Genomic DNA, 129,829 nt, shown 5'->3' on the forward strand with positions numbered 1-129,829 from the left:
CAGGCAAAAGGGACCCAGAAGAAGGTAGGAGCCAGAAGGTAGAGAGGGTTGTGGGGGAAAGGCAGGTGTAGCCTGGGGGGAGCAACAAAGCAGGGGCCTCCTTTAGCTAGGTTGTGCTGCCCAGGAACCCAGAATCAGTGGGCCCCGTACCCTGCTTTAGCCCCTATGCCAGGGTGTGGGGTGGAAGAGCAGGGACTCTTGAGTTAGTTATCATTTGCCCTCTGGGTGTTCTCCGGAGTGTTTCCCAACCTCTCTGAGCCTCTCCTACTCTCCTCAGCTCCAAGAATACCTACCTTGCAAGACTGAAAAGATGAAATGAGATAAACTATGTCAAATGTCTGTCCTAGTGCCTGGCTTACAATAGGCCCAACACATAGCAGTTCCCCCACCGATCCCCCAAACACACCAAGACAGTTTCAAAAATCACTGCCTCTCAGGTGCCTGGGTGGCTCAGATCATGATCCTGGAGTCCCAGGATCGAATCCCGCATCGCATCGGGCTCCCTGCTCAGCGGGGAGTCTGCTTCACCCTCTGACCGTCTCCCCTCTCACGCTCTTTCTCACTCTCTCTCTCTAAAATAAATAAAATCTTAAAAAAAAAAATCACTGCCTCTCCTGCCAACCCCACCCGCGTCAAGGCAGGGGTTAATTAGAAGTTTAGTAATTACCCCAGCTGCCTGGAAATTGGAAGGGAAAGAGACAAGACGCAGAGGGGCAGGAACAGAGAGACGAGATGGATAAGGGAGAGGGAACTGATAGAAGCCCAGGCCTGGAATAGAAGGAAAGAGACCAGGGCGACCCTGAACCACCAGGTGGGGATGGCGAAGGTACTGCAGGCAAGTGGAGTGAGTCCCTTAACGAGAGGCTAGAATCTAGATGGTAGATTTCCAAACCCCAGTTCTGCCGTGAGCTCGGCCTCGGAAGTCTCCTCCCCTCCTACCACCTCAGTCTCCCCATCTGTAAAATGAGGGACTTGGCTTACTCTCTAAGGTCCCTGCTCCGCGTGTGAGAGCATGAGAGTCCCAGAGGCCCCAGGCAGCAGGGGAGGGGAGGCGGCTGCCCCCACACCTACCCCCTCTCTAGGGCCCAGCAGTCACTCTTGCTCGCCTCCTCTCTCCCTCGGTAAATGGATCTGCTACACAGCACACAACTGTCCATTGTGTCCTAATGAGGGACGAGCAGGGAAAACCAATCACTTATGATGCAAATGAGCGGCGGCTGCAGCCTCCGGGCTCTCCCTGAGGGCCTCTCTTCTGCCCGGACCCCGGCGCTGCCCCTGTTGGGCCTTTCTCCCTAGCCCTCAGTTCCCATCTGGTCCTGGAAAACGGGGGTGATGGGCAGACCGGCCTTCCCATGGTCGCTCACTGCCACTCCCTGCAAAAAGCCTCAGCCCTTACGGCGGCCCCCGGCTTCTCTCCCCACCCCAAAGGGCAACCAGGGCAGCTCAGTTTTCGTTTTTAACTGGGGTGAAATGCATATAGCATACAATTAACCATTTCGAGGTGTACAATTCCATGGCATTGAGCGCAGTCACCAAGTTGCGCCGCCGCCGCCTCTCTGGGCTCGGGTGTTGTACCCCTCTGCCCCTCTCTGCACCCCTGGCCTCCAGTGGCACGGAGAAGCCGCTGAGGCCTCCGCAGAGTCCAGGAGTAATGGAGGCTAGTGTTGGGCTAAAGGCTGAGCAAAGCCCAGAGCCGGCCTGGGATTGAAAGGGTTGACAAGCCCTGTGCTTTAGGATGGAACCAGAGAAGAAGACAGGAGAGATCATCACTGCTTCCCCCCAGCACTGCCCTGGGACCCTACCTTTAGGAAATGGCCTCTTGAATTAAAAAAAAAAAAAGTTCCTTTTCTTCTTAATTTCTCTGGCATTTGGTTAGAAACCAGAGGAGGCTCTGGCACAAATCTTCGTTCCCATGACTTTCAGAGCCCCTGTGGGCTTGGGGATGATCCCACCAGCAGGCTTCTTACTTTGGCAGCTGCAGAGGGCCCTGAGACAGTCCCCAGGAGCCCTCAGACCCCAGGAGAGGCCTCCTCTCCACAGGTCCCAGGGACAGGCTTCACCAAGGAAAGATTTGACACCTTTGCGGCCCAGTTTATCCCACAGACATACAGCTTAACAGCTGGGAAGACTCCCATAAGTTGCAGTTTGAGTTCCGCTTGCTAATATACACTACCATTTGTTTTTATGTCGTTTTCAGGAGAAGACAGCAAACACCTGCTTACCTGTGTGTCTGTGTTACCTTCAGATTCACCCTCCCCCCTTCCCTAATCTAGGACATGTGGTCATGTTTTAAAACAAAACAAGATTTTTCTGGAATTAACCAGTGTCAACTGCAGCATTGCAGAGAAACTTCACAGGGCCACAAACTTTCTTTTCTCTGGCCCCTGTCCCCAGTCAACCGGGGTCCACGTTCCCCCTCTCCCAAACAAACACATCCCAGACAACATCATGAGGGTATTTTCATCTGTGTTCTAATGAATAGGGGGTCCCAGGCTAGTTAGTTCCGGCTCTGCCACCAATTCACTGGGTGACTTTTGACAAGGACCTCAGTTTTATCACCTATAAAGTGGGGATAACAATTTTTACCCTGGCCATCTCTCAGGGAACAAGTGAGGAGGGAGAAATAATAGTTGTGCCGGTGCTTTGAACTTGCAAAGAGATTATCATGAACATCATAATTATCTCTCCAGTGATGGCGGCAGCCGTTTATCGGTCTTGAGTATCCAGCCTGAAGGGGGCCTTGCTGGAAGACACAGGGATAGGGGAAATGGATGTCCTCCATCTGTGTGGGTGTTGGCTTGATTAATCACAAAGGAGTAGGCTTCATGGCAGGCAGGAGGGAATGGATGAGGAAATCTGTAGGTGTGGGCTGAGAAGAGGAAGTAATTCTTGGACACTTAGATCTCTTACGCTGTTTCTGGAGCAAATGAGGGCCCTAGAAAAGTGGGTGGGAAGGACTGAAGGGAATTGGCACTCCCAGGGGCAGAATGTGGCTGGTTTTCCAGGGACTAGTGTTCGTGGGGGGGGTGGGGGGGCGGGCGGTTGGATAAGCCCTTCACTCAATGCGTCCATTCATTCATCCTTGAACTCATCCATTCAGCAAATCCTCACTGGGTACCCAACAAAGTATCTGTCAGGTACTGAGGCTGGGTTCCAAACAAAGATAAAATGATACTAATCCTGCCCCTAAGGACGTTCTGGTCAAATGGAGAAAAGAGAGTATACACACAAATGACTTATGGATGGAAGAAAGTGTCATTAAATAAAGCAAACTTCTGGGGTGTTCTGTCGGGGGGGGGGAGAGAGTCTGGCCCGGAAGATGGGTGGAGGTTCTCTGCAGGAGGCGTCGTGAGAAGGGCCCGTGGGGATGGCAAAGCAGGATGCGCTCAAGACAAGCTACAGTGTGAGCAAAACCTGCGGGTCCCCATGTTTGGCGGCCAGGGTGCCTGAGAGGGCGCAGCAGGTGAGGCACTGGAGAGGCAGGGTTTCAGCCTGGGATGGCCAGTTGGGGAAGACGGGGGGTGGGGGGGGTGTCAGAGAAATGTATCTGCAGAAGACTTTCCCAACTCCTGGATCAGGTGCTCCTTCCCCCAGTTCCTCCAGCTGCAGGGGTTCTCACTTGGGCCTTCGGGAATCTCCTGGCTTCCTTTTCACCAGCCAAATCCTACCCAAGCTCCAAGGGTCAGCTTGAGATGCTTCACCCGGAGGTGCCGCCCCACAGCCCCCAGAGGGCTTCTGGACCAGAAGGCACAACTTTGTAAGGGTTTCCCGTGGCTTTCTTGCCTCCCGCATTGAATAGTAAGCAATCCGAAGGCCAGAAATGGATCTTCTCTCCCTCCCTTTCACAACCGCGGCGCATACAGCGGTTACCAGGGAACTGGGCATGTAGTCTCCCGTCAATCACTAATCTGATTGTTACTCACCGCCTCCTAGGATTGCTTCCCAGCACAGTTTAGCCCCGCACAAATCTTTCCCCGAACAAGGCTTTGCCACCTCCTTTTGTTGCGTGACCTCGGGCAAGTTGCTTGACCTCTCAAAGTGTCCTGTTCCTCATTTGTAGGTTGGGAATAGTGCATGGCAGTAGGAATGTGGCAAATGATAGTAATGATTACTCTTGCTGTTGCCCCTGAGAACTGGCAAGATCAGATGGTCCAGGGAACCCAGGGCTGGCCTTCCATTTTTCTTCGCTTCTAATTTAGTCATCTTCTGCTCCCATCTGCCTCCTTCTGTTTTGTCCTCCTTGGGTCTTTCCTTGTCCCCACTTATGGGTCTTGCCTGCCTTTCTCCCTCCAGGCCAGCTGTCTCTTCTCCCCTCACAGAGCCTGCTGGTGGGGGGGTGGCAGGGTGGCGGTTCTCACTGGGTGAGGGTTGTCTATTCGCCTTGCTCTCCATCAGTCAATAAAGATAAATTACAAAGTCATTTGTTTTATTTGTTCTTGTTACCTCGCGGGCTGTCTGAAATTGCCTTTCTTTAGAAAGCCCCATTTGCATATCTCTATGCTGGAGTCAAAGGCTGCAGCTGTGGTTTCACTGCAATTTAAATATTAATAAAATCTCTAGCTGTTTTTTTAAGCAGTCTGGCCCTTCTGCTCCTAGGCTGCTAATATAATTTAATCTTTGTCCTTTGCTTTGTATTTATTTAAAGGGCCATTTTAGTCAACTGAAACCAGCTGCTGCAACCTTGTAGATTAAGAACCACTAACCAGCCCACAAACCTTAGTTTTCCTTAAGCGGTCCCAGAGCCACCTCTCCAGGAGGCAAAATAGACCTCAGGTAAGTTTACACCAATCAGCAGCCCCTTACGCTAAGCCAGTGGTTCTCAAACATGAGTTTCGGCCCCACCCCCAGTTTTCCGATGCAGTATGTGGGGGGCAAGGCCCGGAATCTGCTTAGTTAAGTTCCTAGTGGTGGTGGTATTCGCCCCTTCAGTCCTCATCAGGGGATCGTGGTTTGAGAATCCCTGCACCAACCTACTTGTGAAACTACCTTATCATTCTGGGTCCCTGAAACTAGGTCTCCAAAGCTCGTCTGTGCCAGTCCCCATAAGGTGGGGGGAGACTCTCTAGTTCTCCATTGCTCCAGACCCTTCCACCATCGCTTCGATTCTCCTGATCATTCGGCCTCATTTCAGGACCCCCCGCCAACCCGGCCACCCCCGCGCCACATGTCCCCAAGCCCGGCTCTCTACAGGAGCTGGCTGTCTCCAGTTCTCCATTTCTATTTGCCCAGATTCATTTCTTTAATTTTCTCCTTGTTATGGGCAGATTTACAGGCTGTTTGAGCATCACTGAAGTACGGTAAAGGGGCCTCCGGCTCAGCCAGTCTACAGCCTTTGATAAGCAAGCTCCCGGGGTCCCTGGCTAGCAAGCCCTATTCTCTTGGGTTTCTGTGGGCAGATCTGCTGGTCCCCTTCACGCTGCCCTTCTCCTGGTGCTGCCTGCCTCTGGGGCCCTCTTATCTGCTCCTCGCAGCCTTCACAGGATACATTCGGGGCAGCTTGGCTTCTTCCGCTCCAACCACCCCAACACTGATTCCTTTCTTTTTCTTCTGCATGTTTCTGAGCCCATACTTTGTTGATGATTCTGGTTGCGTTTTTTTAGGAGGGAGATAATCTACAGAGCTCTTCTCTAGGCCCCCCTCCCTGCACCTGCATGATAATCCCTCTTCTTCCCCTGCCTTTCCAGCTCCTTTGCAGAAGTTCATTTGCGAGATAAGGACACACAGGAACTGGTTCCCCAAATGCGGCGTGCCCAGAGGGCTAGACTGTGGGGTGGAAAAGTGGGAGGATGTCTTAAAGCCGGAGGTCAAAGGAGCAAGTAGATTTACTTCATCATCAGATAAGCCTCTAAAACCCAGCCAAGCATCATGAGGCCAGGGACAGAAGCTGACTTCCGGGAAGGGTTATGCAGAGCTCGAAAAATAGGGTGGATATTTGTTGGGAGACCTCGAGAGATAATTACAGGAAACTTTTTTATGTGTCTCAGTCATCCCTGCTTTCACCCAAGATTCCTGGGGAGGCTGAGGCCTGGCTCACCCCCAGGGGCCAGCAAGCCATGACTTGTCACTGTGCCCGAAGCACTTACTTCAAGCCCACCTGCCATTACGGTTCCCACCAAGACCCATGGACTCCTTGCTGGGTAGACAGTGGCCTGGCATGAGCCCGGGAGAGATGATGCCATAGGCAAGGCTGAACTGGATTCTTTTTTCTTTTTTAAAGATTTTATTTATTTATTTGACAGCGAGAGAGACAGCGAGAGAGGGAACACAAGCAGGGGGAGTGGGAGAGGGGAGAGGCAGGCGTCCCGCTGAGCAGGGAGCCCGATGTGGGACTCGATCCCAGGACCCCAGGATCATGACCTGAGCTGAAGGCAGACGCTTAACGACTGAGCCACCCAGGCACCCCAGGATTTTTTTTTTTTTTTAAAGAGTTTACTTTCAAGTAATCTCCATACCAAGCCTGGCGCTCATTGAACTCACAACCTGGAGATCACATGCTCTACTGACTGAGCCCGCCAGGCGCCCCGGACTTTAAGGCTTTGATCACTGAAAGATAAGCAACCATAATCGGGAGGCTGGATGGAGGTGGAAACCGGCAGCTGTGAGCCAATCCTGTCAGTTTCTGCTGAGGGCAAAGGAGGGCTGCTTTCCTTGGGGAGACCTGCTGCTGGAAGGCAAGAAAATTCTACCGCCTCCCACTGTGACCCACAAAAGAGTCTAGAGTTCTAGTTGCCCTCACAACCCACTCCTCTCCCCAAGTTCCCTTGAGGCTTGAGCCAGTGCCTCTGACCCGGGTCCGTGACGGATGTGGGTGGGAAGCTCCATGATGGGGCAGAAAGGGCATGGGTTTAGATTTCCAGGTTGTCATTTACTAGCTGTGCAAACTCTGAGCAAAATCTCTTTCCCATTCTCCTTTATTCAAATGAGGTGCCGAATACCCACTGCCTAGGGCTGTGATGATGACCCCAGGACAAACGTGATGCCAGTTCCTTCCGTTTTCTCCACTCTTCCCTCACCCACCCACCCTCCTTACAAACGTGGCAGCGCTGAATAGTGTGGGCATTTACTTCTTTTTGCCTCTAAGAGGACTCTAATCTCTGAACATGTGAAGACCAAAAAATGATGATACAGATTCTTATCTGTGGATGAAGTATGTTAAATAGGAGTGGTTGTCAGAAATCTCAAGATACCCTCCCCAGATTCTGTCCCCTGGTTATTCAATCAAACACTAATCTAGGTCCTGCGGCGAAGGGGCTCTGCAGCTGTAGTTCAGGTTATGGACGTTAAGACAGGGAGATCACCCTGGATTACCTGGTGGGCACAGTCTAATCATCCGAGCCCTTAAAAACAGAAATTTCTCTGGCAGGAGCTAGATCCGGCAGTCAGAGAGATGAGGAAGGGGAAGTCAGAGAGACTCCAAACATGAGAAAAGCTTTGACCAGGGTTGCTTGCTGGCTTTGAAGATGCAGCTAGGGGTTCATGAGCCTAGGAATGTGGGAGAGGCTGAGGGTGACCTCTGGCCAACAGCCAGTAAGGAAACGGGGACTCTCAGTCCCACAACTGTGAGGAACAATCTGGCCAACAACTTGAAATGGCTTGGAAGTGGATTCATCCCCCGAGCCTGTGGAAAGGAACACAGCCCTGCTGCCTTGATTTTGGTCTTGTGAAACCCGAAACAAAGAAACCACCAGTTGAGCCAACTTGGCCTTCTGACCTACAGAACTGTAAGATAGTAAATGGATGTTGTTTTAAGATATTGGGTTTGTGACAATTTGCTATGGCAGCAATAGCAAATACAGTAGGTACTGAAGTCTTCTCGGTTAATGCTCGGAGTCGGTACTACTGTTACCCCCATTTTACAGATGAGGAGACTGAAGTACAGTGAAAGGGTCTGAGCAGGTCTGCAGCTGTAAGCCTCAAGAAGTCATGGCCGGTGGAAGTGTTTGCTACCAAGTTTATTGGCAGGTGAATAGCACAACATTTACAAAACATTTTGTACAATCAGGTCTGTACTGCCCTCACACACTGGGGGACTAAGGAAGACCTAGTCCTTCCAACAGCTATAAACAGTCCTGGATAATGAGTTGATGAAAAACACTTTCTCTTCCTTCGGCAAACAAAATTATTTATGAAGCTATACAGTTCAGCAAGAGGAGGCACAGAGAAAAAAATTACCTCAAGGAAAGCAACAGCTCCTTTCCTGGTGGGATCCATCATTTTACAGACAGGAAATATCCATATCAGAGATCTTATGTTTCAAGAGGAATGGGTGACATATCAGAGCTATAACAATAAACACTGTATTTATTTCTAACGGGGAATTAGAAGACTCTCTTCGGACAACAGTTCTTGAAGAGATTCTATTTCAGAGCACATCAGTGCTAAGAAATTCCTTTGAAATCCAGTGACTATAGCACAGACTTCTGGAGATCAGGGCCAGTGTGACTCCCCTCTCCTCTAACCCTCAGGGTTCATATTTATATCTATTACCTGCCTCTGAATCCCTCTGCCACCCCCCGCTCCACTCCAACATTTGAGAGCCGCCCGAGGACTATTCTGATTTTAAGTCACGTCACAGATTCCCCAAGTACTTGCCTTCCACTGAAGGGTCTGACTCTTGGCCTTTACGAACACAGGGTTTTAGAGGAGCAAACTTAGGGAGACCAACTATTCTCCAGAGGCCAGCATTCTGTGCCTCCAGCTCTAAGCCAACATCCCCAGTATGAGGACTAGGGCTAGTAAATAATGAATCAGCATCTTGCTCAACTGGTGGGGTTTAAATGGTTTTAAATTCTTTTCAGGTGAAAAATTATGACAATTTTGTGCTCATGGGAGATTTCAAAGGGTGACTTAAAGCAGAAAAATCTTTAAGGGACTCTTGCACAGCCAGAATTTCTTCTCAGGCTAATGTACATAAAATATTCAGTAACCAGGACTATGGAAGGACTGAAGAAGAGCTCCTGGGGCCTGGAAAAAGGCTGCTTCTTACGATCATTCTCGGGGTCCTGTGGAGACAGGCTCCAGACGCTGCATGCATGGCTGGCTGGAGTGAGCAGCAGCTCCGGGAATCTGTGGGATCAGGTAGGTGTCCAGCTCCTGGCACTGGTAGAGGGCTACACTGTCCAATACCCACTCTCGGGTCACCACAGGTGCCTCACACATCTGCCCAATCGCTGGGGACAGAGAACACAAGCAGAAATTAGTGTCACTTCACTTTTTCCCAGACCAGACTCCTGTCAATCTACTCCGGGAACCTGGTTGTAGGAGTTCATAGGGTCACTCGGGTGAGTGCAAAACTGCTGATCTTAAATAATGCTTCAGGACACAGGACCTCATTCAGAAGCCTGAGGAGTGACTGCTGGTGAAAGCCTACAGCCTCTGGCAACTTTACTAACAGGAACTCCAATCTGTTAAAGGAGAAGTCACCAGGGGCGCCTGGGTGGCTCAGTCGGTTGAGCGACCAACTCTTGGTTTCTGCTCAGATTGCGACTTCAGGGTCCTGGGATGGAGCCCTGCGTTGAGCTCTGTGCTCAGTGTGGAGTCCGCTGGAGATTCTCTCTCTCTCCCTCTGCCCCTCCCCTGCTCTCTCTCTCAAATAAAAATAAATAAAATCTTAAAAAAAAAAAAAGTCACCAGAGAGCACAAAACGGCACTGCAATTTAATGATTTTGCAACCTTAGGTGAGAAAGCAAAACAGTATAAGCGTGATCACATTTGTGTGAAATATATGCGTGTACATATATATGCACACATGCATGGAAGAATTTTACCATCACCATCTCTAAGTGGTGGGATTACTGGAATTATTTCATTGTGTTTGTGCTCATTTATATATTTTTTTATTTTTTATTTATTTATTTTTTAAATGTTTTGTTTTGTTTTTTAAAGATTTTTATTTATTTATTGAGAGAGAGAGAGAATGGTAGAGAGAGAGCATGAGAGGGAAGAAGGTCAGAGGGAGAAGCAGACTCCCTGATGAGCAGGGAGCCCGATGCGGGACTCGATCCCGGGACTCCAGGATCATGACCTGAGCCAAAGGCAGTTGCTTAACCAACTGAGCCACCCAGGCACCCTCATTTATATATATTTTTAAAGATTTTATTTATTTTATTTTATTTCTTTGACAGAGACACAGCGAGAGAGGGAACACAAGCAGGGGGAGAGGGAGAGGGAGAAGCAGGTTTCCCACTGAGCAGGGGGCCTGATGCGGGCGGGGCTCGATCCCAGGACCCTGGGATCACGACCTGAGCCGAAGGCAGAAACCTAATGACTGAGCCACCCATTCACCCCTATGCTCATTTATATTTTATGTGATGAACATTAATTAATATTTAACCCCCACCAATGGAAATAGCTCATGCATTACTTTTATAAATGCCAAATGAGCAAACCACTGGTTTTTTTTTTTTTAGGAAGATTGTTGCATTTTTTTTTTTTTAGATTTTATTTATTTATTTGACAGAGAGAGAGAGAGAGAGATAGTGAGAGAAGGAACACAAGCAGGGGGAGTGGGAGAGGGAGAAGCAGGCTTCCCGCCAAGCGGGGAGCCTGATGTGGGGCTCGATCCCAGGATCCTGGGATCATGACCTGAGCCGAAGGCAGACGCTTAACGACTGAGCCACCCAGGCGCCCCAGCAAACCACTGTTTTAAAAGGACATTTTAGCCATTCATTCATTCCTTCATTTATTCATTCAAATATTCACTGAGCACCTAGAAGGTCATTGAGAACTGTGTTAATCACTGGGTGATCTGTGGTGAACCAAACTCATCACACAGGACCCCATATGTCACAGGCACATGTCCATGGCCTTCTGAAGCCCCACACAGGTGCACCATCTACTCCAGTTGATTGAAACAGGACATTTAGGCCTAAAATCACCACAGTCATCTGCAGACTTCATCTGGGCCCTGCCATCCATACTTCTCTGGACAAAGGCTTACAGCAAGACTTACCATGGAAGCCACTGTCCTCTGCCCAGGCGTCCGGCTGCACAACCACCACTGGGTGAGTACCCTGCATCCCCAGGAAGGAAACAGCATGGAGGGTATCAGAGCTGGACTTTTGCAACAGTCACTTCACCATTTCTTGATGGTGTGCTGAAGCAGACTACTTAAGGTGCCACCACAGAAAGGAGGGGAAGGGCATAAGGCAAAAAGGAAGCGTTGAAGGGAGAACATTCCCTTAATAAATTAAATACTTAGAGAACTCAAGTCCTTACTGACACTCCACACATGAGAGTTTTCTGGCACTGGCACATGATCAGAGAAAGCTTGGGCTAAGAGAGGCTTCCGAGGCCCCCTGGCAGGGTACACAGGGACTGATGGGTGCCAGCCTTGCTCCGTCATAGGACAGATTTTGTGTTGTCCCCCTCTGACAGGGCATCAAACACTTACCTTGCTGAGAGTGAATAACGAAGGTTCCTTCACCACAGAAGCCCCACAGAGGTGCACCATCCACTCCAGTTGATCTAAATAGCACAGAGAGACCTAAAATCACCACAGTACTCTACACACTTAACCTGGGCCCTCTATCCCACACTCCTCTGGATGAAGGCTTACAGCAAGACTTCAAAGTGGGAGAGTCTCTATCTCTGCTCCAAAAGGACAGAGAGGCCTTGAACTAGAATCTATACCAGGTATGGATTCTAAGTTTGCCACCGATATGCTACCTACCCTGGTTATTGGTCCCCAGAAGGCCCCTTGGTAGATAAGGTTTGACAGTCTCTCAAATAAAACACTTTGGAAGAAAAGAATCTAAGATCCAATTTCCCTAATTTGCTAAATTGCTGGCTAAGATACTGTGAAAAAATACCTGTTTGCTTTCCCTCCCTCCCTGCCTAATTCTGTGTTGGTAATTGATAATCACGGCCACTGAGGGCACCATACTTGGTGGTAATTACTGTAAATGTCAAGAGACAGGAAGATAATTCATTCAGTCAAAAAAAAAAAAAAATACACATCATCCTGAACGGAGACTCAGTACATCAGTGGGGAAGGGCTCCGTGCTCAGCTGGAATTGACACACTCAGGGGAACAGAAATCAAAAGGGACTGTAGAGATGTTCCACCTGCACCTGGAAAATCAGCAGAATGGACCAAGGAATGGCTTCTGGGCCTCTTTGGGTGCTCTTTTTTCATCAGTCCGTTTCTGGGGATTGTGGAGGTGGCTCCTGTTTGTCTTAAAGAACTGAGATCAACTGACTCATCTCCAAAACGATACCTGTTAGGGACCTCGTTTTCATTACACCAAAGAACAAAAACACTGAGAAATCCCCAAGTGGCACTTGGAAATTTCATAAAAATCCAATCAATAACCAATAGAGAAGACAGAAGTAAAATTACTTTGCTGGGCTCTCTTGCTACCACTCATCTGTCCCTGACCAGATGCCAAGGCCATCTTTTGAGGAGTAAGAGAACCTGATCCCTGGGGAGGAAGTGGGCACAGAAGCAAAGGTAGGTGGACTTTGTTTCGAAAAGAACCAAATCTATACACATGCCAGGGCCTCAGTGCCACACAACTCCAGAGTTGAGCCACATAGCACTCCTAAACATAACATCACATTCAATGTCAGAGTTAATTAGAAAATGTTCATCAAGAGTACTTCCCTGCTTGCTCTGGGCCTGTGTGGGGCCCCAGGCCTACAGGGCTTATGTAGCTGCCGTGCTTGTTTCTCATTATCAAATGAAGATGATTTAGGAAGAGCAGAATTCTTTCTTAACATTTACAAACCTGAAAGGTATCTTCTCCCCACCTTATTCTTTCCCTCCTTTCTTAAACCAAAGGCCAGTAAGGGCAGCTCTTCCCCATCTGAGCACAGAACACTGCATCCTAGAAGCTAAATCTTCACGGCCTTCTAGCTCTTGAGAAAGAGCACAGGGCTGGTTTTTTGACATAGGGTAACGTTTAGGTGCAGTTTTGTCTGACAGATCGTAGAGAAACAGAATGAGCTCTAGAGCACCTCGCCAATCTGAGGAGCCCCGTTAAGACAGTCTCTCCTATAACACTCCACCATGTAAGAGAAAGGCTGGTGCTGGACTCTGCACTTCTCCCAGTTTCTTACCTGTGGGCATGTTGGTAAAGGGCCCATAGCAACAGACTTCTAGGCCCCTGAAGATCTGGGAGAAGAGTGGGACAGAGGGATGGAGAGAAAGAAACACTAATTATAAGAGTATGCATTTTATAAAAAACAATATAAACAGACTCTCCAAAATGAAGGACTTTCTTTTTTCTTTACCACCTGATAATTTCTTTTCTTTTTTGTTATTTAATAGAGAGAGACACAGCGAGAGAGGGAACACAAGCAGGGGGAGTGGGAGAGGGAGAAGCAGGCTTCCCGCGGAGCAGGGAGCCCAATGTGGGGCTCGATCCCAGGACCCTGAGATCATGACCTGAGCTGAAGGCAGACGCTTAATGACTGAGCCACCCAGGCGCCCCTACCACCTGATAATTTCTGCTACTTCCTGGAGACAAGGAGTCCAATGTCAGAACACTGATGGATTTTAGAAGACTTCTAAAAAAAGTGAGTATGTAGTTGATCCACTCTACAGTCATTCTTTGTTATTCAGAGGCTGAGCATCTCACTTTGCCACCAATCAGGCACAGGCTCCTTCCTGGTGACTTCACTTCTTGTTGAGACAAAAAAAACCCGGGCCTTCTTTATATTTAATAAGAGGTTTGGATGGCAAGAAATTCAAGCTATAAGCTGCAGTTTGTTTATCCAGACTTGGTACGTCAATTCTAACCATCACCCTAACTGGCAGAGAGGTCTATGTTGATTTTACATGCTCCTTTTCTCCTCTTTCTTCTGGCCTCTGGACATCTGTTCCTTCCTCCACACTGCTCTAAGACTGGCCCTTGTTCCTTCAGGCAACCTAAACTGTTTTTTGTTTTTATTTTTAATCTAGAAGTTAATCTAATCTAGAAGTGAAGCCTGGTTCTGCCTCTTCTCATTGAGCTGACCTGACTGCCTGGTTTCCAGGAGACACAGATTATCCTGCACCTCCAAGGTGCCTCTTCCACTTACATACACTGCTCGCTAGCACCATCCACAAGAACTTTCTGGGGGGCCTGGCTGGCTCAGTTGTGGAGTATGCGGCTCTTGATCTCAGGGTCGTGGGTGTGAGCCCCATGTTGGGTGCAGAGATTACTTAAATAAATAAACTTTAAAAAACAAAAGAACTTTTTGTGATGATGGAAATGTTCTATATTGATGTTAATAAGGTGGCCACAAGTCACATGCAGCTACCAAGCTCTTGAAATGTGGTTACAGTGAGTGAGGAACGAAACTTCATATTTTATTTAATTTAGTTATCTAGAATTTAAACAGCCCTTGTGTGGCTCATGTTACAGGCAGATTCTTATACATACATTGGCGCAGGTTCTTAGGCAAGCACTAGGGTATCATTTTTATTTTTTTTAAAGATTTATTTATTTATTCGAGAGAGAGAGAGCACGCACACCACGAGCACCAGTGGGGAGAGGGGCAGAAGGAGAAGGAGAGAGAACCTTTCAAGCAGACTCCCTGCTGAGTGCAGAGCCCAACGTGGGGCTTGATCCCACAATCCATGAGATCACGACCTGAGCCGAAACCAAGAGTCGGACGTTTAAACGACTGTGCCACCCAGGTGCCCCACTAGAGTATCACTTAAAAGACATGCTAAAAACTCATAATGGCCTTTAGGAAATGAGCCTCCCCACTCTCATCTCAACTACAACCACAGAATAAGAAAGAGCGGCAGGCTGGGGCGCCTGGGTGGCTCAGTTGGTTAGGTGTCTGCCTCTGGCTCAGGTTGTAGTCTCGGGGTCCTGGGAGCGAGCCCCACCTCGGGCTCCCTGCTCAGCGGGGAGCTTGCTTCTCTTTCTCCTCCCCTTCTGTGCTCCCTCTTGCCATCTCTCAATCTTGCTCTCAAATAAATAAAGTCTTTAAACAAAACAAAAAACAAAAACAAGAGCAGCAGGACAAGTCTGTTTCTGTTGTGACAGCATCCATATATGCCATTCTTAATATCTGTATGAATAAACTGCATCCCAACCTGTTGACAGGATCTAGATACTCATAATGCTAAAAGCTCTCCCCAGGCGGCTTGCTGGAGCCAAATGTTGCTGTGAAAAGTACAAAAGATTAGGAATTTTTATATCCAAGCTGACACTCACTCATGAGGATGTCTAGTTATGAGATAAGAAATCTGAAGTTTCATCTCTACAAATACATTTCTTTTACATGGGAAAATACTACAGTGACATTTAGTATCTTCAGAATGTCATTACTTTGACCAGGCACTTTCCATCATTGCCATCCCAAAATTGGGAAAAATCCCCAAACACTGGAATTTCCTTTGAAGGAGGAAGAATCTGGTGCTAATTCTGCCTTGCATACAGTGGAATAAAAACAAATAGCTGGCTCACACAGAACTCCCCTGGGGTGAAGGCAGAAGCAGAAACAGGGCCAGCAGCTCTTCTCGGCATCTGGAAGTTACTTGATAGGCTCAGAGGGTGGGGTTGGGCTGACCCCAAGGGTTCAGAGTTCTCCCAAAGCAGTTTTCTCTAGAAAATCACTTCTAGTGGTTCTTGCTCAAGTTCTATAAAGGGACAGACGGTGCTCCGTATGGGACTGTTCTGAAATGCTCAGTGGTGCACATTTAAAAAAAGAAGAAACGCTGACTAGGCGCGTAAGCGCTCAGTCAGTGACCTGAGAAAGCAGCCAGTTCAGGCCTGACAGGAAGGTGTGAAATCTTGCCTGGACTTCTCCCTGAGAGGGCAACATTGCTTTGGCTCCATCATCTGCTACAGTATGACCTGGGGAAAATCACAGAGTCTTCCTGGGCCTCTAGTCCTTCATTTGTAAAGTTGTTAGAATAATCTACTTTTTTCCTCTGTGAAATCTTCTATACCTTTCCAAGAAACTATGGTATTATTATTATATTATTTTTAAAGATTTTATTTTATTTGAGAGAGAGACAGTGAGAGAGGGAACACAAGCAGGGGAGTGGGAGAGGGAGAAGCAGGCTTCCTGCTGAGCAGGGAGCCCAATATGGGGCTCGATCCCAGGACCCTGGGATCATGAGTTGAGCCGAAGTCAGACGCTCAATGACTGAGCCACCCAGGTGCCTGATGGTATTATTTTTTTTAAGATTTTTTAATTAAAGTTTTAATTTATTTGAGTAATCTCTACACCCAACATGGGGCTCTAACTCACAACCCCAAGATAAAGAGTCGCATGCTCTTCTGAGTGAGCCAACCAGATGCCCCTAGTATTGTTTTGTTAAAATTTGGGGCCATATGACCCAAGAAATTCTGATATTGTTAAGAGCTCAGATTCTGGAGCTTGACTATATGTGTTCAACTAGTCATGGGTTCCCAACTAGCTGTGTGAGCTTGGGCAATTTACTCAACCTCTCTGAGCTTTCATTTGCTCATCTATAAAATAGGTATAACTAGGGGCACCTGGGTGGCTCAGTCGGTTAAGTGTCTGACTTCAGCTCAGGTCGTGATCTCAGAATCCTGGAATCAAGCCCTATGTCGGGCTTCTTGCTCAGCAGGGAGTCTGCTTCTCCCTCTCCCTCTGCACCTACACCCTCTCATGCTCTCTCTCTCAAATAAATAAATAAAATCTTAAAACTAAATAGGTATAATTATAGTACACACCTCATAGAGCTGCTGTAAAAAAATTTTTTTTAAAGATTTTATTTATTTGTAGGGCGCCTAGGTGGCTTAGTCAGTTAAGCGTTTGCTTTCGGCTCAGGTCATGATCCCAGGGTTCTGGGATAGAGCCCCATGCCGGGCTCTCTACTCAGCAGGGAGCCTGCTTCTCCCTCTCCCTCTCCCTGCTGCTCCCCCGCTCCCCCTGCTTGTGCTCGCTCTCTCTGTCAAATAAATAGATACATACATACTCTTTAAACAATTTTTTTTATTTATTTGAGAGAGAAACAGCACGAGGGAGCAGAGAGAGGCAGAGGGAGAGGGAGAGACAGACTCCCCCCTGAGCAGGGAGCCCAACGTGGGGCTTGATTCCAGGACACTGAGATCATGACTTGAGCCAAAGTCACTTAACTGACTGAGCCACCCAGGTGCCCCAAGCTGATGTAAAATTGTTAGTTAATAGATCGCGTGTTTAGAGCAGACCCTGGCATATAGTATACATTGTAAAGATGTTTGCTGTTGATTTATCGATCACTTTCTCTTCTGTGCTTCCACAGACAGCACTGTGTACATCTCCCTTGCAGCAATGACCACACTACTTTACAGAAAGACACCACGGTGAAGTGGAGACAGCAAAGGCCTTAGATTCACATCTGTTTCAAATCCTAGCTCTGCCACCAGCTGAGATTTGAACCCCAGACTGGAGTCCAAAGTACATAGTTTCTCTACACCTCTAAGTTCCCTCCTTCATAAAACGGAGAGAATACTTATTTACCTTGTTGGGCTAGGAGAACTAAAAAATAACCTAGGGGGACCTGGGTGGTGCGGTCAGTTAAGCGCCTGACAATTGGTTTTGGCTCAGTTGTGATCTCAGGGTTGTGTGACTGAGCCCTATGTTGGGCTCCAGACTCAGAGCACAGTCTGCTTGATATTCTCCCTCCCTCTCCCTCTGCCCCTCCTGCTCATGCTCTCTCTTCTAAAATAAATAAATAAATAAATAAATAAATAAATAAATAAATCTTTTTTAAAAATTTAAAAAGGGGCGCCTGGGCGGCTCAGTCGGTTAAGTGTCTGTGTTTGGCTCAGGTCATGATCTCAGAGTCCTGGGACTGAGCCCCGAGTTGGGCTCCCTGCTTGGCGGGGAGTCTGCTTGTTCCTCTCCCTCTGCCCCTCCCTCTGCTTGTGCTTTGTCTCTCAAATAAATAAAACCTTAAAATAAACAAACAAATAAATAAGAACCTCTATGGAAGCACCCAGCTAGTGCTGTAGCAGTAAGTATGTGATGCCCCTTACAGGTGCATGAGACCATCTCCACGAAAGAGACTGGAATGCAGTAGGGTGGGTGGGGTTTTTGTCAACATGGCAGAGTGGGGCTTTACCTTTCTGTCTCGGGATTCTCTTGCTCGCTTCGGACCCTGGTGGTTTCTTCCATTCACAACATCTCCTCTGACTTCAAAATCATGCTGGAAGAAACCCAAGGCAAACCATAGGGATCAGAGAAAGAGAAGCCTCCTTCAATGGAAGTAGAGTAGATACATCCTATTAAGGAATTCAGTACTGCCGGGCAGAATTTTAACAACCCCACCCCTGCCTGAAAAAAATCATTCTTTTTGGTGGACTGAATGAAATGACCAGCATCTCAGCTGCTGAAATCAATTCACTAAAGCAAATCTTTGTGGGCAGAAATGAACAATTGGCTTTTCACCTCATCGGGCCTTAACGTATTTTAATTTTCAACATCTGCCTCTTCTCAAAACATTCACTTAGCATTGAGATTAAACTGCTAATACTGCACTGTTATAAAGGAAACTGGAGAATTCCTGATCTCTTAAATCAATTGTGTATTACCATCTAAAGAAATTAGGGCTTCTCCCAGGGCAAAAATGAACTATTGGGATTTCATCAAGATAAAAAGCTTTTGCACAGCAAAAGAAACAGTCCACAAAACCAAAAGACAACCGACAGAATGGGAGAAAATATTTGCAAATGACATCAGATAAAGGGCTAGTATCCAAAATCTCTAAAGAACTTATCAAACTCAACACCCAAAGAACAAAGAATCCAATCAAGAAATGGGCAGAAGACATGAACAGACATTTCTCCAAAGAAGACATCCAAATGGCCAACAGGCACATGAAAAAGTGCTCAACATCGCTCGGCATCAGGGAAATCCAAATCAAAATCTCAATGAGATACCACCTCACACCCGTCAGAATGGCTAAAATTAACAAGTCAGGGAACGACAGATGTTGGCGGGGATGTGGAGAAAGGGGAACCCTCCTACACTGTTGGTGGGAATGCAAGCTGGTGCAACCCCTCTGGAAAACAGTATGGAGGTTCCTCAAACAGTTGAAATTAGAGCTACCGTTCGATCCAGCAATTGCACTACTGGGTATTTACCACAAAGATACAAATGTAGGGACCCGAAGGGGTACGTGTACCCCAATGTTTATAGCAGCAATGTCCACCATAGCCAAACTGTGGAAAGAGCCAAGATGCCCATCGACAGACGAATGGATAAAGAAGATGTGGTATATATACACAATGGAATATTATGCAGCCATCAAAAGGAATGAGATCTTGCCATTTGCAACGACGTGGATGGAACTGGAGGGTGTTATGCTGAGTGAAATAAGTCAATCAGAGAAAGACATGTATCACATGACCTCACTGATATGAGGAATTCTTAATCTCAGGAAAGAAACTGAGTGTTACTGGAGTGGTTGGGGGTGGGAGGGATGGGGTGGCTGGGTGATAGACATTGGGGAGGGTATGTGCTACGGTGAGCGCTGTGAATTGTGCAAGACTGTTGAATCACAGTTCTGTACTTCTGAAACAAATAACGCAACATATTTTAAGAAAAAAGGAAAAGAAGAAGATAACAGGAGAGGAAGAAAAGGGGAGTATGTCAGAGGGGGAGACGAACCATGAGAGATGATGGACTCTGAAAAACAAACTGAGGGTTCTAGAGGGGGGGGGTAGGGGGATGGGTTAGCCTGGTGATGGGTATTGAGGAGGGCACGTTCTGCATGGAGCACTGGGTGTTATGAACAAACAATGAATCATGGAACACTGCACCAAAAACTAATGATGTAATATATGGTGATTAACATAACAATAAAAAAATTAAAAAAAAAAGAAATTAGGGCTTCTCAGATTTCCATTGAGAGATTTACAATTGAGACCAAAATGGTAAAATATACATTTAACACATTAAAGAAAGTTAGAGCTTTTTCAAAATTACTGGTTCTGACTGGTGAAGGATGAGGAAATAAAGAATAATGGGATTGCGGAGATTAGAGCTTTTGGGAGAATTTTGGGGAAGAACGCTTAGAAACAATTCTGACCAAAATGTAGGGAGGACAGCGTCATGAATGTCACCACAGGCTGTTATTAGAGGAAAGAACACTTAACATTTTGTAGCCACTTGAGTGAGAAAAGTCTAGTGCTAAAAATGTCATGTTTGAAGCTGACCCTCAAATTCCTTGTTCTGATTATACCCCCGTGCCGACTTAAGCTCTCTACCTGAAAGTCTAGTATAAATCCCCAAATTCACACATCTAAAACAGAGCTCTTGATTCTGCTCCTGCCTCCCGTTCTGCCCCATCCCAGGATGCTCCTCCTCTTCTTCCTTACCTGATTTACTATTACTAACATCCACTATCGTTCAGGCCAAAAACCTAAGCCTTACCCCTCAATGCCTCCCTTTACCCCATCCTCCAAATTTAACCCTTTAGCAGGTCCTATCTCCAAACATAACTCTAACCAATTTCTTCTTACCATCTCCATGCCACCAATTACCCTAGAAATAAGATTCAAATTCCTTACCATGACTTCCACCAAATCCTACCTGATCTAGCCCTTGTCTGTGACCTTTTCCAACCCCTGGTCCAACCTCTGCTCCCTACATGTAATTCACCAATTACTACTCTACAGCTATGCTGGCCTATTTTTCTTTAATAAACCAAACTCATTCCTACCTCAAGACATTTATGCTTGCTGTTCTTCTGCCTGTTAACATTTGTTCCCTACATTTTTCTAGACCAATTCTTGGTCTTTTAGGTCTCAGCTCAAGGTTTTCAGAAAGCCTTTCCTGGTGTCCTTAGGTAGTCAATCTCTGTCCCCAGTCAGTTGCTAGTCTGTTCTGTGTATTTCTCTTCCACAGTTAAGTATGTAATGTATTTATTTATTTTTAATTATCTGGCTACTATCATTTTTTTTTAGTTTTTTTTTTAAAGATTTTATTTATTTATTTGACAGAGAGAGAGAGAGAGAGAGAGAGACACAGCAAGAGAGGGAACACAAGCAGGGGGAGTGGGAGAGGGAGAAGCAGGCTCCTGGCTGAGCAGGGAGCCCAATGAGGGGCTCGATTCCAGGACCCTGGGATCATGACCTGAGCCGAAGGCAGACGCTTAACGACCGAGCCACCCAGGCACCCCTAAGTTTTTATTCCATAGTATTTATTGGTTTTGTTTGTTTGGTTGGTTTTTTTAAGTAGGCTCTATGCCCAGTGTGGAGCTCAACACAGGGCTCGAACTCATGACCCTGAGATCAAGACCTGAGTTGAGATCAAGACTCAGATTTTTGTTAAGATTTTATTTATTTATTTGACAGAGAGAGACACAGCAAGAGAGGGAACACAAGCAGGGGGAAGAGAAGAGGGGGAAGCAGGCTTCCCCGAGGAGCCAGGAGCCTGATGCGGGGCTCGATTCCAGGAGCCTGGGATCATGACCTGAGCCGAAGGCAGATGCTTAACGACTAAGCCACCCAGGTGCCCCAAGACTCAGATGTTTAACTAACCGAGCCACCTGGGTGCCTCTATTTATTGGTATTTTGAATGCATCTTTATTTACTATATATCTCCCCTCAGTGGAACATGGATCCCAGCGGAGCAGGGACCCATCACTCTTATTTGCAGCAGTATTCCTGCTGCCCAGGACATAGTAGGCTCCCAATCATATCAGGTCACAGAATCAAAGTTAAAACCAACAAAAACATCATTTGATTAACTATGAATATGCTGAATAGTACATAGTAGTTTAAAACTGCTTTTGCTAATTTTATTTTGCCTGATCTGTTGTCACTGGCAGCTTAGATGGCTCTGTTCTAAAATTATTCTTCCTCCTACACTGTCTTATTTACCTCACTGTTCTCAGGATCATAAAAGTAACATCTCTTTGAAGGCATCTGAGTTTTAAGCAGATATATTTGCATATTAATACGAAGGGTTTTTCTTCAAAGACAGTGGACAACCAGTTTTCTACAAAGGTCTATACATGTGAGATCAGGTGGGCCTGTTTCTTAGGCTTATGAATCTTTTCTTTCTGCTTTATAAATTCCTTTTCCTTCCTCTGAGGAGATTGTTTCTACTGAAACTTGAACTGAGAACACAGAATTTCCTGGGTTGCTCTGCAATTCTTGATGATCCACATCACCAGGGAATGTCTTTGGAAAGGACTACAAACAAGGAAGCAGACAAGTATTCAGTGCTTTTGTGACTCAATGGCACCAAGTCTTTTTGATCCGTTTGTAACATCAAGTACCTACCTCATCTAGCATCTTTCTTTCTTTAATAGACTGGGTCACCCCTAAAGAGATGACAGAAAAGACAGGTCACACGAAGGCAGAAGAATGTGCTCTTTTCATGGAGGTGGATGGTGAAGCGATTCATGCAACAGCGCAGAGGGCAGAACACTGAGTAGAGGTCCTCCCTCTATAAAGCCACAGCTCCCTAACAGATCTTCTTCTGGAGACACGGCAGTGGCTTAAATTAAACATTATAAAAGTGCCTGCTGCACATGGATTTCTGCCTGGTATTAAATAAATCCTTAGTTATATGCTAACTTTGCTAGGAGCAGATTAGGTCCTATTAGTTATAAAATGAAATCCATTTTCCCCAACATCACCAGCTTATCCGAGCAGAGATATGCATTCAAGATAAAGCTAGTTTAGTGTTACCATTAAAGACCTTTTGGTAATTCAGATTCAGCATCAGCAAAAACCTTAGGTGTTAAAAAAGTTAGGTGTTAAAATGCAATTCTGAGGTGTTAAAGGGAGGAGGGGAGATATACTGTACTTACAGAAATAGCTAACTACCCATTTTCCTCCTGCAATACCCAGAAAATATTTCAGTGTCCGTTCACACACAAATTCAGCATCTGCAGGATGAAAAACATCCAAAGGATTAGAAGGGGAAAACAAAAATCAGGAAGTTCTGCTGTAAGAAGCTAAAGTGCCCCTAGCTCCTTATGCCACTCGAGATCAATCTGGATTGATGATTCCAACAGCCCTGGTGATAGACTCAGAGGCTGGAAGCATCCCTAATTATAACCAGCAGGTGTGCATCTTTGGAAGTCTGGAAGAGGCTGATACGAGGTTAAGACCACAGGAAAGGTCTGCTCTGTCTTCTAGGTGCTCAAGATGTCTGTCACAGTGTTCAAGAAATTCCCCATGTATACTGATACATGTGGATGGGGAAGGTCTATTTCACTGGATGGCAAAATGTGAAAGGACACGAATATGTGAAATCCTGAATCTGAAATGTCCATGTAAGCGACAAAGTTTCACCCCCAGAACGTCTCCCTGGGGAGTCCTAACCCCTTAATTCCTAATTCCCCTGAGAGGGCCAGGAAAATAGACTATTTTCACAGCTTTTCTCTTTTCTATGTATTTCAGAAAGCAATTGCTGAAGAATCAGTTCTGTTTCTTCGTAGTGTTTCAAAGGCCCCCTTTGAAGAACTAAGCAAAATGAGGAAAGAACACTTAGTTTTAAACAGGAGAAATTAACTAAATCCTAAACACAGTAGGCCATCTGCCAGTGGAACAATAGCCATTTTCTCTCCCAGAATTCTTCACAAATTAAAAAATGTTTTTCCTGGGGCGCCTAGGTGGCTCAGTCGGTTAAGCGGCTGCCTTCAGCTCAGGTCATGATCCCAGGGTCCTAGGATCAAGCCCCACAACGGGTTCCTTGCTCTGCGGGAAGCCTGCTTCTCCCTCTCCCTCTGCCTGCCGCTCCCCGTGCTTGTGCTCTCTATCTCTCTCTGTGTGTCAAATAAGTAAATAATCTTTAAAAAAAAAAAAGGGTTTCCTTCTTCAATTTTTAAACTGTTGTAAAAGTTGATTAGTAATAGGCTTTAAACTCAGAATTCTATTTTGGTTCATTTTTAGTTTAAAAGTAGCAAATGTTGTATTCCCTTTGTTTAAAGACCGAACTACTTTATTATATTTTTTTAAAGATTTTATTTATTTGACAGAGAGAGACACAGTGAGAGAGGGAACACAAGCAGGGGGAGTGGGAGAGGGAGAAGCAGGCTTTCCGCGGAGCAGGGAGCCCGATGCGGGGCTCGATCCCCCGACCCTGGGATAACTGACCTGAGCCGAAGGCAGACGCTTAACGACTGAGCCACCCAGGCGCCCCAAGACCGAACTACTTTAAATTTAATTTGCATTTTAAAGTTTTTACCTTTCAGCAGCTCTGATCCAAAACTATAGCTTAAGATATATTAAATTTTAATGACATTCATCTCTAAAATAGTACTTAGTTCAAAGTACCTTGTCCTGGCACCTGATTCCTGTAAGCATTATCCTCTGACCCTGTGGTACAGCCTTTGCACCTTAGAAACCTAAGATCTTTGAGGTTCTAAGGCACTGTGTCCCTGCCATGGAGCCTGGACCCTTATGTTCAAGCGCCAACAGCTATATGACAGAAACATCCTGGAGAGGGCCACCATATTTCCAAAGTCACTTCTCTTCAGAAGGTTTCAAGACTTGAGCTACAGTCTGTATCTTCTGGGTGCTGCATGCACCACTCTGCTTTCTGGAAGGCAACAAGTGAGTCCATCTCCTCTTCCAGAAAGCAGCTCTCTGAATATTGGAAGACAGCTGGCTTGTTGCCTTCAGTCTTTCCATTCTTTCCCCTGTTCTTCAAATAATACTGCTTTTTATTCCTTTCCCCCATCCTCATCATCTACCTCTGGAGAAACACTCTAGGTGGTCAGTGACCAGCTTAAAAAGAAAGCATAGTGCTCAAAGCAGAGCACATTATCTTTCAGGCAGTCCCTCCCACAGAAGAGGCAGTGCAGGGGTCCGAATCTACACTTCACTTGCTCTGGACACGAGGCTTATGTTCATAAGGCCCAATTTCAAATGGGCTTTTTCAGCAGCGCTGAAATGTTTACTTAGGTTTAGCTAAAAGCCTCTGAAGTCTCCGTTATCACACGAGCCAAAGTGAAGATTGAAAAAGAGGAAGGTGTAGGACAAGTGAATTTTCCCCTTCTCTTTTTCCTGGTTCATACGCTAGGCTACCTCAGAGCTGAGAGTGGACTTGCTTCTTGAAAAACTGTTAAGCACACTCAATCCGGGTGTGTGAGTGGAGCTAGGACATGGAGTGGACACGGAGCGAGCATTTCCAAATGCCCGGAGTTTGAGTGCGAACTTGCTTCATTCCTCTCTTTGCCCCACGTGTTCTTCCAGGACTTGGGCTCTGCCTTATCAGAGAGCCCCTCACACAGGGTGGTTGAGGCAGGGTGGATGAGAAGTGGCTCACCATTCTGGCTCACTACTCTCCAAATCTTAACCCAAACCAAAGGGGGTCAGGACAGAGCAAAACTATTATTTTTCTTTCATAAATAACTGATTGATTGATGGAAGACTGTCATCCATGCTTTTGCTTAACAATTCTCCCATTTTTTCATGTAGTTTTATGCAGCAGATGCAACATGCTCTGTAAGGCTCTTGGTATACCTGTTTTCATGATGATATGAGTAGTCTCTTCAGAAATTTGATTAGTTAAAGTGATGTGGTGTTTTCTGGCAAACTTGTGCACAAGCATCTGAAATCAAATCAAATATTACATTATAATCAATTACCTCTAGTACACAGCTTAGACTGTTACCCTAGCTTTGACTCTCCATTTTCCTCACAAAAGGTACATCCCTTTTATTCGAACATGCCTGAAGTCCCAAAATAAATAGTAATTTAATAAAAATTATGTAGAAATCAAAGGAAAACATTCTAAAATAGTCTGTGCTCACAGACATGGAATTACAATACAGGATTCAAAATAATAATTTTTCCCTTTAATAGCAGGTATCATTTGATTCCCTAAGACAGTTGCTTTGCAGAGTGATACTCTACTACAATTTAGGTTTCTCAGCCTACACTTTATGAGTCAAGAGGTAACCAGCCTATTCAGAAAGTTATGCCACAGATATGTGGCTGAAAAACAAGGTTCAACCCTCTGATAGTTACAAAACATTCAAGTCAAGACGCTTCTAAAGGTCAGTGCAAAAGCTATCAATTCCTCTTAAGGATAAGGATTGGAGGAGACTCAGATGCTTCCCAAAAGAAAGCTCCAGCCTTCTAGCTATTATCTATCAACCAAATAAAAATCAATAAATAGTAAAAGGGATTAACCAGTTCCATAACGGACAGCTGACATAATCAGTAGCTACTGTTTGGTAAACAACTTTGCTTCCCAAAGGCCATCATGTACTAGTCATGGCCACCCATGCCAATATTTCTGTGCTACGCAATACTGCAATGGAGAGCAGGCATCTTTCTTTCAAGCTGCCTTGCTTCCTACTGCCACAGGGCACTGCAAAAGGGAGGCTAGAGAAGCTAATGACATCCTCCCCCTTTTGCCACTGCCCTCTGCCAGGTTCATTAGCAATTCTGAACTGATTAATTGCTGAAATCCCAGCCTTGAAACAGTGTTCAGTTAGGAGAGCAACTGCTGAAAAGATCATCTTAATACAGGCTTTGGAATTAATCATGTGTACTACAGTCAGCAGCTTTCATAATAAATTTACCACACTTCAGCAAGTCTGAATGGAGCTGAAAAGTTTTCTCCTTGGCTTGCCTAAAGACAACACGTACCCAAGTCACTTACAGTCTAATCTGCAGCTCCGAGCTGTCCATGGCAAGAAAAGATTAGATCATTTTAGCCTCTCTGAAAAGCTGAACTCACAAAACAAAGGAAAGGGGAATGCTAATTTTCAATGAATAAATGGGAATTCTAGATGTATAGGCAAATGATCAAGAGCAATATAAGCAGACAAAGGTATGAATTTTCAGAACAAACAGCTGATCTAGGCGCATGGTTGTAAGACGGGAATTCTAGCATTATTGATGAAAATTTATTTACTGTATCTACTAGGGCAGACACAGGTTATTCTGCTCTTTTAGTAGTGGGATACATTTGGCCCCCGAGCCACTACCTATAGAGAGGACAAGAAATGATTCTAGGAAGGATATATTAAGAAAGATATTTAAGAGGGGCGCCTGGGTGGCTCAGATGGTTGAGCATCTGCCTTCGGCTCGGGTCATGATCCCAGGGTCTTGGGATCGAGTCCTGCATCGGGCTCCCTGCTAGGCGGGGAGCCTGCTTCTCTCTCTGCCTCTGCCTCTCTCTCTCTGACTCTTATGAATAAACAAATAAAACATTAAAAAAAAAAAAAAAGAAAGATATTTAAGAATGACCGGGTCAGGGCACCTGGGTGGCTCAGTTGGTTAAGCAACTGCCTTCGGCTCAGGTCATGATCCTGGAGTCCCAGGATCGAGTCCCACATCGGGCTCCCTGCTCAGCAGGGAGTCTGCTTCTCCCTCTGACCCTCTTCCCTCTCGTGCTAGCTCTCATTCTTTTTTTTTTTTTTTAAAGATTTTATTTATTTATTTGACAGAGAGACACAGCGAGAGAGGGAACAGAAGCAGGGGGAGTGGGAGAGGGAGAAGCAGGCTTCCCGCGGAGCAGGGAGCCCGACGCGGGGCTCGATCCCAGGACCCTGGAATCATGACCTGAGCTGAAGGCAGACGCTTAACGACTGAGCCACCCAGGCGCCCAATAAATAAAATCTTTAAAAAAAAAAGAATGACCGGGTCATCTCTCAGAGTGCAATAAATGGCACCCACTATTGCAACCATCTGATAAGCTGGTGTGTTATCTTATGATTTTAAAGAAATATTCATTCAGCTACTTTATTATGAAAGGATACCAATGGTGATTAATTACCAGGGAGGTCAATTTCCTATGATGTCTGAAATCTACCCTCAGCCCAAGCAGAAACAAAATTTTTAGTAGTCTTAATATTTTAATGGATATTTTTCTCTATAATGTGAAACAATTCCTATTTCTGATACCAGGGGCCCAAGGACATGTCAAATCCTAACAGGGAAGGGGTGCTGTAGGGCAGAAATGAAAGAGCGGGGGGCGCCTGGGGGGCTCAGTCGTTAAGCATTTGCCTTTGGCTCAGGTCATGATCCCGGGGTCCTGGGATCGAGCCCGGCATCGGGCTCCCGGCTTGGCGGGAAGCCTCCTTCTCCCTCTCCCACCCCCCCCCACTTGTGTTCCCTCTCTCACTGTGTCTCTCTCTGTCAAATAAATAAATAAAATCTTAAAAAAAAAAAAAAAAAAAGAACTGAAAGAGCAGGTTAATGAATAACTGTATTACAAGCCAGGATAAAGACAAACACTGGAGAAATGCCACTATCTGTCCGTTTGCTTGGAAGTTGGATTTAGTTAATTATGCTCGTAAGTTCACTCAGATATAACCAGGGTGTTTCCTCTGGGGATTAAAACTATACTTGTTTTTTTTAGATAAAAAAAATTAAAATTAAAAAGCTCTATATTCTACCCAAAACTATAACCTTTCTGCTAATACTTAATAATTATTTTCTTAATTAAATATATACAAAATAGTCCGTGCTACAGCTTTATCTAGGTCCCAATCTTCAGAGATTAGCAATGGAAATAAGATTACATAGAATCGATCTTGGTTCCTAGATTTCTCCCTATAGTTATTCGTTGCCAGTACCTATTTCAAACTATTTGCAATATGTTAAGAAGTCTCTGTTGTTATGGAGATACATAAATACACTCACAAATTCTTTTGGTGTTAAGCCTGATGCCACCATAGATATTCTTCTGTTGACTCTTTTTATTGAAGATATAACTTCTGGCTTCACCGTGCCCACACTGTCTTCCCTCGTATTATACCCAGCAGTACTAGCAATATGGAAAGTAGCTGTACTCTTGGCTGATTCTTCAGCTTGAAAGTGGGGTAACTTCAATGCAGAGGTTGAAGTTGGCATGCTGCTAATATGAGCTGGCTCTGGGGCTCTGTCTGTAGAGGGATTGGACTCAGGGTCATCAGAGAAGAGGCTGATTCCAGACTCGAGGTAAGGGGTTCCCTCTGAAAGGCACAGGGGAAGAAGTTTAACCCACATGATGATGAATCTTGAATTACAAATAGTCTTCATGATTCTGTATTTTAAAAATAAAAAGTTTAAGTCAACTGACTAAAAAAATAGAGCAGCATTTTATTGCTAATGACAGGAATACAAGTAACTTTAAATATTCTTTTCAAATTTTTTATTACCTATATACTCTCCAAGTTTTTATCAATGACTATAAAGAACATGGTACTTTTGTAAGGAAGAACAATTTTGAAAAATTAGACAAATACTTGATTGTTCTTTATCCATTATATCATTGTCTTTCTGACTTAATAAATCATCAGATATCATTGCCAAATTAAAAATAGAAGACCATTCCTGAAACACTTCAGAAAATGTCACTCCATCAGGAAGTAAGCATAAAGAGAACATGTGAGATTCCTAAAATGACCTTAATGAACACGGCCAAATACAACATTTAGGTGCCAAAGAGCACCTTTTATGATAATGTGTTTTTGAGGACTAATTTAAAACTTTCTTTACTGATTAAAACTTTGATTTATAAGCCATAAAACACACCATTCATTTAAAGTGATTTATAAGGCATAAAATAGTCATTTATATTCATTAATTCATAAAATGAGAGCTTACTTTGGAGATTTGACTCATTTTTCAATAAAGGACAGACTGAAAACTTTATTCTAGGGCCCTAGAATTCTTTATTTTTTACTTTATTTTATTATTTTTTTTAAGTAATCTCTATGCCCAGTGAGGGGCTCAAACTCACGATCCCAAGATCAAGAGTTGTATCCTCTACTGACTAAGCCAGCCAGGCACCCCTAGGACCCTAGAATTTTTTTTTTTAAAGATTTTATTTATTTATTCATGAAAGACAGAGAGAGAGAGAGAGAGGCAGAGGGAGAAGCAGGCTCCCAAGGAGCAGGGAGCCCGACGCGGGACTCGATCCCAGGACCCTGGGATCATGACCCGAGCCGAAGGCAGACGCTTAACCATCTGAGCCACCCAGGCGCCCTAGGACCCTAGAATTCTTACTTAACAGTTGAAATAAAATACTTAGAGCACACAAGACTCTCCCATCCTCAAAACTGTTAGAGTTAAACCAATAAAGACAGATTAAGAGCTGCAAAAATTTTCATGTCAATTTGGATTAATATTCAAGCTATTTTTCTAAAATGGGTTTAAGTATAAGAAAAGCATTCATTATAGATAGATTAGACATGCTAGACATCTGAAAAGTTGGTTAACCAAAATAACCTTAGGTCAGATTCAAAGTAAAACAGACATTGTTTTCTCCATTAGAACAGATGAAACAGTACCCAGATCTGGTCTTGGCAAATCAGACTGCTCCATGAAATTTTGCGCCTCTGACTTGGTCAGTTGTTGCTCCTCCACACTGACAACCTTAATGAGCTCCTCTTGAGAAGGGCAGTTTGTGTTCTGAAGAATCCTTGGGTTGCTGTGCACATACCACTTAGTATCTAACAACTGGGACTGAGAAGCGGAAGACCTAGAAGGATGAAGGGAGAAACATACCAACACAGTTTGTGAAAGGACTCATCATACTTCCCAGGCAGCGGACGCACAAGTGGAACAGTTCACTGTCAGGGAGATGGGGAATGACTAGCGAAAAAAGAACCCGAGTGACTGCCCAGAAGTCTGGATTCATGAAGCCTGCCAATGTGTCAGGGCTGACATAACAGCTCCCCTTACGGCCTGGGCTGAGGCAGGATATCTCTCAGCTGTTTAAAAGCGTGTCAGCAAATTTCACCAAATTCTCCACTGCCACTCACTCAATCAAATTCTATACGCTATTCCACTTGAGTCCAAATGGATGTATTAGAATCAGATCTCTCATGAATATAGAAAGCTGATTAATTTTGACATTTTTACACTCATTCTTTCTACCCAATTTTAGCAGAATTCACAGAATCATCCCTATCTCCTGTCTTTTCAATGTCCAAAGCCATTCTCAAAACAAAAGCCAGCTGTAAAGTACTGCGCGCCCAGTGATTCTGTCCTCCACTCTTTCAGCTGCTTAGGGCTTTGCAGAATAAGATACTTAGCAACAGATTTAAAGGATACTTAAGAGATATGAGGAATTCATCCTCAAATGCATTATTAAGAGTTTCCTTTAAATAACAATGGTTATTAAAAAATCAAATAAAATTATTATAATATACAGTCTATTATAATGGATTATATAAGATATTGTAACATAATAATGTTAATAACTAAAATAAATAATTGTCTATTAAATTATTGGGTGTTTACTACAAGTCAGGCAATAAAAGTAGGCCCTGTGCATTAAAGATGAGCAAAACCCAAATCGCCGCTCTCAGTCTAGTAGAGAGAGGATATTCAATCAATGTGTAGGTACTTTTTCTTTTCTTTCCATATATATATAAAATATATATTCAATATATATGAAATACATATTTTATGTAGGCTCCACCCCAGCACGGAGCCCAATGTGGGGCCTGAACTCACAACCCTGAGATCAAGACCTGGGCTGAGATCAAGAATTGGACCCTTAACTGTCTAAGCCACCCAGGCGCTCCAATGTGTAGGTTCTTTAATAGATGTCTCTGTAGGGTACACTGGGGAGGAGGAGGAGGTACAGGAATATTTAGTGTAAATATTAAATGGATGGTTAGCTCAATTGATTAAAACATGGCAATGAGGTCATTCCCTCTAAACATGGGCTAGCGCCTGTGGAGGCCAGATCTTTGCATTCTCTGTCACAGCCACAATGTCAGTCTCCCAGCCTCAAAAATATATCCTTAGTTCAAGAGGCTTGAAAGATATTATGATTAGATTATCGACAACTTGTCACTATTTTCAGGAAGACAAAAAATAAAAGTATACTTACACACAGTAGGAACTCAATAAATATGAATTCTTTTTCCTTCCTAGAGTGGTAAGATGCAGGACTCTGATGGCTCTGAGGTTCTGTCCTGCACTATCAAATAGGAAGAACAGTCCCTACTTGTTCTTTTACCCTCACAGCATTGTAAAGATCCAATGAGGAAGCAGATAAAGTACTTTTGAAAATATGAAGTGCTACACAGTCTTATCTCAATAATGATTTGCATAGACATCCCTGAAAGATATTCTGAATTCTCCTGGGGTACATCAATAGTTAAACTTTTTCTAGAGAGGCCAAAAGTTCAATCAGGGCCAAGGGCTGCTGGTCTACCTCAGCTCCCAGGCTTGTTTAGGTTTCAGTTCTGTATTTTATCCTGCCCTTCAAAAGGGACAAATCTACTGTGCATTTCTGGCCTCGTAGCTCATGCCCTGTATAGATCCAGAAAACCTATGTGCAATTAAACAAAAGAAGTGTCCTGGGGCAATGAGAGGTTAGAAATGGTTTTTTACAAAAAACCAGAAAAAGGATGGTGAAAAAAATTTAATAATAAGAGTTCAATATAAGTAAAGATGTTACTTAGATACTACAACTTGACACTTATTACTTCTTACCTTCTCGTTCCTGGTTCTTTATTTTTATTGGTGGAACTATCCAGAGATACTTGAAATTTGTCAGCAGAAAGGCTTTCGGGATTCTGGCTTATAGGATAGTCACTACTTTTCTCTGAAGTTAATACTGCTTTAAATGGAATGAGAAAACAAAGAAATCTACTTTACTGCTTTGTCCTGATGGTGGTAATTCAGATGAGGATATCGATTTTTTTCAAAAGCAGCAACCTGTGACAATCAAATTAGTTTTTAAACAAGTATATCAGACAGAATTTTGTAAACGTAAGTGATGCAGCACCAGATGAAACTAAATAACTCAAAAATAGTAGGGACAATGAAAGGAAACACTTTAGGACGGAGTAAATGAAGATACCTGGCTGAGACGAGGCTGGAAAAAAACATACATTTTTTGGCCCTGAATGATAAGGAAACAAGAATAGGAAATGAATTTTTAATCTCTGCAGCAAAATAAATTATCCTGAAATTCCCTTAGATAACAGGGAAGAGAAAGTACTGGAAAGCACAAAACACATTCTCTACTGCCTCCACACCAAAGACTGTAGAGGATGAGGGCTTGAGCTTTTTGCACGTGTAGGGAACCAGGGGAGAGGTTGGATGAGAAAGAAAACAAAGGTAACATTTTGCTTCCCTTTTTCAATGACTGAGAAGAAAAGCAAACCAAAAAAACCAACACACACAAAATCCAAGGCGCTGACTGATAAGGAACTTTGAAGTAATCTATGGAACTGCTGATGAAATGGCACAGGAAAAGGAAAACACAACAGACCCAAGGCAAAGTTCTGGCACCTTAGTGCGTCCTTTTTATTTATTAATTCCTCCAAATGTATTATTGTACCATTGCTTTCTAGGAAATGCCTTCAAGGCAGAAATCTTTTAAAAAGCAAAAACAAACACTTAAAACTACAAATGTCTTCTACCCATTAAAAAATCACTGACGACTGTAATTTATTTTGAGCTTTTATTAGAAAAGCTCAAATGCATAAATCAAGGTAGAAAATTTTAAACAAAGGCTATATTAATTAAATTGTTTTTTAAGTCACTGGGTAGCTTGGGGGGAAATAATCATTGACCTCCCAAGTCATTCCTCAAATGCAGTATTTCTAGTGTGCTTTATGCCTGTCTTTTTTGGACCTGTGCCCTTCTAGGAACACAGGAACTCCCAACTGCTGGAAGCAAGCAGTCTTACAGTGAACCAGCAGGTTTTTCTTTCTTTTTTCTTTTTTTAAAGACTTTATTTATTTTTCAACAGAGAGAGAGAGACAGCGAGAGAGGGAACACAAGCAGGGGGAGTGGGAGAGGGAGAAGCAGGCTTCCCCGCTGAGCAGGGAGCCCGATGTGGGGCTCGATCCCAGGACCCTGGGATCATGACCTGAGCCGAAGGCAGACGCTTAACGACTGAGCCACCCAGGCGCCCAGCAGGTTTTTCTTTCAACTGTGTATCATTTCCCCCCAAGTACAGGGTGATAGTTGATAAAAGGTAATGTGTAGCGGTGCCTGGGTGGCTCAGACGGTTAAGCGCCTGCCTTCGGCTCAAGTCATGATCCCAGGGTCCTGGGATCGAGCCCCATATCGGGCTCCCTGCTGAGCAGGGAGTCTGCTGCTTCTCCCTCTCCCTGCTGCTTCCCCTGCTTGTACACTCTCTCTGTCAAAAATAAATAAAATCTTAAAAAAAAAAAAGGGTAATGTGTAGTCTTTAAGGAATCACACCAAACAATTAAACACTGGAAAGGGGTTAAAAAAAAAAAAAAAAGTGAAAGAGTACAGGGGTGGAGGGGATAGTCTCCGACACAAACACAGATATTACAGTCGTTCCATGGTCTAAACATTTGGCATATGAGTTGCTCTTTTTTTTCTTTTTAAGATTTATTTATTTGAGAGAGAGAGAGAGAGAGAGAGAGAGAGAGCATGTACAAGAATTCAAGAGCAGGGTCAGGGGCAGACAGGGGGGAGAGAATCCCAAGCAGACTCCTAGCTGAGCACAGAGCCCCATGGGGCTCAATCCCAGGACCCTGAGACCACAACCTGAACCGAAACCAAGTGTCAGACGCTTAACTGACTGAGCCACTAGGTGCCCCACTCTTTTCAAGACAATAAGGCTCAAACTACAAAGAAATTAAACTAACCTGAGTTGGATTCGATAACTCAATAGTATACAAAAAACCCAGGGCAAAAGTTTTCTGCTCTTCTTCCTTAATCCTTATTTCATAAAGCAGGACCCAGAGCCCAAGTCCTGGAACAGTCCCTCTTAAATCACCCCCTCTTCTGGGGGTCTTAACCTATTATATTCTTCATGGGTAGGGAATATGGGCTAGACCAAGCATTTAATAAACTTACTGACTGCCTATTATGTACTAAGAATTATGCAAAGTATTGGGGGGGATCAAAGGAAAAAACATCAGGGAAGAAGGAAAGATATAAGAAATGATAAACTACAAAATACACAACCTAAAATGAAATTCAGTTCTAAGAAATGATAAATTAGGGCACCTGGGTGGCTCAGTCGTTAAGCGTCTGCCTTCGGCTCAGGTCATGATCCCAGGGTCTTGGGATCGAGCCCCGCATCGGGCTCCCTGCTCGGCGGAAAGCTTGCTTCTCCCTCTCCCACTCCCCCTGCTTGTGTTCCTGCTCTCGCTGTGTCTCTCTGTCAAATAAATAAATAAAATCTTAAAAAAAAAAAAAGAAAGAAATGATAAACTACAGGGGCGCCTGGGTGGCTCAGTCGTTAAGCGCCTGCCTTCGGCTCAGGTCATGATCCCAGGGTCCTGGGATCGAGCCCCGCATTGGGCTCCCTGCTCCATGGGAAGCCTGCTTCTCCCTTTCCCACTCCCCCTGCTTGTGTTCCCTCTCTCGCAGTCTCTCTGTCAAATAAATAAAAGAAAAGAAAAGAAAAAAGAAAAAGAAATGATGAACTACAAAGTACAGGAATGAAATTCAGTTTTAAAAAGTACATAACCCACCCACCCCAACTGATTGAGAATTTTCAGGGCAGAAGCCTGGGAATTTTTAACAAGTGCTTTCAGGAATGAACATACTGCGCAACAGAAAAGCTCAGATGCGTCTGAAAATCACTTCCACCGTAACGGACTGTGATCTTACAAATGCTAACGTTTGCTTCATGAATGACAGGTAATCCAGGAGGAAAAAAACCCAACAAAGTGCCTGATATGAAACAGCTTTACCTGTAGAGGGAAGTACACATAATTTATAACGGGTAAGGACACACATTTGCACAAAAATATGCAGGCTTCGGAATGACCCCTAGGTAAACTCCAGGACAGATTTATGCTAAGGGCAGAACATTTGATGTAAAGACTCTAGTAAAAGGGCTTTCATCATTTTAAGAATATTGGATCGGGCACATGGGTGGCTCAGTTGGTTAAGCATCTGCCTTTGGCTCAGATCATGATCCCGAGGTCCTGGGATCCAGCCCCCTGAGCCCTGCCCCTGCACCAGCAGGCTCCCTGCTCAGTGGGGAGTCTGCTTCTGCCTCTGCCCCTCTCCCCGCTTGTGCTCCCTCTCAAATAATAAAATCTTTATTTTACTTTTTTTAAGATGTTATTTATTTGCCAGAGAGAGAGAGAGAGCACAAGCAGAGGGAGCGTCAGGCAGAGGGAGAAGCAGGCTCTCCCCTGAGTAGGGAGCCCGATATGGGACTTGATCCTATGGTCCCAGGATAATGACCTGAGACAAAGGCAGATGCTTAACCAACTGAGCCACCCAAGTGTCCTTCAAATAATAAAATCTTAAAAAAAAAAAAAAAGATCTTAAATACCCATAATCCTGCCATCCAGAGATTAAAATATATATATATATAAAATTTATATTTATATATAGGATCTTAAATTATATATTTTATATATAGATAGAATCTTAAAAATAAAAACTGGTGAAATCCAAATAAGTCTAGAGTTTTATTTGTTACTAGTAATGTACCAACGTTGGTTTTTTGGGTCTGACAAAAGCACCATGGTAATGTAGGATGATATTAGGGAAACCAAAACTAGGTAAGGGGTAGAATTCCAGCAGGAACTCTCTGTACTAACATTGCTACTTTTCTGTAAATCTAAAATTATCCAAAAATAAAAAGCACATTAAAAAACATGTCCATACAGCTGAAGGTAAACGAAACTACCCTTCCTAGATCAAGAAGTTTGCTTAAGGGGAGCCTTAAGTTGAGCATCTGCCTTCGGCTCAGGTCATGATCCTGGGGCCATGGGATCAAGTCCCACATCAGGCTTCCAACTCAGGGGAGAGCCTGCTTCTCCCTCTGCTTCAACATTTACCCACCTACCTCAGAAATCTGAGGATGCTATAATTTCATGAGAAAGAAGACTATGAATAAGTTTACTATAAAGGATAGAATAAAAGCCCCTGACAAAAATGTTATACAGGGATTCAGAAGAAATTTCCAAAAAGGTTTTCAAATCCATAGTAAAGCATAATGTATAAAAAAATAGCACTTATGAAATTTTAAAATGAAAGAAAGCCACAAGAAACACATTGTCTGCAGATCTTCAGGAAAAAATAAATGTGCACACACAACACTCCAAAGAGGAGACAGTAGACATACACATATTCAAAGCCAGACAATAACATTTTCTATGTTGTGCATTAACATGGAAAGTCTAGTCTGTTTTTAGACTGAAGATGCTGAAAGCACCCCAAAGAAGAGAACTGTGCTGGGGACAAGACTTTGGGCTTCATTATCTGGGAGATGACTAAATGAAGGTACGGTTACAAAGAACGCATTTAAGGAAATACATTTTGAACCACTGCCATAGCAACAGAGTCCCCAGCTTCTCATGCATGAACTACTGTTTCTCCCTGAACACAAAAATACTGCAAGGCACATTCTGGGACCAGGGCCACACTATTCTGGAGAATTAAGACTTGAATTCCTAGAAAGACGAAAAGGCAGGCCCTAAGGCCCCCAGCAGGGCTGCAGTGGGAAGCAACGAAGAAGAAACCTTCACACTAAGTTAGCTGGGTAGGCATCATGGAGACAGCAGTGAAGAACACTTTGGGAGGGCTCACCACACCTGCCTGTCCCTAAGCAGCAGCTCCCCTGTGGAATCCGTGCCTGCGCACAGCCTCTCACACGTGTCTGCTGATCTGCCCCTGTTTACAACCTGCCTGATGTGCTGTCTTCCACAAGGGTCTGTCCAATTAAAGGCTTCAAACTTTCAGCTCACTTTCCTTCATTTATGCCACGTTATTTCTCAGCTCAGTGCTCATTTTTTCTTTTCTTTTTTTTTTTTTAAAGATTTTATGTATTTATTTGACAGAGAGAGACAGCGAGAGAGGGAACACAAGCAGGGGGAGTGGGAGAGGGAGAAGTAGGCTTCCCGCCGAGCAGGGAGCCCGATGTGGGGCTCGATTCCAGGACCCTGGGATCACGACCTGAGCCGAAGGCAGGTGCTTAACGACGGAGCCACCCAGATGCCCCCATTGCTCACTTCCTACGGGAAGTCAGCTCTGATCAATTCCAAGCTGCTTGGTTACTCCAAATGCCTTCTCTCAGAGGTCCATCTGGTCTTGATAACCACAATGCTGTTATAAAGCACCTGCCTCTCCTGCATAACTGGACTTTTTGTGGATCATGGTGCAATTCCTGACACCTAGGACAGCTCTCTCTCAAAACCAGAACACACATTAAATAGGGCTTTTGGGGCACCTCAGTGGCTCAGTCGTTGAGTGTCTGCCTTTGGCTCAGGTCATGGTCCCAGGGTCCTGGGATCGAGCCCCGCATTGGGCTCCCCGCTCGGCCAGAAGCCTGCTTCTCCCTCTCCCACTCCCCCTGCTTGTGTTCCCTCTCTCGCTGTCTCTCTCTGTCAAATAAATAAATAACATCTTAAAAAAAAAAAAATAGGGCTTTCGGACCTGACACCACTGTTAAAAGACTAAGTCTGAGTGTTGTTTTTTTCTAAGCTTTCTAGAATGAAGGGTTGTCTATTTCCAGTCTCCCCTATCACACTCACTTTCCTATGGGCTCCCCATAGCATCTCCTCATTGTGGGTACTCAGTCAGACGATGATACTTCATGACTATCTTGGTTACTCTATAAGGTAAATTAGCTGTGAGCAGGGACCAGAGGCAAGGCTCTAAATAAAATTACCCACAGAGTGACTCAGCAAACCTATGCTGAGCAAAGAACATAAAATGTTGGAGTTAGGCCTACCCTTTTTTTTTTTAAGATTTTATTTTATTTTTATTTATTTATTTTTTTAAAGATTTTATTTATTTATTTGAGAGAGAGAGAATGAGAGAGAGCACGAGAGGGAAGAGGGTCAGAGGGAGAAGCAGACTCCCTGCTGAGCAGGGAGCCCAATGAGGGACTCGATCCCGGGACTCCAGGATCATGACCCGAGCCGAAGGCAGTCGCCCAACCGAGCCACCCAGGCGCCCTTTTTTAAAAGATTTTATTTATTTATTTGAGAGAGCGAGAGCTAGAGAGTGTGAGCATGAGCAGGGGGAGGAGCAGAGGGAGAGGGACAAGCAGACTCTGTGCTGAGCACGGAGCCAGCTGTGGGGCTTGATCCCAGGACCCTGATTATGACTGGAGCCGAAATCAAGAGTCAGATGCTTAACCAACTGAGCCACCCAGGCCCCCCAGGCCCACTCCTTTTAGAAAGATAAAGGCTTAGGGAGGAAGAATTCTGCTTAACATACCAGAGCTTGGCCAATATGACAAACCTCTTTCTGATGTGTTTTGTTCCAGATTGAGCAGCTCCTCCGGGGCACAAGAGTCTGCTATGAGGGAAGGGGAACTGTGAGAAGGCTGGCTCCCATGCTGCTCTAACACAGCTTCCAGTTCGGCCATTTCCTGCTGGAGCTTTATCAGGTTATCTTGCATGGTATCCCTCTGCTGTAAACACAAGAAATGACACCAGGAAAGTCACACTCTTTTAGCAACTTGCCAGAGAGCAATAATATGTCACACGAATTAATTTTAGAATGGGAACCAAAACCACCTCGTATGGAATTATGAGTTCTGGCTGAACACCTTTTAATCCAACCATATTCCTGCAATTAATGCCCATGAAATTATTTCAGAATGATGTTAGAGTGGGGAAAATAAAACTCCTCAAACTCTCCCAAATAGACTTGGTTTTATTGTGCTGTCCTTTCAAAGCTGATTATTTTCTTTTAAAGCTAGGGAACAAAAAACAAAACAAAAAAACCCAAAAAACCCACAAACCAACGACAATGAAGGTACTCAAACACGGTATTTAAAATTAGCATGATTCTGTTAACATTTTACACAGGCTGTGTTTCATAGATTTGGGACAGTGGTACTCGTAAGAGATTTGGATTAGTCCATATAATAATGTCTGATTTCTGGCTGGTGAGGACTCTTTTTCTGGGATTCTCTGACCATTTAGTTTCTAAAAGAGAGAGCAAAGAGCTAATCCACTGATTTATCTATTTGTTCAACAACTATTCACTGACCATTATTATATGCGAGACACGTTCTAGTGCTGGGGATTAGAGCCCTCATGGTGTTGCCATTCTGCATGCAGAGAGGGTACCTAGAGATCACCTGCTGGAGGGAAGGATCTAGCAGAAAGAGCCCTGGGAAATCCTGTAAGGACAGTTATTGTTTTCAATTCAAAATAAATGGGCTCTTCTTGCTTATGGGGCTTCTGATGTTTATTTCTCCATTTCAAGAAGAAATCTGCTAAGCCTTAGGTTTTTGGTAAGCAAAGAGCTTACCAAAACATACATTTCTTCATCACTGTTAAAAGGAACATCAACGGTTGCCAGCGAACCCCAGGGAAACAGACTGTTTCACCCTCCGTTGCTTCTGATCCTTGCAAATGACTTTGCCCTCTACTAAAAACAAGCCATCTACTTTCTCCCGCAACACCGAGTTCACAGTTTTCAGGTTTTCATGACCAGAAAACGTATTCCCAGTGTCACAAAGGCTTCCTCTGCTGCCCTGAGACCGCCTTGTGGCCAACGTCTGCAGCAGTGCCATTGCCACCACGTGGTGCTTGTGGGTAGTTCTGTTGCTGATCACACCCTGGCCCTGGAGCTGCCTCAGTAAACCTGGAAGGAAACCGAGTGCACAGCTATCTGATAAGCTTCTGAAGCCCTATTAGTCACTTCTGGCACAACCATCACATCTGAACCTCTCTGTGGCCATTAAATAGGTTAGAAAATCAGGAAAAATAGTTAACAGGAGAACTGTAATTAGAGAACTTTCCTTTGGGTTTCCCCAAAGGAATTACTTTATAACCTAAATTCCCTTGTAGGTAATTGCCCAGATATATTTGGGAGACCAAAACCAAATTGCTTACTGAGGCTTTCTTTCTTTTTTTTTTAATTCTAATTCTTAAGTGTTTCTGGAATTAGCCCTATTCTTCTTTTCTATTCCCAACATGCTACTCTGATCTCATTTTAATACAGCTGCATTACTATGGAAGTTCTTTAAAAGCCATGTTTATCATGTCTCTTTCTTCCATAAGGACCTTAGTGGTATACCACTGCTCAGATAATACCTTCTGAACACCATATAATTATTACTCATACTGCCCTCAGGATAAAGTCCAAATTCCTAAGCACAGCATCCAAAAGGCCTTTCACACCCTGATCTTTTATTTCTTCCCTAAACTACCCATATGCCCTGTTTTCCAGTCACAGGACAACTCTGTGCTTTCTGGACATTTCATGCCTCTGTGTCTTTGCGTTGATTGCTGCCTCCCTTCTCTTTCTACCTGGAAAAATTCTTCTCTTTCGAGGTCCAGCTCAAATGGCTCCTTTGGAAGTCCCCACCATCTACATCTACCATCAGGAATGAACTCCCACTACCTCAGTTATACTGCTAATGCATTAGTATATAGAAGTGGAATACTGGACCCTTCTTGATGGGAGGAATCCTTTCTTCATCATTTTTGTGTTCCCGATGCCTAACAAGTAGTAAGTACTTAGTCAATGTTTAATGCAGAAATGAAAGAATGAATGAATGAATACAGTTAATCAGTCTTTGATTAAAAGCAGATACTAATGGTACCAAATTAGGATTTCTCTATCTCCTATATACTTCTCCTTAATTCAGTTTTTAAACAGATAAAGGGAAAAGATCCCACTTCAATCATTTTGTCTGTCTGTGCTACTCTAGATTTAAGTTAGCCAGGAAATCTGACCTTAAGTCTGTTTTGGGGTAAATGCTTGATATAAACACTTTGCAAAATGAATCTTGAATAGACATTATCTCTGGGAATAAGATCAGGAATATGAAAAACAAGGAGGTTGGACAGAATCAGAAATTGGGACCTACAATCTTAAAACACAAGGGACAAAAAGGGGAAAGGCATTGGTGAAAGGTCAACAGAGCCCCGAATCCACACCCACAAAGAATCATAGGAGTTGCAGAGAAAAGGTCTCCTTAGTCTTTTTGTTCATTAGTCACCATGGCAATCCCGTAGGCGGGGAGAACACTGGTGACAACTCAGGTACGGAACAGGTTTCTTCCTGACTTCCTGACCAGGTTTAAATCCTAGAGGGATCTGCTCTGTACAGAAAATGGGCAGTAGAAGACAAGCCCTTTCTTTCTATAGTCCTCACAGCAATGCCAAGAATTAGAAGATTTTAAAACTGGATACCACCTGTGTTGGCAAAGATACAGGGAAATGGGAACCATCAAGTACCACAGGGGCTGGAAGAATACACATTTGTTCAGTCTTTCTGAAGAACAATGTAACAATATGTATCAAAGACCAAACATTCCAGTCCTAGGAATTTATACTAAAGAAATCACTGGGAACTGGGCAAACATTTAGCTATCAAGATACTACTATCGGGGTGCCTGGCTGGCTCAGTCAGTGGAGCACGCAACTCTTGATCTTGGCATTGTGAGTTTAAGCCCCATGTTGGGTGTAGAGATTACTTAAAAAATAAAAAAATAAAAGATATTACCATAGTGCTGTACATAATAGCAAACTGTGCCTCTTACCCTACAACCCTCATATTCAGCAACAGGTTGAATAAATCATGGCTTACCCAAAAGACAAAATACCATATGTAATTAAAAATGAATCACTGAAGAAAACTTCATGACAGAAAAAACAACATTACAATGTAAGTACATGGAGTAGGATATAAGTATTTTTTAAAGGTAAGGTGTACACATCCTCTTGTGCACATACAGGAAGAAGAATGAAGAATATGTATCAATAAGTTATTAATAATAATTACTGGGTAACCCACAGAATTTAGTATTTTATTTTATTTTTTATTTTATTTTTTTTAAAGATTTTATTTATTTATTTGAGAGAGAGAGAATGAGAGATAGAGAGCACGAGAGGGAAGAGGGTCAGAGGGAGAAGCAGACTCCCCGCTGAGTAGGGAGCCCGATGTGGGACTCGATCCCGGGACTCCAGGATCATGACCTGAGCCGAAGGCAGTCGCTTAACCAACTGAGCCACCCAGGCGCCCCAGAATTTAGTATTTTAAATAATTAATGCATGCACATGGTATAAAACTCAAGGCACAAAAGGATATTCAGAGAAAAGTAGGGCTTCTTCCTTCTCCTCCCAGTTTTCTACTTCCCTGCTCTGAGGGCAACTACTATTACCTGTTCTGTGAAGATGATGGTGTTAATCTTTAAACGCTGTGATAGAGTGCTTTTTCGAGACTATTCTTTCTGTCATACTGAAATATTCATGTTATCAAATGCCGTAGATATGACAAGGCTCTTATCCCATTCATAAGTAACCCCAATATTGGTCTTGACCATGAGATACAGGAAGTAAAATTGTGTTCTTTCTTTTTTAAAGAAAAAAGAGGACTTACAGGCACCAAAGAACAAACAACTACCAGATTAGAAGAGAAACAAAAAGAAATCTCCACGAAACAACGAAAGGCTAGATTGTCTCTAACAGAAAGAGAACTCTGTAGGTTCCAATTTGGTCCCGAGAACAAACACACCCCTCTCTTTGATACAGCAGTGCTTTCATAGATATTTTTTCTATAGGGAGAATTGGTTTTGAAGGTTTAGCTTATTCATTAAATTCAGGATTGAGTGTTCTCAGCCAGCTAGTATGTATGTGTGTGTGTATGAAACAAAAGGCAGCAGGACTTCCGTTCAGATGCTTACAATCTACTTTGAGGAGACAAGGATGAATTCTAAAAGATGATACAAGCAAATGTCAGAATGTGGGATGCATGCTACCAAACGCTGAGGACACAACAGACACACACCCACACAAGCTTTTTACCTGAGTGGTTAAAATATCACTCTGAGAGGACAACCCTGAATAGTCTTCAGAGAGGCTTGTTTCACTCTCGTACCCGGATGCCACTTCACCTTAAATGATGATAAAAATAGCCTCAGATGTAAAAACAGCACATACTGCAACTTGCTGTACCCATGTCTTCCCATTGGCAAGACAAACTTCACTTTCGTGTTATGCAAAATGATTATTACACTCCTTGTTTTGGGACACCCGGATTTCCTCTTGGAAATCATAACAACGAAAACCAGAAACAAGTCCACCAACGAGATCTCACTCAAAGAAGATGTGCTAGTTGGGTAAAGGACTTCTAAGGAAAGGTACCTTAGGAGGAACATGTGTAAAGTTTAAGCAGTGACTTTAGTTGCACTTGGAAACTTGTAAAACGTGCTCCCCCACAAGGCATCAACAGTTAGCTCATTTCTAGAATACGGACGGGGGCAAACACAAAAACCTGGGTCCAATACCTAAGTCTGAATCCACACTCTGCTCTTCTTCGTGATTATCTTCTTCCAGGCCAAGTTCCCTTTCATCATCATCTGAAACCAATTCCTTGTCACTCGGAACGTCCAGGTTTTCAGACTGATGCCTCACTTGTTTGGAAGGAGGATCAAACATCAAGAAAGGATCCTGGGTATTTGTATTAACAGTCAAGTCTTCCAATGCACTGCACTGTGAAGAAAATAAGCTACCAGAACACCTCGCTTCCTCACTAAGGTGATGTTCCTGGGATGCCTTTGCTGATGGGACTTGGTTACTGAGGTCCCTTAAACTACTCTTCAGTGAGTCTAGGTTCTCCTCTGTTTTCTTAGACAGACCCTCTGTGGCAACAACACTGTGACTGGTAGACTGAGAAGGTGTGTTGGTTACTTTACCAAATAGTAAGTGTTGAAAGCAGGGAAGCTCTTCCTCCTCACTAGATGTGTTCTCTTCTGAGGACTCTAATTTCCTGGCCCCTCTTTGGTGGCCCTGGGCCAAATGTGTATCATCTAAAGGGCTAGGGCTCCTTCTGAATTCTCCTTTCTGGACACTTTTGCTAAAGACAGCAGATCTTTCCTTAATGTCACTTTCAGGAAAGCTGATTTTTCCCTTTATTTTGTCACTATTTAATAGATCATCGGGTGTCTCCGAACAAACCTGAGAAGCACGACTACTTCCCATAGGTTGTTCGGGGTTATCTGAAATTAGACATGGAGAGAAATCTGCATTAACAGACAGAACTACGCCTTCATTTTCTCCTTGCCTTTTCATTTCTGGATGTTTACAGTTACTTACAGGAAGGCTTTGCTTATAGACTTCAGGTTGCATAAGACCTACTCTGAGCATAGCATTTAATTTAGGTCCTCGGTTTCCACCTAGCTCTGCCTGAATGTTTTCACCACTGGAACCTACTTCATTAATACTAGAGCCTACTTCATTAGTACTGGAACCTACTTCATTAACACTGCTTGAGCTGACTTCTTTAAAAGTGCTTTCTCTGATGTTATTTTGGCTAATTGTGCTCACTGTACTTTGAATGACGCTCTCATTTCCCACTGCTCTTTCAGGTGACATTGAAAGTTGCTCAAACCTTTCCTCTGACGGGTTTTTCTTACATAGAGTTTTAACAGATGATCTGATGGGAGAAAGTGGTGGTATATGATAAGGGTTTTGGGAAATTCCATGGTTATTTGCAATAAGTTCAATTTCCTTGCCTCTGAACTGACATGACTGATGAAGCCTAGCGCCTCCTTTTATGCTACATTTGGCATAATCGTCTGGTTTCTTAGCTTTCTGACTAGCTGCAGAAAAGCCTGCAGTTGCATGAACTGCCTGCACATACTTGATTTCAGACTCTTTCTTTCCCTGATTTTCTTCTTTTTGTCCACACTCAAGAGTGACTTTTGGACTTTGTTTCCTTAAGGCCCCAGAGTGGGCACAGACCGTTGCACAGTCCTTTTCTGTATCTCCTGGATTTGAAAACAAAGCAAATGACTGACGCTTTGAAACCCTGAACATATTGTGTAAATACTGTGTATCAAGTTCATTCTCTTCCATTTCTATGCTTGTCTCCTGAGTGTGGTTATCTTCGCATGTCAATGGATTTGCAAAACCCTCTGTGTCATTTCTAGCATCTTTAGAACAACCGTGGATAGGTTCCTTGGGGTTTTCAATTGCTGCGCACAGACTCGCACGTTGATTTGGTGCTGTTTTTGCCTTCCTTAGGGTGTCAGCTTCCAGTAACGAGATACTGTCCTGAGTGCCGTAATCAGTATCAGGTACCAATGAAATATTGGTACTCTCTACAGATGTTTCAGTTTGTAAACCTCTTCCTCCACTCAATAGCAGCTCTTTGAGATCTCTGGTACTATCAGACACTTGAATTGTTCCTTGGCTCTCTTCTATTTCTTCTCTTCGAAGACTAGGGTTGACAAACTCTTGAGGTTTATTAGAACTTGAACAGTTAGGGAAAAACCCAGGTACGTTTGTTAAATTTAGCTCTGGAAAAGCATGACTGGCAAGTCTCTTATTTATCTGTTCACCTGGCTTACTACCCTTCTTGGCTCCAGTTGCTGGTTCTTTATCTTCCATGAGCTGAAGTGTTTTGCTGTGTCTGACTGCCATTTGGTCCAGATGTTGTTTCATCTCTTCACTGCTAGAACAACTATCGATCTGTAGTTCGCTATGATCAAGTGGGCTTGGATTTCCACTAACTACGAATTCAAGCGCACAAGCGTGCCTGGTGGAGGACTTCCTCCTCAGCCTGTTCTTCTTAGGGGCTTTCGAACTGGAGCTATTTAATTCCAGTTCCATAGTGATTATACTGCTGCTTATCGGTTCAGCTTTGCTTCTAAAAGCAGATTCTTTTTCCAATGATTCTGTTAGGTTAGCATTTTTCTCATTCTGAACATAATCACCTTTTGTTTCATTCTCAGGACCATTATTTGTAATATTCATCACATGACCATTTCGCTCGATTTGGTCGGTTCCCTCAACTAGCTCTTCAGGAGTCTTTGGAACAATGGCCAAATCTACTTTCTTGATAAAATCCTCAGGATGAAGGCCTGATGTAGTTCTCCTTTTACGCTTTGCTTTATTCGTGAGGGGATGGGCTCGCGCTGTCTGAGGTTCTATAGGACATGCTCCTATAATAAGATCTTCATTCGTGTGGCTCACGTTAGGGAGGCTTGCCTTCCTCCGATAGGTTTTCCCAAATATTTTATCTTCGATATTACTCTCTACTGACTTGGTGTGGATTCTTTCACTTTCACATATCAAAGCATCCTGAGGATCACTGGCCATTAAGTCTATTTTCTCAGAAGAAACAGAATATCCGTCCACTTCATTTGGAACTTCTATTGCACCAGCTACTTCAGTATTCGATTCAGATTCCCCGTCATGTGAGTCATCGGAAGTTAACATTTCATCACTTCTGGAAAACCACTCATTAACTTTCTGTATGCTACTATTCAGTGTTATCCAAGGAACATCTTGGGAATCTCTAGGACTGTCAGAGCATGGAGGTTTCTGTTTCTTCAGTTCTTTTCTCCCACACAGGGGATCAGCATTCAGAAGTACCTTTTTCTCTGTGCTGGGAGTCTGCCTATCATTACGTGTTTCCTTACTTTCAGCCCATCTGCTTTGTTGGCTCCTTGCTAAGCCAGGCTGTTTGTTTTTATTACAGAATTCAGCCTTCTCTACATTCATTCTGTCTTTAGTGAGTAATAAACTGCTGTTCTCATGCCGTAATGAGCTGGCATGAGTATTTGTGCCACATGGCTCCACATGCAAGTTTGAAACAGAAATACCCTGATACTTTTCTGGATGCTTCTCAGTTGCATGCTTCTCAGTGGTGGTCAAATCTTTATTACCGGATTGATGATGTTCAATATTTGTTATGTCCTCAGAAATTTCACAAGCAGCTGAAAGTATACAAAAACAACAAGGTGCTTAAAAACTGCATTATCATGAAAAAATATGTACACTTAATACAACTTAGAAATAAAGCACCTGGCTATTTTTAGAGAAACACCTCAGAAACCACCAAGTATACTGAAGATGTAGCTCATGCACTTTCATAGAATTCCTATTTATCTAGATTCTCATTATTTCCACTCAGGACACTTAAAACTTTAATTTTGGAATTCTTCCTGTTCATAAACCACACCTCCTATTTCCCTAACCTCTGACAGTGAACTAAAAGCAGACTGGGTATCAGATATACAGTGCTCTGTTCTATCTTCCGACTCATACTCCCTATATTTAAATACCAGTGTACAAATGGAATATTATGCAGCCATCAAAAGGAATGAGATCTTGCCATTTGCAACGACGTGGATGGAACTGGAGGGTGTTATGCTTAGTGAAATAAGTCAATCAGAGAAAGACATGTATCATATGACCTCACTGATATGAGGAATTCTTAATCTCAGGAAACAAACTGAGTGTTACTGGAATGGTTGGGGGTGGGAGGGATGGGGTGGCTGGGTGATAGACATTGGGTAGGGTATGTGCTACGGTGAGCGCTGTGAATTGTGCAAGACTGTTGAATCACAGATCTGTACTTCTGAAACAAATAACGCAACATATTTTAAGAAAAAAGAAAAAGAAGAAGATAACAGGAGAGGAAGAATGAAGGGGAGTAAGTCAGAGGGGGAGACGAACCATGAGAGACGATGGACTCTGAAAAACAAACTGAGGGTTCTAGAGGGGAGGAAGGTAGGGGGATGGGTTAGCCTGGTGATGGGTATTGAGGAGGGCACATTCTGCATGGAGCGCTGGGTGTTATGAACAAACAATGAATCATGGAACACTGCATCAAAAACTAATGATGTAATGTATGGTGATTAACATAACAATAAAAAATTTTTAAAAAATAAATAAATACCAGTGTACAAAACAGCAGGAAGGGAAAAATGAAGGGCGGGGAATCGGAGGGGGAGACGAACCATGAGAGACTATGGACTCTGAGAAACAAACAGGATTCTAGAGGGGGTGGGGGTGGGGGGTTGGGTTAGCCTGGTGATGGGTCCTGAAGAGGGCACGTACTGCATGGAGCACTGGGTGTTATATGTAAACAGTGAATCGTGGAACACTACATCAAAAACTAATGATGTAATGTATGGTGATTAACATAACATAATAATAAAAAAAATAAAAATAAAAGAATGCTAAAAAAAAAGATGAAACACAAACATGTCAATTAAAAGTAAAAGGCAACAACCAGTTACATAGGGTACTATTATAATCACATCAGCCTTGTGTCTTTGAAACAGATCAGCCTGTACCATGACATTTGAGAAAGAAAGACATTCTAACTCTGCAAAGAGATGTTGTGAATTATAAACATCCCAAATGGTCTTCAGAATAATCTGATTACAGTACAGGATCTACCCATTCTCTCTTCAATACCCGTTAAGTTGGGAAGACTTATCATTACCCTTTTTTGCAGAATTCAAACTGGCTTCAGCCCTGGCTCCTTGAGGGGTGATTTGTAACAACTCGTAGCCTTCCACACTAGAGAGAAAAGACAGAAGCCTTAATGAGAAACCCTAGTTATATGCTCACAGAGCTGTCAAATAAGCAAGATCAAGTTATTTTAGCTCCTCTAGGTACGGTTGCAGTAAGCTGATCAATTTGATTCACTTTTTGAAGTTTGCACTCTGCTTTAGAAACTTCCAGTCAAAATGAAATGGTCAAAGACTAAGGAAAAACAGTCACAAAAATCAGAGTAGTCGCATAGATACATCGCTTTATGGACGGGCAAAAGAACTAAAATTTAAATGGTAGCCAAACAATACCCAAAGATAGTAAAGGGAAAAAAAAAACCAACATAATTTAAAAGCCTATCTTAATGAGAAAGCAGTAGCAAAGATACTCAAACAAAGGGAGCACTGGGATAGAGCAGACATCCTAATAGAACGCAACACTGCCTCTTTGCTTCTCTTCCAGCTAAAAAACATTCTCTCCCAATGAGAGATTAGGAAAAAGTCATTTGCAAACAAGATCTGACTGGCAATGGTACCACCATAGTTCAGACAAGCCATCACAGATCTTAGGGTTAAGCAATAATTCCTAAGGAAAGCAATTTGACAGGTAACCCAGTTGGGGGGGGGGAAGAGTGGCTTGTAGATTACTGTATAATTTATATAGACAAAGCTTGAGAGATAGACGGAATTAAGGAACAAAAAAAGAATTGAAAATGAAGTCCTTTAATATTTTCATGAGCCAAAATACTACTGTGCATGAGGAACAAGTTAGACACAACCATCTGCTAGAAGCAAGTCTGAGCAGAATTCTGTTACTTTATACTCTTCTGGACTCCACTAAGACAGGTTTTCTCACCTATAAAAAGTAAACTCCCTTTAAGGTCTATTCCAATGCCATGATTGTAACCTAAATACCAATCCTTAATATTAATTAACTAAATACAAAAATGCCAACTACATAGACACAGGCTCTCTTTAACTCACCTGCAATAACTTGCCTTATTAACTGTATCTTCAGAAGAATCAGATCCTAAAAAAATTCCCCAGATAACAAATCAATAAAAGGATTTTTACTGAAAGAGTTACACTCAATAAATATACTTGCTGCACAACAGATATTCATTCAAGAAATATTACTGCACACTCACTATATATATAAAATCTTCAGACATAATGAAACCTATGGCAGGTAACACAGAGGAGTGGTCCCAAGCACAGGCTCTGACGCCAGAATTCCCATGTCTGAATCACGGCTCTGCCACTCGCCGGCTTTGTTTTCTTGGCAAAATGTCTTAACCTCCATGTGCCTTTCTTTGCTCACGTGTAAAATAAGTATAATAACATTAACAACTTCAGGGGTTTGCCATGGATCTTAAATGAGTTTTGCAAGTGAGGGCCACTAGTGCCTGGACCGTGGTAAGTGCTCCTAAATATTCACTATTATAGTTATTTTGATTATTTTTATGACACAATACCTGTTGTCTTGGGACTTATGATCTTTAAGAGGGGAAAAGACATACAGGTAATTCCAAGAGAATCTGGTAAGTGCTATGGTAGACAAATGTGGTGCTTGGGAGCCCAAAGAGGGTCACTCTTTCCAATTATAAATACATTCTAAAAGATAAGACAATTAGAGAGACCTGTTTGAACTGAGCTCAGCTCTTCTTAAAAGTCTTCCTAGTCTAGTACAATGTATCCTGGATCCCTCCGAATGCTGCAGCCATCCCATCATGTTATTTCTTATGCCTACTCTCCATCTTCCCAAAGCATGTTTACACATGCTATAATCAAGACAGCCTTCCTTTGCTCTCTTTATAAAACAAGGGTCTTATTTTATAAAGAGGTGAGTGCCACATCTTTTACACTATTTGTAACACACCATAAGGCTGGAAAAATAAAATTATTTTATTTCCACTCCCAAAGTTCCCTGTCATTGTATAAATTATGAGGCTTTTGGTTTAACTGTAAGACAATAATCCAGCAACTATTATTCTAAACTTACAAAATCTGTGTCTCTTACCCAATTCAATGTAGACAGACTTATTCTGAGGCTGTATCTGCTGCTTTGTCCTCAGAGATCTCACAATTCCAAGGTCAGAGAGTTGAACACTAAGATTGGTTTCCTGCTAAGCAGTACAGTAAAGAATGATCAACTAATTGTTGGCCGGTTCTGTGTTTCTTTTCTTGAAGAGAAACTCCAGGCCATGGATAAAACAGACCATCATAATTAGCTAAAATCTGACACCTGGAAAAAACACTTGGCAAACTACAAATCAAAATGTATGAGTAATATGTGGTTTGAATATTTTTTCCTCTCTCTGTTGTTTTAAGTTTTCTAAACTGAATATGTATTATCCATGTCATTTTTTGAAGAAAAGCGTATTTTGAAGCTAATACTTTGTGTCATAGTATAGAAAGGGAATGAGATTCATTTAGTACACATTTCTAATCATACCTGATAACAGGGTTATGAATAAAAACCCAGCAATCCTAAAAACATTCAGTATAGGAAAGAATATTTAAAAATCCAACATTACTTTGATGAAGCTTTCCTTCTTTTTGAGTCCTTCAACATCTACTGAAAAATGAATGCTGGTACGATGAGAACTATTATTTTTAAGATCTGCATTATTCATTCATATGCAAGTAACAACAGAGCAAATCACTGCATTTTCTTTGACAATTATGCCTCTTAAATTGAAGCAATTTTTAAATGGTAAACACTGACTTTTTTCCCAGGCAACTTTTCAAAGAAAAAAAATTAGAAGATACTTCCTCAGGCCTGAAGAACTGCCGTGAGATGGTTATTTTAAAAACCAGCAAGCTTGGGCGCCTGGGTGGCTCAATTGGTTAAGCAACTGCCTTCGGCTCGGGTCATGATCCTGGAGTCCTGGGATCAAGTCCCACATCGGGCTCCCTGCTCAGTGGGGGGTCTGCTTCTCCCTCTGACCCTCTTCCCTCTTGTGCTCTCTCTCATTCTCTCTCTCTCAAATAAATAAATAACTCTTAAAAAAAAAAAACAAAACAGCAAGTTCAAACCTTAAAGACATCAGTGACCTCATGGCTATTTCAGACAAGCATCAGAATGGATAAAGCACTAAAGCAGGGGATGGACCCAGAAGGTCTCTCTTGCCCACACTAGGTACGTGGACCTTCTCTCAGCTCTTCTAACTCTTGACCAACCACTTAATTTACTATCTTACCTTGTTTACTGCCTTTTTTTAAAAAAGTTTTTATTTTTTTAAAGATTTTATTTATTAGAGAGACAGCGATTGAGCAGGAGAGAGAGGGAGAGATAATCTGAAGCAGACTCTGCATTGAGCACAGAGCCCGACGCGGGGCTTGATCCCATGACCCCCAGATCATGACCTGAGCTGAAACCAAGAGTAGGATGCTTAACTGACTGAGCCACCCAGGTGCCCTATGTTTACTGACTTTTTATATAAATTCATGAGCATCTAGCACCTTCACTAATTCACAATGCTCAATAAAGAGATGTTACCAAAATAAATGAAAATGGCTTTACCAAGGCAGGGTTTTCAGGTTCACTCTGACGAAATCTTTTGGCACGGTTTCGATAGCCCATACTTTGGATAATAGAAACTTCCTCCTTTAGATGCTCAGGAGAGTTATTTTCCTTTTTTGAAAAGTTATAGCTGTTTGCAACTATGAATTACAAAGGGAAATGTTATTGTTGTAGTTAGAAACAATACAGTAACTGTGTCAAAGAACCAAAAGAAATCCTGTGTGTGCTCTCTCTGGTTTGTTAAGACAATGCATTAAAGCTTACCTAACATTTTTTTAATCTACCTTGGAAATTCTACTCCTAGGAAACACACACACTGTCAAAGTTATTTCTAATCTTTTTTTTTCCCACCTCAATACTAACAAATTTGCCTATTAATACCATATTTCATTGAATCCAAGATACCAATGATGCAAGACTCACCATTATTTTCTACGCCACTTAGAGAGAAAACATCCTAAATTAACAATGGCACACCATAGGTGGTAAATTGCTCCCAATTTTGGAGATGCTAAAATGTGAAAAATGTGCATCTCAGGACCTATAAAATGAGGTGTGAGACCAGTGGGAATGATTTAAAAAATAAATCACAGACAAAGAGTTAAAAGTAACATAGACCAAAAGGTGTTATTGCCTATTCACAGGATAACTGTGAAAACTTCCTGAGTTTTAACGGCCAGCCACTTGAGTGCTGGCCCCCGGGGCTATGCAACACTTACACTGCAATCCTGTGTCAAGCTCAAAAGCATGAATGATTTTCAACAGCTCTTCAACCAGTTGACTAAATCTTGCACTTTCTTGTAGGCTTCTGAAATTAAATTGTTTGAGAAACACTCAGCAAAGGATTATCAACTTTTTAAGGACACTAAAATAAGGAAAGATGTGTAAACAAAGAGATGTAGCAACACTAAAAAAATGATATTTAGAGAGCAGAGCTATTAGTGGCATTACACTACAATCAAAACATTATCAACATCAGAACAAACTGTGTGGCAGGATTGGTTGTTTTCATAATGTTTTTTTGTTTTGTTTTGTTTTTTTGCCATTCAAGTCTACCAAAAGCCTATATCTACAATAACAGTACTCTGAATCCATAATAGATATAAATCCACTGTATAGAGAACTTACCATTCTTAACACCTGAACCCCATCCACCCAACCTCCTAATTTGAGCTCTCAGGGATTTCTGTGAAATGATGATTATGTTACTTCAAAAGCAGATAGACTGATGTAGGAAAGATGTTAGGGTTCGAAGCCAAGAATTCTTGAGACATCTTTGGGCAAAAAGTGGTTTTATTAAAGCACAGGGGCAGCAAGAGCTACAATGGGGTCATGAGGAGTGGCCCATTATATACTTTCAAGTTGGGAGGGAGTTAGGGATAGTGTTAAGTCTCTAAGGAATTTTGTAAGCAAGGTTTCCAGGACCTTGAGGGGGCTAGTTATTGTTAGGAAAAGGTCATTTATTACTGTCTAATAAAACCTCAGTCATAGTATGGTGACTAACATAACAGAATAAAATTAAAAAAAAACAACAACAAAAAATCTTAGTCATGAGACCCTTCAGATGTATATCGGTGGGGCATATGCTTGGGGGATGATCGCCAACGTTATCTTGGGGGTTAGAGATAAAGGAATTTTTATATGTTAAAGTAGACTTACAAGATCCTGGAGGGTCAGGCTACGATTGCCATTTGCCCTTGGCAAAGTGTCAACATGGAGGCAGTTCAGTCCCTAGAGGAATGTCACTCTGCCTGTTTCAAGGACTTGTCAATGGACTGTAAGTAGTAAGGAAGTTTAATAATTTTTCTTCTGCCTTTGTTTCCCACATCATAGATGATAATGTCAAAAGAGAGATTTCGGTTTAGGAAAGTTGTAGGACAATATAATTCATTTATTCCTTTAAATATCTGAGTGAGTACTATGTGCCAAACATTGAAAAAACAGCATTGACTGAGACAGAAAAAGCCAGTGCCCTAAGAGAACTTACATCCTGGTGGGAGGGACCCACAATGTATAAACATGCTGTGTGTGTATAAATAATTACATAGAAACAAGCTCAAGAAAGAAAAAGAAAAGCAGGACCTGGAGACAATGGGGGCAGAATGGTACAGTCCCATTTTAGATAAGACTGCACGTTTTTGCGCCATTCAGAAGCGTTAGAAAGAGGCAATGAATTGCTAATACCTTTGTAAGACAGATCTACCATAAAACTTTCAAGAAAATGACTTCAGAAATAATTTACTCCATTAGCCTAACACTCGTTTATACATTTTTCTACTGATGAATAGTTTGACAGGAACACCAGCTCTGTTATGAAGGAATTTCTACTTTTCCCTGCTGTCGTTGTGTCCAACCTCCCATCACCACCCAAATTAGATACCTTTTGGTTATATCATTCTTACACAAAGGACACTGTGAAGGTCCTTTCCTCTGGTTGAGAAGTTTCAGCATACAAAATCTATAAATTATAAAGAATGAAAAGAACAATTCAAGTTACTTTTTTCTTTGGTAGAGAGTATTCAAAAGGCAAATAGCCAAGAAAAGATAATCTCCCGACTGCCCTTAAGAGCCATTTTAAAGGTAATGGCAGGTGAATTACAATCAATGGCTTTAATTGTTTTTAGATGCTGCATAAGCAGAAAACCAAACTACATAAGCAATGATCTAAGAAAACTGAACTTACATGCATAGGGCTGACTGTTATGATCAAATAAAACCAAAAAGTTAATATGGCATATTTAATGATTTATTCATAATTATTTCACGCTGCATAATCAGATATAAATGGTAAATAGTTTAAGTAAAACGATTATAATTAGTTTAAAAATTCAGCACGTCACTACAAAGCTATAGTAAATCAAGACAGTGTGGTGTTGGCATAAGGACAGACCTATACATCGACAAAACAGAACTGAGAGTACAGAAAAACCCATACATCTAAGGTCAGTTGATTTTAAACAATGACACCAAGACAATTAAATAGAAAAAGAATAGTCTACCAACAAATAGTGCTGGGACAACCAAATGGTCACATGCAAAAAGAAGAAGCTAGAATCCTCACACAATCCAAAAAAGTTAACTCAAAATGGATCACAGAATTAAATGTGAGAACTAAAACTATAAACCTTTTGACCTTGGGTTAAGCAATGATTTCTTAAATACACAAACAACTAAAGAAAAAATAGATACATTGGTCTAAATCAAACTTAAGAACTTTTGTGCTACAAATAATACCATGAAGAAAGTGAACGGCCAGGGACACCCGGGTGGCTCAGTCGGTTAGCGCCTGCCTTCAGCTCAAATCATAATTTCATGATCCTGGGATTGAGCCCTGTGTCAGGCTCCCTGCTCGGCGGGGAATCTGCTCCCCCCTCTCCCTCTGCTCCTCCCCACCTCCCTGACTCATGCTTGTTTGCTCTCTCTCTCAAATAAATAAATCCTAAAGAAAGAAAGAAAGAAAGAGAAGGGCCAGTCCACAGAAAGGGAGAAAACATTTGCAAATCATATACCTGGTAAGAGACTTGTATCCAGGATATATAAATAACTCTTACAACTCAATAATAAAAAGAAATAAACCAACGAAAAAATAGGCACAGGATTTGAATTTTCCTCAAAGGAGATATACAAATGGTCAATAAGCACATAAAAAGATGCTCAATATCATTAGCCATCAGGAAAATGCAAACCAAAGCCATGATGAGATGCTACTTTACATCTACTGGGATGGCCATAATTTAAAATATGTATTGCAGAAGATGTGGAGAAACTGAAATCCTCATTCATTGCTGGTGGGAATATAAAACAATGCAGCAACAGTTTGGCAGCTCCTCAAAATGTTAAATACAGAGTTATCATATGACTCTGGAAGTCTGCTCCTAAAGTTAATGAAAACATAAGTCCACACAAAACTTGTACACAAATGTTCATGGCAGCACTATCCATTATAGCCAAAAGCAGAAACAATCCAAATGTCCATCAACTACTGAATGAATAGACTAAATGTGGTATATCCACACAATGGAATATTATTCAGCCATAAAAAAGAACAAAGTGTTGATATGCTACAATATGAACCTTGAAAACATCATGTTCAGTGAAAGAAGTCAGACACAAAAGTCATATATTATATGATTCCACTTATATGAAATATCCAGAATAGACAAATCTATAGAGACAAAAAGATTTGTGGTTGCAAAACAGGAAATGGAGGGGAAATGGGGAGTAGCTGCTAACGGGTACTGGGTTTCTTTTTGGGGTGATGAAAATGTTCTAAACTTGGGGCACCTGAATGGCTCAGTCAGTTAGGTGTCTGCCTTTGGCTCAGGTCATGATCCCAGAGTCCCAGGATCGAGCCCTGAGTCCAGCTCCTCGTTCAGTGGGGAGTCTGCTTCTCCCTCTGACCCTCCTCCCTTTCATGCTATCTCTCACTCACTCTCTCTTTCTCTCTCAAATAAATAAAATCTTTAAAAAAAATTCTAAATTTAGATTGTAGTGATGGTTGCACAACTGTGAATATACTAAAAAACAACCCCCCCCAAAAAAAACAAACCCACCACCCTGAACTGTACACTTAAAATGGGTGAATTTTATAGCATATGAATTATGTTTCAATAAAAATGTTAAAAAAAAAAAGCTCAAGGCAGGGAGAAAATGTACTCATTTTCATATTCACAGTGTGTGCCGTGATAGCTGGCATAACCAAGTTGCTCACTAGAAGTCTAAGGAATGAAGAAGGTTCCACCCTTCCGGGACAGGTGGGCGTTTAGAGCATCTCTGGGTGGAGAACAATTTTGGTGGTTATCTCAGACAGCAAATACCTAAGAAGCAGCAAATGCCTAAGAAGACATGAAGGACACGTGCAACATATTCTAATAAGTCTGCTTCCTTAAAAAAAAAAAAAAATACTATTCCTACTGACTGGTGGTGTCTATAAAGATCAATGTTCCCTTAGGAAGAAGACAAAAGACTCTGAGAAAAGACAGGTAGAAAGGGAAAAAGGGAAGAGAGCAGTAGAGACAGCTGTGGGGACAATCATTATCAACAGGGATTCGTCATATCACCAATCTTTACTACATGTCCAGTACTGTTCTAGATGCAGGGGGATTCGGCGGAAAAGCAAAATAAAATCCCTGCCATCATAAAGAACAGAATATTCTGGCGAGGGAGGTGACTGGGGAAGGGAGCAGGGAGCAGACATTGGCAGTGAAAAGAACCATGAAAGAAAAGAGGGAGTTGAAAAGGCGGTGGGAATGGTGAGCCAGCAGACGCAGAGAGTACTTTCTACTGACCAAGTTCTCAAACACACAGTGCCCTCTCTTATTCCACACAACAACCCTGATGTATTGTCTTCATTTTACAATACGGAGGGCCCTAGGGATGGTCAAGGAGACTAGAGTCCTTCTTCACCTATACAGATGCTCCCTGGCCATGCTGTACTCAACAACAGTTCTATAGTGCAGCGGACAGGCGTGTCAAAAAGCGACCTGCATTGTATATAATCCCCTTTAAAGAGCCACAGACGAGGCTACCACTCCTTGAGAAGATGCAAATCCTACCTATACTATATCATAATGGCCCTAGGAGGCATCAGTGCGTTACACTGGCAAATGGTATAATTACCCATTTCATAGGAGGGAGAGGGAGGGAATCTCCTGAACGGAGCACTGCAGCATACAGTAGCTAAGCCAGAGTGACAAGCTACATTACAGAGTGTCGTAGCCTGTACAATAATTACACAAATAATGCAGGGGAGCTAGGTAAGTAGAAATCAACCAAGATATAGGTTCCAATCTTTCCTTATGCTAGAAAAAGAACAGATGCCTCAAGGTTAACTAAACTCAAAAGAGAAAATGAACTTGTACATGACTTGAAAAGACTAAGCTAAGGAACGTACCGACAGATCAACAGAACATTGGTATATCCTTCATGGCTGAGAAGAATTTGTTAAACTCTGTTTTAGAGCTCTGGGGAAGCCATGTGATGCACCAATTAAATGAGAACACACACATATATGTAAGTTCTATACGAGGTTCTCAGTAAAAACGTGAGTCTTAAGATTGTATTTTTTTTTAAGATTTTATTTATTTGTGAGAGAGAGAGAGAGAGAGAGAGTGGCAGGCAGAGGGAGAGGGAGAAGCAGACTCCCCACCGAGCAGGGAGCCTGATGTGGGACTTGATGCCAGGACCCTGGGATCATGACCTGAGCCAAAGGCAGACGCTTAACTGACTGAGCCACCTAGGCGTCCCTAAGATTGTATTTTTTAGAAATCTCCACACCCAGTGTGGGGCTCAAACTCACAACCCCGAGACCAAGAGTCACGTGCCAGCCAGGCACCCCAAGTTTTCAGCCTCTTCAATTTCTAAAGCCTGATGCTTAAGGAAAAACAATGTATTTTTTAAGCCAATGTAGTGTTTTCTAAAGAGTGGTGTCAGATTTTTAAAGCTGATAAGAAACAGTAAAATCACAGTGACACAAACTAATTTGGGGGGACTTTCAGAGTACTTACAGAGTATTTCTGGGCACGTCTATAATTAATAATGTTATGGAAACTCATTTAATTTTGAGCTGTTGGTCCAAATCTATCCCAGCAGGAAACAATAAATTAATAGTTCTAAGTCTGGGCAAAATAAAGGCAGGATGACTTTTGGCTTCCTACAATTACACTGGGTGCGCCCTGGATTCCTGCCAACAGATCATGAACCAATGCACTCCCTAGTTAAAGGAAACAAAGACCCTGAGAGCTCCATAGCTTAGCACCTCAGTGTCCATTTGTGTTGCTGGTCCCACCACACCTTGTCAGTTTTGATAACAGGGCTGTCTTCTTGATCAAACCTCTTATTTGTACTTAGACCCAATGATTAAGAATCTATCTTGAGCTCTTCATCTGGAAGATAGTGCCTAGGTTCCTTGCCCAGTATCCCAGTCCCATGGTCAAAGTTCTTGTCTCTTAGGGACAGGAATCTTTACCCTAACCCTCAGCCTCCTATAGTTGGATCCCTGCCACATCTCTTCCCTTATAACCACCACCCTACACTTGTGTTCATTTTTGCTCCTAGACTCCTGAGAGACTATGTTCAATCTATTTGCCAGATTATCCGTGTCTTGCCTATTTCTACATCTCTGATGTACCAACCCAATCTGCTAAATTCCAGAATTCCCTGATATCATGATCTAATGTATCTGGCCGTCAAACCTCCCTGACACTGACTCACCACTTACCTGGACTGCGGAGATCACAACCACAGTCAAAGTCAGACACTCAACCGACTGAGCCACCCAGGCGCCCCCCCGACACAACTCCTATACATGTATGCAGTTAGTTTCTTTTCCCTGGACAGTCTACTTTCTTCTCTTCATACCTTTGCTCATATTATTTACTCTGCCTGTAATTTCCTTCTTCCACAAGCTCTCAAAGTAATGAATGTTCACAATGCAATCTCTTCTTTACTCACTATAGTATTATGTATTCATTACTCAAGGTGACAGGAAAGCACATGGTACATTTCAGAAAGATTCTCACGAAGAAACAGTGAAAGTCCCAGAATTTAAAAGGTTAATTTTCATCTATGTATAATTTTTTAAATACTGGGACTTTTATTTATTTTTTGAGAGAGAGAGCAGAGCCAGAGAGATAGCATGAGTGGGGGGAGGGGCAGAGGAAGAGGGAAGAGGAGGCTCCTTACTGAGCAGGGAGCGGTATGCAGGGCTTGATCCCCCGACCCCAGGATCATGATCTGAGCTGAAGGCAGACACTTAACCGACTGAGCCACCCAGGTGTCCCAATACTTGGACTTTTAAATTGTTTCACAAAAGTATCAATCTCAAAGAAACCAGTTGTATACCACAATAGTTAGAGAAGCTTCCCTCCAGGGGCCACAAAACTAAAAATTCTAAAAGCAGAGTGATAAAGCTGTACTGCCTTGGCACCTGACGGGGAGAAGGGTCTCAGGAATCAGAAGGAAACTCGTGGGAGAAGATCTAGGACTGTGAGGTGGCATGGGGAAGGGGTGAGAGGCAGTGGGAATGGGCTCTGGTGCCTTGTTGGGACATATGAATGGGAAGAATAAGGTAGAATTCAGAGGAAGGAAGGGTCCAGCTAGCTGGTAGACCTGCGTTCGGATATCCCTCAGGAGGGAACAGGTTAAAAACAAAAAAAAAAAAAAAAAAAAAAGGAGGGAACAGGTTTCCTTCAACTTCAACCAGCCTCATTATCCTTATCACAGAAGTTTTCATGTTTCTTAGGTTATGGAAACATTCTAAGAATCTGATGAAAATTATGGGCTTTCTTTCCCAGGAAACCGCACATGCCTATAGCTTTTAATACAATTAAATTTAAAACTGAATATAATTCTAGGACATTCATGAAAACCATTCACAAATCCCAACTTAAGAACTCCTGAATTAAAAATTCCTAAAGAAAGTTCCTGAGAGAGCGCCTGGCTGGTTCAGTCAGTATAACATGCGACTCTTGATCTCAGGGTTTTAAGTTTGAGCCCCACATTGGGTGTAGAGATGGAGGGAAGGGAAAGGCAGGGGTTGGGGGTAGAAGGGAAACATGCTCTGCATCATGTAAGCGTTTGTGCTAGTAAACTCATTACCGTAGACATGGCTTTCATTTCCGATTAAAAATATCTAAAAACAAATTAGTTGGCATTCAGGGCCAGTCTCAATCACAGCTTTACATCAGGGAGGAGAGAACCCCCTTGTTTCACCAAATCACCCACCAAATGTTTTCTCAAATTCTTTCACCAAGAAACATTTTCAAAAGACAAGATCCTTAAAAATGTAAATATAACTTGAATCATTGGTATGAATGAATTTCAGCCTAAATATAAACTGATATCAGATCCTTTCCTATCTTCACAAGGATTATGAAGCATGCAAACACTGAACCTTAGAAGGAAGAAAGCAGACTGATGAACAGAAATAACAGAAAGGAGTGGGGTGCCTGGGTGGCTCAGTCATTAAGCGTCTGCCTTCGGCTCAGGTCATGATCCCAGGGTCCTGGGATCAAGCCCCACATCGGGCTCCCTGCTCCGCGGGAAGCCTGCTTCTCCCTCTCCCACTCCCCCTGCTTGTGTTCCCTCTCTCGCTGTCCCTTTCTGACAAATAAATAAATAAAATCTCTAAAAATAAAAAAAGAAATAACAGAAAGGAGAAACTGGGAAATTGCTTATTGCACAATCGCTTGCAACCTGCTTTCACCCATGGACACAAAAACAAACGGCTATTCAGAATGATTTCATATCCCACTAGATAAATATGCCAATATTTTCCCAGGAACTATGGTTACAACCAATTTCCAAAGGTTTTGTTAAGTACTCCAAGGAAGAATGAAACAGTTAGATTTTTCTTTTTCACTTAACTGAAGTAGCTAAAGCTTCTATAAAGTTAGGTATTTCCTATGTTGTGAAGAATAAGCACAAAAGCTAAATGATGGAGCCACATGAAACATTCAAACTTACTTGCAAAATATGTGGTCACACTTTGTGGAAACAGGCTCTTTGATCAACTCCAGACTAGAAGGAGAGAAAAAAAAAAAAAAAAGAAAGAAGGCTCAATAATTCATTTCAATATAAATAAATTCTTGGTAAAGAAGTGCAACTTTAAGCTGCTGTAACTGAGTCAAGGTAAGGCTTTAAGTTCATTTAGTAAGTATTTGTTAAATGTCTGCTGCGCTAGGAGCCAAAAATACAACAGAGAATTATGATCCTTACCTTCCTGAGCTTTCAGCTATCAAAACAAAATATATTACTCTTTTCAATACTCTCTATTATCTTTAGCATTTAAAAGATTGCTGACATTACTCCATTATTTATTAGTCTTCACTGATACATTTTTCAAGCTAAATTTGAGAGGAACATCCTATATCTTAACTAAACTTTAAGCTCCATGAAGACAACAAACTTCTTGTATTTCTTTTGGATCCCCTCACAGCACTTTTTTTTTTTTAAGATTTTATTTATTTATTTGAGAGAGAGAGCACATGAGAGGGGGGAGGGTCAGAGGGAGAAGCAGACTCCCCGCCGCGCAGAGAGCCCGACATGGGACTCGATCCAGGGACTCCAGGATCATGACCTGAGCCGAAGGCAGTCGCCCAACCAACTGAGCCACCCAGGCACCCAGCACTTTTTTTTTTTGCGTGTGACTGCCTTTTTATTTTAAATTTCTTTTTCTTTTTTTTTTTTAAGTAATCGATACACCCAATGTGGGGATTGAACTCACCACCCTGAGATGAAAAGTCACATGCTCTATGGACTGAGCCAGCCAGGCATCCCTTAAATTTCTTTAATTTATTTTTATTTTTTATTCATTTGACAGAGAGAGACACAGCAAGAGAGGGAACACAAGCAGGGGGAGTGGGAGAGGGAGAAGCAGGCTTCCTGCCAAGCAGGGACCCCAACATGGGGCTCGATCCCAGGACCCTGGAATCATGACCTGAGCTGAAGGCAGACGCTTAATGACTGAGCCACCCAGGCACCCCTTAAATTTCTTAATATGGAAATTTTCAATTATTTACACAAATAAAATAGTAAAATGAACTCCATGTACCACCACTCAGTTACAGTTATCAACTCAAAGCCAGTCTTATTACATCCATATGACCACCAACCCAAAGCCCAGATTATTTTAAAATAAATCCCAGGAGTCATTCATCTATAAATATTTCAGGTATTTTTTTAAAAGACAAAGATCTTTTTAGGGTGACCAAGAAACCATTATTACTCTCAAAAAATAATTTTCTTTAGGGGCGCGTGGGTGGCACAGTTGGTTAAATGTCTGATTCTCGGCTTCAGCTCAGGCCCTGATCTCAGGGTCATGAGATTGGGCCCCGCGTCAGGCTCTGTGCTCAGCATGGAGTCTGCTTAAAACTCTTTCTCCCTCTGTCCCTCCCTGCCATGTTCTCTCTCTCTCAAATAAATAATCTTTAAAAAATAGTAATTCCTTTATAACATCTAACATATAATAGTCTAATTTCCCTCACTGTCTCTTAAAATTTAATAATTACATCTATTTTGGGGAGCCTGGGTGGCTCAGTCGTTAAGTGTCTGTCTTCGGCTCAGGTCATGATCCCGGCGTCCTGGGATCGAGCCCCGCATTGGGCTCCCTGCTCCTCGGGAAGCCTGCTTCTCCCACCCCCACTCCCCCTGCTGTGTTCCCTCTCTGTGTCTCTCTCTGTCAAATAAATAAATAAAATTAAAAAAAAATAATAATAACCAAATCTATTTAGATCAGGATTCAAACAAGATCCATGCATTGCATTTGGTTGATACGTCTCAGGTGTCTTTTAATCTATAGATTTCACCTCCCTTTCCCCCTTGTCATTTATTTTAAAAAGTAGGTCATTTGATCCGTATCATTTTTTTTTAAGATTTTATTTATTTATTTGACAGAGAGTGAGAGAGCACAAGCAGGGGGAACAGTAGAGGGAGAGGGAGAAGCAGACTCCCCACCAAGCAGGGAGCCCGCTGCGGGGCTCGATCCCAGGACCCTGGGATCATGACCTGAGCCGAAGGCAGACGCTTAACCATCTGAGCCACCCAGGCGCCCCAATCCTATCATTTTTTAAAAAAGATTTTATTTATTTATTTGAGAGAGAGAGAGCACAAGCAGGGGGAGGGGCAGAGGGAAAGGGAGAAGCAGACTCCCCACTGAGCAGGGAGCACGATGCAGGGCTCGATCCCAAGACCCCAGGATCATGACCTGAACTGAAGGCAGATGCTTAACCGACTGAGCCACCCAGGTGCCCCCAATCAGTACCATTTCCCACATCCTGAATTTTACTGACTGTAACCCTATAATGTGGTTTAACATGTTCCTCTAGCCTCTAGTTCCTATAAACTAGACCTACAGGCTCAATCAAATCCAGATTCAATTTTTTGATAAGAACACTTTACTAGTGGTACTGTGTGCTAGGACTTTTATTATGTCACTTCAAGAGGTACATGATGCTTGGCTTGTGATTACTTTGTAAAAAACAACGTAATAAATACTCACCAAAGAAAATTTAGAAAATAAAAAAATAAAATAGAAAACTATTAAAATTTTGAGAAAAGAAAATTCATCACCCAAATTCCCAACCCTACCAGTCTATTCACAAAATCTTAGTATCTTCCTGAGATTATTTCATTTACTAAGAGAACAAGGAATTATTGGGCAGCTCCCATACACAAGTACTGCTTCTGGAGATGGAGGCACAGCAGTAGACAAAACAAAGCCTGTCCTCACAGAACTTTCAGTCTAGTTGCAGAACTGAGAATTAAACAAGAACATATGGATCAAAGGCATCCAAATCGGCAAAGAGGAAGTCAAACTCTCATTCTTTGCAGATGATATGATACTTTATGTGGAAAACCCAAAAGACTCCACCCCAAAACTCCTAGAACTCATACAGGAATTCAGTAAAGTAGCAGGATATAAAATCAATGCACAGAAATCAGTGGCATTCCTATACACCAACAACAAGACAGAAGAGAGACAAATCAAGGAGTAGATCCCATTTACAATTGCACCCAAAACCATAAGATACCTAGGAATAAATTTAACCAAAGAGGCAAAGGATCTGTACTCAGAAAACTATAAAATACTCATGAAAGAAATTGAAGAAGACACAAAGAAATGGAAAAACGTTCCACGCTCATGGATTGGAAGAACAAACATTGTGAAGATGTCAATGCTACCTAGAGCAATCTACACATTCAATGCAATCCCCATCAAAATACCATCCACTTTTTTCAAAGAAATGGAACAAATAATCCTAAAATGTGTATGGAACCAGAAGAGACCCCGAATAGCCAGAGGAATATTGAAAAAGAAAAGTAAAGCCGGCGGCATCACAATTCCGGACTTCCAGCTCTATTACAAAGCTGTCATCATCAAGACAGTATGGTACTGGCACAAAAACAGACACATAGATCAATGGAACAGAATAGAGAGCCCAGAAATGGACCCTCAACTCTATGGTCAACTTATCTTTGACAAAGCAGGAAAGAATGTCCAATGGAAAAAAGACAGTCTCTTCAACAAATGGTGCTGGGAAAATTGGACAGCCACATGCAGAAGAATGAAACTGGACCATTTCCTTACACCACACACAAAAATAGACTCCAAATGGTTGAAAGACCTAAACGTGAGACAGGAGTCCATAAAAATCCTAAAGGAGAACACAGGTAGCAACCTCTTTGACCTCAGCCGCAGCAACTTCTTCCTAGAAACATCACCAAAGGCAAGGGAAGCAAAGGCAAAAATGAACTAATGGGATTTCATCAAGATAAAAAGCTTTTGCACAGCAAAAGAAACAGTCCACAAAACCAAAAGGCAACCGACAGAATGGGAGAAAATATTTGCAAATGACATATCAGATAAAGGGCTAGTATCCAAAATCTCTAAAGAACTTATCAAACTCAACACCCAAAGAACAAAGAATCCAATCAAGAAATGGGCAGAAGACATGAACAGACATTTTTCCAAAGAAGACATCCAAATGGCCAACAGACACATGAAAAAGTGCTCAACATCGCTCGGCATCAGGGAAATCCAAATCAAAACCTCAATGAGATACCACCTCACACCCGTCAGAATGGCTAAAATTAACAAGTCAGGAAACGACAGATGTTGGCGGGGATGTGGAGAAAGGGGAACCCTCCTACACTGTTGGTGGGAATGCAAGCTGGTGCAACCACTCTGGAAAACAGTATGGAGGTTCCTCAAACAGTTGAAAATAGAGCTACCCTACGATCCAGCAATTGCACTACTGGGTATTTACCCCAAAGATACAAACGTAGGGATCCGAAGGGGTACGTGCACCCCGATGTTTATAGCAGCAATGTCCACAATAGCCAAACTGTGGAAAGAGCCAAGATGTCCATCGACAGATGAATGGATAAAGAAGATGTGGTATATATACACAATGGAATATTATGCAGCCATAAAAAGGAATGAGAGCTGGCCATTTGCAACGACGTGGATGGAACTGGAGGGTGTTATGCTGAGTGAAATAAGTCAATCAGAGAAAGACATGTATCATATGACCTCGCTGATGTGAGGAATTTTTAACCTCAGGAAACAAACGGAGGGTTGCTGGAGTGGTGGGGGGTGGGAGGGAGGGGGTGGCTGGGTGACAGACATTGGGGAGGGTATGTGCTATGGTGAGCGCTGTGAATTGTGCAAGACTGTTGAATCACAGATCAGTACTTCTGAAACAAATAATGCAATATATGTTAAGAAAAAAAAAGAAGAAGATAGCAGGAGGGGAAGAATGAAGGGGAGTAAGTCGGAGGGGGAGACGAACCATGAGAGCCGATGGACTCTGAAAAACAAACTGAGGTTTCTAGAGGGGAGGGGGTTGGGGGGATGGGTTAGCCTGGTGATGGGTATTAAAGAGGGCACGTTCTGCGTGGAGCACTGGGTGTTATGCACAAACAATGAATCATGGAACACTACATCAAAAACTAATGATGTAATGTATGGTGATTAACATAACAATAAAAATTTAAAAAAAGAACATATGGGAATAAGGGCTAAAAATAAAAATAAAGCCCAGTAACAGGGATGGAGAGTGCTGTGTGGGTATGGGGGGGGCGGGTGTATACAGAAAGGCCTCACTGAGGGGACATTGGCAAAGAGTTGCATAATGTGAGGAAACAGGCTGTGCAACAACTGGGGGAAGGACATTCCAGCAGAGGGAGCAGAGAAGGCAGACTCTGAGCAAGCCCCTGCCAGTGTTTCTGAGGGTCAGCGAGCAGGCCATGGGAGAAGCACTAGTAGAAGAGGTCAGACAGGCAGCTGGGAGCCTGAGCAGGTAGGAACCTATAGGTGATTTTAAGTCTATCTTTTATTCTGAAAGAGAGCTTCAGCAACGGATTTTTGGTACAGTTCAGGCAGGACATCAAACAACAGGCCACCTGTGTGTGGCAGGAATGTGGGTCTTTTCATTACGTGTTTCACTTTTTAAAAAGGAGCCCAAGAAAAGCTGGGGGACAATAGCCTCGTTGTGAAAAGTTTGGTAACACAACTCTTAGGATCACAGGGCTTCTGACGCAGCACAGGTAACAGAGAGGAAAATACCACAGAAAGTCAGAAGGCCAGGGTTCTACTATCAGTTCTCTATTTTCTTAGCAGAGTGACCTCAGGCCAAACCCTCAACCTGAACCCTGGGTTCCTTCTCTGTCATCCACTCTACCAGTCTCTTCAGGTTATTGTCAGAAAAAAATTAAATGTTACTTAAGAAAATGTTCACAACCTGAGATGACTTGTACCAATGAGAGAATTATTATCCAGCTAGACCTAATGTGATTTTAAAAAGAAAAATCAGGGGCGCCTGGGTGGCTCAGTCATTAGGCGTCTGCCTTCGGCTCAGGTCATGGTCCCAGGGTCCTGGGATTGAGCCCCGCATCGGGCTCCCCGCTCTGCAGGAGGCCTGCTCCTCCCTCTCCCACTCCCCCTGCTTGTGTTCCCTCTCTCACTGTGTCTCTCTCTGTCAAATAAATAAATAAAATCTTTTTAAAAAAATGAAAGAAAATAAAAAGAAAAATCACCGAAAAAGAGAACTCTGATTTGCTACTAAATCACAATTCCTCAGATAAGCTACACATCAAAGAAATTCTCAGTAAAGGCGAAATTGGATTTAGCTATGATACCAGATGGCTTTCATTCTCACCACTGACTCAACTCTGAAATAATTATGTTTCAGTCTGGTAATTATAAGCTGAGCTATACAAACATACTGTAAACACAAACTTTAAACAGATGAAAACTTCGATATGTAAAAAGGTTAAGAACTGTTGAAAAAAAGCTTGAAGAGGTAATGGGAAAAGGGGCGTCTGGGTGGCTCAGCTGCTTAAGCATCTTCCTTAGGCTCAGGTCATGATCCCAGGGTCCTGGGGTTAAGTGGGATTAAGTCCCGAGTTGCATCGTTGCATTGGGCTCCCTGCTCATTGGGAAGCCTGCTTCTCCCTCTGCCTGCTGCTCCCCACCCCACCCTGCCCCTGCTCTCTCACTCAAATATATAAATAAAATCTTTAAAAAAAAAAAAAAGAGGGAATGGGAATGAAAAAAGTTAAGACAGTCCTCTTCTAGGTCCCGATGAAAGTAAATGTTCGCTGTGAAAGTGATTCAAATATTTTAAATACTTTTTGGGTCAGGCAATATTTTAGACTTACTGTGTATTTGCATTTTGGGCTTCCAACATGGGTATAAGTGGTTGGAAAGAGAAGCTGGGTTAGGTTTGAAAAACCACCAGCACCTATCAGGATACACATTTTAGCAAACTCTTCTGAAAGTCAAAAATTTTAGAGTCATGTGCAAAAAGTTAGAAAGAACTACCAATTATCAGAAATAAACACCAATGGTAATTTAAATAGAGGCCAACAGAATGTATTTTAGCTCAAGAGACCTCAAAGAAGCTGGAAGCCTACCCTCTAGCTACCATAACACTGTTTCCAGTCATAATCAGGAACCATTTATTAAGACACGATTGCAAATTATCTGGGCACTGTTTTTTTGTTTTAAACTTTTTATTTATTTATTTGAGAGAGAGAGTTCGGGAGCACGAGTGAGGGGGAGGGGCAGAGGGAGAAACAGACTCCCCGCTGAGCAGGGACGAGGTCATTCCCATGACCCTGGGATCATGACCAGAGCAGATGTCAGATGCTCAACCGACTGAGCCACCTAGGCGACCCAAGGGGACTGTTAAACAAATAAACAAAAAGTAGAGTAGGTATGATCCCATCCTAGAACTTTCCCTTTGAATGAGTTTAAGGTTTAACAACGAAGAGAATGAAAAGTTGTAGTTTAAAAACCTAAGTCTATTGCTAATAGAAAATAGATTAAAAAAAATAGAGAGCTGGAAAACATACAATAGCTAACTGAAAATGAAAACTTAGCATTAACTTTCATTCTTGCATCTGCATTTTTTACATATCTGCGTTTTTTAATTGATGGTTTAATTTGCGAGAATGAGAAAGAACATTACATTTTTATGACTGAGTCTCGTGGAAATGTAAAATAAATGGACCCCGATGCCACACTATTGAGGACTTTTTGATCACTCTTTGTAATTTTCATGAGTAAGTTTTATGCTGTTTCAAAAGCAATTTTTTTTCCAGTTGTCATTTCCTGCTTCTTTGGCTCTGATGATTCATAAAGTAGGCTATAAATCTCATTTAGCTCTTGTTTTTATTTAGCTGAAATGTTGAGGGGCAAGGGAAAGGAGGGCTACTTATAAATCTTGTATCTCTCTGGAAACACAACTTGCATTTTCTTTAATCTTATTTACTTGACTCCATATATGAAAAACAACTTTGAAGCACAAAGAGAAATTTACTTGAATTTACTCTCCTTTATTGAAGGTAAGGGGCAATAGGTGCAGCTTTCTAATTTACTTTTTGAATATTACCCACCACTAACCATCACCATATTAAAAACCATTAAACTATCGAAGAATCAATTTAGCTTATTATCTAATACCTTCAACAAATGTTTAGTGAGTGGCTACTATGTCCCAGGTGCACTGCTCTAATTACTAAGGATATGAAAGTAAACAAAACAAATAAAAACCCCTGATTCCTGGAGTTTAAATCCTGTAAGGGTAAAGAAAAAGAATAAACAAATTATACGGAATGTTAGATAGTAATAAGACCTATGGGGGAAAAAAAACAGGAAAGGGAAATAAAAAGTGTGTTGGGGGTAATGGTGGTATCATTATAAATAGGGTTGTCTGGAAATGCCTCTTTGAAAAGGCGGTATTTTAATCAAGATCTGTAAGCCACACAATTATCAGGGGTAGAACATTCCAGGCAGAGGGAATAGCAAGCATAAAAGCTCAGAGGCAGGAGAATATGTTGTATGTCTGAAGAAGAATAAAGAGGCCAGAATGACCAAGGGTGCCTGGGTGGCTCAGTCAGGTAAGCATCCAACTCTTTTTTTTAAAGATTTTATTTATTTATTTGAGAGAGAGAGAGTATGAGAAGGGGTGGGGGGGAAGAAGCAGAGGGAGAGAGAGAAGCAGATTCCCCACTGAGCAAGGAACCTGATGTGGGACTTGATCCCAGGACCTTGATCATGACCTGAGCTGAAGGCAGCCACTTAACTGACTGAGCCACCCAGGCGCCCAGCATCCCAACCCTTGATCTCAGCTCTTTTTTTTCTTTTTCAAAGATTTTATTTATTTGACAGAGAGAGACACAGTAAGAGAGGGAACACAAGCATGGGGAGTGGGAGAAGCAGGCTTCCCACAGAGCAGGGAGCCCGATGCGGGGCTCGATCCCAGGACCCTGGAACCATGACCTGAGCCAAAGGCAGATGCTTTACGACTGAGCCACCCAGGCGCCCCTCGGCTCAGGTCTTGATCTCAGGGTTGTGAGTTAAAGCCCGGTACTGGGCTCCATGCTGGGTGTGGAGCCTACTTAAAAACAAAAAACAAAAAAACCCAAGAGGCCAGATTGACCAGAGTAAAACGAGTAAGATGGAAGAGGATAGGCAACAATTCTTCTAAGGTTCCTTTTTGGCTTTTCACCAAGACACTAAGGTATAGTTTTTAATTATTTTGTAGGTTTAGCAAACACCATAGATATCACCTAGTGACTACTTGAGGTTCATAACCTTTGTTGTGCCACAGACTCCCTTTGGCAGCTGGTGAAGCCCATAAACACCCTTCTCAGAGTAATGCTTTGAAGTGCATAAAATAAAAAATATAAAATTATACAAGAAACTAACTATATTGGGGCGCCTGGGTGGCTCAGTTGTTAAGCGTCTGCCTTCGGCTCAGGTCACGATCTCAGGGTGTTGGGATCGAGCCCCACATAGGGCTCCCTGCTCAGTGGGAAGCCTGCTTCTCCCTCTCCTCCACTTGTGTTCCCTCTTTCGCTGTGTCTCTCTCTGTCAAATAAATGAATAAAATCTTAAAAAAAAAACAAAAGAAACTAATTATATTGAAATAAAGTTCTAGCCATAGGCCTCCAAGGGTCAAGGAGGGTCAGCAAATTAAGAGCTCCTGAATGAGAACTTCCTGGGGTGATAAAACTGTTATATATCTCGACTGGTTTACACATATATATACACTTGTCAAAACTCATTGACTTGCACACTTAAGGTCTATGCATTTCACTGTATGTAAATTATGCCTCAAGGATTTAAAAAAAAAAAAACAAAAACAAAAAACCTTGAGGGGCACCTGAGTGGCTTAGTCAGTTTAGCGGCTACCTTCAGCTCGGGTCATGATCCCAAAGTCTTGGGATCAAGCCCCGCATCGGGCTCCCTGCTCAGTGGAGAGCCTGTTTCTCCCTCCCCTGTCTCCAGGCTTGTGCTCTCACTTTCTCTCTATCAAATAAATAAATAAAATCTTAAAAAAAACCAACAACAAAAAAAAACTTGACTATTCTAGCCCCCTCTTTATAGATGAGAAAACAAAGGCTCACTCAAAAAGTCAGAGACTTGCCAAAGGCTTTGATGAATTGCAGTATTCCTTTTTTTTTTCTAAAGATTTATCCATTTATTTGTTTGAGAGAGAGAATGAGAGAGAGAGAGAGAGCACATGAGAGGGGGGAGGGTCAGAGGGAGAAGCAGACTCCCCGCCGAGCAGGGAGCCCGATGCGGGACTCGATCCCGGGACTCCAGGATCATGACCTGAGCCGAAGGCAGTCGCTCAACCGACTGAGCCACCCAGGCGCCCTGCAGTATTCCTTTTTTAAAAGATTTTATTTTTAAGAGATCTCTACACCCAATACGGGGCTCAAACTCACAATCCTGAGATCAAGAGTCACATGCTCTGCCAACTGAGCCAGCCAGGTACCCCAGTATTTTTATTTATTTTTTTAAAGATTTTTTTTTTTTTTTTAAGATTTATTTGAGAGAGAGAGAGAGAGAACACCAGTGGAGGGAGGGGCAGAGGGAGAGGGAAAAGCAGACTCCCCAATGAGCAGGAAGCCCAACTTGGGGCTTGATCCCAGGACCCCAGGATCATGACCTGATTGGGAGGCAGATGCTAAACCAACTGAGCCACCCAGGCGCCCCCCCACCCAAGTACTCTTATTTAAATATACAGGGCTAGTTCAACCAAAGACCTAACCACACACATGCACAAATTATTTGTGATTTTATTTTGCCACTATTAACTATGCCCATTCCAAGTGATAGAGTTGTTTTTAGAGCTGGGATGAAAAGGTCAATTACTCCAAACCAGATCTCTGTGGCAAAGTAGAATCAATCAAGACAGTCTGTGAGCTAGGAAAGATAGGGGGGCTGAATATGTTAAGGGAGTAAAAAGGAAAGGGGAGAGGCAGAGTGGAGAAAAAGGAGTAATTTCCTACATTCCCAAAGCTCTTGATTAAGAAAAGCAGCAACTTTATTTATTTATTTTTAGAAAAGATTTTATTTATTTATTTGCCAGAGAGAGACACAGTGAGAGAGGGAACACAAGCAGGGCGAGTGGGAGAGGGAGAAGCAGGCTTCCCATGGTGCAAGAAGCCCGATGCGGGGCTCGATCCCAAAACCCTGGGATTATAACCTGAGCCAAAGGCAGATGCTCAATGACTGAGCCACCCAGGCGCCCCAAGCAGCAACTTTAATAGTCTAATCTTAATAGTTATTATAACTTTTTCTTCTTAATATATGCAAGGTCAATTCTACTTATTTGCATAGGATATAATCAAGTAAAGAAGAATCTCAAATTAATAAACTCTTCCGTCAACTTACCAGATTGGACACTCTAAGATTTTCTGCATAGCATTAAGGACATTTTGCACTTCTTCAACACGATCTGCAGGTAAATCCATTTCTTCCTGTTCCAACGAATTTTAAGGCATGAGCTTAAATATATACGTGTATATTTGTATGTATACACACGTTACTTTGAAAGGTTTATAAGAACAATAGCCTAGTTTCATTAAATGTCATTTTTAAATAAGAAATTTAAGATTGGAGTGCTTTAAAATTATACCAATCATAGAATTAATGACAAAAGCTTTATTTTTTTTAATTTGAAAAGCTGGGTTTTTTTGTAATTAAGACCACTTAAATTCCGTATTTTTTTTCCACATAAAGCCTCCAACCACTTTTAGTCTTTTCCTCTCTCCAAGAAAAAGAAAGCCACAGTGGGGTGACTGGGTGAGTGATGGTAGCCTCTTATTTCTCCAATCATCCTGGCTCTTTTCTTTTTCTTGCTGAAAGCTAGCCTCAACAAAAACAAAACCAACGCTCCCCACCCCTGCTCTTCCCCAGTGTTTCCCACTAGTCAGCATTCATCTCAGGATCCTCTTTAGGCACGTCCATGCCAATAGCATCTGTGACTACTGACGCCCCTCTACTTTCTTCTTGTCCCTTCTCAGAAACGCGTATGAAGCCAGTTCTTTTTTAAGGGCTCTCCCTCCAACAAAATCCAGCATTCTCCTATTCTCAGACACATTCCTAGCCCCTTTCCCTCCTCAGGATCTCCTTCTCACACATACCAGCCGGTCTTAAAAAGACTACTATGATGCTCCCCTCAGGACACATTCCAGTTCCTGCCATCAGGATTCCCTCTCGGACACACCCTGCCCTCCTCCCTTATCCTCAGTGCCTCCCCTGCCCCGAGACCCACAAAGTGCCCCCGTCCCCACGATTTCCCCAGACTCAACGTCTTAAGTCTTTTCAGGTTCCATCCTCTGCCGGTCCCTGCCAGATAACACCCATCTTGCTCTCCCAGTCTATACCTGTTTCCTGTCCCTCGGAGCACCCCCTTGGACCTTCTCCCTTCCCGCGGGCTCTCTCACCTTCACCCAGAGCAAAGCGTCCGGGCTTCCCGGGTCCAGGGGCCCACTTCCCTGAAAAATTCGCCGGACTGCCCTCAATCCAGAAAGCCTTAACGAGCTCACGTCGCGCAGTCGCACTTTCAATTTATCTGTAATTCCCGCGCTTTCCTGTTGCCAGGGAAACAGGCCGCAGCCACTGAGCGAGAACCTCTCAGAATACGAGATCGAAACACGTTACGGAAGAGCTGAGCAGAAAGAGCCGAGAGTCTCTCCCGGCTCCCGATTGGTCATCCATTTTCCCCGCGTTACGTAATTAGAAAGGGACGGAAGAGAAAGAATTCTCCCGGACTTTTCTATTAGGCCCTTGCCCCCTCACCTCTACGCTTCCACTTACGGCTTATTACGTCACAGAATTTGCTGGACTAGGGCCGTAATCACTACCTGAGGCCCGAATATGAGCGCAAGATAGTGCCTGAAACAGTCGCAAAAAGGGGCCCTGTTTCCTCACATTTCCGCTTCAATGGAAGTCTCCAGTTTCGGTAAATAAAAAGATTGTGTGGGAAAAACTACGATTTCCAGCATGCATTGCGGATCGAAAGGCCTTCGCCACAGTGTTGCTTGGAAACTGTAGTCTTATGGAGCAGCGATTCCGACACCGGAAGCGGGCGCGATTCTCACGGCAAGCCAGTTGATAGTTTGAAGAGCTCGGTACGCTTACGCACGTCAATAGATATGGATTGGAGTGTTAGGTTTTCATATCTTGAGAGCGGCGAATTGGCTAAAGAATCTACAAGTCCCAGGAAAACTACAATTCCCATCTAGCCCCGCGAGTCCCGGGCAAGGAGTCCACTAAGGTCAGTGACCTAAGGGAACGCGGAGGGCGCCGAATTTACCTGGGAAGGGGAAATGCACTTTTGACTACGACTGCGCACTCGTAGTTCCGCCCCTCTGCCTCAGTGTTTGTTATTGTTGTGGTGTTCTGGCAGCTCCTGCCCCGCCCCTGCCACGCACGATTGGCCAATCAGTGGGATGGTAGTTTTGAGGGACAACTGGTAAGAGCCAATCACCTTGTCGGAAACTCAGAAACTGGGGACTAGGCCCTATTTCTATCCGCCATATTAGACTCTCACGCCGCAGGGATAGCTGCGGAGCTGGCAGGGAACGGTTCTTGCACTGGCCTCCGGCAGGCGCCCCCCGGGGGCGGGGAGCTGGTAAGGAAGCAGCTGCGGTTACGGACGGGTGGGAGCACATCGCCACTGAGAGGGCTAGGGGAAGTTTAAGGAAGGGATCCTGCAAAAAAAGAGGGGCTACTTTTTTCGTGTCTGGGGGGCAGCCAGTCTTGTCAGTGGCCGTATGAGAGAGCCGTTCGGATCGAGTGGCCGAGGGGGCGGATACTGCGAGAGAGATGGAGGGTCCGTGGCTTAGACTTCCTAGCAGAAAGGGGGCCTAGGCAGAGAAAACGAGAGAGAGTCCTCAAAGGGTGGTGACACTGTTTTGGGGACGTGGAGTGCTAGGAAACGATAACTGGAAGACTAGGATAAAGTCTGCAAGGAGAAAAAAAATGACACTGCCCACACAGCCTCCCAACCTCATCCGTCTCCGCTTGTTGAGAACCTCATAAGAAGTCTCCTTGGTCAGGGATCTCTGGTATTGGAAAGACACCGTGTTTCCTTTTTGTCAAACACCCAGCTATAGGTCACACATTTTAACCCCCAGATAGCTTGTCAGGCCTTTGGCGGAGACAATAATCAAAGCTCGGGTTTCCAGGTCTGCTTCATTAACGGGATTTTTGGTATTCCTGAAAAAACTGACATAGAGGAAAAACTGATTTGTGCCAAGCAGAGGTGAGCCAGTGGCGTGAACTTATAATAATGCCGGTTTTGAAAGCTGAAGGCCTAGGCCCCAGCCATCTGACTTTACTGACTTTAAACCCACAAGGACAGATGGTGCTAACTATAGCTTTGGTATTTCCACAAGTTCAAGATTAATGCTCTTGCTGAAAGAATTTTCACATAAAAGCCAAACAGAAATAGGCAATTCTTTATGAAGACCTGGATTTGATCCAGCTCAGCTAGAATCCCCCCACTTCCTGTTTTCTCTCATCAGCCTACCAGCTGGATGAGCTCCAAAGTAACTAAACTAATTTTAATTGTGTAATTTGAGAAAAGGGGAGTTAGATTAGTTTCCTTCCTTCTGGATTCTCAAAAGTGTGGAAGTTCCGAGTTTCTCGGATATTGAAAAGTGAGAATGTGTTTCAGAATATCCACTTTTTGGCTGACTGAATCAGTTACTTCATTTCCCTGATATTTTTTGCCCAAGAATCTGGGGAGTTGACAGGAATTCTGTCCAAATGTTAAGGACCCCAAGAATTGCATTCCATATAAATGAATACTAGATGTCGGCAGATTGCTGCTAGAAACTGGTATTTTTTTGGTAGTGAACTTGGCTCTAGGTAAAGATGAAGAATGGAAAAAATTGGAGGGTAATTGTTTTGGGTTTAAAAAATCCCTGATCCTCAGAGAGTTCAAGATCCTTTTTAATGACAGCCTCAATTGTATTGTTTCACAGGGCAGTGCATTTTGGCTTCTAAAGACTAACTTATCGTAATCATTTTTATATTTGAGTAACGTTTTCAGAGAACTTGCACACACATTTTTATTTGACCTATTTTCAAATTAAGGAGCTGAAGCTTAGGGGTTAAATGACTTGCTCACCGCTACGTGGCTAGTAATGTGTCAGCTGTGTCTGGAGCCCAGCTCTCCTCAACCCTTTTGCTCCCTCCCCTGGTATGCTGCAAACTCCTGAGACTTAGTCTTATTCATCTCCTACTTCCTGTGCATAGGGCAGAATCTGGTTCTTTGAAGAGATTTCTTAAAAGATTTGTTGATGAATATGTTTAAAAGATGACCTTTCTCATTACAACTTAGGTTTAGATTTTAAACTTTTTTCATAAAGTCATAAGAACAAACCAGTCTAACAACTCATCGGTGAATAAAATCCTTAATTAAAAACAACTGACCAGAGGGGCGCCTTGCCAGCTCAGTCCATAGAATGTGCAACTCTTGATCTTGGGGTTTTAGGTTCAAGCCCCATGTTGGGTGTAGAGACCACTTAAAAATAGAATTTTTAAAGAAAAAAAAAAAAACTGACCAGAGTAGACATTCAGTTACAGAATTGTTAACTTTTTAGACATGATAATAGTATTACAGTTTTCAAAAAGCCTTTTTTTTTTTAAAGTGTTACATGCTCAATTTTATGGATGAAGTAATGGCTGTCTGTCAGAATAATCCAATAGGGAACAGGTATTGCTATAATAAGATTAGCCCTGTGTTGATGATAATTATGGAAGATAGCTGATGGGTCCTTAGGGGTTCATTGTATATTAATCCTTCTCTTTTGTATATGTTTAAATTTTCCCATAATAGTTTTTTTTTAATTAGATTACTATAGTTAGGTTAAAACAGTTGACTACTGTCAATCCATATTGGGGGAATTGGGTGGGGGCAATACAGAAGTATAGATGAAATGAGGGTAGCCTTGAGTTTTCTATTCTAATTATACGTCCATCACTCTCTACTTTTATGTATGAAATTCTCCATAAAAGAAAAAAGTAAAACAAACAAAAAAACACATGAACTTGAATGAAAGGTGTTGACTGCTACCCCTGTTAGTTTCTTGGCTAGTATTTTGTCCTCTAAATTGTTAAAACTGATCTAACAGAGAACCTGGGTTGCTCAAATTTAGAAAAAGCCTGCTTTTCCAAGAAAAAAAATGTAGAATGTCACTTTCAAGTTAGGAGAATGTAAATTCCCTGAGGTTAGAGACCTATGGGTCTCATTCTTCTGTCCTGCTACTAGCAGGTATTCAGTAGTATCTATTGAATTAACTAATCATATAAAGTTCCATAAAATCCAAAAGGATTTTACGAATGTTAGATGATTTCTGTGGGTGTGGCCAAAATTTACACGGTCTCAACAAGCACCTAACAGTGAGATTTGGGGGTACCTGGGTAGGCCTCTGACTCTTGATTTCAGCTCAGGTCATGGTCTTGGGGTCATGGGATTGGTGGGGCTCTGCGCTCAGCGGGGGGTCTGCTTCTCTTCCTCTGCCTCTTGCCTGCTTGCGTGCACTCTCTCTCTAAAATAAATCTTTAAAACACACACACACACACAAAGGGGCTCCTGGGTGGCTCAGTTGGTCGAGCATCCAACTCTTGGTTTTGGCTTGGATCGTGATCTCAGGCTCCTGGGATCAAGCCCCGCATCAGGCTCTGTGCTCAGCGCAGAGTCCACTGCTTGTCTCTCTCCCTCTGCTCCTCCCCTCCTGCTCCCCGCCCACACGCTCTCTTGCTCTGTTTCTCTCTCAAGTAAATAAATAAATAAAAATCTTTAAAAAACAAAATTACATGTTAAAAAAAGTAAGATAGCAGGAAGGGAAAAATGAAGGCGAGGAAATCGGAGGGGGAGACGAACCATGAGAGACTGTGGACACTGAGAAACAAACTGGGAGGTCTAGAGGGGAGGGGGTGGGGGGATGGGTTAGCCTGGTGGTGGGTATTAAAGAGGGCACGTACTGAATGGAGCACTGGGTGTTATACGCAAACAGTGAATCCTGGAACACTACATCAAAAACTAATGTACGGAGATTAACATAATAAAAAAATAGTACAAAACAAAACAGTGAGTTTGTTTTAAGCCACCCACCAGGTTATAAATAGGAGAAGAGGGTGCCTGGGTGGCTCAGTTGGTTAAGCATCTGCCTTTGGCTCAGGTCATGATCTCAGGGTCCTGGGATCAAGCCCCACATCGGGTTCCCCACTCAGTGGGGAGCCTGCTTCTCCCTCTCCCTCCTGCTCATGCTCTGTCTCTGGTAAATAAATAAAATCTTTTAAATAGATAGATAGCAGAAGAGCAGAGACGCTGTTGTATTCACTGAGGTATCTTCCCAGCCTAGCCCATATTAGGTCTTCACAAGCTTTTGTTGAATGCCTGTTTATGCAGTTTATAGAACTGGCTCTAATGTGTGTTCTCTCTCCCCCATCCTCTCAACTCTAGCCCCACAGCATGGAACCACAGGTTACTCTAAATGTGACTTTTGAAAATGAAACTCAAAGCTTTCTGGTTTCCGATCCAGAAAATACAACTTGGGCTGATGTCGAAGCTATGGTGAGTGTTAGTTTTTTCTCCATCCTTTAAACGTAATTTTTTCAAAGGTAGCTATTTTTAGCTGTGTTGTTTCATAGCTGTCATATTTGCCTTTTCTAGGTCTTTTGGAAAATTACCTTTGACGGGTTCAGTATTCATACAGATGTGCACCACCATCACCACCCCCCACCCCACCCCCAGGGTACAAACAAATTCTTTAATTTGCAGCTAGGACTTTTAAAAACTGTTTATTTTAGAAACAGCATGAGCAATGAATTGGTGTGGGCCCCACCCTAACCAGGCCCCAGCTAAATGTTCTGCCTCAGAGCAGATACGTTACTGTGGTTTGTGAACCACCAAGGGTATAACCTATGTTTTGCAAGCTAATCGTTTTTATTGCTAGCTCAGAGATTGAATATCTAAAAGTTGTGTAGTGGGGTACCTGGGTGGCTCAGCTGGTTAAGCATCTGACTCCTGATCTCAGCTTAGGTTTTGATCTCAGGGCAGTGAGTTCGAGCCCTGCATTGGGCTCCACACTGGGCCTGGATCCTACTTACAAAAAAAAAAAAAAAAAAAAGTTGAGCAGAAAAACTCCCACAGGTGCTTAACTACTCATCTGTTCTTGTGTTGTTGTCAGTGCCTTTCCTCCTCTTGGTTTGCCCTTTGTACTCTTCTGTTTTTGTTTGGTTTGCAGTGGTGAATGTTTTACTTCCTACACAACTCTGTTTAACCAGCGAAACTCTGGTAAAAACCTGCTTTATTTGGTTATGTGGCATGAAAACTAAAAAGGAAAAAAAAAACGGTGGGGAGACTTAACAAGATGATCTGATCTAGTTCTCTGTCTTCCAGCAATTATTTCTTTATACTGTTCTAAACAGGTGGTTATCGAGAAAGTTGGGTCTGTTTGTCAAATGATCTGAAAATTAAACACAGTTAGTGTTCTTTTTCTAGTAGTTAAATGAGTTGAACTTTTTTCTTTATTGTAAATTTTAAATTATAAGAGGGTAATACGTGCCCATTAGAAGTGAAACAATCCAAATATATATAAAGAAAAAGTTACTATCTTTCTATTCCTTCCTCCTTCCATCCACTATTCCCACCTCTTTGGGATAACCAGAGTTAACAGCTCTGTATGTACTTATCCACATTTTCCATGTTCATACAGATTTCGTCCTAGGATCATACTATAAACATAATTCTGCAGCGTGCTCTTTTTCCCCAGCAGTATATTACAGAGAGTTCTCAATCAATAGATAAGGATCTGAGCTCATCCTTTTTAAAGCTATGGATTGTCTACAATATTTTGGTGTTGTCCTCCCATAATTTAACCATTTCTTACTGAAAGATTGTATCTAGTTTTTTTAATGGAGGTATAATTGCCCTATAACATTATATAGGTTTCAGGTGTACAGCATAACAGTTCTGTTTGTATAGATTGCAAAATGATCACAGTAAGTCTAGCTAACATCTGTCACCACACGTAGTTACAATATTTTTCTTGTAATGAGAACTTTTAAGATCTACTCTCTTAGCAATTTTCAGATACACAGCACAGTATTATTAACTGTATTTACCATTACCATCCCCAGGACTTGTTTTATAACTGAAGTTTGTACCTTTGACCACCTTCACCCATTTCATCTACCTCCCACCCCTGCCTCTGGCAACCACCAATGTGTTGTCTGTATCTATGAGTTCATTGTTGTTATTTCACTTAGTGCCCTCAAAAAAAAGGGTTTTTTTTGTTGTTTTTGTTTTGCTTTTTACCATTGTATAATGAACTACAGGAGAGATCTCTTTGTCTTTATAACTTATGCACTGTTCTGTAGGATAGTTTCCCAAAGAGAGATTAATGGGTCACAATGCATATAATTTTAAATTTTAATAGATACTGCCAGGTTCTTTGCAGAACAATTGTAGCACCTCATAGAAATGTATGACAGGGGGCACCTGGCTTTAGAGCTCCTGCCTTCTCCTTAGGTCATGATCCCAGGGTCCTCAGACAAGTCCCACATCAGGCTCCTTGCTCAGTAGGGAACCTGCTTCTCCCTCTGCTGCCGCTACCCCTGCTTGTGCTGTCTGTCTCTCTCTCTCAAATAGAATCTTTAAAAAATAAAAGAAATGTATGACAATGCCCTGGATTTTTGACAACAGTGGATATTATGGCTTTAAAATGTTTTTACCATTCTGTTGAGATGACATGTCATTGCTTAAATTTACATTGTTCTGACGACCATTAAGGTTGAACATCTTTTCATGTTATCTGTTGGGCACAACTGATTTCTCTTGTATGAAATCTCTATACATTTTTGCCCCTTTTTACCTGGGTTGTGTTAATCTTAACAATTAGCATTTTTGCAGATGGTCTTTGTGTATTGCAGATAATAACCCTTTGTTATGAGTTGTAAATAACCCCCCCACTATTCTTTGTCTTTTGACTTTATTCATGGTTTTTTTCTTTTATGCCATTTAAATGTTTAATTTTTACGTAATGAAATATGCCCATCCTTTCTTTTGACTTCTGGGTTTCTGTTACAACCTGCCTTTTTGATATCTTGATCATATAGCATGTACATTTCATTTGCAGGTAAAAGTTTCATTTGATCTGACCACTATTCAAATAAAATACCTGGATGAGGAAAACGAAGAGGTAAAGTATATGACAGTACCCATGGCCAGGTATCCAGAATAGGGATCTAATTTCTCAAGAGTGATGGCGGATTGAAAAGTTCAGACTAGTGTTTTTTTCATTGTGTAGTGGTTTAAATGTACTTGATAGTTGCATGTTCTGAGCTGACAGTGGCATCTGAGATGGAGTTAAGAAATAAGGAAGCAACATTGAAGGAAATTTGAGAGATAACTTTTAAAACTATATAGTGATACAGTTCAAATATTTTACAAGTTGCCATTTAGTTTATGATAAAAATAATGGCAAACCTTTACTGAGTGGTTACATGTCAGACTAACAACACTACTATGTATGAGGTGTTATGTTATTATCTATCTTTTACCCATAAGGAAACTGAGGCCCAGAGAGGCTAAGTAACTTGCCCAGAAGCACAAAAGCTTGGAAATAGTAGAGTAAGGATTCATTCCCTACCTTCTGGCTCCAGAGCCCAGGCTCTTAACCGCTGTATTATGTTCCTTCTTAATGTACCTGAAATATAAGGAGGATACAGGAGTTAAGCAATAAAAGTCCTTAATTATTATTCACAATTAGTTCACGATAATGGAAAAGCTGACCCCCAATCTGAGAGTGTGCATCTTATCTGTGAGGCTGGTCCTAGTAACAAAAATGTTCAATTGACAGGAAGTTTATATTCACTGTTGCTTTTGTCCTTTTACAGGTATCCATCAATAGTCAAGGTGAGTTCCTGAGAGAACCTGTTCAGCCATATTTAAAAGCTTTAGTCTGTTCATGAGTGTATACATTTCCACTTCCACTCAGATCTTGCTGCAATATTTATTTTAGAGTGGAATTTAGTATACAGTAAATTGACATCTCATTCACTCAGCCAACAGCATTAGTTACATAGTGGATTTTTATTTTGTAGCAGTTTTTTGTATAAAGATTAGTGCCTTTCGACCCTAAGGACAGCTTTAATGGAAGCTTCTCTTATATTTAAGGTGGTAATCTTCTGAAAATATGCCTCCCAGTTCAACACATACAACTCCATTCTCCTGGTGTTGCCTTTGTCCCTGACTTGGTATATATATTACTGTCAACTTACAAACATATAAAGTGGTATTCCAGAATTTAATTATAAGATGGTTGGTTGTTCAGAGCTTGGAGCACCTTTTCCCACACGGAGCAATGTTCTATTTGAAGAATAGGCTCCCAGGCTAGCCCCCCCAAAGCTTATTTTAACCAGCTCTAATTTTTTTTTTTTTTTTTTTTTTAACAAATTGAAGGTTTATGGCAACCCTGCATCACTTTTTCCAACAGGATTTGCTCACTCTGTGTCTGTGTCGCATTTTGACAATTCTCTCAATATTTCAAACTTTTTCATTGTTATTATATATATTATGATAATCTGTGATCAATAATTATGCCTGCTAAACACCCAGATGATGGTTAGCATTTTTTAGCAATAAAGTATTTTTTTAAATTAAGGTATGTACTTTTTTTTTCTAGGCATAATGCTATTACACACTTAATAGATTGCAGATAGTATAAACATAATTTTTATATTCACTGGGAGACAGAAAAATTCATTTGACTTGCTTTTTTGCGATATTCACTATTGTAGTGGTCTGGAACCAAACCTGCAGTATGTTTGAGGCCTGCCTGTATTAACACTACCCATGAACTCTCTTGAGTCCTGAGCTTCCCTAAACCTAGTATGAGGCCGCTGGGTTGAGGTTTCAGTAGCTGGAAGGCTCCAGTAGCAGAAAGAGGGGAATTTAAGAGAGAGAACTAATCTACAAGTAGTTTCTATTTACAGTGGGATTGGAAGGGAGTTTGTCAGCAAAAAGGTAGCAGCTGTTCATGTAAAAGGATTGTAAGCAAAAAATTCTTAAAAGTAAGGATTGGCTGTACTTAAATAGAATCTTTTGGGCTGGTGAAGAAATATCACAGTATATGTTCTTTGTCTTTTTAGGAGAGTATGAAGAAGCACTTAAGGTAATGATCATTGATCATTTCATCTTATTTTCAAATAATTTTAAAACTATTTACTGACTAGGTGTGCCTGGGTGGCTCAGTCGGTTAGGCAGCTGCCATTGGCTCAGGTCATGATCCCAGAGTGTTGGGATCAGGCTCTGCATCGGACTCCCTGCTCAGTGGGGAGCCTGCTTCTCCCTCTGCGCCTCCCCCTGCTTGTGCTATCTCCCTCTCTTGCAAACAAACAAATAAATAAATAAAAACCTTTTTAAAAAATTTATTAAAACTAGAACCTGAAATCCAGTAGCCATGGGCAGACACTAATGAAACACAGCAGAACAGATTTTTTTTTTTTAAGATTTTATGAATTTGTTTGTCAGAGAGAGAAAGCACAACCAGGGGGAGCCGGAGACAGAGGAAGCAGCAGGCCCCCTGCTGAGCAAGGAACCCAGTGTGGGACTCCATCCTAGGACCCTGGGATCATGACCTGAGCCGAAGGCAGACGCTTAACCAACTGAGCCACACAGGCATCCCCGCAGAACAGATTTTTAGAGAATGTGATAAGTAGGGCTTACCACTCAGCTAGGCAGCTCCTGATAAAAGATTCTTTTCTAGTTATTGTTTCCTCTCATCTTTGGTCTTGGTATCACCATTGTCGCATTTAAAAATACAAAGAGGGGCTCCTGGGTTACTCATTCTGTTGAGCGTCTGCCTCTTGATCTCAGCTCAGGTCTTGATCTCAGGGCCATGGGTTCAGGCCCCTCATTGGACTCCATGCTGGGTGTGGAGCCTACTTAATAATAGTTAAAAAAAATAATAAATGATGCTTTCTGGTTCACACTTTTCATCTTCCTTTACCTTGTTTCCTATAGAATGTTATAGGATAATGCAGGAGAATTTAAGGTACAAACCTTTGAGTTCATCTCGTTTGTCAGTAATGATTTAGAGCATTTCTCAAGGTCACTTCTTTAAGGTGTGCCCAGCTGTCCCTTCATTACCACCTTTGTAATTAAGATTTTTTTCTTTAAAGTTTGACTATCCTTTATGAACTTCTAATCCACTACTAAACTCTTTTCCATAATCATTTTTGGTCTAGGGAGGGAAAGGGAAGATTCTCTCTCTTTTTTTTTTTTTAAAAGATTTTATTTATCTGACAGAGAGAGAGGGAGAGAGGGAACATAAGCAGGGGGAGTGGGAGAGGGAGAAGCAGGTTTCCTGCTGAGCAGGGAGCCTGATGCGGGGCTCGATCCCAGGACCCTGGGATCATGACCTGAGCTGAAGGCAGACGCTTAATGACTAAGCCACCCAGGCGCCCCAAGATTCTCTTTTTTTAAGTAGGCTCCACCATGGACCACCCATTGTGGAGCCCAAGGTGGGGCTTGAACTCAGAATCCTGAGAGCCAGACCTGAATTGAGATCAAAAGTCTGATGCTTAACTGACTGAGCTATCCAGGTGCCCTAAGGCAAGATTTTTTTAAATTGGGAGCTGGTTTAACCCTTTCTGTTGCCTGGTCAGAATTGCCATTGTGGGTGCCACTGGATTCAACAGTTTAGCCAGTCTTCTTGGTTTTTATTCAGACATTCTTATTTACCAGCTAGTCTCTTGGTTTTGGACATTCGGGCCCCACCCTGGTTTCTCTTAGTTGAGATACTCATCTCTGAGTAATCTCATGCTTCACAATTTCCTTCTTCCCAGTTTTCATGTGGTCTTCCTATTTCCTCTTTGCCTTTTTTTTTTTTTTGGAGAGTGCACAGGGAGCAAGGGCGTGGGGCAGAGGTAGAGAGAGAACCTTTTTTTTTTTTTTAAGGATTTACTCATTTGAGACACAGATACACAGAGAGAGAGAACATGAGCAGAGAGGCAGAGGGAGAGGGAGAAGCAGGCTCCCCGCTGAGCCAGGAGCCTGATGTGGGGTTCGATCCCAGGACCCTGGAATCATGACCTGAGCTGAAGGCAGACGCTTAACCATCTGAGCCACCCAGGCGCCCAGAGAAAGAGAATCTTAAGCAGACTCCACACCCAGCGTGGAGCCCAACTTGGAGCTCGATCTCATGACTCTGAGATCACAACCTGAGCCAACCAAAATCAAGAGTCAGATGCCTAACTGACAGCCACCCAGCTGCCCCATTTCCTCTTTGCTTTTAAGCTGTTGTAACATGCTGTCCCCCACGCCCTTTTACCCTTTACCAACTCCTCCTGGCTTTTCTCTTTCCCTATTCTCAGAAGCTACAGTAGTTTCACTAAAAAAAAAAAAAAAAGTCTGTGGGCTTCAAAACTCTTCTCTCTTTCCCATAATCACTGTTTACCTGTTTAGTCAGAAATCTCAGACTTCGGGGGATGCCTGGGTGTTCAGTTGGTTCAGTTTCTGCCTTCGGCTCAGGTCATAATCTCAGGGTGTTGGTATCGAGCCCCACATTGATGGCTGCAGAGCAGGGTGCCTGCTTGTCACTCTCCCTCTGCTCCCCCACACACACTTGTGCTCCAGTGCACACGCTCGCATGCTCTCTCTCTCAACTAAAATCTTTTTTTTTTTTTAAGATTTTATTTATTTGACAGAGACACAGCAAGAGAGGGAACACAAATGGGGATTGGGAGAGGGAGAAGCAGGCTTCGCGCAGAGCAGGGAGCCCGATGCGGGGCTCGATCCTAGGACCCTGGGATCATGACCTGAGCCGAAGGCAGACGCTTAACTACTGGGCCACCCAGGCGTCCCTCAACTAAAATCTTTTAAAAAGAAAGAAAGAAATCTCAGACCTCGGGAGTCTAGATGTCGTATAAGCGTGCCCTGTCTCAAGAAGCAAGACTTTTTATATACATTTTTACATAGTACTTGCTATAATAAGATCCCATGTTTATATTTTGACACATTTCATTATAGTCCTTTCTTGAGCAGTTTTTTTCCACGTACTGTACGATACATTTTACTACCAGCTTCTTGGCTTATGGTCTAGAAAAGGGGTTGGCAAACTAGCCAGTAGCCCAGCCGTATGTTTTATTAATTATGTTTTATTGGAACCCAGCCATTCTTATTACATATTGTCTGTGGCTGCTTTTGTGCAGACTTGAGAAGAAACTGTATGGCCTGTAAGCCTAAAAAAAAAATTTTTTTTTTTAAGATTTTATTTTTTGACAGAGACAGCAAGAGAGGGAACACAAGCAGGGGGAGTGGGAGAGGGAAAAGCAGGCTTCCCGCAGAGCAGGGAGCGCCTGAAGCGGGGCTTGATCCTAGGACCCTCAGATCATGACCTGAGCTGGAGGCAGACACTTAACGACTGAGCCACCCAGGCGCCCCTGCACGCCTAAAATATTTATTATGTGACCCTTTAAGAAAATTTGCTGATCCCTGATCTCAAAATAGTACCTTTCAAACTTTTAGACCATAGAATGCTATTTTTAAATGGAAGCTTAAGTCTGATATGTAAAGAGATTAAAGAAGAGTTCTTGTCACTGGGTGACAAGTGGGGAGATCTAGAAACTGATAGACTTGACCCCTAATCTGTTCTTGGACACTGGAGTACCTTCATGGAACCTCAGATGTTCCCTGAAGTAGAGTTTTCAAAATAGGATTTTTAAGAAGATGCTCTTCAAAAAGAGGTAACCACCCAAGCGTTCTTTCCAAAATACTATTCTTAATGGAAAAATAAACGCTTAATTATAGGACATAACTTTAAGTTTCTTGGGTTCTGGTAGTCTGGGATTGATTTTTTTGAGAGGTTAAAATCCATAAGTGGGCTGGGGCACCTGGGTGGCTCAGTTGGTTAAGCATCTGCCTTCAGCTCAGGTCATGATCCCAGGATCCTGGGATCAAGCCCCACGTCAGGCTCCCTGCTCAATGGTTTGTCTGTTTTTCTCTCTCCCTCAGCCCCCTCCCTGTTCATGCTCTCTCTCTCATAAATAAATAAATAAAAATTAAAAAACAAACCATAAGTGGGGTCATACATAAAAACCAGTTCAACAGAAAAGTAGTAACCCAGTTAATGAGAACATCTCACCTAATAAAGTGCTGTCCTAAACCAACTTTTGTGTTTTTGATAATAAAACCATTCCTAGTTAACACTTTGGGCAAAAAAAACAGCAGGATGACTATTAGCATAGTATATGCCATTAGATTTAATAAAATAAAGGTAAATCCTAATATTTTCAGCATAAATCACCATATCCCTTGTGTTCAGATGTCTTTGAGATTTCATTTGGGAAAGGAGAATCACACGATACATTTTTATTTCATAACGTATCCTCTCAGATGGCAGTGAAGCAGGGAAACCAACTGCAGATGCAAGTCCACGAAGCCCCACCACCAGCTGTACCAGAAAAGCGGCCAGTCGTGAGGGCAGGGAAGAAGCCCCTTGCACATTATTCATCACTGGTGAAGGTCTTAGGATCAGACATGAAGACCCCAGAGGAGCCTACAGCCCAGGTATGAAGGGAATGGACCTGTCTCTACATAGTTTTTCTAGCTTTAGGTCTCATTGTCTCTGGTGTAACATTTGAGCTGTCCATCAAAGATTTGGGAGTTACTATGACCATTTCTGCCTGACTTTCTGAAACTGGTAACTGCTTACTTCTGGAGAAGGGGCAAGAGGGTGATATAGAGACTTTGTTTTCCTTTTGTACCTTGTCAGACTATTGGGTTTTTTTGACCATACATTTCTGTTACCTGACAAAAGAAACTTTGAAGTACTGCATTTCAGGAAAATGATCTTAAACAAGGGCGCCTGGCTGTCTCAGTTGGTAGAACATGCGACTCTTGATCTCAGGGTTGTGAGTTCGAGCCCCATGTTAGGTGTAGAGATTACTTTTTTTTTTTTTTTTTTAAAGATTTTATTTATTTATTTGAGAGAGAGAGAATGAGAGATAGAGAGCACGAGAGGAAAGAGAGTCAGAGGGAGAAGCAGACTCCCTGCCGAGCAGGGAGCCCGATGCGGGACTCGATCCCGGGACTCCAAGATCATGACCTGAGCCGAAGGCAGTCGCTTAACCAACTGAGCCACCCAGGCGCCCCTAGAGATTACTTTAAAAAAAAATTAGTTGGGGCACCTGGGTGGCTCAGTCGGTTAAGCATCTGCCTTTGGCTCAGGTCATGACCCCAGGGTCCTGGGATGGAGTCCCGCATCCCTCTGCCTGCCTCTCTCTCTCTCTCTCTCTCTTTCTCATAAATAAATAAAATCTTTAAAAAGAAATCAAAATCTTTTTGAAAAAATAATTATCTTAAACAGGAAAAAAAAAGCAACCTCCAAGATCTTGGGTTGTGTTTCCTTGCAGCGGTTTCCATTTGCTCCCTGTGACGCAGACCAGCCTCAAGACAAGCCCCCAGACTGGTTCACAAGCTACCTGGAGACAGTGAGTATTCTCTCTGGTGTGGGTTTTAGCAGCCGTGTTGGCACAGGTGGAGTGTGGGAGAAATAAAAAACTGAACCCAGATGTCTGCTGCCTCTGGTGCATGAGAATGAGAAGGAGTAGCTAATCATTTCCAAACTAGAGCAGTCCTAGTCCAGAAAGCTCCTAACTTCTACAGGGATGTATCGGAAAAAGTGGGAGCCTAATTCTAAGGATGAGGGAAAGGAACAAGTCTCTATGCTTGAGAAGGAAGAGGTTAGAAATTTACTCATCAAAACGATTTCTTGGTATCCCCTTTGAACCAGTGTACATGTGGAAAGAATAGATCTTCTTTTGCTACATCTCTGTCCATTCATTCAGGAGCCACTAGCTGTTTATGATGTTCTTATACCAGAGACAGTAAGGTATCTGGTCTATTTGATATCTTCAGGCTTTTTTCCAATGTTGGAACTGAGGTTTTTTCCCCATCTTCTGTATTCTAGTTCAGAGAACAAGTGGTTAAAGAAACAGTTGAGAAACTTGAACAGAAATTACACGAGAAGCTAGTCCTCCAGAACCCATCCTTGAGTTCCTGTCCATCAGAAGTCTCAGTGCCCATTTCAGAGGAAACACTGTTTTTGCCAGAAAACCAGTTCAACTGGCATATTGCTTGCAACAGCTGCCAAAGGAGGATCATCGGTGTGCGCTACCAGTGCAGGTGAGCGGTCCCTTCGGAACGCAGAGCTGTTAGAAGACCTCTGAACAGGTCTTCCTGGCATTCTGGAGAGGTAGAGGGAAATTGAGCATACTCTATCTCTGAGCATCACACATAGGTAGCAGCTCTAGATTGGAAACAAGCTATTCGTCACCCACAAGAAATACTATTTAAAGGGTAACTATTCAGATTGTTGATGTGTTCGGATATACATTTGAACTAACAGAGCCAGATAAAGTTATGTTCCCCAAAACAAAATTATATCACCAGGGATTATCTCCCTCTTGTTCCAAATGCTTTCATGTCTTGTTTTCTCCCATAGGTTTTCCTTTGAAATGGATACATGTTAAGTGCTGTTACCCTCATTTTATTAATAAGGAAACTTGAGACAGGGCATGGCCAGGTGACATGCTCAGGTTACCACCTAGCTAGGAATACAGCCAGTATGGAAGTCTGGTCTCCTCTCTCACTACCTCTGGTACTTCCCACTTGCCATGCTTTTCCCCACAGCCTGTGTCCGTCCTACAATATCTGTGAAGATTGTGAATCAGGGCCATATGCCCATGACTCCAACCACGTCCTGCTGAAGTTGCGGAGACCTGTGGTGGGTTCCTCTGAAGCGTTCTCTCATCCAAGGTTCCCCGCCCCTCGTCTCCCTGCTGCTCTGGAACAAGCCAGGTAAAACCATAAGTACATGGGAGCCTTGTTCTCGGATGGGCATCTTGGTTGTGGTGATGGGGCATGAAATCACAGAACTGCAGTCTCCTTAGTTCTTGCGCATTTCCAGTTGATGTGTGACAATGGGGACAATGAGCCGAAGCTAATGAGACAGAAATGAGAACTGTAGAAAGAAAGTTAAGCTAGAAGCTGGCACTGATGGAGGCTACAAGTGGCTCAAAATAGCTTCAAGATTTGTTTATGAGGTTTGTTTTTTTTTAAGACTTTTCATTTGTTACCTCACAGGCTCCAGAAACAGGTCGACAAGAATTTTCTTAAAGCAGAAAAGCAAAGGTTGCGAGCTGAGAAGAAGCAGCGAAAGGCAGAGGTCAAGGAACTCAAAAAGCAGCTGAAACTCCACAGGAAGATTCATCTGTGGAGTTCCATCCATGGACTCCAGAGCCCCAGGTCCCCTTTGGGCCGTCCTGAGAGCCTGCTGCAGTCGAACACCCTGATGTAAGCCTGGGGCCAGGGTGGGCACCAAGGCTGGAGGTTCAGCCTTCCAAAACTGGAACTTCAGCCAGGTTTTCTCTTACTTATCGGCACTTTCTAACACCCAAACTCTTAAAATTTCCCATCCTAGGGGTGCCTGGGTGGCTCAGTCAAGTTAAGCATCCAACTTTGGCTCAGGTCGTGATCTCAGGGTCTTGAGATCAAGCCCCGCATCAGGCCTCCAAACGCAGTGGGGAGTTCGCTGAAGTCTCTCTCTCCCTCTCCGCATACTCACTAGCATGCACACGAGCTCTCTCTCTCACTCAAATAAATCTTTTAAAAAAAAAGAATTAAAACTTCGCATTCTCTGATGCTAGCGTTCTTAAAGGGTGGTTTGGTAGTCATTGTTGGCTCTTAAAGCAGCCAGTAGGGTTCCAGACTGGATGGTATGACCTCTCTTCAGTGGAGGCAGTTGGGATTTGAAGAGCCTCACTCTCCAGTTCTTTTATTTATGGATGCTTATCCTCACCAGAGGTTTTCAGTTCAGGAGTAAGATTTGTCTTGGTGGTGGTGGTGGTGGTTGTGTTGTTTAAGATTCTATTTTAACTAACCTTTACACCCAACATGGGGCTCAAATTTAAAACCCAGAGATCAAGAGTCACATGCTCTACCAAATGAGCCAGCCAGGTATGCCCCAAATCTGTCTTTATTTTTATTTATTTATTTATTAAGATTTATTTATTTATGGGGTGTCTGAGTGTCTCAGTCAGTTAAGCATCTGACTTGAGCTCAGGTCATGATCTTGGGGTACTGGGATTGAGCCCCATGTCGGGCTTTGTGTTAAGCAAGGTGTCTGCTTTTCCCTCTCCATTTGCCTCCTTCCCCCGCCTGCTCGTGTGCACTCACACACTCTTTCTCTCTCTCTCTCAAATAAACAAATAAAATCAATTTTATTATTTATTTGAGAGAGAGTGTGGGAGGAGGGGTGGCGGGAGAGAATCTCCAGCAGACTCCCCACAGAGCATGGAGCTCAACACGGGGCTCAATCCCACAACCCCGAGATGACCCAAGCTGAAATCGAGACTTGGATGCCCAACCAACTGAACCACCCAGGTGCCCCTCTGTCTTGTTTTTTCAAAAATTTTATTAGTATTATTTTTTTTAAAGGTTTTATGAGTAATCTGTACCCCCACGTCGGGCGCAAACCTACAACTCCTAAATCAAGAGTCGCATGCTCCACTGACTGAGCCAGCCAGGCACCTCCATTAGTATTATTTTTAAGGCAAATGCATCAGTACATTGTGTCACTCTCAGCCTCTTGAACCACAGTGTTAAGATATTCAGAAGCCATCGGGCGCCTGGGTGGCTCAGATGGGTAAGCGTCTGCCTTCGGCTCAGGTCATGATCCCAGGGTCCTGGGATCGAGTCCCGCATCAGGCTCCCTGCTCCTTGGGAGCCTGCTTCTCCCTCTGCCTCTCTCTCTCTCTCTCTGTCTCTCATGAATAAATAAATAAAAAGTTTTAAAAAAAAAAAAAAAAAAAAGATATTCAGAAGCCATCATACCCAACACAAGTGACTGTCTGAATTTCTGTTCAGGCTCCCTTTGCAGCCCTGTGCCCCAGTTATGCCGACCCTCAGTGCAGCATTTGTGGATGAGAATTTGCCTGATGGGACTCACCTTCAACCAGGAACCAAGTTTATCAAACACTGGAGGATGAAAAATACAGGAAATGTCAAATGGAGTGGAGACACAAAGGTATTTTTTTCCCCCACGGAATGAAGATGAGGTGATTTGAAGTGACAGAAAGCTGACAAGCTTTCTTTCTCTTATCCCTGTTGTTTTCAGCTCAAGTTCATGTGGGGAAACCTAACTTTGGCTTCTACAGAAAAGAAGGATGTTTTGGTTCCCTGCCTGAAGGCCGGCCACGTGGGGGTTGTGTCTGTGGAGTTCATCGCACCGGCCTTGGAGGGAACGTACACTTCCCATTGGCGTCTTTCTCACAAAGGCCAGCAGTTTGGGCCTCGGATCTGGTGCAGTATCATAGTGGATCCTTTCCCCTCCGCAGAGAGCCCTGAGAACATTGAAAAGGGCATGATTCGCTCAAGCAAAGCTGATGAGCTCACCTGCCAGCAAGAGGTGAGCATTGGAAGGGGAGACTGACACTACAACAGCCCACTCAGAACTGATCGGTTCCTCCAGAAATCAGGAAAGGGTAGCTCCTCCCCCTAACACGCCAGAATGCGTCCGTTGGGCCCATTCCTTGGGCTTTGTTTGCATGTCCTTAGGATCTTGGTGCAGGCATCCCTCAGTGCTTTTGTGTCTCTTTGTAGTAAAGTTTGGCCAGCCTCTCTGCTGCGCGCGCGTGGCTGCCTGGCCTGTTGAACGGCCGGACTGATGGCTTTGCTCCTTAACGCTCCTCTCTCCCAAACATCCCGTGCGTGTGTTCCCTAAATACTAATGAAGTCTTGCCCTTGTCTTTAGTTGGTGCAGTTTTTTTAAGCAACTTCCCTTTATTACTGGGGCACTTTTTTTTCTTTCTCCCCTCCCCCCCCTCCCCAGGCTGTGGAGCACTGTTTTTTAGAGCATTTTGCTGCTTAGATTTATTTATTTATTTAGTTAGTTAGTTTTAAGATTTTATTTTATTTATTTTTTTATTTGAGAGAGAGTGAGAGAGAGAGCACAAGAGGGGGTAGGGTCAGAGGGAGGAGTAGACTCCCTGCCAAGGAGCCTGATGCGGGACTCGATCCCGGGACTCCGGGATCATGACCTGAGCCGAAGGCAGTCGCTTAACCCAACTGAGCCACCCAGGCACCCCTTTACTGCTTAGATTTAGTTAACCACAGTTATCCTGCTTTTGACAGTTGTTACTATGGTTACTCTAGCTCGTCATTAAAGGAAGCAGGTAGGTGAAGGGGATAGTAAGTGAACACACTGTATTATTTTTGCAACTTTTTTGTAAGTCTAAGATGATCTCGAAACAAGATGCAGCAGGGTTTTGGTTTTTAGGGAGGCAACTGTCCGTTTTCCTTTTGAGTTCCGTTGAGGGCCTAAAATTTGTCCCAATGGGTTGTCTGTATAGGAAACTTTTCTTCTGGCTAAAGAAGAGATTCAGCTTGATGAAGCGACTGAGCAGACCAAAGGGACAGGGACCTGCATCGCACAGAAGACAGACCGTGTTGCCAGCGAGAGGGAGCTTTATATCCCATCTGTGGACCTTCTGACTGCCCAGGTGGAAGATCGAGCACTTTGGGGGGCAAGGGACAGAAGGCAGTGGAGAAAGAGTCCTTACCCTGTTGAGGAGAAGGTGGTATGGCCACAGGCGGTGCCCAGCGAGTGAGAGACCTGCCCATTTGGATCGAGTCAGATGCATTGAATGGCAGGGGGGTCGCCTGTGGAAGCAGGCCTCTAAATGTTTCCTCTGAATCAGGAGCTCAGTCTTGGGCTTCCCCACAGCTTCCCTTTAGTTGTCTCTGCGTTTCTGCTTTTCGGGTTCACTTTCACCCCCCGCTGCATTTTCTCTCTTTCCTGCCACTTGGTTATTTGGACGTCTAGTTCCCACTTCACTCATCGTGATTTCACTTGACTGAGGTGTGAGGCATCAATTTGAACAGAGTCTGGGAAGGTGTGGAGCTCAGTGGCCTGCAAGTCCCCTCAGACAAAACCTGGCCCCAGCATCCACTGCGAGTAGCCTGACGTTGCCCTTTTTGTCCTCAGGATCTGCTGTCCTTTGAGCTGTTGGATATAAACATTGTCCAAGAGTTGGAGAGAGTGCCGCACAATACTCCCGTGGGTAAGAATGTCATTCAGCCCAGGCGGTTTATTTTATTAACAGACACAAAAGCGCGACACTGTAGACCCTGGTAGTGAGACTCTTATTCCGAGGAAATACTCGGCAAGGATTTCTCCTACAGTGCGACGTTAAAACTGCACCCATGGGTCCATTTTCCTCCTTTTCCCTGCTGTCTGTCCAAGTCAACAATACAGGTTTGTGCAAGTCTTCTCCACCATAAAGGGACCCTTGAGGCACCTGGCTGGCTCATTCAGTGGAACGTATGGCTCTTGGTCTTGGGTTTGTGAGTTCGAGCCTCAGGTTGGGTGCAGGGATTACGTCAAATCTTCGGGGCAGGGGTCTTCATTTTTCTCTGAATGTTACGTCCTCTTATTCGTTTACATTCCTGGTTCTGCGTCTTGGCCATGGTTTCTCAGGCCACACAACTGTGACCCCTCCTGCACTCATTCTGTGACCCCTCCTGCACTCATCGATCAGAGGTACTTCTACACCTAATGCTCTGGAGAAATTCTTTACAACAGGCCTCGAAGCATGCCTAGATTTACTTCAGCCCTGCAGGAGGCAAGAAGCCTGTGAGCTGTTGCTTCGAGACACCATTAATGATGTGTTGCCTTTTTTTTTTTTTGGGTTGATGGTTCTTCTGTCTTCATTCTCCAGATATGACTCCCTGCATGTCTCCTCTGCCGCATGACAATCCTTTAATAGAGAAGCCAGGCTTGGGGCAGATACAGGAAGAGAGCGAAGGGGCGGGATTTAAAGTGCTTCCCGGTAAGGGACTAAATATTTGTCAAGTATATGCATTGTCCCCTCCCATACTAACACCATTTTCACACAAACTCCCTCCCACACTTACCTTAGCATCTCAATGGGTTTTCTGTAGCTTCTCATTTTGTGAAGTCTCCTCACCTTCACATGGGACCGACAGCAGCTGTTCCTTGGCATGGGATCCGCATGGGTACGTAACTGGAGGAAGCTCCTCAACAGCCAGTACAGACAAGGCTCATGTCTTTCAGATCCCACAGCGTCAGTGAAGAGGAAGGCTCTGAACATTGCCTCAGTGGAGGAAGCAGAAGATGACCTGAGTGGGACCCAATTCGTGTGTGAGACCGTAATCAGATCCCTTACCTTGGATGCTGCCCCAGATCACAACCCACCTTGCAGACAGAAGTCCCTGCACAGTGAGTGTCCCCGAGTTCCCCCAGCTAGCAGGGCGCTGTTTGAATTGTGACTGCCCGACCTGAGTAGGAAGAAGGGCTCTTCACTGAGAGTGGCGGTTGGGTGATTTTTGTTAGAATTTGGATCATGGTGGTTTCTGTAAACTCCACACACTGTACCAGACCGTTGTAATTATAGCCTCAGAAGCAGAGCAGCCACCATACCCCAGCTTCACCCTCTCTTGGGGGCAGAACTGCAGCAGCTGCTTGTGCTGCCTGAATTCTGCACTGAGGAGTCTTCCTGTAAGTTGACTGAGCTCTTCAGCAGAGACCTGCACTGGCAGCTGTGGTTGTGTCCTTTCTGCAAGGACACAGTCCAGGAAGCAGTGGGCAGAAGCATGAGTACCAAACTAAGTTTCCCCAGGTTAAATTCTGCTGTAATCAATTTCCTTTGTAACAGAAACTTCTAGGTATTGGATAGGTAGAGACAAAGAACTATCCAAAACTTCAAATTCTAGTGCATCAAAATAATATGGGAAAATTTCTGGTGTTTATTATAATAAAATTTGACCTCTACTTTTACTTATTTTTTTTAAAGATTTTATTTATTTGTCAGGGAGAGAGAGAGAGCACACAAGTAGGGGGAGCAGCAGGCAGAGGCAGGGGGAGAAGCAGGCTCCCCACTGAGCAGGGAGCCTGATGTGGGACTCGATCCCAGAACCCTGGGATCATGACCTGAGCCCAAAGCAGCAGACGCTTAACAGACTGAGCCACTCAGGTGTCCCAAGACCTATTCATTCATTCATTCATTCATTCATTCATCTATTTGTCGAGAGAGAGAGACAGCGAAAAGGGAACACAAGCAGGGGGAGTGGCAGAGGGAGAAGCAGGCCTCCCGCGGAGCAGGGAGCCCCATGCGGGGCTCGATCCCAGGACCCTGAGATCATGACCTGAGCTGAAGGCAGACGCTTAACCGACTGAGCCACCCAAGCACCTCCCAAGACCTATATTTTTATTTTTTTTTTTCAAAGATTTTATTTATTTGTTTGACAGAGAGAGACACAGCGAGAGAGGGAACACAAGCAGGGGGAGTGGGAGAGGGAGAAGCAGGCTTCCTGCTGAGCAGGGAGCGCAATGCGGGGCTCGATCCCAGGACCCTGGAATCATGACCTGAGCCGAAGGCAGATGCTTAATGACTGAGCCACCCAGGTGCCCCAAGACCTATACTTTTAAATACGATTTGTCTCACTTTTGTTTAAAATACACACACTCAAAAAAAATAAAATACACACACTCATTTCCCCCTCCCCCCAGACTTGTGTACAAATGCATAACAAAAAATGTTTACAGTAGTCATCTCTGATAGGATTATAGGTATCTCTTTTTCCCTCATCCTTGTTTTGCCGATTTTCTGCCATGACTATCCCTTACGTAGCAACGGAAGGGAGGAAAGTAGGCATACAGTCCTGCAGTACTCTCCACCTAATGTTTTCTCTTGTTGTAGCACCCTTAGCTAATATATCCGTTTTGATTAGTCTTTAGGATTCATGGTGCTTCTCAGAAGCCTTGATGTTTTTCTGTACCTCGTGAGCTTCGGTTCTTTCTGGCTTTGTCTAGGCTTCAGACTTAGAATGTGGCCATTAGTGGTTCTAGGGGCAGCCCTGCCCTCTGGCCATCCCTCTCCTCTGGCTTTCATGATTGTAGCTCAGGACCCACAAGGCTTTATCAGATAAGGGTAGCACCGGGAGTTGCTTTTAGTTTATAGCTTAAAATGGATTGCTTTCATCCTTTAGTGAAATCTGCCTCCCCTGCAGAGGGACCACTTGGAGATGAGCGGGAGGAGGTTGTCCATAGCGCCAAAGAAGCTGTTGTGGAGGAGGAAGAGGAAGATGAACTCAAAGATGAAGTTCAGAGTCAGTCCTCTACTTCTTCAGAGGATTACATCATCATCCTGCCTGAGTGCTTTGACACCAGTCGCCCCCTGGGCGACTCCATGTACAGCTCTGCACTCTCACAGCCAGGCCTGGAGCGAGGGGCTGAAGGCGAACCTGGGGTTGAGGCTGGGGAGAGACTCACTGGAGGGGAGAACCAGCTGCAGGAGCAGAGCATCAACAACATCCTCATGACCTCACAGACTCTGGACACAGTGCCCCTCATCCCGGAGGTGGTGGGGCCTCCACCACAGCTGTCCAGGTACCATCCACACCCTCCTCAGCTGGGCTGTTCTTCACAGGTGGAATAGGGAAAAAACAACTCCATCTCTTTTTTTTTTTTTTTTTTGTCAGCATGGGAAGAGACTTGTTCCCATAGGAAAGTCTGAATTTAGATGAATAAAAGTTGTATTTCCCAGAATTTGTGGATTCTGAATGTAAAACCGTGCTTGTTCTTAATTATCTGAGTATAGTCTATCTACTTCTGTTTTGATCATTGAGAGCCAGTTTTTTGTTTGGTTTGTTTTTTTGCTTTTGCTGCCAAAACCCAGGATCGAAGAGAGCCAGTTTTTAAACACAAACATCCCTGGATCTTCCTTCCCCGCTCTGTTGACTCATGGGTAAAGGCAGCAAAACTCATTCTCACGTTAACCCAAAGTATAATTAAGGCAGTTTAAACTATTATGAAAAAAATACATTCTAAAACCAGAGAACAATTATTTTTCATTATCTACTGATCTGTGTGTGTCATTGTTCTGTCATGGTATGGCAGATGGTGGAGCCTTGACTAGGATTTAAACCACTCTCTCAGGGAGCTAGACATTTCCCTTAATTAGTCCCACTTAATGGAGCAGGGAGCGACCAGACTCAAAGCCGGTCCCTCTAGCTTGAGCCCTTCCTACCTGATCCCTAATTCAGACATGAGATCTGGATCAGAAAAGTGAAGCCTTTGTAGAGAATCTGCCACAGCTGTAGCACAGGTACTGTTTCTATAGCGTTCCCATAGGTGCCTTTTCAGCTGACTTTCGATATTGTGTCTTTCTGAAAGGAGCCTTCCTTGTGCACAGCCAGATGGTTCCCCAGGAGTGGATTTACCGGTTACCATACCAGCAGTTTCTTCAGTTCCCGATCAGATCAGAGGAGGTAACGACCAGCCTGAGCTTGATGTCTCTTTCCGTGCTCCTTTCTAACGAAACCAGGCACTGCACTCTGTCTTTGTGATTCTTGGCATTATTTGGAAACCTGCCCTTGTATTTTTTCTGTGGCCCTCCCTCACATTCTTTTCTGTTCTCTAGCTTCATATTTATTAAATGAGACCTCACAGAGGTGGGCATTGTGCTGCAGTGGAAAGAACACGGGCTTTGGAGCTAGACCAGTCTAGGTTCCAGGCCTGGCTTCCCCTTTCCTCACTGTGTGACCTTGAAGCGGTTCAGCACGGTCATAAAACCTGCGGGGCTGTTTTCTTGTTGAAAATAAGGAGAATAGCACCTTGAAATTGTTAGTAGACCTTCAAAGTAACTTCCCACTCTTAATCAAAAAAACAAAACCTGAAAGTACTTAGAAATTAATAAATGCGTATGATAGGATTATAGGCTTAGTTTTTCTAATTAAACAGTCACCTTACATTACATTCTGGACAGTTCCTCCCTCTCAAAACTCGCCTCACTATGCGTTAAGAAACACTAGGCACTTGTGGATGCCACATCTAACCAATAGCTCTTTTGCTTTTAGAGCCCAGAGGCTCATCGGGACTTGTAAACAGCAGACAGAAGATCTATGACCACTCAAGGTAACTGGACCCTGTGCAGCCTCTTCCTTCAGAAGCAGGTGGATATCCTAGTACTGCTTCTACTTACACAAGCTTCTCAAAGCTCATGTGCCACCTCCAGAGGACAAAGGAGTGCCATCATTCCTTCTTGTTCCTATTTCTCCTGAAGCTTGTGAGCAACACTGAACAGAGGGCTCCACATTTAAGAGTGTTCACATTCCAGGGGTGCCTACCTGACTCAGTCGGTGGAGTGTGTGACTCTTGATCTTGGGGTTGTGAGCTCGAGTCCCACATTGGGTGAAGAGATCACTTAAAAAATAAAATCTTTAAAAAAAAAAGTGTTCATATTCCAGACCAGTACTCTCAAAATCACCTCACCTTAGTACCAAAGAAGGCAGGAAGGTCAAGCCCACTGCGCATCTTAGTAATGGTTTCTTAGACACACCTGCCTCTCTGTTCCCAATCATCTCAGATTAGTGGCAAGCTGCACTCCTCCCTTCAGTGCCCAGAAAATCACATTTCCTTTGGAAGTGTATCCTCTGAGATGATAATTAAGCAGACAGGCTGCTGACACCCCTCTGTGCCCTTGACCGGATAATTTTCAGCTGGGACAGAAGGCTGGTGTACTAACCCGAGGGGTGTTTTCCTGCAGGCCTTATCTTGCAGCAGATCTGGGCTCTACATCAAACCAAGCTTTGTAGCTATAAAACTAGTAGGAAAATGATCACATTCTCTTTTTACATCTTGACTTCTTTTCTCAGGGAAATCCATTTTCTTTTAAGGATCAGAGCCCAGGTTAGCTTGTAGGAAGATAATGGTTTGTATTTTTTAGGAAGATAATTTGGTTTTCCTCCCCAGGCACCACCACCATGGGAGCAGCATTGCTGGAGGACTGGTGAAGGGGGCTTTGTCCGTTGCTGCTTCTGCATACAAGGCCTTGTTTGCTGGGCCACCAGTCACTGCCCAGGTCAGTGTATGTTTCGTTTTCCTGTACCAAAGCCAAGTCACCGGTGAAAATGATGCTGCCTGTCTGTGTTGGAGAGTAGTAATGGCATTTTGCCACTTGCTAGCTGTAGGACTTTAGCCAGGTTATTTAAGGGAAGAAAGGAAAAAGACCTAATGTTTGTTGAGGACCTGTTACATGTAGGGAGCTCTTGCAAGTATGTGCTACAAGGTGAAGAAGACACCAGTCCCTGCCTAAAGAGAGTGGGACACAAGTGAGGTAAATAGTACAGTATAAGATCCTGCACCAGTGTTCTCGGGTGGAACACCTCAGCCTGCTGTGGGCCCCTGCGTGGGGCCAGAGAAGGCTTCCTGGTAGATGATGCCTGAACTGAGTCCTTAAGGACAAAATAAGTATGTGCCAGGAAAGGGAAACAGCATTGTGACAGAGACTAGCCAGGAAAAAGAGTTGGAAATGTGAGCCTGAAAGGTGAATTTGGGCTGGGAAGAGGAGGAAGAGAAAAGCCTAATTTATGTAGGTGGGGTGCTGTGTTAAGTGGTTTGGGTGTTATTTTAAGGCTAATTGGGGGGTGGGGAGGAGGAGAGTGAATGGGTTTTAGGAAAATGATTAACATCAGATTTCTACCGAGTAGGATAATTCCATTATAGTGTGGAGGTTGGGGGAGCCCTAAAGAAATCATTTGAGAATCCATGTGTAGGTGGAAAAGAAGGGTAGAAGAGAAAGAGAAATGGCAGAACCTAAAGACCATGATTAAGAGGCTGGAAAGAAGTCAAGGAGGAATCCCGAGTTTCTGGCTTTGGGCAATGGATAGTACCATTCATTAAGAGACGATGTGCAGCGGGGGCACTTGGGTGGCTCAGATGGTTAAGCATCTGCTTTCATCTCTGGGTCCTGGGTCCCCATCTCGGTGGGGAGTCTGCTTCTCCCTCTCTCTCTGCTCCTGCTTGTGCTCTCTCTCGAATAAATAAAAAATCTTAAAAAAAAAAAAAAAGGATGTGCAGGAAGGAGGATATATTTGGGCAGGAGGAGAAGAAAATTACGTCCGTTTTGAATGGTGTGGAATTTGAGGCATATCTAAGTAAAGTTACCCACAGTGCAGGTGGGCATGTACCTGTGGCTCACAGAGGAGTGATTTGGCTTGGAGGTCAAGTCACCTGTATACAGATTGTAGCGGAAACCATGTGATTGGGTGGGAGTTTCCAGGAAGAAGGGAAGTAAAACAAGAAGCAGCCTTTAAGGATCCAGGAAAGAAGGGCCCTGCCCAGGAGGCTGAGAAGTAGTAGGAAGATGTGCTGGAGCTCAGGGAAGGGAGCTTGAATGAGGAGGAGGTGCCAATGCCCCTAGAGAACAGGGCATAAGTGGAGAGGACTCGGAGAGGGCAAGTATGCTTCATTCTCAAGAGCGAGCTGGAGCACAAAGGGAAAGAGCAAAAGCTGGGCCACAGAAGGCAGAGCGAGATAAATGTTTCTGTAGTTGGCCGAGCCAGTAGCAAAGGAGGTTAACAGTCAAGGTGAGAGAGAATAATTCACAGAAAGAGATTTCTGAGGTGGTGAGAGATCATGAAATAGCAAGCAAAGGACATGTGGAAGGATTATCCTGGAAAGGAGGATGGGTAATTTCTTCTGAAATAAGAGGGAAGAAGGGAACAGTGGAGTTAGGTGTAGAGAGAAATGCCAGAGACTGTGCTTAACACGTATACACACTCTTGTCCCAATCTTCTCAACAACCCTGCCAAACGAGGTATTTTGTATCTCCGTTTTCCTACATAAGAGAGTTAATTGATAGCACGGTAAGTAAATGGTAAGAAGGTAATCCAAGAATGAAATCTTGGCATTTGCAACGACGTGGATGGAACTAGAGGGTATTTTTTTTTTTTAAAGATTTTATTTATTTATTTGAGAGAGAGAGAAACAGCATGAGAGGGGAAAGGGTCAGAGGGAGAAGCAGGCTCCCCGCTGAGCCGGGAGCCCGATGCGGGACTCGATCCCAGGACTCCGGGATCATGACCTGAGCCGAAGGCAGTCGCTTAACCAACTGAGCCACCCAGGCGCCCGGAACTAGAGGGTATTATGCTAAGCGAAGTAAGTCAGAGAAAGACAAATACCACATGATTTCACTCATATGTGGAATTTAACAAACAGGAACATGGGGGAAGGGAAGGAAAACTAAAATAAGACAAAAACAGAGGAGACAAACCAGAAGAGACTCTTAACTCTAGGGAACAAACTGAGGGTTGCTGGAGGGCAGGTAGGGGGATGGGGTAAATGGATGATGGGCATTAAGGAGGGCACGTGATGGAATGAGCACTGGGTGTTATATACAACTGATGAATCACTGAACTCTACCCCTGAAACTAATAATACACTATCTGTTAATTAAAAAAATATATATGAGTTAGGGTAATCCAAAGTGTTAGGATTTAGGAAGGTTATGTGTCCACCACAGGGCTTGGCCCAGAGAGGGAAGTAAAGGAGTGTTAGCTCCCTCTTTTTGTGGATTGCTTCTGTTCTTTAAAAAGGAAAAGGGAAAAAAATGCCAAGAAGGTCGCCCAAGATGTCATTTCGCAAGCAGTTTCTTGTTCAGCCGCTTTGCCTAGCTGACTGAACTCTGCCGGTAACCGTCTCTGCCCCTGCCTCCAGTGGCGCCCCGTCAGCACAGTACCTTTATCATCACGGTGTTTCCAGTGCTTGCTTGCATCTTTTCCTTCATCGGGCCAAAGAATGCTTCCTTCTGAAGCCTCCTCCTCCTAGTTCTGAGGACAGTTCATTAGTTGCCCGGTTTCAGGTACAAACATACAGAATTCCCAGTCCTCCCTCAGGCAGCCCGATAGTGTCCGGTGGACAGGAGTTGGCCATAGCCTTGCGTTGAATTCCCTCATATTTTAAACAGATCTTGGAAAGGTTTGTATGATTTTCAAGATGATAACAATTTACAAGGCACATAAGTGATACCAGAAATGTTGCTCTGCTTTTCTTGACTCTACACAGCCAATAGTTTCTGAAGATCAGACAGCAGCCCTGATGGCCCATCTCTTCGAAATGGGATTCTGTGACCGGCAGCTGAATCTCAGGCTGCTGAAGAAACACAATTATAACATCCTGCAGGTTGTGACAGAACTGCTCCAGTTCAACAACAATGACTGGTACAGCCACCGCTACTGAGGAGGGGCCTCATATTAAATCACTTTGCCTGCTTCTCATAGGTGATCTTTATTCTGTCCTTGGGCGTAGGGGAGAAAGCCCTGGCTTATTTTTTAATCTGATGAATCTATATAGAGCCCATTTTTGAATTCTCAAGACAGTACCTGCATTACAGTATTTTTTGGAGCAAATCAAAGACCAGAACTGAAGCAGAGACATCGGATGGATGAATTGTAGGAAAACAGTTTTTCAGTTGATTTGGATAAAGCTCCTGTCTCCATTTTTGTGCATTGAAGAGCATAACTTGAACTTCCTATAGAACCGTTTCTGCTTGTATCAAAGTTGAGTATTTTTCTTTGGTTAAATGTGGATGTTTCTATGGGGATATCTGTTGTCAGTTTTTAAAAGAAATTAACCTTGGAAGTTGTTTTCAAGAATTCTTACAATTTTTCTAGCCTACCCCAAGCCTCATAGCTATGCTGTATTGAAATGACATGGAGGATGGGTAACCCAGAGAAATCTTGTTACTCGTCCTTGTTCAAAGACAAAGTCATTTCCCTGCAAGACTTAGTAATCAGCACTGTTGTTTTCTAAAGACCCCACTGGCACATTCAAGAAGATCACCTTCTGGGTCTCCACACTTCAGTGAAAGGAGGGAGTGTGCTCGTTAACCCACCAGCACCTATTGAGCAGTGTTTACTGTAGTGATTTTGCATATGTTTTTCTTTATTTAAGGGAACAAATTTAAGTAGATAGTGTGAAATATTTTGCTAATACTGTAGAGATGGAGAAAACTATTAAAAAAAGAAATGTAACCGTTACCTTTTTTTCTTAACATCAGGGCAGATGTTACTGGCAGATGTTACAGTCGAAAGGTGAAAAGTGAAAGGCAGGCTCCTAGTTAATCTAGTAAAGTTAGTTCAGGGGCAGGCAAATAGGAAATGCTGATGCCTTCTTGAATGTTTGAAATCTGCTCCAAGGTATCTAGCCTTAGAGAGCCTAGAACAGGAGGAGGCTCTTTTGCAAAACTTGGATGGGGACAAACTCTGAAAAAGTTTTGAGTTAAGCCCAAAATGAATGAGAAAGCTTGCTGCCAGGGGCCCAGGTCCTCATTCTGTTTACAGAAAGGAGTCTTGGGTACAATGGGTGAAGGAAAAGGTAACACAAAAAACACTAAAAGCTATTATTCATGAAAATGACTTCCAGAAAAAGAAGACTCTTACCCTCATCCAGAAGGGGTAAGGATAGTAAACTAGTATTATTTAACCTGGTTGGTATTTATAATGAATGGTGATGTTAATTAATCATTAGTCATCATGATGTTTATTTACAGTATACTTCTTGACCGCTATTAAATAAACCAAGATTCAGACTGCAAGCCAACCAGGCTGTTCATTATTTAAAACGTTTTTATCCGGGCTGCTGGGTAGAGGCTGAGCGGCAGGGTGTGTGTAATTAATTGGGTTGATTTCGGGCGGGACCTGTTCCGACCTCCTGAGTCGTATTGTAGGGGTCCAGAGAGGACCCCGAGGTCCAGCCGTCCGTCCGCTTGTACTTGTACATAACCGCTTCAAGAATGGTGAAATAAAGGTTCTTTGAAAGTCCGACCTGGACTGGCTGGTGCTTGCAAAAGCAGCGTCCGGGCCCCGGGGTGGTCTTTGAAGAGTTGAGCTCTTCCCTCGCCGCAGTGTCGGGAGGGGGCGGGCCCCCGGGGGGGGCGGGTCCGGAGGGACTGGGGCGGAGCCTCCATAGGCTCCGTGTCAAAGCTTGGGGCGAGCCCCTGGGTTCCCGCACTTTCGATTCCGCTTGCAGCCGATTCTGTCCTGCTGTCGCCCGGGGGTGGGGTAAGGTGCTTCCCAGATTTTCCTTTCTTTCCCTTAGGGAAGCAAGGGCCGAGGGACCTGCAGTGCCTCCTAGCGTCACGCAGGCACTCGCGGGTTAACAGACTCGACTAACGGCCTCGGGGTGTCTGGAGGGACTTGAAATTCTCCCTCAGTGAAGTCCCAGCCTCTGCGGCTGCTCGGGCTGCCCCGCTACTCGGGCCCCTAGCCGAGCCCAGGAGTAAGGCTGGAAGCAGCTTAGCCCTTCGGGGAGGCCGAGGTCGCTGCTCCCCACCCTCTCCGACGCTGCATATTCGCTCCCCCAGGACTCTGCTGAAGGGGGCCAGTAGCCTGGCCAGCCCCAGCCCGTGGCCCCTCGGGTCACCGTGCCCTACAAGCCCTTCTCCCCAAAGACACATTCCAGAAATCGCACTCTTAGCGGACAGGAGCCCTGGATCCCAGACCTGAACCAGGTGAGGCTCCCTTGATTTTGGCCCAGTGAGGTCTGAGTGCGGCTCACCTTGGCCACTCATTCTGCCCCCAATCCTGAGCCTTTGGGGAAGAATCTGGATTTCTAGCCTTTACCATTCCTTAGTGAAGGAAGGACCCTGACCATTGCTCCCACCCTTCCCCAGGCATTCTTGCCTACCACACAGAAAGCAGTGAGGAAGAGGTTTCTGCTCTGTTTCAGGGCTATTTTAAGGTTCTTAGGCGCACCTGTGACCAGCCTAGCTGCCTTTCCCTGTTTCAAAGAATCCCTGCCTTCCTATTAGGCCAGCACCTGCGAGGGCTCAGGAACGGAAGCTTTCCTTCCACTCCCAGGCTGGGAGATCACAGGCATTTCTGCCTGGGTGTTCTAGACACCTCTTCAGAGTCATCTTATTGCAGAGGGTGAAGGGACTCTGGACTGCGGCCTCCGCCACCGCCCGCCAGCCCGTCCACTTGCTTCCCTTGAAGCAAGTGATGGCTCAGCAACTTTCCCAGAAAATAAACTGCTCGGTCATTCACTTCTGGAGGTCCCTTCTAGGGAAATAACTTCTGCTTTTCTTTTCTCTTCCCTCTTGTAGACAGATTGAGCTCCCCTGCAGTAATGAAAGGAAACGCACTGAGATTTCTGATCCCAGAGTCCCATGTAACTGCTCAGTTTTCCGTATCCTAGCTTCCTTGGGCTGGAGCTTGCTGAAATTGGGGTGGTGCTTCTTGCAAATCTTGAGAACCCAAAACCAGAGTGACATCCGGTGTCCGTGCTAACAAGCTTAGCACTGAATTCTGGTTTTTTCTCACTAGCGAAAACTCCCCCTGAATCATGGGTGAGACGTTCTCCCAGTCAGGCTCTCGGGAGGAGAACAAGTCAATCCTGCCTCCCAGCCCGGCGTTTGGCAGCAAGGCTATCTGCTACTCCAGCACCCGAAGCAGCAAGTCTTTTTGTTCCCGCCTGCCTTGTGACGGGGCTGCCAGTGCCAGCTTTGTGACTTGTCCCACCTGCCAGGGCAGCGGGGAGATCCCGCAAGGTGAGTGGCCCAAGTCTTTGGCAAGAGCCTGAAATCCAGAAAAAGCCCTTAGCAGCCAGCTGGTCAGGCCCCTCTGAGCCTCCTGGAATGGGGTTGGGTCTCCCAGCTCTTGGTCCCCCAGTGGCAGGCGGACCAGCGAGATGTTCACTTGCCCTGCGCTCGCTTCAGAGACATCCCCACTCCTCCTGCCCTGGTGCTTCTCCCCAGCCACCTCCCTTCATCCCTGCTCCCTTAGGATTCGGGAAGTTACAAATGACCTCTCCAGAGAAGCTAGACTTCTCTCATTTACTGGTGCCTTCCAGAAATTCACACCTGTTAATGAAAATCTCACCTCCATTCCAGAGCTGACAAAGTTGAGCTGCTGTCATCTGCCCAGGGTTCCCAGTCCTGCTCTGGGGCAGAGGTGGCATGCTTCTGACTCGACTCTGGGGGGTGGAAGGGGGTGCTTCTGGGAGGCTGGCACAGGAAACCTTCATCATGCATACTTCTTAGCCCTCTCTCTTACCTTCTTTCTCTCTACAGACCTAGAGAAGCAGCTAGTGGCCCTCATCCCCTATGGGGACCAGAGGCTGAAGCCCAGGCGCACGTAAGCCTCTATTCTCACCTCAGCTCCACAAGCCGTCACCTCTGGGGGCTGTTCTCTTTGTCTCCCCCATTCTGCCTCCCATCCCCCTGCAATTCTTCTCCATTGGAAGCCTCGCTGAGTTCATATATACTAGCTCCATTTCCAGGGTTTTTCCTGGTTTAAGAAGTCTGGGGCACAGCAGATGCCACCTGAGGGCACTCGGTGTCCTGAGCTTCGGTGCTTTCCCTCCGGGAAACAGGATCTCTTGACTCTGCAAGGCCTTTCGGGAGGGAGGGAGTGGCCCTGGCTGCGGTCAGTTCGGGGAAGTTATTTTTCCTGCGAGCTTCCCTCTCTGTGGCATCTCAGACCTGCTTGTTCTCTTCCCAGTTGAGATGGAAAACTAGCTGCTCCCTGTTCTGAGATACTTCAGAGCCTCAGAGGCAGCCCCGAGGTTCCCCGGGTCGGGGTCCTGACCCTGTTTGTCATCTGGGTCTCTTGGACGGGAATCCCTGCCACCTCCTCCCAAGGTGCTCAGCCGCAGTCGGCGAGCCACCAGCCTGCCCTCCCGGACCCCCGCACCAGAATCTGAGGCTGCCTCATAAATACTAACGAGGTGCTGTCTCTTTAATGCCTAGCTCAGTTTTGAGTTAGAGGGACGGATGATGTCCTGTTCTGAATATTAATTTTTAAAATTCAGAACTCTCAAATTCATGTGGACCTTTCTTCCAGCGATGATAGCTAGCATTTGTTGAGCTTTGGTTATGTGCCAGGAGCTGGCGTCCATGCCTTTTCTTGCGTTAGCCCATAGCAAATTCTCTGAGGTAGGTATAGTTCTCTCCGTTTACAGACAAAGAAACTGAGGCCTAGGGAGCTTAAGTGGGTTGCTCAGAGCTAATGGGCCAGTGGGTACAGAGAGCTGGGAATGGAAGCCAGGCTGCCTGCCTCCTGATCCTGTGCTCCGACTCACTTTGGGCCGCATTTGTACCTGGGCTGGTCTTCCACATCTGGGGAGGTAAAAGCACAGCTGGGAGGGGGCTGGTGCAGGGGAGAGCCTTGTACAGGGAGAGGGATGTCTCTCTCTGCCCAAGGTTCCGTCGTGTTCAGACTTCTCCCCTCCCCTACCCCGGGTCCTGCTTTCTTTCGCACAGGAAGCTCTTCGTGTTCCTGGCAGTGTTCATCTGCCTTGTGATCTCCTCCCTCATCATCTTTTTCCTGTTTCCCCGGTCCATCGCTGTGCAGCCCGCGGGCCTCAACTCCTCCACGGTGGCCTTTGACGAGGCTGACATCCACCTCAACATAACAGTGGGTGGATGCCCTCACCCCTGGGCCCCACACTGCCTTGCCGGCAGCTCTTCTCTGTAGCCCTTGTCCAGTGTTGCCAGCCCGGGCTCGGGTAGTCAGGGCTACTATGGCAGGCCAGAGGGTGTCAAAGCCTGGGGAGAAGCAGGCACAACCGTGAGCCCCACAGCGGATTTTGCAGGATTAGAACTATACGCAGCGAGGGGTCAGAATCAGGGCGAGAGAAATAAAACACGGGGTGTGGTCGGGGGGCATGCCTGAGACTCCCTGGGTGGGCAGAACTGAACAGAGAGAAGCCTCGCAGGATGAGCCTGGGTCCTGGGCCAGCTTCGTGTCTTATGGTGACCCCTTTGCCATTAAGAGCCCCTCCAAGGGGCTCCTGGCGCTGGGCTTTGGCAGCTAAGGCCCGTAGTGGGAGTGGGGATCAGTCAGACGGGGCTGGAGGGGGGTTTGGGAAGCTATTTGACTTCTCCTTTTCAAGGATGGTCACCTTCCCACTTCCCTTTCCCTTGTCTTCATCCTTAGAATATCTTAAACATCTCCAATAGCAACTACTACCCCATCACTGTGACCCAGCTGACCATAGAGGTTCTACACTTGTCCCTCGTGGTGGGGCAGGTCACCAACAGCCTCCTCCTCCACATCGGCCCTTTGGCCAGCGAACAGGTGACTTCCTCCTCTCTCTGGCCAGCCCTGCCCACAGAGGTGTGGACATGTGTGGGGGTCGGAAGGGGCAGCTGGGGTTGGGGCTCACCCTGTGCCCATTTGGTTGACAGATGTTTTATGCAGTGGCCAACAAAATCTGGGATGAAAACACATAGTAAGTATCCCTTGATCTCTTCTACCTTAGCCTCTTTCCCTGGTTGGAAACCCAGTGTTCATCCCTACCAGATTTCCTGGCTGCTTAGCAAACCCTGCAGCCAGCATTTGGCCCTCACTCTCGTGGCCAAGACTGCAATCTGCAAGGGATTCAGGGTCCCCAGCCCTCTGCCTGTTTGGACTTAGGTGGAAATGAAAACAGGCCAGAATTGGGTTAATTCTTACACTATGTGACCTTGGGCTCTTCAGCCTGAGTCGCTGAGAAAGATGAATGTCTTGTTTTCTGTTGAGGGAGGGGCTAGCACACAACTGGGCCAAGTGTCTGGGGCTTGGAGGAACAATATCGCAGCAAGGGTGACATGCTCACCTTCGAGGGAGAGAGAAAGAGTAGGAGTGGCATTTGGTGTCCCTGATGGAAAAGAGCCCAGGAGCCTGGGACCTGCAGGTCTCCTCCCAGCTGCTGGGCTGCTCAGTGTGAAACATGGTCCTGTGTTCTTTCTCTCTCAGCAAAATCTGTTCCTGGATGAAAATCAAAGTCCACCACGTGCTTTTGCACATCCAGTAAGTAGGGCTTGGAGCCCGGGTGTCCCCCCTCGCCCACTTCTGACCTCGGGCTCTCCTCTGCTCCACCTTGTGGGAAGAGTCATCCAGAGCTAACTCTGTGGATCTTTGTTGGCTCTTGGGAAAGCAGGTCCGGCCCCTTCCCTAGATCCTGCCTTGCTTATAAGCCATCGGTGGGACAGCCACAGACAGAGCTGTCTGGATCACAGGTGGGACAGCTGTCCCAGGTGCGTTGGCAGCGTAGGGAGCAGAAGGAAGAGCGTGCAGTGTTTAAGAGAGCGCCCCCTCCCCAGACAGCAGAGCAGGGCCAAAGCTTTCCTCTTTGCCCTCAGACACAGCAACAAAGCCTGCTTCCTCTCCAGGGGCACCCTGACCTGTTCCTGCCTGAGCCATTCAGAGCAGCTAGTCTTCCAGAGCTATGAATACGTGGACTGCCGGGGAAACACGTCGGTGCCCCACTTGCTGGTCCCTCACCCGCCATGACCTGTCCGCTGTTCCCGAACCCCAGGCCCCCGCCACGCTGGGCTGTGTCTCCCTGAGCCCAAGGAAGGACTACAGCGACTTTGCCAAAGGAAAAACACTGCTTTACTCTACCTCCTCCCCACCACACACACACACACACACACACGCTCAGCACAGGAAGCCCTATGTAAAAGTCAACTGTACACACACACATGCACGCATGCACGCACGCCTCTCACGTCCTCTGACTTCCACAGGAAAAGAAGTCTGGTTCTTCTAGGGCCCAGCGCCAGGCTTTCCCCTTGGTCTGTCCTGAGGAAAGTCTGACCTGATGTGTCTTCAGAGCTGCCTTAGAGTCCCTGGAGTGGCATCTGCTTTCTGTACTGAGCACCGTGGTTGCCTAGCCCCTCTGGGGCTGACCTCCCTCCCGCCTGAAGGGAGAAATCTTTCCTTTTATCTGGCTTTTAAAACCTGGATCTTTTTCACGTTCTCCACCCAGTGGTGGGAAACTGACTTGAGGGACATCCATGCTGTCTCGTGCCTTCCTGCTTTGGTCATGTGACAGAGTGGTGGTGCTGGTCAGCTTCTCTCCTGGTAACTTGGGCCCTGACAGTGAGGTTGGCTAAGGCCCTTTGGCTCGGCAGCCTCCCTGATTAAAGACTGTCCCAGTTCCTAGGAAGACAGAGCTATTCTCTGGCTAAAGCTTCTCTCCATAAAAATCGTTTTCTTATTCTCATCACAGCAGGAGTGAACGTAGTAGTGGGGGAGCGAGAGAGGCATCTGGCACCCCCTCCGCCTCTCCAGGAAAAACAGAGATGAAGCCAGAGTCATTCAGGAAGTTATTTATTGAAGTTAGGCTTCTGGCTGGTGGTCGGCCCACAGCGCTGAGCCCGTGTGAGTGGACACAGGTCGGTCAGACGACGGTGTCAGCGGCCGCCCAGTGACGGCCTGCAGAGGTGAAGCTGTCAGGATTCGGCCAAGCTCCTGGGCGCTACCGCATCCCCAGCGTAACTCCAGGGCCCATCCTCTGCTCCCAGAGGTTTCTGCTTTCCTTCGGGCATGGACAGGCTGGAACTGCACATCAGTAGAGACTGGTCTCGACCTCTCCTCTTTGCTGTCACTCAGATGCAGAAGCGAAGTCCCAGATAATGCAGGTTCCCACTGGGCTCCAGATGAAGGCGTTTTGTGGTGCCGCTGAGCAGGAATGGTAATTGCTCACTAAAGGGAGCTGTGGTTTTTCTCAGGCCAGGAGGTGAACTTAGGTGGTGGGGCAAGCCAAATGCGAAGTTGGATGGATGGAGAGAGGGCAGTGGGGACAGCACCTGGCTAGCTGGCTGGGCGGACAAGGGGAAGGAAGGAGGTTGTCCTGCCTCCGCACTTTCGTGCCTGAGTAACTGGAGTCAAGAAGATGCTACCAGGAGCACAGAAGTCCAGAAAGGCCAGGCTGGAGTTTCCACTGTGTGTTGGTTGCCAAATGTCAAGGATTTATATCGTCTTCAATAAACTATACTTCACAATGTTAGAGTAAACAAAGAGTCTCCTGTGAGTTGGGAGGAGAGCTGGACGACACTCCCGGCCTGTTTCTGAGTGGCCGAGTGGGTGCCAAGCTCTCTTCCCCAGGCCCAGAGCCCCTCTGTTCTGGTTGCTGAGAGAGCACTCCTGGGAGCTCACTCTCTCCCTTCCTCCCACTGTGTGTCTCTGAAGTTCCCTCCCTACTTTAATATTCCTGTTCTGGGCCCCACCCCAGGTCCCCCGGCTGCCCCCCTCAGGAAACACTGCCCTGAGGGGCCTCTTCAGCCTGTGGGCTTCCTTGAAAGGCCCAGGCATCCCCTCACCAACGCCAGGTGGAAAAGGGGACAGGCTGTGGGAGGGACCCCGGGTGTCAGCTTCAGGAAGTGGTGAGGGGGTGAAACCTGTTTCCGGGAGAGGCTTAGGTGGGGGAAGGAAGAGGCCTGTGGGGTTCTGTGGGCCAGTACCCCTCCCCTTCCCAAGATCAGGTGTCCTGTACTTGAGGCTACAGCCCCCCTTTCCTCTGAGCTCTTTCCACCCCTGCCTCCCATCATCCATGCCACAGCTCAGCGCCCGCTATGGGCCAGGCATTACACTGGACTTGGGGGGGCCCTGCCTGCCACCTCTAACGCTGCTCCAGGCCTGTTCCGGTGTGGCGCAACCCCTCCTTCCCCAGTTGTGTCTCGGTAAGCAGCGGCTAGTGGAGAGGGGTGATGGCTCCAGTGAGAGTCCTCAACCTAGAGCCCCCAACAGGGGTGCCTGGGGGGCTCAGTCGGTTAAGCATCCACCTTGACTCTTTTTTTTTTTTTTTGACAGAGACAACAGCGAGAGAGGGAACACAAGCAGGGGGAGTGGGAGAGGGAGAAGCAGGCTTCCCGTGGAGCAGGGAGCCCGATGCGGGGCTCGATCCCAGGACCCTGGGATCATGACCTGAGCCAAAGGCAGACACTTAACGACTGAGCCACCCAAGTGCCCCCCACCTTGACTCTTGATTTCAGCTCGGGTCATGATGTCACGGTTGCAGGATGGAGCCCTGTGTCTGGCCCTGTGCTCAGCAAGGAGTCTGCTCGTCCCTCTCCCTCTGCCCCTCCCCTCACTTGCTAGAGCACACACATGGGCTCGTGTGCTCTCTCTCTCAAATAAAATCTTTGAAGCCCGATAGACCTATCCTCGCTAAATAAGGGCCAGCAATGGAGCTATATAGACTTGGGAAGGCCAAGACCAAGTTCTCCCATTGGCTTTGCCTACAGAAGCATGGACGCAACCTACTTTCTTCTCCCACCCGCTCCATCCCCTTCATGGGTCCTCATTCCCCTTTCCCTTCATCCCAGTCTCACAGAGCTGACCAGTCTCTTGATTCTTTTTAGGAGGAAATCACATTTTATTCCAGGCTAGCTCCTCTTCTAGAGTGGATCAGGAGGGGGTGACTTGGAGTGGAGATGCTGGGGGTGAGAAAGAAGTCATCTGTTTTTCTGCTCATGGCCAGTGGGGTTGAGGGTCTCTCTCTGGGTCACCACTGCTGTGTGTAATTCGTTGACTGAGAAGAGGGAGAGACAAGAGGCAAACCGGGTTAGTTAGCCATTTCTGGGCCTGCTTTTCCAGAACATTGTATCAAGCCCTTTGAGGCCAGAGAAATAAAAGTAAAATGGAGTGGCCCAGTCCTCATCCTAACAGGGCTAGCATCACGCTCTCTCATCCTTTGCACCTGTGCCAGAGAAACCTTCTTTCCAAAGCTTGTACTGTGTTATGTCCTTATCAAGAGTGACCACCCCGGGTTTGCAGGCCTGGATTGAGCCAGGTCCTAACCTAAGGGCTTGTGATGCCTTCTCTTTCAATTGCCACATTCAGTGGTCCGACACCTCTGTTAAGGAGGTAGTATTAGCCCTCTCATCTTATGGATGGGGCAGATGAAGCTCAGAGATGCAGTCGCGCCCCTGGGGACTGGCCATCCCAAGACTCACAGCCTGTGACTTCATGTCTTGCCTTCCTCCGGCTCCAGCTGTCTCCGCCCCAATCAGCACTTAAAACAGCCCCTCTGTTTTGCTTCTCTGGCACCTGGCCCGTCTTTTTTTTTTTTTTTTTTTTAAGATTTTATTTATTCATTTGAGAGAGAGAATGAGATAGAGAGTATGAGAGGGGAGAGGGTCAGAGGGAGAAGCAGACTCCCCGCCGAGCAGGGAGCCCGACGTGGGACTCGATTCCAGGACTCCAGGATCATGACTTGAGCTGAAGGCAGTCGCTTAACCAACTGAGCCACCGAGGCACCCCTGGCCCATCTTTTTGAATAGACTGTCAACGCCTCCGTTTCTGCTGAGTGCCGAGCAACAGGCCACAAATGGAGGAATGGGCCATTCAGCAGTGACTATATAATTGCATATAAAGGCTTTATGTAACTGACTTTTTAAAACATAAATAATGGGCGCCTGGGTGGCTCAGTTGGTTAAGCAACTGCCTTCGGCTCAGGTCATGATCCTGGAGTCCTGGGATCGAGTCCCGCATCACACTCCCTGCTCGGCGAGGAGCCTGCTTCTCCCTCTGGCCCTCCCCCCTCTCATGTACTCACTCTCTCATTCTCGCTCTCTCAAATAAATAAATCTTTAAAAAAAAAATAAAAATAAAACATAAATAATTGCAGCCCCTCCCGCCAAGGAAGCCTCTCTAGATTACACACACACACACACACACACACACACACACACACACACACACGCAGCCAGAGTCGACCTGCCTTTCGCACTGTCTCACCGTGAATCGTGAGTGCTCAGTGTATTTATCTGGATTTGACTGGAATGAGTTCCTGAAACCTGATGGTGAAACAAGCATACATTATTCATCTGACAGTTTCTGAAAACGGAACACGGCAGAGCTGGACTCTCTACTATGTGTCTGGGGGGCAGGGGGCAGCCCCTACCTAGGGCAAGGCACAGACAGAGCCCACCCTGAAAATTCACACCCGGGAAGCTGCACCGTGATTCCTGTTCCAGACTTCCCAGGGCTCAGCTCGTCTCTTGTTAAGCCCACCCTCACTCCCTCTGACACCCTCGCCCCAGAGGAGGGGCTGCCACCCTCTGCAAAAGTCAGCAGCCTCCTTTGCACCTCCAGAGTGATGCAAACGTCCCCGGGGGGGAGTGGCCCCCAAGTAAAGGCCAGGGATGCCTGGCAGAGTCAGAGACAGTGGGAGGATGGAGGTGAATTCTGGACTATAGGGCTGGGGGTGGGAGCAGGGAGCTCTCTCCTCACCACCTGCCCTCCCAGGCATCTCACTTACTAGCGCCTTGAGGGAGTTTTGTTCCTCCTGGGAATCTGTTAAAGTCGGATTGCCCTCCAGCTTGATGGGTCCCTACTGAGCCAAGCTGGGGACCTGGCTTTTGGGAATCCTGCAGAATGTGCACAGACGTGCACGGAGTCAGAGGGTCTTGGGCATTCTGTTGCCTTGGCTGAGGCGGCGGTGGCACGGGTGGGGTCTGTGACTGCTCCAGGAGCTTCGGTCGGGGAGGCTGCGGTTGGGCGGGGGGCGCCTGCAGCTCTGGTGGCGCTCCTGGTGGCCTCAGCGGCAGTGACAACTGCTGCTCCTGTCGCGACCCCTGAGGGGGCTGGGGTCTTTTCTCAGATTGGCCTTCCTCCTCTTGGAGTTTCTTCAGCTCCTGCAAGAAGCCCCCCGCAAGTGGCATCCTCCTCCCTCCCCACCCAGTTGCCCATCTGCCAGGGACACTGCGGGGAGCAAGGCAAGCCATCAGTGCAGAGGCACAGGTGGCCGGAAGGTCTCTGTTCCCTGGACGTGGAGGCTGGGCTATCTCCCTTCACCCACAATACCCGAAAACTGTTTCTTTGGGGACAGTGCCCCCCTGGCACAGCCCTGGCCCAGGAAAAAGCAGTCTCTGGGCACCTACCTCCTACCTTGGGAGCTGTGCACTGAAAACAGTTTGCAGTGGGGGAAGAATAAAGAATACTTTCTTGCAAACCCTGGGAGACAGCACTGTCCAATAGAAATATAATGCATGCAACCAGTAACTTTAAAATCTTCTAGTAGCCACGGGCGCCTGGGTGGCTTGGATGGTTGAGTGTCTGCCTTCGGCTCGGGTCATGATCCCAGGGTCCTGGGATCGGGTCCCGCATCGGGCTCCCTGCCCCTCGGGAGCCTGCTTCTCCCTCTGCCTCTCTCTCTCTCTCTCTCTCTGTCTCTCATGAATAAATAAAATCTTTAAAAAATAAAATAAAATCTTCTAGTAGCCACATAAAAAAGCAAGAAGAAAACAGGTGAAACTGGGGCACCTGGGTGGCTCATTTGTTAAGCGGCTGCCTTCGGCTCAGGTCATGATCTCAGGATCCTGAGATCGAGCCCCACATGGGGCTCCCTGCTCAGCGGGAAGCCTGCTTCTTCCTCTCCCATTACCCCTGCTTGTGTTCCCTCTCTCTCTGTCAAATAAATAAATAAAATATTTTTAAAAATAAATAACACTATTAAAAAAACAGGTGAAACTAATTTTAATATATTTTGGTTAACCCAATACCTCCAAAACGTGTAATCAATATAAAAATATTGAGATAGTTTATATTCTCTGTTTTTGTACTAAGTCTGCAAAACACAGCATTTATTTTATATTTAACAGCACATTTTAATTTGGATGCTACATTTTGATCAAAAATAATTGCTTTAGATTTAGATTTTATAAAATTTACGGTTGAAAAAGATGTACCTATCCAAGTTGTTCTAAACATACTTCAAAGTTTTCCAATACATAAAGAGTATTTGTTTTTAAATTTAGATTTAAATTAATTAAATGTATATGAAATTTTAAATTCAGTTCCTCAGTCTCACTAGCCACATTTCAAGGGCTCAGCAGCACACAGGCTGGTGGCCACCCTATCGGACAGTGCAGCTTTAAAATCTCTCAGGCCAGGGCTCCTGGGTGGCTCAGTCACTGAACGTCTGCCTTCAGCTCAGGTTATGATCCCAGGGTCCTGGGATCGAGTCCCTCATCGGGCTCCCTGCTGGGTGGGGAGCCTGCTGCTTCCACTGCCTCTTCTTGCCACTCCCCCTGCTCGTGGTCTCTCTCTCTCTCTTTGTCAAATAAATAAAATCTTTAAAAATATAAATATAAATAAATAAAATCTCTCAGGCCTGACCCTCCCTGGATCCCCCACTAGGCCTCACCCTAGTACAACAGCAAAGTTGAGTTACCCTAACACACACACACACACACACACAGAGTCCATCCAAGAGACTATCAAAGGAACCTTACTTTCTTCCTACCCCCAGCAAAAACATTAACCAGATAATAGTTTCCTAGGGATCTGTCTCTCCTCCCCATTCCCTTCCAGCCAGCCCCCCGGCAGGACCCCGATGAGCCTGGACCTTCTCATGCACCTGCTCCTGCTGCTGCTGCTGCTGGTGCTCGGCCACAAGCCACCTCCTCCGGTCCAAAACCATCTGCCTGCGCCGGGCCTCCCAGTGGTAAGCACTGCCCATGATGGTGGGGGTGACAGAAGGCCTCAGAAGGGGGTGGGGCAGGCAGAGCCCAGGATGCTGCCGCCACCACCTCTGTTTCCTCTCACCCCCACCCCACTGCCTGTACCCAGAACCACCTCACAATGGGAGCAGGGAGGGCATCTTCCTAAGTTGCCTAGGGAATGCCTGTAAACTACATTTCTCTCCAAGGCCCTGTGAAGGGAAAAGACCCCTTCCCACCTTAGCTTTGAGTTTCCATGGGCCCCAGGGACAATTTCCACGTCAGCTGGCTCTTCTCTCTGACTTCTTTCTCCCCCCCTTCCCAGGATCCCAGCACCCTCGTCTGGCCCTCGGCAGACCCCCATCTCCCCACCACCAGAGTTCTCTGGAGTAACCTTTCCCTCAGTCCTCTATCTCCTCCTGCTATACGGAGTCAAGAGGAAAGAAAATATAAAATCCAATGAACCCTCACTGGGGTGTGAGCCCCTGTGAAGGCAGGGTGGCTAATTTGCCTGTGGATTCCCAATGCTGGGCTCAAGCCTAGGGTCTACCTCTTCCTCTAACCTTGGAGACCCTACATAACCTCTCTGGGCCTCAGTCTCCTTGCCTGTAGAATGGGAAAGGTATTACTTGTTATCTCCTCCACAGGACTGACATCAGGACTAAGTGGATTAATGGATGCAAAATGTACAAGATGAAGCAGAAAATTACTGAGCTGCAGGTTGATATTTCTTATTCTCCTACCTGATTTTCATCCCAGGTAGGTGGAATGGCCAGGGGAGGGGATCATTCCCTGCAACCCAGGAAGGCTTCTGGGGCAGGGACTGGGTGGGCTATTGACTGCTAGGCTCCCTCCTACACCCATATGCCCTTACCCACAGATAACAATCCTTCTAGAAGCAGCAGAGCCTGAGTCCAGCTTCAGGTGTGGGGGCAGGGAAAGGGCATGGGTGAAAAAGGTCTTCAAAGCCAGTCACAGCTTCAAACCCTGTGCTGGTGGAAAGCAGGGTGCCGTGGGAAGGTGACAGTGGAGAGCAGCCCTTGCTCCAGAGAACAGGTTCCTGGAGAACCTGTCAATCTGGTCAGCTGCTTTAGTGGACGGAGCCTAGGCTGTGGAGTCCAACACACTCGGGCTGAATCATGCTTGTGCCACCATTAGCTGGTGGTCCTTAGGTAGGTCACTCAGTGTCTCCTAGCCTTTCCGGTGATACTGTTTGTGTAGAGGCCGCTTTTAGGCAACAGGCTTGAACAATGGAATGTAGAAAGGGCCGGTGGTCAGCCACCACCAAAGTGAATACAGACAGGCTCCTTGGGCAACCCACCTCAAACTATCCATAGGCCCTACCTAACCGATCAGGCACAGTTACCAAAAAATGGAAAATTCCATATGTCCCCATACCTCCTCACCTTCCCTCTTTAAATACAGCCCCCACCCACTACCTCATGGCAGACCAGACCTGCTCTCTTCTGCTCTCCTGCCCACGGCTCCCTGGCAGTATAGTCAATCTCTTCTAACTCCTTTGTTCTGCCTGAGGTGAATCCTGTCACTGCCCGTGCCACCAGCCCCCACCTGATGGGGACGCTCCACAGTTAGGGGCCCCCATCCGATCAATAGGGAGAGACACCACATTTTGGAAGACACCATGGGATGCTTGGAAAATGCCTGCCCTCACAGTGAGCATGAGCCAATCCTCATGCCAGAGGAGGGATTTTCAAGGTGAATCATGCCCTCCCCGTCCCTTGCTCACACTGCCTCTCCCAACCCCCACCTCAGAATCTTTGTTGTGGAAGGAACAACAGTATATTTAGAAGCACGGGCCAGGTAAGTCCTGTGAAATACCAGCTGTATTATTTATTACATGTACAAATGTGGCCTAGTTGCTCTGTCTCTGATCAGTTTCCTCACCTGCAAAGTAGCGATAATAATACCTCTATTCAGAAAGTGTTGTGATAATTAAAGGAAATAATCCATGTCAGGCACAGGATTCAATAAACAGAAGCTTTTACATCCCAATAAACCCATCGTAATTTGAAAAAAAATCTAGGTCGAAAATGCATTTAATACACAGGCCTGGGCGCCTGGGTGGCTCAGTCGTTAAGCGTCTGCCTTCGGCTCAGGTCATGATTCCAGGGTCCTGGGATCGAGTCCCACATCGGGCTCCTTGCTCGGCGGGAAGCCTGCTTCTCCCTCTCCCACTCCCCCTGCTTGTGTTCCTGCTCTCGCTGTGTCTCTCTCTGTCAAATAAATAAATAAAATCTTAAAAAAAAAAAAAAAATACACCAGCCTATGAAACATCATAGTGTTACAGAACAATCTATCATAGCTGCTAATTCCAGAAACAAACAGGTGAGCCCTGATGCTCTGTTGCGGCCAACTGCTCCGTCCTGGGGAAGCTGGAGGGGGCTGGACAAATCAAAAGCATAACTCCTGGCTGGGTTTGCCGACACTGTTACCAAGCAAAGTCGGATAAATTCTGCTGCTGCTGCTCAAGAAGCCAATAACTCAAGAGAGGAGGGTTTGGAAAAGAGAAAGGGAAAGATTTATTTCAGGTGGCAGCAGCTAAGGAAGGTGACAGGCTCAAGCCTTAACAATCGACCTCTCCAATGGCAAGATGGACACCTAGAGTTGTAGAGAGGTTCAGGAGGGTACATGCAAGAGAAAAGGCAGAAAGCATATGATCATGGGGGGTTGGTATGTGTTCAGCCCACGATTATGGGCAGGGAAGGGAATGTGTGAAGTTTGGTCTTCTAGACATTCCATTGCCATCAGGGCTTCTGGTCCAACGATGGGAATGTTCCAGTCATTGTCCATGCCTTAAGAAAATGCGATAAGAAATAAGCATTGGGGTCTGTGGTTGAGCAAGAGGGTTTGCTGACAATAGCTTAGCCTAGCCTACCTTAAATGTACTCAGAATGTTAGCTAGGATGCAAAGGAAACTTATTCACATAAAGAGGCTGAAAGCCATCAGCAAAAAGGAGGGGAAGAGACAAAAGCAGGGAAGAGATATGTTTTGTTTTGCAAGTCCAGAAGTTCCTGCCAAGGAAACACTTAGCCAGGTGTTTCACCTGATAGCCCCTTATGTGAGCCAGTTTGAGCCGGAATGGAGCTGACAACCTGGGAAGAAACCTCCCTGTCCTGAAGTTCCCGTTAGCTCATTATAATACTAAGATCTCCTCCTATGGGTGGAGTTCTCTGCCATTTTTTTAACATACCGTGTATGTACTAACATGCTGACGTGCTAGGCACACACAATTGAACTAAAGTACTTATGTGAGGTCCCTGCCCCAGCCCCCTGATACACTGAATAAAAACTTCCTAACAATCAACAAAACTAAAAGGCAGCCTACAGAATGGGAGAAGATATTTGCAAACAACATATGTGATAAAGGGTTAGTATCCTACAGTAAATCTACAAAGAACTTATCAAACTCAACACCCAAAAAACAAATAACCCAGTTAAGAAATGGGCCGAAGACCTGAATAGACACTTTTCCAGAAAAGACATCCAGATGGCTAACAGACACATGAAAAATGCTCAACATGACTCATCATCAGGGAAATACAAATCGAAACCACGATGAGATACCATCTCACACCTGTCAGGATGGCTAAAAAACACAAGAAGCAACAGATGTCAGTGAGGATGAGGGAAAAGGGGAACCCTCTTGCACTGGTAGGAATGCAAACTGGTGCAGCCACTCTGGAGAACAGTATGGAGGTTCCTCACAATGTTAAAAATAGAACTACCTTACAATCCAACAATTGCACTACTAGGTATTTACTCAAAGGATACAAAAATACAGATTTGAAGGGATACAAGCACCCTGATGTTTATAGCAGCATTATCAATAATAACGAAACTATGGAGAGAGCACAAATGTCCATCAACTGATGAATGGATAAAGAAGATATGCTACACACACACCCCCCCCACACACACTGGAATATTATTCAGCCATCAAGAAGAATGAAATATTGCCATATGCAACGAAATGGATGGAGCTAGGACGTATCATGCTAAGTGAAATGTTAGAGAAAGAAAAGTGAGATATGAGTGAGATCATATGTGGAATTTAAGAAAGAAAATAGATGAACATAGAGGAAGGAGGAAAGCAAAAAAGGAGAGAGGGAAACAAGCCATAAGAGAGTCTTTGGATTTCTTTTTTTGTATTATTTATTTATTTATTTATTTATTTATTTATTTATTTATTTGACAGATTGAGAGAGATCGAGAGAGCAGGAACACAAGCAGGGGGAGTGGGAGAGGGAGAAGCAGGCTTCCCGTGGAGCAGGGAGCCCGATGCGGGGCTCAATCCCAGGACCCTGGGATCATGACCTGAGCCGAAGGCAGATGCTCAATGACTAAGCCACCCAGGCGCCCCTAAACAAAACATTTTTAAAAAATAATTAAAATTTAGGGGCACCTGGGTGGCTCAGTCAGTTAAGCGTCTGCCTTCGGCTCAGGTCGTGATCCCAGGGTCCTGGGATGAAGACCCGCACTGGGCTCCCTGCCCCGTGGGAAGCCTGCTTCTCCCTCTCCCACTCCCCCTGCTTGTGTTCCCTCTCGCTGTGTCTTTCTTTGTCAAGTAAATAAATAAAATGTTTAAAAAAATAATTAAAATTTAAAAATTATTTGATCTAAAACTTAATTTTTTTTATAAAGCTTCCTGTACTAACCCCAGGAGAGACAGTGCCTTTTTTTAAAAAGATTTTACTTATTTATTTATTTGACAGACAGAGACACAGCGAGAGAGGGAACACAAGCAGGGGGAGAGGGAGAGGGAGAAGCAGGCTTCCCGCGGAGCAGGGAGCCCGATGCGGGGCTCGATCCCAGGACCTGGGACCATGACCCGAGCCAAAGGCAGATGCCTAATGACTGGGCAACCCAGGCGCCCCTGAGACAGTGCCTTTTTTTTTTTTAAAGTAAGCTCTATACCTAACATGGGGCTCAAACTCACTACTCCAAGATCAAGAGTTTCACACATTACAGACTGAGCCAGGCCGGCGCCCCAGAGACAGAGCTTTGAGAGCTATCTCCCTGTCTCCTTACTTGTAACAAGTAATAAAAAGCTCTTTGCTTTCAACACTTCCTTGGGTTGTGTTCAATTTGATGCACCCCAAGCAGCAAACTCCTTGAGTTAGGTTACAAGAACACTTGTATTAGTCAACAGCTGGGCAAAATCATTTAACAGAAAGCCCATTTGATCATAAAGTGTTGAATATCTCGTGTAATTTATTGAATACTGTACTTAAAGTGAGAAGCAGGATGGTCATACAGGAACAGAACGGTTGTCAGTTGTTTACCTTCGAGATCCCGTGGTTAACTAGGGACTGTGGCTGCCTCTGCCCAGCATCATGAGAGAGAACTGTATCATATATTGCTGGCCCAAGAAAAGATCCAAATTCAAAATTCAAAGTACAATTTCTACTGAATGCCTACCATTTCACACCATGGTAAAGTCAAGAAAATGTAAATTGTACCATCATAAGTTGGGGACCATCTGTATAGTATTTCATAAATTTAAGATGTTATCATTTGAGATTTTATGGACTTGTGAAGGGAAGAAAGAAAAAAAGATGTGCAGCCATGTGTGAAAGAAAGAAGGAAGGAAGGAAGGAAGGAAGGAAAAGAAAGAAAGAGAAAAAGAAAAAGAGAAAGAAAGGCACCTGGGTGGCTCAAGAAAAGAAAGAAAGAAAGAAAGAAAGAAAGAAAGAAAGAAAGAAAGAAAGAAAGAAAGAAAGAAAGAAAGAAAGAAAGAAAGAAAGAAAGAAAGGAAGGAAGGAAGGAAGGAAGGAAGGAAGGAAGGAAGGAAGGAAGGAAGGAAGGAGGAAGGAAGGAAGGAAGGAAGGAAGGAAGGAAGGAAGGAAGGAAGAAAAAAGAGAAAGAAAGAGGGTGCCTGGGTGGCTCAATTGGTTGGGCGACTGCCTTCGGCTCAGGTCATGATCCTGGAGTCCTGGGATCGAGTCCCACATCGGGCTCCCTGCTCAGCAGGGAGTCTGCTTCTCCCTCTGACCCTCCCCCCCTCATGCTCTCTCTATCTCATTCCCTCTCTCAAATAAATAAATAAAATCTTTTTAAAAAAAAAGAAAGAAAGAAAGGCACCTGGGTGGCTCAGACGGTCAGATGGTTGGGTGTCTGCCTTTTGCTCAGGTCATGATCTCCAGGCCCTGGGATCCAGCCCCACGTCGGGCTCCCAGCTTGGCGGGGAGTCTGCTTCTCCCTCTGCCTCTCCCCCTGCTTGTGCTCTCTCTGTCTCTTGCAAATGAATAAATAAAATCTTTAAAAAAAAAAAAAAGGAAAGGAAAGGAAAAGAAAAGAGGAAAAAGAAGGGTGCCTGGCTGGCTCACTTAAAAGAGCATGCCATTCTTTGTCCCAGAGTCGTGAATTTGAGCCCCACATTGGGTGTAGAGACTACTTAAGTAAAGGAGGAAGGAAGGAAGGAAGGAAGGAAGGAAGGAAGGAAGGAAGGAAGGAAGGAAGGAAGGAAGGAGAGGAAGGGTCCAAAATAGAGTCGCTTGCCCCCAAGACAGCAAATCAAGATTTAATTGCAGGAATGTGACTTTTAACCAGTCTGGAATTTTCTGATCAGCACCACTGAGGTAATCTTCATGATAGACCTCCAGCATTTCGCCTCAAAGGAAGGTGACCATGCCTGAAACAATCCTTTCTTTTCTTTTGCTGATAACTTTCTTGTCCAGCCCCATTTCTACCTATAAAAGTCTTCCATTTTATACAGCTCCTCAGAGCCCCTTTCTACTTGGCCAGATGGATGCTACCTAACTCATGAATCAGTGAATGAGGCCAATTAGGTCTTCAAATTTACTCCATTGAATTTTTTTTTTAACACATTTAGTGGCAGTGACAGAATCCAAGCAAACTTCAGACAGCGTTTGGGATGAGAAACAGGTGTGGTACCCCGTGAAGCTGGTGCGTTCTGTTCGTTCTTTTTATGGCCGGTTCTGAGGGCCATAGGTAAATTCTAAGTCTGAACTCCGCTCTCTTTGCATCAAGCCCTGAGCTAATTGACTTTGCACAGATCCTTCTTTGGTTGGAAATCTTTGTCCTTGGTTTTGTCCCAGATTCCATGCTGGGAACCGCTTGGTGACAGCTACAATTCCCCATTTAGCATCAGTCTGCAGCTCCCATTCTCTGGGTCTGCTGGCTCAGTCCTTTCCCCAGTCCCCAGATTCCACACTGGGAACTGTTGATGGTTACCAGCTGGAGTCGGATTGGGTCCAACTTAACTGAACTGGGTCCAATAAGTAAAAGCTCTTGGTAATGGGAATCTTGGAAGCCAAAAGAGCCACAGACAGAGGGCATGGGTCAAGAATTTAAAAGCTGTTAGGGGGCGCCTTGGCTGGCTCAGTTGGTGGAGCATGCAACTCTTGATCTCAGGGTTGTGAGTTCGAGCCCCACGTTGGGTGTAGAGAGAGAGAATGAGAGAGAGAGCACATGAGACGGGGGAGGGTCAGAGGGAGAAGCAGACTCCCTGCCGAGCAGGGAGCCCAATGCAGGACTCGATCCAGGGACTCCATGATCATGACCTGAGCTGAAGGCAGTCACTTAACCAACTGAGCCACCCAGGCACCTGAGATTACTTAAAATCTTTAAAAAATAAAATAAAAGACTCCCAGGTTAAGATAAGTTGGTCATGGAATGGGTTAGATGGACACTAGGTCACCCACAAACCCCAAGGAGATTTCTGTGCAACAAGGTACAGGGTAAAAGAGCACGCGTTCCCCAGCCCTGTAGCACATCACTCTTAGGTATAATCTGGCTCCAAGAGACCCAAAAAGACTTAATTAAAAGAAATAGAATCTTTTATTTATTTATTTATTTTAAGGTTTTTATTTAAATTCCAGTTATTTAACAAAATAAGATCTTTTAAGTCTAAAGAGTTAGGCATGCCATCTTCCAGCACACCTGCTTATTTTTTGTCTAACAACTATAGTCCTGGAAGCTGTCGATACCTATAAAAATGGCAAAAATCTTACAAAAAAGTTAGAATTACAGTGGCCATTAAAGGGAACATTCCAATCAAACAAGATCATTTTTTTAAGAAATGCACTTGATGGGGTGCCTGGGTGACTCAGTTGGTTAAGCTCAGGTCATGATCTCAGGGTCCACTTTGGCTCCGCGCTCAGTGGGGTTTCTGCCTGAGATCCTCTCCCTCTGTGCCCCCCTTGTGTGCCTGCACTCTCTCTCTCAAATAAATTAAATAAATAAAAATGAAACGAAACTACCCAAAGTGGCAGAAGATCCTCCTCAGCATCTGTCACTCCTTAGTCAAAGGCTGAACTTAGGGTCACAGTTAAAGAATTTCCCAAACCTAGGGAGGACCCCCACAAGTTGTTTGAAGAATTTTTTCATTATTGGAGCCCCTGACCCTGGGCTGCCAGGTACTTATCCCTTATGTACTTGTTGATAGGACCCAGGTAAAGGTCAAAAATGGATGCAGGAAGCAAAATGGCAAAACCCCAAGGATAGTATTCAAGATCCTCAATCTTCAATATGTTCTCATAGATAGAAAAACTTGCAAAATAGCAACTGATCTTTGACAAGCCATTCCGAGAGTCTTTCCTGTTTGCACTGATGGGCCAATTATTCAAATATGCAAACATCGGCAACCAGCTGGCTCAGTCAGTGGAGCATCCGGACTCTTGATCTTGGGATTGTAGGTTCGAGCCGCACCTTAGGCGTAGAGATTACTTAAAAAATATAAAATCTTAAAACAAAAATATGTGAACAAAAGAAAGAGGAATCTGTGCCTGACTTTAAAGCTGGTTTGGAAGCTCTCTTCCAAAGGTCACTCAACCTGCTCTAGTTGCCCTATTTGTAAGTGGATTATCTCCTGAGATTAGTGGATTGCTAAAAAGGCAGAACATATCATGGGAGGGCACCAGTCTGACTGAACTCGTGACCATAACTGAGCATGTTGAAAGAACTTTGGAACAAGACTGTAAACCAAGGCCCACCATGGTATTCACTTTACAACTACAACAGCTCCAAGGCCAGGCATGCAAAATAACACCTTACCCTCCACCATCAAAACACAGGCCCAAAGATTGGTATCTCAGTTGTAATCAACTGGGATACTAGAAGAGATTGTCCTCAAAGGCCCTTTACAAATTCTGTAACATCAACTCAAATGTCCCTACATTTACCCTCAGAGGAGGGCCCCCCATGAGCCCTGCCAAAATTGATGGGATTCTGAGGGATTCTCTATAAATTGCTATGTTACTCCCTTAAACAGCTAAGGGGAAACTATAATTAATTAATGGCATTGTGCCATACGGTCCAAAATATTTACTGCTTATCCTCGCTGAAACCTGACAAGATATTTGAAAGGATTCAATGACACTATGATCAGAAATTTAGCCACATTGGAAGCCAATATTCAAAGCCTGATAGGAATTTTTTTTAAGACTTTCTCCTCTAAGCTAAATGTACCCAGGGAGGAGAAAAATCTTCCAACAGTTGATAATCATTTAGGTGGCAACCCTATTCTTTAAGGAATTAAAGATAGCTGTCCTTGCTTTACAAATCTAGTCTTTACAGGCTAGTTGCTAGATGGCTCCAGATGTTTCCAGAATTGTTATTCAAAGTCCAGATTTAGCTCAAAAGCTATGTGATTTATATCAAAAGTTATCTAGGAGCTTGCATTTTTCCCCCCCTCTTTGCCTTTGAGATGTAAATGTTCTACCAGAGTAGATAGACCATCTTCCTAATCTGCAAACTTCAGGGAGGTAATTCTTATCAAAAGAAAAAAACGAAAAAAAAAAAGAAAAAGAAAAAACAAGGAAAGGTCCTTTGGAACTTGATTTGTCAAGGGCAAATATAAATCAGGTAACCTTAACTTCTTCCATTTATCAGAAAAACAACTTTGATCTGACCTTTTTTTTTAAAGATTTTATTTATTTATTTGAGAGGGAGAGAGAATGAGAGATAGAGAGCACGAGAGGGAAGAGGGTCAGAGGAAGAAGCAGACTCCCCGACGAGCAGGGAGCCCGATGTGGGGCTCGATCCCGGGACTCCAGGATCGTGACCTGAGCCGAAGGCAGTCGCTTAACCAACTGAGCCACCCAGGCACCCGATCTGACTTTTATATGTTGTAAATTTTTTTTTTTTACTCTGCCCAGCTCAACATTTTTGTTTTTTTAAGTAAACTCTACCCCCAACCTGGAACTTGAAAAAATGACCCCAAGATCAAGACTCACATGCTCTACCAACTGAGCCACCCAGGTACCCCCATGACAGGAATTTTTAAAGATTTTATTTATTTATTTATTTATTTATTTATTTATTTATTTATTTGAGAGAGAGAGCAGGAGTAGGGGAGGAGCAGAGGGAGAGGGACAAGCAGACTGTGCCAAACGTGGACCCTGACGCGGGACTCGATCCTGAGATCATGACCTGAGCTGAAATCAAGAGTCGGAGACTTAACTGACTGAGCCACCCCAGCCCCCCATGGCAATAATTTTTAAATGCAAATTACAAGGTTTGTATCTTTCTGTATATTTGTGTGGTTTGTGTGTGTGTGTGTGTGTGTGTTATAGACGTGTGGTATTTTCCACCTCCAGGTGATACTGCCAAAATTAATTTATAAAAGATCTCTATTAAATTGGATTAAAGAAACTTAAGTTCTGGGGCGCCAGGCTAGTGCATTTGGAGGAGCGTGTGGTTCTTGATCTCGGGGTCGTAAGTGCTAGCCCCACATTGTGTGTAGAGATCACTTAAACAAATAAACTCAAAAAAGGAATAATAAAGAGGGGCGCCTGGGTGGCTCAGTCAGTTAAGCGTCTGCCTTCGGCTCAGGTCGTGATCACAGGATCCTGGGATCCAGTCCTGTATCCTGCTCCCTGCTCAGCGGGGAGCCTGCTTCTCCCTCTGTCTGCCACTCCCCCTGCTTGTGCTCTCCCTCTCCCTCTCTCTCTCTCTCTGACAAATAAATGAATAAAATCTTAAAAGAAAATTATTTAGGGCTCCTGGGTGGCTCAGTCATTAAGCGTCTGCCTTCGGCTCAGGTCATGATCCCAGGGTCCTGGGATCGAGCCCCACATCAGGCTCCCTGCTTGGTGGGAAGCCTGCTTCTCCCATTCCCACTCCCCCTGCTTGTGTTCCCTCTCTCGCTATGTCTCTATCTGTCAAATAAATAAATAAAATCTTTAAAAAATTATTTTTTTGTTGGGGGGGAGGGGCAGAGGGAGAGAGAAACTTAAGTAGACTCTGCACTGAGCACAGAGCCGGCTGTGGCGCTCTATATCACGACCCTGAGATTGAGTAAGGGACAAGTGGAGCTAGGTAGGGAGAGATAGATAGGGGGCTATGTGATCAGGCTCACAGAAATCCCAAAAATCTGCAGGTGTGCGAGGGGGGGGGGGGTGGTGAACCAGAGATAAGGGAACAAACGAGACCACCTTGCCCTAGGACCACCCTACCCTAGGCCTGGGGGGTGGGTGTCTTTTTTATGATAATCACCTGTGACCAACAAAAAATAACCAGACCCTAAAAAGGAAGTAAGCCATTGAAGGTGTTATCACTAGTCCTTGATCAATGGTTATCAACAGAGATGTTAAAAGGATTTAAGTGCCCTGGTTAGCTTTCTATAAAAGACCAACCCTAAAGGCCCTCCGTTGGCAATCTTCTCAGCACCCTTCTCAATCTTGAGACCTTTTTCTGTATCTTCCCTTAATAAACTTCTATCCCTTTACTCACTTGCTTTTGTCTTCAAGATTCATTCTTTGACTCCATGAGACAAGAATCTAGCTCTCCCACTTCAGAATGAGACTGATGATTCCCTGACCTCTTCCTCTGAAATGAATAATACATTGTATTAATTACTTGAATTTATGTTTAAAAAATGAGAAAAAAAATGTGGG

At 44.4% G+C, this 129,829-nt stretch overlaps 4 protein-coding genes across 22 annotated transcripts; 2 read left to right on the plus strand and 2 right to left on the minus strand.

Annotated features, from left to right (window-relative positions):
• Window positions 1-7,943: 7,943 nt before the first annotated feature.
• Window positions 7,944-75,259, minus strand: BRCA1 (BRCA1 DNA repair associated). Of its 12 annotated transcripts, none has more exons than XM_027624565.2 (23): window positions 75,171-75,259; window positions 73,244-73,329; window positions 62,017-62,070; window positions 54,932-55,009; window positions 53,271-53,359; window positions 52,552-52,691; window positions 51,046-51,151; window positions 50,010-50,055; window positions 48,977-49,053; window positions 44,025-47,459; window positions 43,543-43,631; window positions 39,017-39,188; window positions 32,306-32,432; window positions 30,145-30,335; window positions 28,514-28,824; window positions 25,379-25,466; window positions 22,717-22,794; window positions 22,184-22,224; window positions 18,016-18,099; window positions 13,059-13,113; window positions 11,393-11,466; window positions 10,952-11,012; window positions 7,944-9,170 (listed from the first exon to the last, which is right to left on the minus strand). In XM_027624565.2, exons 2-23 carry the CDS (start codon window positions 73,321-73,323, stop codon window positions 8,989-8,991), a joined length of 5,658 nt encoding a protein of 1,885 aa, XP_027480366.1. In that variant the 5' UTR covers window positions 73,324-73,329; window positions 75,171-75,259; the 3' UTR covers window positions 7,944-8,988. The 12 variants fall into 12 exon arrangements, 11 of the variants coding, with proteins under 11 accessions (XP_027480366.1, XP_027480370.1, XP_027480368.1 ...); XM_027624569.2 differs by lacking the exon at window positions 75,171-75,259 and adding an exon at window positions 74,299-74,593 and having other exon boundaries at window positions 32,306-32,429; window positions 51,046-51,148; XM_027624567.2 differs by lacking the exon at window positions 75,171-75,259 and adding an exon at window positions 74,299-74,593 and having other exon boundaries at window positions 32,306-32,429.
• On the plus strand, window positions 74,991-105,558 carry NBR1 (NBR1 autophagy cargo receptor). 4 transcript variants are annotated; one of them, XM_027624576.2, is made up of 21 exons: window positions 74,991-75,131; window positions 79,332-79,442; window positions 82,009-82,071; window positions 82,769-82,787; window positions 84,023-84,045; window positions 88,269-88,442; window positions 89,288-89,365; window positions 89,845-90,059; window positions 90,567-90,734; window positions 91,020-91,229; window positions 92,802-92,961; window positions 93,052-93,342; window positions 94,286-94,435; window positions 94,921-94,996; window positions 95,654-95,764; window positions 96,010-96,174; window positions 97,944-98,343; window positions 99,130-99,224; window positions 99,813-99,870; window positions 100,708-100,816; window positions 103,801-105,558. In XM_027624576.2, the coding sequence occupies exons 2-21, from the start codon at window positions 79,341-79,343 to the stop codon at window positions 103,972-103,974; spliced, it is 2,841 nt and encodes a 946-aa protein (XP_027480377.1). In that variant the 5' UTR covers window positions 74,991-75,131; window positions 79,332-79,340; the 3' UTR covers window positions 103,975-105,558. The 4 variants fall into 4 exon arrangements, with proteins under 4 accessions (XP_027480377.1, XP_027480376.1, XP_027480378.1 ...); XM_027624575.1 differs by lacking the exon at window positions 74,991-75,131 and adding an exon at window positions 75,364-75,488; XM_027624577.1 differs by lacking the exon at window positions 74,991-75,131 and adding an exon at window positions 75,364-75,488 and having other exon boundaries at window positions 97,965-98,343.
• A 137-nt stretch (window positions 105,559-105,695) lies between these two features.
• TMEM106A (transmembrane protein 106A) lies at window positions 105,696-112,525 on the plus strand. 4 transcript variants are annotated; one of them, XM_027624580.2, is made up of 8 exons: window positions 105,696-105,797; window positions 107,061-107,284; window positions 107,807-107,870; window positions 108,998-109,151; window positions 109,674-109,814; window positions 109,925-109,968; window positions 110,475-110,528; window positions 111,733-112,525. In XM_027624580.2, exons 2-8 carry the CDS (start codon window positions 107,080-107,082, stop codon window positions 111,932-111,934), a joined length of 864 nt encoding a protein of 287 aa, XP_027480381.2. In that variant the 5' UTR covers window positions 105,696-105,797; window positions 107,061-107,079; the 3' UTR covers window positions 111,935-112,525. The 4 variants fall into 4 exon arrangements, with proteins under 4 accessions (XP_027480381.2, XP_027480380.2, XP_027480382.2 ...); XM_027624579.2 differs by lacking the exon at window positions 105,696-105,797 and adding an exon at window positions 106,109-106,246; XM_027624581.2 differs by lacking the exon at window positions 105,696-105,797 and adding an exon at window positions 106,109-106,246 and having other exon boundaries at window positions 111,736-112,525.
• A 1,247-nt stretch (window positions 112,526-113,772) lies between these two features.
• Window positions 113,773-117,985, minus strand: CCDC200 (coiled-coil domain containing 200). Of its 2 annotated transcripts, none has more exons than XM_027624584.2 (4): window positions 117,868-117,985; window positions 115,768-116,143; window positions 115,245-115,303; window positions 113,773-114,036 (listed from the first exon to the last, which is right to left on the minus strand). In XM_027624584.2, exons 1-4 carry the CDS (start codon window positions 117,967-117,969, stop codon window positions 114,010-114,012), a joined length of 564 nt encoding a protein of 187 aa, XP_027480385.1. In that variant the 5' UTR covers window positions 117,970-117,985; the 3' UTR covers window positions 113,773-114,009. The 2 variants fall into 2 exon arrangements, with proteins under 2 accessions (XP_027480385.1, XP_027480384.1); XM_027624583.1 differs by having other exon boundaries at window positions 117,856-117,978.
• Window positions 117,986-129,829: the final 11,844 nt, after the last annotated feature.

Source organism: Zalophus californianus, chromosome 16, assembly GCF_009762305.2.
Source record: "Zalophus californianus isolate mZalCal1 chromosome 16, mZalCal1.pri.v2, whole genome shotgun sequence".
NCBI lineage: Eukaryota > Metazoa > Chordata > Mammalia > Carnivora > Otariidae > Zalophus > Zalophus californianus.

Bases quoted from the DNA above. Each gene is read 5' to 3' on its own strand.
- NBR1 (XM_027624576.2), top strand. From the start codon at position 79,341: ATGGAACCACAGGTTACTCTAAATGTGACTTTTGAAAATGAAACTCAA. The intron at 79,443-82,008 runs GTGAGTGTTAGT...TTTCATTTGCAG, and splicing joins GGGCTGATGTCGAAGCTATG to GTAAAAGTTTCATTTGATCT. The intron at 95,765-96,009 runs GTAAGGGACTAA...CATGTCTTTCAG, and splicing joins GGGATTTAAAGTGCTTCCCG to ATCCCACAGCGTCAGTGAAG.
- CCDC200 (XM_027624583.1), bottom strand. From the start codon at position 117,969: ATGGGCAGTGCTTACCACTGGGAGGCCCGGCGCAGGCAGATGGTTTTG. The intron at 115,304-115,767 runs GTAAGTGAGATG...TTTCACCATCAG, and splicing joins AAAACTCCCTCAAGGCGCTA to GTTTCAGGAACTCATTCCAG. The intron at 114,037-115,244 runs GTGAGACAGTGC...CCCTCTTCTCAG, and splicing joins CTGAGCACTCACGATTCACG to TCAACGAATTACACACAGCA.
- TMEM106A (XM_027624580.2), top strand. From the start codon at position 107,080: ATGGGTGAGACGTTCTCCCAGTCAGGCTCTCGGGAGGAGAACAAGTCA. The intron at 109,152-109,673 runs GTGGGTGGATGC...CTTCATCCTTAG, and splicing joins ACATCCACCTCAACATAACA to AATATCTTAAACATCTCCAA. The intron at 110,529-111,732 runs GTAAGTAGGGCT...TTCTCATCACAG, and splicing joins CACGTGCTTTTGCACATCCA to CAGGAGTGAACGTAGTAGTG.
- BRCA1 (XM_027624565.2), bottom strand. From the start codon at position 73,323: ATGGATTTACCTGCAGATCGTGTTGAAGAAGTGCAAAATGTCCTTAAT. The intron at 39,189-43,542 runs GTAAAAAGCTTG...TTGTGTTTACAG, and splicing joins GTGATATTTTAACCACTCAG to CAGAGGGATACCATGCAAGA. The intron at 28,825-30,144 runs GTACTGTTTCAT...TGTGCCTTTCAG, and splicing joins TTTGCCAAGACCAGATCTGG to AGGGAACCCCTTACCTCGAG.